Below are 144179 nucleotides of genomic sequence, written 5' to 3' on the forward strand. Positions count from 1 at the left end.
ATCGGAATTCTTAAGTTAGGCGGTGTTACCCTTAACTTCGAAGATTTATGTACCACGCCCTTTCTTAATTCTCACACGGATAGATGCCAGCCCCAGCTCTCCTGTCTATGTTGGTGGTGCTCAGGACGCATTCCCTGCATACCAGTCAAATGTGATTTCACTCGGCTCACTCTGTAGAATATGCTGACGTCCGTCTGGAGAGGAATTGCTTAAAACCTGTTTTACATTTCTTCTAGTACCCACAGCAGAAAACATTTATTACCACATGTTTTCAGGTCACTTCCTTCCCCTCCCCCATCACGCACACGCACGCGCACGCACACGCACGCACGCACGCACACGCACGCACACACACACGCTCTGTTTTGCCCTCTTTAACTATCTATTTCCGAGCTTCACCCTTTCATCTACTGGCGGCATGCAGGGACCTGCTACAGACGCTTGAAAGACAAGCTTGTTTCTGTCTTTCTGTGAGCCTATTGTTGAAAATAATTCACCCTTATTTCAATATCTCTAAATGTCTGGATTTCAAAGGTTGAAGGAGGTTGGCTGTAATAATGAGTCTCTTTGGAAAGGTAGTCAATTATGTAGACTTGGATAGGTCAGTGGGGACACACTGTGCTTGTGGCTGACTGGATTATCTAATCAATAATGTCCCTAGATCAAATCAGCCTGCTTCAGCAGATTTAGCCTTGCTCCAAAATATTGATTGTGTCGGTGTAAAAGATTTAGTCCAGACTCAAGTGTAAAGCCAATTAAAACTCTATATTTTTTTTTTTTTTTTTTTTTCTTCAGGGTTTGTAGCTTGTTTAGTCTCATCCTTTAATCTTTCTTGAACACAGCAGCATGGCTGCTAATTATACAGGAAAAATATTGATATTAATTTACAATATAACATTCAATATCAACAATTATCAGTAGACTTATTTAAATGCTACAAATTCACTCAAATGTGGGATCCTTCTACCCTCATCTGTTGGTATTGCTGGTTAAAAATGATAGTTTTAACACCGTTTTTGCTCCACAGAGTCATCCTTGCTCTGGGTATCTCAATGACTTTCATCAACATGCCAGTGGAGTGGTTCTCTGTTGGCTTCGACTGGACCTGGATGCTGCTTTTCGGGGACATCAGGCAGGGCATCTTCTACTCCATGCTGCTCTCTTTCTGGATCATCTTCTGTGGGGAGCACCTCATGGTACTGTACGCTGCAGCAGCATTTCTTTATATTTAACTGCATTCATTTTTTGTTTACCTTCTTTAGCCCTTAGGGGCCTTCTGCAGAGAACATCTCAACAGCTGCTGATGCTGTTAGTACAAGCAAGCTGTCATAGTTTTTTAAAACTTAACAATGTAGAGACCTTATGTATATTAAATCAGTTGCTCTAAGGTTTTTCCCAACTTGTGTGGTTTTACTGGATGCATCTGTGTCCTTAGACTGGCGCGCTCATTCACATCAGGTGTCGTAAAAACTTTAAAAGAGCTTATTATGGCTACATTAATGTTATCTACAGTATGGCCTTGATCATGAAGGATACAGCCTGCCCTTTACGCGTGTTTTGTCATTTTCTCTCAGGACCAGACAGAGAGGAACCGTTTCTCAGTTTACTGGAAGCAAGTCGGACCCATCGTGTTTGGCTCCTTCTGCCTATTTATCTTTGACATGTGCGAGAGGTGAGGCCAGGTCACTATTTAGAACAAGAGACTTTTTATACAACAGCGATTTAAATATTGGTATGCAACACATTATTTAAATGAATCTTGTGAATCTGTCGTGATTTTATTTTATATTTTCATGCTTTATCTGTGTATATCATATGAGTTTTGTAATGAAATGTTGTGACACTTAAATGTGGTTTTGTTTTGTGCCACCAGAGGGGTCCAGCTGACTAACCCCTTCTACAGCATCTGGGCCTCTGATGTAGGAACTGAGCTCGCTGTATCCTTTTTTTAAATTGTTTGACGACAGCATAAACAAACAAAAAAGCATTCTCCTGGAAACAAATTATCTGACTGGTATGATGGTATTAAAAACCCTCAAGAGTGGACATGGCCAAATCATGTTTTTCAATTTAATCTCCATTCAAGCTCTTGTTGTTGGAACACATGCATGTCTTTACCAATACTGTGCTACGTTATCTTGACTAACTGCCCTGCCTCTGGTTCTTGCGGCGCATGTATGATACATTCTTCTAGTTGGATGAGCATTAACTGGAAACTGCTCTCTAGACTAATAAGATGAGAAATAATTTAGTAATGCCATATGTGAAAGCATTGCCTGGGGCATCGAAATGATGTGTTTCTGTGCGTGTCCCCGTTTGTTTGCTTTGCTTTCTGAGCAGAGTAATGCAAGATTAATTAGCACACCTCGTCAAAAACAGCTTCCAAAATCCCTATCTTTTCTCCTTTTTCTTTCTTTCGAATCTCATCCAAAGGAAAAAGAAGCCATTGTGCTCCTGATTATCAGTGTTTTGATGAAGACAGTCATCCGCCTGCAATATACATGTGATGTCTCTTTTTGGAGCATATAAGGCTAAACCTGCATACCAGTACACAATGTGTACTTGATTTACAATAAGTCTGCATTCATGTGCAAACAATTGAAGTAAATACATCTTCCATATTTCTGCATGCACCATCACTCTTAATAAGGAGGTTGTTATTTTGATATTTCCTTGACTAGTGTTTCCTCAGATGGCATTCATCATTGTTGCAGGGATCTGTGCCTGTCTCTACTTCCTCTTCCTCTGCTTCATGGTTTTTCAAGTCTTCCGCAACATCAGTGGTAAGAGGACGTCCCTGCCCGCCATGTCCAAGGCCAGACGGCTGCACTATGAGGTGTGTGTGTTTTCTTCTCATTTCTAATGGATAGTTGGATAGATAATAATAGTTTGGTTGTGCCAGTATAAAAGGATTTCTCTGCTACACATATTATATTTTGTTAACTGTTTTGGCACTAACTCAACCCCTTTACTGCCCTTCAGGGTCTAATTTTCAGGTTCAAGTTCCTCATGCTGGTCACTCTGACCTGTGCCGCCATGACTGTCATCTTCTTCATCATCAGTCAGGTGAGTGCCACAATGAAATCAGTCATAATGTTGTCGACAGGAATAGTATTTAGGTGATGATTGGTGATATTTTTTAACAATTTCACAGGGACTATAAAGGCTATTTTGCTACTGTGCCAAAACATACATAACTCCGTCCAAAAAAGACTGACACAAAAGTGATCAAATTCCCGTTTGTATGTGTCCAGGTGAATGAGGGCCACTGGCACTGGGGAGAGCACACGGTGCAGGTGAACAGCGCCTTCTTCACCGGCATCTACGGCATGTGGAACCTGTATGTCTTCGCCATCATGTTCCTCTACGCCCCGTCTCACAAGCGTTATGGAGACGATCAGTCAAGTGGTCAGTGCATCACTGGTAAGTACATATTTCTACTAACTTCCTAAATGTATAAGATGGATTGTAGTATTGTAAGTCTCTTTGGATAAAAGCATCAGCTAAATGTAATGTAATGATTGTCTGTTGTAAATGCTCTACACTGCTTTATGAAGAACTCATCCTTCCTTCTGTCTATCCAGTATACTTAATATTTCCAGCCATTTTAGAAGTTAAGACTAGGATATAAGCTCAACAAATAAGTTAATGTACTAAATAATATAATATATATAGATTAAAAAAAAGTTTATTTTTTTCTTCCCACATGTAATTCACATTTGCATGGACTTATCTTAATGTTTTGATATATGTGTTGGTTAGGAAGGTCAGTCAGCTAAATTAATCCATGTTAACCCTGTTGGTTGTTTAAGTTTTAGGGTGACAATCTTGAAAATAAATCAAAAAATACTTCTGAACTAAACAATGCTATACTTGTAAAATATTTACTTATTACAGTTGGTTTACTTACTTTCTTTTAGGGTTTCAAACCCTAAATCATGTTCTGGTGATCAAAGTTATTGGTTGAATTGAATTTGTTTCCCAGTAGCTCACTTAATTCTGATGCAGTGTCTGTCCTCTGCTGTAAAGCTGTCTATTCAGTTTGTTTTTGGAGGAAGGGAGGTTGGTGATTCAGAAGGACCCAGATTCCCAGGGGACAGAAGGGTCTCTTTGGCCCAAGAGGGTGATTCTAATGGACACCAGGCTTCCTTCCAGACAGAAAGGAAGTGAAGAGGGGTGGGGGTGGGCTGCAGAGCAGAGAAGTAATCAAAACTATCCATCCATCTCCTGACGTCACTGACGCTCGGAGAGAAAAAGAGAGTTTAAAGCTCTGGAAGCTTTCCCTGAAGTGCGTCAACCAATCTCATGAGAGGGTCACCTTTCTTCAAGTTACATTCTGTTGATTTTATTTGATTAGTTCTTGAGTTTCACTTCTGTTTCAAAGGAGTTGAAAGTATTTATAATGATTTAAATTCAGCTAAACCAACCTGTTATGCTACATTGGTCATTTGCATTCAGCAAAAAGAAAAATATGTGCTGTTCCTTAAATGTTTTGTATTCATGCCATGTCATTGGTGATCTTTGGTGCTGATGTGTCACACGTGTGTGCAGGAGATACCGGAGGAAACAGCGGAGAGGACATCCAGCTGACTACTACCATCACCCATGTTGATGGCCCCACTGAGATCTACAAGATGACGGGCAAAGAGGCCCAGGAGTAGATGTCCCACTGTTGTTGGGGCTCCCCTCTCCTACCTACCGCTCCTATGATCCCCTCCCTCGTGTGTGTATATGTGTGTGTGTGTGTGTGTGTGTCTGTGTGTTTGTGACAAACACAAACAAACAGGCTTTTCTCTTTACATCCCCCTGGCTATAAAATGGCATCAACAATCCAGTTTGCATGTAATTTACCAGTCCCATAGTTCCTGACCTCTTCCAGCACCAAGCCCTCAGCTGTGTGACTTGTTACGTGCCCCCCTGTTTCCAAATGTTTCTCTAAAGACTGATTATTATCAACACTTCGTTCAGTCCTTTTCATTTCCCAGTGGAATATTTTTCTTACATTTCATACTTTATTTAAACTGGCTGTGTTTGTAAATATTGCACAATGCTTTTGACACCAAAATAAAGGAGATTAGAGTGTTGAGAGAACATTTGGCAGACCTCACACTCCTGTGATTAAACTACAGTGTGGTTAGACATAATCATTTAAGACCTGAACTTTTAAAAAAGATGGACAGCAAGATTTAGTGGACACATTTTAGTTTATTTGTTTTGACTAATTACCCGTTATATTCTGAGTCGAGGCTTTGTGAATGTCACTAATACATATATTATCCATAGAAAATAGATCATGTATAGTTTTGCTGTCAATCTTTCAAGAGCTCTTTTTTTATATCGTTGGAGGAAATGTACTGACCACATAGCCACTTTTGGAAATGCATACTGTACGTTTATTATGTTACAATGTAGATATCTATTTTTTACAAGTGCTTATTTTCAACTTCATGAAATATATGCATCAAGCTCTATCAATGTTTTGGAAGTTGACTGTAGCCCATTATTCATGTTTCTTAGTTTTTTGCTTTTTATGCTAATTTAAATAATAAAAACAACTTTTACTTAATACCCTTGTGTATTGTCATAGCGTTTGCTCTGAATTATTGAGTTGTGTATATAAGTATATAAGTGTATTTTAATTGTCTTAATTACCAGTAATTTAAAGAAAAATTAAACCAAGGAAAGGGAATATCACTTGCATATCTCTGAGAAATTCAGTGTGTTTTGTACTCGGTACAAGTGTATAGTGACTCTAACTGCCAGTCTTTCATACTGAGATGAATGCCCATCATCAAAGTGGGAGTTTCTATGAGCGTTTTTAGTACAATACACAGATGGGCTGCAAGGTTTTTAAATTTAAAGGAACTGAAATCTGTTTTGTGCAAGTACTGTATACCTGAATATAAGCATGTCTTTCTATGCAGTAGGGAGAGTGCGCCTCTGCATGGCGCATAGCAGAACAACAACAAACCTGCCTTCTCTTTTCCCATCGGTAAAGCTGGCCAAAGAGAGCGAGTGTGAGACCGGAAGCTGTGTGTTGTTTTTTTTTTTTTAGAGCTTACATTCTAAAAGGGATATTTGGAAATAACTTGGACTTGATGCATTCATGGTGCTTCATCAAAAGGTGACACGCATTGACACTGTAAATACTGTTAAATATTTTGGAGACTGCTTTTTGACTACATTTTAGGGTGAATTCAATGTCCACGTAACTATCGTGGAAAAATGTTTCTCATCGTGTAGACCCCTTTACCGACTCGATAACACTACAAAGGTGATGTTTAACAAATGACTCATAATTTAATGCAGGATGTGTTATGAATTCCTGTTGCTTACCATTAACACATGTTCAAGTCACTATAACTTCCTGTAATATGTTCACCCCTAATAGATCATAAATTAATTAAATAAATCCTTAATTATGTTATTCAGTCACGTAATACATAAATAGATGTGTGATCAAATAAGCTGGATTCCAGTTACAAAAAAGTTAATTTCAGTCCCATTTACTTAGCCTTTCTAAAAGCAGAACAGCACTGTCTCAGCCATATAAAGCCAATGCATCTACATGTTACAGGTTTGTGTAAATTAAAAACACTTGCAGGCACTTTTTTAAAACTTATTTAAAAATAGATTATTTGCAGTCGGTCCTCTGTTTGTTTCCACTTGCACAGTTTTAATTCCTCAACGGATGTTTTATTTTGAAAATAGAATCCGGAAGTAGTATTTACCGGTCGCTGTCTTGACGCTCGTGAACATCCGCCAGTGTTTCGCTCGGTCCGCCTCACTCCTCCCGACTCAACTCGGCTGTTCTCGTGGTGGAGGAAAAGGCAGAGACTGGGGAGACTAGTCGTATTGGGAAGGAAAAAGTAAACGAAATTAAATACTAACAACGTCAACGAAAAGTGAAAGCGTTACGAATCGCTCTGAAGTCGACAGTGAGGTCCATGAAGAGCTGTTTTTTTATTTTAAATTTGTTTCATGGTGTAACGTTAAACACAACAGTTTAGTTGTGATATTGCGCCGTGAGCCACATCGCAGAGGGAAAGGTCTCCTCCCAGTCTGTTGACGGATACAGTTCGGCTCCAGCGGAAAGGAGACGCGGCTCGACCTGTTTGCTCGTTACCCGTTCAGGTAAGACGTTAACACGACCGAGCTTTTATCTGGATCAACAGTTGGTCTCGAGCGGCCAAACACACTCACACTGTCACTGCTGTCAGCTTTCACAGGCTTCATCCGTTTATGCAACACTCGTGTTGAATGTCCTCATCTGTGGCTCCAGTAACGCATAACGTTACACATGAGTCGTGTTGCTTCATGCATGTAGTGTTCAACAGGTGATAGCTGGGGCTCAAGGTTTATTCAGCACAGTGCCGTCTCGGCCTTCTGCCGTGATTATCCACCACAGGCCCCACCTACTGTATTTGCCACATTATGACTTATTTTCTGAAAGCAGTGGATTATTCCAGAACAGAAAAAAAGAACACCCTTATATGGATACAAAAAAACCCGCCACTTTCTTCACATGAGTCGATTATGCGATAGGTAATGGCTTGTGTAGTCCAACATGAACCAATTAGATGATGAACCCGATGTGATGATGAAAGTGAGGCCCCACACAGGGAAGTGGCTGAGATGTTTACATGGAGCATCAACAGCTTGGTTGATGTCCTCCTAGCCATTAGGAGAACAGAATACAGACCGGCTATTGATAAGGCCAACTCATTAGTACCCCATTCACCGCAATCAAAGCCTCCTCTCAACGCCCATCGACATGAGTGGGTACGCACCACACACTGGAAGCTGAGGATCACACACTTTCTGCCTTCATGCTGATCGTTTGCTTTTGGTGTTGCACTAAATTTAATCACGACGGAGTGAGCAGCCTGGTGACAGACACAGACCAAGTGCCAACACAAGTAAGAACAACATCTGTGGGTGTCTTTCTCATTAAAGCACATGCTGCGTTACTTATATTTGACACATAGACATCTGTCTATGCGCTCATGACCCTACATGCACAGGTGGTGTCACAGGTAAAAGCGATATGCTTGCTTTGGTCCAGAGCTTTGCATTTGCTCTCTCCACAGAGTTGATGATTCTGTCTGATTCCAGACAAGGACTATACTGTTATTTCATTAGAAATGAAGGCGATGACCTCCATGAACAGCTGCCATGTGCTGTCGGGCTGATCATGAGCCTGTCTGGTGAACTTCCTCGGAATAAACACGAACCCCCTATATTGGCAAAATCTGCAAACTCACAAGAATCTTTCATTTGAATGGATGGAACAGCACAGTTCCTCAAACAATACTTCTTGAGATGTGTGTTGAATGTAGAGGTAACAATGTGACCTTTGACATAAAAGCCTCCTTCCCTCTATCAGCTGCATTCTTAGCTGTGAGAGTAGATTCGCCCCCGGATTGCTGGCAGGATTTAACGTGGCGTGTGATGCATGTAAATTGATTAGTAACAGGATGAGGGGGCAAGGTGGTCGAGATGGTACAAGCAATGCCTTGCTTAATGCAAGGATTAGATTTTTTTTAAAGGGTTAGAGGACTCCCTGTACAGTTTGAGATTGAGGGGAGGATGGATTTTAATCTCCTTCCTCTGTCTCCATATGAGTTTAATTTATTGAACAATGGATGATCTGTTGGGATCATGTGGGAAACACGCAGCCGTAACCAATGTTGTAATAGCTTCTCGGCTCACAGACCGCTCTGGAAGCAGCCTGCATCTCCTCTGACACAGAATGCTGCCCAACTCGCTCTGCTAACAACAAATAGTTTGCTGCATGAGAAAGACGGGATCTGTTTCCTCATCGAGCGGCCTGTGGATCCCCCGCAGGCCTTCTATTGTACACCGATTGCTGAAGTAGGAATTGGTGTGTGTACGTGCCTGTGCGTGTGCATGCTTGCTTCAGTTTCTTTTTAGTGAACTTAGTACTTTCTTACCCGGCTGAGTGGGTCACATATTTTCTTGAACATACGCAGATGCAGTATTATATGTTTCTAAAAGTATATGTTCTAAAGTAAATGTTTCTCAAAGTATACTGTATGTTCTAAAGTACATGTCTCTACCTAACCAAAGAGTACATTCCCAGTGTTTCTACTCTCTGTGTTTCTGACACTCACAGTAATATGGTAACGACACACTGATATTTCTCTCATGTATATTGCTGGGTATTGTTTGACTCAGTTTTGAGCCAAATGAATTAGTCGATTACGTCACATTAGTTGATCAACAACTATTTTGATTAATCACTGTAGTAATTTATCACGTAAATATCCAAACATTTGCTGCTTGAAGCCTGTCAAATGAGACAATATGATGCTTTTAAAATATCATATATGATAGTACACTGTATATCTTAGAGGTTGGATAAAACAAGCTATTAGTAACTATATATTATTATAATAAATGTATTTCTCAATTGTCTGACATTTTATAGATAAATAGATTAATTTAGAAAACTAATCATCAGATTTGTCAACAATACAAAATAATTGTTAGTTGCAGTCCTAAAATGAATGTCAGATTAATTTACCTTTTGTTAGTTGGTTTTCAATGTCAGTGTTTTGATGAGCACACAGTTTAGGAAATGTTGTCATGTTTAGAGATTATAAAGGAGATATTGACACACAGATCTGTGCAGTGTGCGTGTTATGTTTAGAGCTGGATTAATCAATTAGTTGATCAGAAATAAATGAATCCCCAACTATTTGGTAACCAATACATCTTTTTAATACTTCTTAAACCATATTTGCCAAATATTCTGTAGTTCCAGCTTCTTAAATGTGAAAATGTTCTGCTCTTTGCAGTTTTATCATTAATAATAAACCAAGTCTTTTTGGATTTTGGACTGCTGTTCGGTAAAAACAAGACATTTCCAAGCCATCACCTTGGACTCTGTAATCGACATTTTTAAAAGTCAATCAAGAAAATTGTTGACTGATTGATTAATAATGAAAATAATCGTTAGTGGCAGCCCTGGACATCTTCTCAAATGTTTTAAAAGTATTAACTAAACACCAGCAGACATACAACAGCCTGTATAAATGCCCTGATCACGTTTAGGCTGCGATACAGTTGTTGATCGTTGATGACCTATCTGCAAATACAGATTGTTTTTGTTGTTTATTTTGTTATGATAAGTGGCTTAGAGTTAGTGTTTGGAAGTTACATTCGGGCAACACTTTTCTTAAATCATTACATTTTTATTGCAATGAGTAACTGTAAGTTCAAATAAAAATTAAACCAGATTACAAATTGAATGCGCACTTTGGGTACTCGATAGTTGGGTTTCAGGAAGAAATAATAATAACATCTTTGGTTGTATCAGACTATTGACTGCTATTAATGATGAAGGAATGCATCATGGCAGTATTATATTTAAATGATTAAGCACTTTGATCTATTCAACCTTTAATTAGCTGAGTTACAAATGACAGACATTATTATTTGTGTGTGTGTGTGTGTGTCACAAGGCTGAGCCATCAGTGGTTTGCTGGAATTCCACCCAACCCAGGAGCAGATTTACTGAGAGGAGTGCTGGTGACATTGTGGAGATACAGTCACACCCATCTGTTGGTTCTGCACCAGGATGACTTCCTTTTATGAAATACCAAGTGTTGCTGGATCTTTTCCCTTGGCTTTAAAATAGACCAACTCAGTAACATATCTCATTATCTGTTCTAATTTACATATTGATTATTAACTGCAGGGATTTAAAGTTACAGCACAACGGTGAGCATAGCTATTGATGATTCACTGCTGACTGAGGAAATAGGCTCCGTTAATGCTCATGTGCTAATCAGATTGACATCGAACTCAGATGGACACATTTTCAAAGCCAAGCAGGAAGTGTTGTCAAAGCAACCATCTCAGATGGGTAAGAAAACGTTACAGACCTAGTTTCCCCTCATTCCTGGAACTGTGTCAAGAGTTTTTGTTGGTTTCTCTCTGCTCCCCCTCTGCCTTCTGCACTGGAGCTATACATATTCTGCGATCAATATCACATCAAAATGATGCCAATTGTCATGATTTGAGTGTTCTGAGGTAAAACAACAAAGACTTTTCAATATCAGTTGTGAAGCTCTTACTGGTTTTGCGTATTAAAAGTATATTGAAACAACAACTCATGACAGCCTGTGCTGTGTGTTGAGGCTTGCAGTCGCTGGTGAAGCATTGAAGCAAAAGGGCTCATTTCTGGAGGCTTCATGTGCACACACAACCACCCGTTGGCCAAAGAGTGTAAAACAGGCAGAACTACTCCAGATAATCTCCACCATGTCATTTGTGATACAGGCTACTGTATTTTGTGCCATTAGGATAATTGTCTCGTGTGTAATGAATCAAATGTGTGTAAATAAATCCCTGTCCCTGAACGTAGCATCACTAGCCGTTGCTGGCAAAGCGCTGGGAGCCGGACAGTGACGGCGGACTATATGAGCGAACACAAAACTCTTTTCTGGATGCATCAGAGTCCACAGAGGGAAACCAGTTTGTGGATTTAGAGCACATGCATCTTAAATGTGCAAAACAACAGATTATGATGGGAAGCAGCATCTATACTCCGTCTTATTTTTTGTAGATTTAGTTAGGGAATTTCTTTATAATTGTTTTTTTTTCATAGCTGTTGAGCAATATTGAACAGTGTACAAACAATATACATTATTTGTTATATATCTTGTATGTGTCTCCACAAAACATATTTAATCATGCATATTAAGAATAACTTAATAGGTGTAAAAGAGCCCCTTGCATTAAAGAATTATACTTTAAAACCAACTCAAAGAGTAGAAACCCAAATATTTTTTGGTTCCGGTTGTTCAGGAGGCCTCAGTTTGCTGCCAGAGCTGTACACGTTTGTTCATCCTCAACTTTGATTGGACAGAGAGAAGGAAGCAGATTAGATAGCTGTGTTTAGAGTGTAAACCATGTCCACGGTTGAAGTTCCTCATAGATGCTGATGTGAGGTTAGATTTGCAACTGTCAAGATGAGTAAGTGAGCTGAGAAGTTTTCAGGCGGGAGCAGAGAGTGTTTGCAGCAGATCTGTTGGTAAATCAGCCTCAGCTGATATTGTAATATAATGTGACATAATATTTCACTAAAAGTCCAAACCCAAGATTTCAGCATTTGTGCATTGAAAATGTTTGTAAACCGAATAACAGTCAGGTTTTGGACTTTTGCTCAAATCAAGTGTGTGTGGGTTTCTGTTCATAGGGGAAGTAGACAGACAGCAGAAAAAAGTGAGACAGGGGCGAGGGAGAAAATGTGAAACATCGACCAATGGTGACCATGAGAGTCCATCTTTAGGCCTGTTATCTTCAACCTACCACATACAGGAACGTCTCTGTCGTCCATCTGCTGTTCAACTTCCAAAACTAACAGTCTCGGATAAAGCAAAGTCATGTTTTTCTCTTTTGCCTCTCATTGCCACCAAATCATTACAGCCAACTCCTGAAAAACAAAACCCCCCTCAGAGTGATCAGCGTGAGGGGAGGTGGTGCTTAAGTCACAGGAGTGGATGATATTCGGCAGTGTCATCGCGCCCAACAGCTATCGGTAGGGACAAATGAACAGTGTGTCTTTCGCAGAATATCAGGCCAGTTCGTGGGTTCTGCTTTGAGAGCTGTGTGTGTGGTCTTTTAAATACTTGAAGTCAGCCCCCCAGGTAGTACAGAGGAAACACTGGTGCTCTGTGTGATAACGTTTCAATATATTTAGCATGGGGACTTTTTGGCATTTACATATTTAATGTAGCTAAGCTGTTTAGCACCGAAATATTTGGGCCAGTCGTATAACATGGTGATTGTCATCCACAACTCTGCCCTACCTTCTTTCTGTCACATGGTGGCGATCTCTGACTGGAGCCTGCCTCCCTTTAGTTGCTGGCTGGGTTCAGTGGTCCCTCTTTCACAAAGGCACAAATGTGACAAGGCGCTTCTGTGTGCTTTCAGCCATCACCTTCTCTCTCACACACATGAACACAGACACCATCTGTTAGTTTGGCACTGCAGGTAGTCCAAATATACTGTAATCTTTTTTTTTTTACTTTAACGTCCATTACACTTCTGTTAAATCTCATGAGAGCGATGGAACATATGTTTTTGAAAGAGGCCTTTTCTTGCACAGGGAGAGAGTGGTGTGTGTGTGTGTGTGTGTGTGTGTGTGTGTGTGTGTGTGTGTGTGTGTGTGTGTGTGTGTGTGTGTGTGTGTGTGTGTGTGTGTGTGTGTGTGTGTGTGTGTGTTGCATTTGCAACGTGGGTCAGTTATTTATGCTGTCAGACAGCTCAGGTCGTGTGTATGCACTCTTGTATATTACGTTACTGTCTGGATTATTTACTGTAAGGTCACTCTTGTAACCAACACAAGCAGAGTATCATTAACACACACCGGGCCGACAGGTGAGGACCACTCTGGATGATCCGGTGTTTGTTGGTAACATACCTGCAGTCACAATACTTACGGTGAGGCTGCTGATAATAATACGATTTGTAAACCGTATTTATATTCAGACTTTAAAACCAAGTGCTTTGTCGAGACAATTAACTATACAGCCAGACAAGACCGCAATACAAAAATATAGCCCAAGAAATACTTGCATTTCTGAAAATATGCAAAGCCAAGAAGAACAAAATTAATTAACAATGAGCACATGTCTGTAATGTAATTTGAAATAAAACTATGTGAGCCAAATTCAATATTAGTAAGCAGATAGCTGATGATTCTTGCTTGACACAATATCAAAACGTTTACAGCCTTTACATTTTTTAGATAATCATAACTTTCTTAAAATTATCCTTTTTTTTTTTCTTCCAAATGAAATTTAGTTTTGTAATATAATGTATATGCATAATGAATAAATGAAGCCTAATGTCTATAAGAGGCTTTGACGACCTAATACTTCAAAGTTTCCTGTATAGTCAAATGTGTAGGAATATAACGTGACGCTAATCCTCCTTTCGGTTTGGACTTGGCAAAGGGCCTCGAAGTACTCTACTTACAAGAAGACACACCTTTTGTGACGACACAAACTCGCCTCACTCATGTTATTTCCTCTGACACACGTATACAGTCCACATCATTTCATAGGACTGTAGGCTAAATATGGGCATATCCTGTCAGAGGGGAAGAGAGTTCAGCCATCATAAATAAGCTTCCTGTCAGACAGGTAAGGAAGAATAGAAATAGATATGAATGTGTTAACGAGTTCTGAATACAAGCGTGCTGGCTGTTGTTTCCGCAGCATGTGCTTTTGATCTAACTGAAGGTTAGACATGCAGCAGATTCATGCGTTTTAATCTTGAAGACTCCAATTACAATTGACTCATTCATAACACTTCTAGTGGAATCAGCATGCAAATTCAGCTGTGTGTGTGTGTGTGTGTGTGTGTGTGTGTGTGTGTGTGTGTGTGTGTGTGTGTGTGTGTGTGGGGAAACAGTGTCACTTTGATGGATTCTTTCATTACTTTAGCACCCTTTATGAGTCTATGGGGAAGTTTCCTGGCATCCCAAACAAAGACCAGTATGTGCTCCCTCACTGAGGCCTAGCCGGGACTCTGAAAAACAGCGTGACACCTGTGGTATAGGGGCTCGCATCCACAAGTGTCTGTGAGGAAAAGCTGCCCCCCTTTTTGTAGCCTCAAAGTCCTCGGGCCCCAAAATGTTTGCCCGATGCCACACTATGTTACTGTGTTTCAAACAAGCAGAAACAGGTGTCCAAGAGATGCACAATCACGGCCTGTCTCCTTGTCCACGGTCTCAGTTGCTGAAATCATCCACACGTTATCAAACTGGCTCTCATTTAAAGAGCTCCGAGGCTCTGCTTGACGAGGATTTATAGTAATTTGTTCTGTTCTGGTGCGTGGTGGAACAAGGTTTCACATTTTGTCTAGGAATGGTTCTTGTACAGTGACTCCTTGTGCAATTACCTCTATGGACTGCAACAAATAGGCAATGTTCTCCCTGCAGGGCTTCTTATGGAGAACGAGACACACGTCTTATTGTGTTGAAGAAAAATGTTACCGGGAGCAATCAGTCTCAGGATCTGCAATTCAGACATTTCATTCTGACTATTTTGGAAAAAATGATTACATCTCTGTGTCCACACATCCCTGTATGTTGAAGGCTTTACCACGCTAAGGTTTTGTTTGAGGGTTTCTATACCACCAAGCAGCTCTGTGTGTATTATCCTCTATTAACGGTTTTGTTTAGGTTTCTTGGACACAAACGTGATTTTTAACTCCAAAGGAGTGTCCACAGTCCCTTTTTGAAAGTAACAAAACTACTTGTACTTGTATGAGTGAGTGAGGTGGACCTTGTGACCTCAGAGTTGACCTTCTTGTGCTGAGAAATAGATAGAGCATGAAGGGAGAGGAAGTAAAGGGAGACGGACAGACGAAGGGAGGATGAGGAGGAGGCAAGCATCATTTTGTAGGGGATTCGGGGTGGGCTGCAGAGGAAGTGGCCTCAGTGTGACCCACAGAGTGAGCCTCTTTTTCTGCCCGACATGTCTTTGAAACTAGATGAACAGAGTCACAGTGGTTGGAGGGAGTAGCAGCCATTCATGTGGTTTCTGATTAATTGTATCTCAGACCCCTTTGTGTGTGCATGTGTGTGTGTGGGGGGTTGTAAGTCAATCTGGCTGTGTCTAAATCAAATCGTCTGTCTGAGAGCCTGTCAGCATCGATACATTTAACTAATAATTTCAACTTTCATACCTTACTGTCTTAAATGTTGTGTAACCATAGTGGTTCCACTTAATTTATCTGACTGCTCTAGTTTATCTAGGAACTTTTCTTAGCAAGGAATTAGCATTCATCTCTACTTTCCCTCTCTGCATCCTCTGCCTCTGAAACTGCAGATGTTGGAAAAACAAAACCAAAAGTACTTTTGATTTTCAGTGGCATGACGGGTAATTGTAGAGTCACATTGAATGCCCTGTAATGCAATGTCTTGAGGGACTTCAGGGTTCTTTTGGGGGATTTGGTTGGGAAGTTGTACAGTGATGACATTCTTTCATTTATTATTTTAAGCCCTTCTGTTCATGCACTACAGAGATGTTATACAAGTTCAGTTTTCTACTCACAAGGAGTACCACACAGCATGGGGAAACAGATGCTAGCATTTCAGGCACTGTTGTTTCAATTTCGACAATTGATTTTCTTTAATTTTCTCATGCCAACTATATGGGAAACTAACACTAAATTGATGGGGAACTCCTATAAATGGATCAATTTGGATAAGAGCAAATATGAAGTAACTAATGAATGAATAATACTTTTTTTTTCTCTACGCTACATAACACAAAGTTGTATGCTTTCAATCTTATTCTCTTTTCCCGCTCAGCACTACCAAGGCCACCGACTCTGTCATAAGCCGATCATAAAATCAGTCACCTGGCCTTGTGAGAATGCTGTCATGAACAGGGAATTCGTTTGGAAGATGTTTATTCATGAGTATAACTCTAATAACATTGTTTTCACCTGTGTTGATACTCCAATAATGTCGTATAATAATAATGCACTTGCCACAGTGACTGTTGCATTTTCCTTTTGATTAACACGAGGAATCAGGCATCAGCACTTCCCACCAACTTGTTCCTGTTTTTTGAGTGTGAGTGTTTGTGCGTTTGTTCGTGCACGGGTCACTTCTCATGCAATTTGTCTCGAGTTCTCACGTGCAGTAATCTCATGTCGGTCATTTCGTTCCTTGTTTGTTCAGAAACGTCCCTTATTTGTGGATCATTGGGTCCTGAACTATACGTAGTCAGAGCTATGGACTCTGAGAGCATGTGCGTTATCGTTAATCACTCCCAAGGTTATCAGACGCTTCCTGTCGTCCTCTGGTGTTTTAGAGTTGTTTATTTTCAGCATTCTGTTGCTTGTTGGACGAAAGTAACACAATTTCACATCTGAGAAGTTGTCAACCAGATTATCTTTGTCTATCTAGAGTGATGCTCTGTGTGACAGTTAGTTTATGACTCTTAAACTATTTAAACCAAATTAGAGGTGTTTCAGGTTTCACCTCTCTTATCTAGCCCTCAGTTCTTTCCCTTATCTAAGTTCAGTGCACAGATGACACACAAGTAAGGGAAACTTCTACTCAGACTCGGGAGAGAAAATGATACCTACACTGTCCGGCCTGCCTGTTGAACTCTGACCTGCAAAGACAAAGATCAGCAGCTTGTAGATAAATAAATTTCACCCTCAGGAGGACACACTAGAGTACGCAAAGCTTCTCACATATCCACCATTTTAATGAGGCCGTGGCAAAACCATTGACTAGTGTATCAGCAACAGGATGTTTGATTGCTCTGAAATGTGGACTTTTCTTTTAGTGTAGAGACAACCTGTAATAATAACAAAGTAAGTGTATAAGTATATGTGTATTTGAATGCACAAATCTACATATGCACACATACATGCACACCTCTACACATTTAGGACACATTGACACTACACATTGTAATTTTGCTAAATGTTTTATTGTACATGCAAGGTTGTCACGAAAGAGCTGTGTTCTGTCTGAATTGATCATAAAAGAAAATCCATTAAACAATTTACAACGTCTCCACTGGCATCGGAAACTTGTAGGAGAAAACAAAAGCTGGCCGATCACAGTTCTGTGGTTTCCACATGGTGGTATCAGTAGCTGCTGTAGTCCAAAAATGTATTTAGGTGTAATTGAAGAGGCACACGTCAGCTACAGCAGCTACACCTCGACTCAAAAAATATGGTATAATACCCTAATATAGAACTTTATTACCATCCTCAGGGCATTCTGGTGCCATAAGAGGGTTTGCTCTTAATATTCGTCTGTTTTGCTTGCTCTCTCGCTCTCTCACTCTCTCTCTCTCTGCTCTCTCTCCTCTCTCTCTCTCTCTCTCTCCTCTCTCTCTCTCTCCTCTCTCACCCTCCTGACAGAGAAATCATGCAGCCCTGCATTTTTTCCACTAGCTAATCCCTTTGTCCTGTTTAACGGGGTTGGTATCTGCCATTGATTTCACAGTTGACGTATTTTCATCTATCGATGTCATGGATTAACATTAAACATACTGAGCGTATTCAACAGACAAAGAATGTAATTATCTTTAATCACCTCACTATTACCTTCTTTTTAACAGTAATGTGTATTGTTAAATATACCTTCATATCATATAAGGCAAATACAAATATCCACTTGCATGGACTTTGCACCTTTTGACGCACACACTGACAATTCTTTTCACACATGCACACACGCCCTCTCCACATTTATGTCATCTGACTAATCCCATTTCCCCTTTACTTGAAAAACAAACTCTCCTTTATGACCTTTACGTTGTTTTATAATAAGCGGTGTGACGTCCAAGCCGTTATCAATTATTCCATCCATGCACGCTGTTGTTTAACCCTTCCTGCTTCTGCTCCAGCAGGGACGAGAGGCTGCATGATGGCCAACTAGCAACACTACAGACCTTTGGCCTTCTTTATTCCACCTTCGCTCTAGTAGTAACATGAAGTTGGACCAGCTCAGGGTTGGAGACTGGAACGACTGAATGCATTTGTTTATTGTTCCATATTGGCAGGGCAGTGTTGGGTGAGAGATGGAGATCCATTGTGTCGTATATCTCCCTGCTTCGTCATGAATACTAGCTTTCAGAGGCAAGAGAGACTGAGGCAAAAGGCAACGCATTCACAATAGCTTTAAGTTTTATGGCGTTCCTGTCGGCGGCAGTAGATTCTTGGCATGAGTCCAAATGCAACATACACACAGCTGCACAACTTGCTTTCTCCAGCTCTCTCCTTCACACACACACACACACAAACACACACACACACACACACACACACACACAACACACACACACACACCACACACACACACACACTCTTGTCTCAGTCGCAAGCACACGTCTTTTTCCACAGCCTTCTAACCCCACCATTCATTCCTTCCCTGCATCCATTTCCAGCAAACTCCACTCGGCTTGCACTAAGCTTTCTTTTGTGCAGTTTTTTCGGCAACAATGATGTTTGTTTTCCGAGGGTAGAGCAGAGAGATGCTGCCTGGCAGCCTCCCTGCCTGGGTCGCCTGTGTCTCCTGCATGTCACCCTCTGTGCGTCTGCAGTGACGTCTGAAGGGCATTATCTGCCAAAGGCCTCTGTTTGTTTTGGGCTGCTCTGGGCTTGATAATGGCCCATTACTGAGGAACTAGAGTCTCATAGGCACCTCCGTGAAAACTGCAGAGACCTTGCTGCTAATCTGGATGACACCCAGCTGTCGGTTAAAAAACACTTGGCTACTGTTGGGGTAGTTTTTAGCTGAAATCTGCTCCACTGTAGCCAGAAACAACACAGACCTGTTGGCTATTTTTAGTGCATACTCTAGCTGCTAATGATATAACTGAGGCGCTGGCTGCCCTTTGTGTCTGTTTTTGTGTTGCTCCTCTGTTTGACATGCTGTGCGTAAAGCCAGTTGTGTCTTAATACTTATTGAGCGTCACCAAGTATTCAAACCTTTACATAATTGGCTCATTACCCCCGGACCTTCCTGTTGAAGGAATGCAAGGAGCTCAGTTGACAGTTACACCAATGGAAAGGAGAAATGTATTCCAGTAATTGTTGTCTCCCTTTGTTTTCAGTTTTAATCTTTCTTTGTGCTTCTATCAGTTTCTCCTGTTCTCTCTTGTAATGTCTCTTGCATTGTTGTCTCTGCAAGTGTGAATTAGTCCCTTGTGGTGTAGTGCATTTTTAGCACATGTCTTCACTGTACTATTAATTGGACTGTTGATATAAAAAATCCTGAATTCCCATCCCAAAACTGGCTCTGCTGGTAATAGTTAGCTCATGATTGAATGCATTGTTAAGTTTGGGTGTATACACAAATTATGAAAATTGTTATGCACAAGGTCACCAGCTTGGACTTTAATGGGAAACATTAAAGGTCATACCTGGTCAGTGCCTAAAACACAGCCTGCGTAGTGCTTGCATGAATTACTACACTAATCTGTCAATGTTGTTTTGAAGAAAGGGAGGGTAGATGTATCTTTTTAATATTAAGTTGGGCACCTCACATGTATTTTATATATAAGGTCACCATTGCCGTCCCCTCCCTCTGGACTCTCTCCCGTCACCTCAGAGACATCCTCCATCACTCGCCTATTTTAAATACTTCACTTAAAACTCATCTATTTAAATCTGCTTTTAACTTGTGATGCTAGTTCAGTATGTTTTTGGTTTGTTTATGATGTTTATGTCATCTCTCTTGTTTATATTGTTGTTGCTTCTATTGTTTGTTTTTACCATGTAAAGTGCCTTGAGTACCTTGTAAAGCGCTATACAAATTAAATGTATTGTTGTTATTAAAATGATGAATCGGGTACCAGCAATTATGCAAGGTCATGCACCGATACCACATTATCATCATGTCATTTATCAGATAATTTACATGACACAGGAACAACAAGTGTCACTTGTTACCCAATCCGTACATCCTGACCAATCGGCATGTGCAACTCTCCACAGAGATGAGAAAGAAGCGAGATGGCTCACTCGTGAGCTACTTTCATCCTCATTCTTCCGTAAAAAAGATTGCTGCTTCCAAAAATTGGTGATGGACGTACCGAACATCAGAGCCATCTCACTTCTTTCTCATCCAGGAGAGTTGCATCTGCACGGTACCAATTGGACAGCTGTTGCAGGTATTCATTAGACCTTCACTTCGCTACACTACACTTACACCGCATTCCCCATAACATTAAAACCGCACTGCACCCACATTTAGGATTACACAACTGATAATTTGCCATCTCAACAATAGGCTAACAGGATGGCTGACAGTGCTGGCTTAAAACGTCCCACTAAGCAATTCAGTAGCCGTATTTCACCGCTCAACTGGTGAAGAGAGCGATAACATAGGTCAAGGACAGAATTTGGGCCGTAGTTTTGATGGTGTGAAAATACAGCCATTATTCCTCTGCAAAAGCAAGTGACCATCCATGTGTGTTCATCCATACATTTAAGTAATCATTATCTCATTATCTTGGGAGGAGGATAAAAGAACATAAATCAAGTTTTCTTTCTTTTTTTGTATGTGCAATAAATCTCTGTGGCACCATTACTTCCTAACTCTATAAAAGGCAACATTAGTCAAGTAGAGGAGTGTGTGAACGGTGCTCTGTGTGGAGTGGAGCCTAATTAGAGGTTGCCCGGATAGGGATTGTTTTCTTTCACTATGAGAATTCTCCCTTCTGCTTAATCCTTACATATTCGACCAGTGTTACCTGTCCCCTCTGTTATCACTGTTATCTGTAATTATGTCAGAGTCCCTGCCACACATGCTGCTCCCCTTCAGTAACAGCCACTGCATGTGCAGTCAGTCTTGTTCACACAATCTTGTTCTCGGTATCATCGTGTTTAAGAACACTGATTAGCTTGCCGACTTGGCTTGCTATCTCATGGATGTGCTAACCTCATCTAACTTGACATGCAGTTGCTTTAAAAAAAAAAGTTTTTATAAATATTGCTTATGAATTGAGTTCATAAAAAAAGTAGGTGAACGTGCAATTCCTGCAGCATAACTTGTCAGCCATTTAGTCTGTGCTTTAAACAAGGTATCATTCATAGTTTATTTGGACAGGAATCAGCCTCAAGTAATTGCGCATGAATTTAGGTTTCAGAAGCCCTACAGAAAGGAGTCCAGTCTAGTCTTCTGTCTAGACACTGTGTGACTTTGTTACAGTATGCTAGATTGTTTTTATCCTGTCAAGCCACAGAACTGACAGGATTGTGCAGTTTGCCAGATTCTGAGAACCTACTGTATGAGGCTTCTAAGTTTTACTGAAACGTTTTCATGGAACTACAGAAAAAACACACAGTTGTGTTACTTGTAGTGCCACATGTTTAATCTAGACATCTTTCCATTAGCCTTTGCACAGTTCTGGAGCTTTTCCTGGAAACCTCTGCTTACACAGGAATAATGACTACCCTTCAGCCAATCATAGTGGAGCAGTCTTGCAGACCAGCAGAGAGGTCACTGGATTTCCCAGTATTCTCTTTGTACTTTGAGTGCAGCCAGTGGCCTGGGTGGGGTCCTGTCAACTTCACTTATCTCAGCGGCCATACCTACAGCTCTCGGGTGGTGCTGCTACTCTGTCATGTCATAGTTCCCCTTAAATCACAAGATCTAGTTTTCTGCTTCTCTCAGCTGGATGTACTTCACTGTGGGCTGCGCTTCCATTCAGCTGATACATTGCTTTTTCTAACCTTACTGTAAAAAAAGGACTGCAATTAATATATCTTCTCCATTATTAATCAATATGTGGATTCTTTTTAATGAATCGATTAGTCATCTAGTCTTTGTAAATGGTGGGAAATGCCCATCATGAGTTAAGATATTTAGTTTACAGTGAGAGAAAAGCAGCAAATCCTCACGAAGCTGCAGCCAGCCAATATTTGGCATTTTTGCTTGATTCAACTTAATCATTCATCAAGTTTTGTTGCCATTCATTTTCTGTTGACTAATTGATTAAACAATTAGTTGTTTCAGCTCCACCTAAAACTGCACATGACTGGAAATTCCATTATGCCAAGTGTCCTCCTGTCGCTATGGTTTCTGTTCTATCATGGTGAACTAAATCATTGTGATATTTTGAGTGTCGGCCGGCAAAGAAACCAGGACAGTCGCTGTCCTTCTTACTCCAAATCTTTTTTGGTGGGAAAGTCGTGATGTCACTCTGATGGGTCTTCTCACACTGGGAACAAGAGCCCACAGCATCTCCTCCCAGCCTCACCCTTTCTCTTTCACAGACCAACACACTCAGCAGACGGAGTCTCTCCCACTGGCTCATAAACACAATCCCACTTTACTCAGCAGCAGGACTGATGACTTAGGAGTATTATTGAGTTTGATAAGCACGGTAACCAAGTGAGAACAGGCCAGTGTTTATGGTAAAGCAGGAGGGAACTGCACCGTAGCACTGATATGATCTGCGCAGCAACGGACTCTAGTGTGAGGTCATGTTTTAGATGTAGCGAGAGATGGTTTTTCATTCAGCTGGAAAAGTGCTGACTGGCGGCAGAGTATGAGAAGGCTACTTTTAGCTTGCAGACTGGGAAAGTCCTGCTTGCAGAGAGTGAGTGCAAGGAACGGTATACATGAGAGAAATGACTGTGTGTGTGTGTGTGTGTGTGTGTGTGTGTGTGTGTGTGTGTGGGGGGGGCACAAGGGAGAAAAACCAATCAACTGGCTTGTGGCTGGAGACAATTCTTTGAACTCTCTTTTGTTCAAAGCAGCAGACATCTGTCGCCTTTCCACAATTCACTGTTCTAAACTTCTCAGCTGGTACATAAAGTCAGACAGACGCCAGGCAGGAGGGATTTCAGGGAGTTTTAACATGATCGTCATAAATGTTACTAGCAGTAAAATGTTGATTTGGATTTCAGCAGATAGCAAAGTAATGTGCTTGTGCACAACCTGTTATGTCTGCAGTAAATCAAAGAGGACCAGCCTTGTTTCAGTAACTATTGTTTTCAGCCATGCTAGCAGCTTTGTGAGGCTGTACTTGGGAACAACGATAATGCTTTGAGCTAACATGCTCATAATGATTATGCTAACATGCTGATGTACAGAAAGTATTACGTTGAACACGTTTGCAGCCGGCAGGCGCATGCAGGTTCCCATGATGTGTGATTGTTAAGTATATCCTCCCTGCAACATAATTCTAGCCTCAGTCTACATAGGTTCTACCCCAGACCTTTCCAAATTATTCAAGTTAATGAAGCTGGCAGCAAAATACTCTCCAATGTCTACTATAATTTTCCTCTTAAAACTGAACTATGGGTGCTGACTTGAGCTGTGTTTTTACAATCTTACAAGCCACAAAAGAGCAAGCTAGAAAATGACAGACTTGTTATTTTTGGGTCAACTAAATGGAATGCTTTTCATGTGATCTTTGCCCACCTCTCATCACCTAATGTCGAGCCTTAAGTGCAGCCGACAATACTTGAGCCCAAAGCAGTTTATTTCCAGTGGTGTTACTTTATTACAAAAGCCTCTCCCATCTGAAAAGCTCCAGATACTCAGAAAGGACCACACATACTGTACAGTTGACAGGACTGACTCTTCTTTTAGCCTTTTAATGGGAGTCGTTTGAATTAGTCAGCAGCAAATTTAAGAGTTTTCTTTGAGTCTGAGCGGCAGGGTAGTAGCAGTGACACACACACACACACACACACACACACACACACACACACACTTTTTCATCTCTGAGTGTTAATACCAGCGAGTCATAATGGCTCCCTGTTCTTAGCGCTTTGAACACTGTGCTAATGAATCGCATGTGTGCGACTGGATTTGTGTGTGCAAGGTAGAGCGGAGCAGGGGGGCTGTGCTGATGTGTGTGTGTGTGTGTGTGTGTGTGTGTGTGTGTGTGTGTGTGTGTGTGTGTGTGTGTGTGTTGTGAAAGGGGTGGTCTTTTTCTGATCCTCGGAGGTAACGTTTTTTTGCAATGCTCCTATATGTGCACGATGGTGTTTAATGCCACACACTCAAACACACGGTGCCCTCCCATAGAGTTTCAGTCAGACCAGTGCTGCTGGTAGTAGCTGGCATCACATCACAGGGGCTGCACAGTTTGACTGAGGTGACTCAGGCAGGATGGTTTGCCTGCAGGAATAACTTCTGACTGCTGGTGGGATTTAAGTGCCTCTTCCTGATTTAGCTGCCTCCTCCTTCTACTCCACATGCTAGTTGAGCTAATACAGTCATTTGGCGCCAGCAGACTATTAATTCTGTCTTTAATTTAATCCTTAATTTTAACTGTGGAGGTTTCTTCTTTTTTTTCGTTTACTTTATCACGTGACCGATGGAGAAACAGAAAGCTCCTTTTCAGCCTTGCTGTCTTGCTGATCTGTTCTGTCACAGGTCATTAGTAAAGAAGCGCAAACAGCTCTTGATGAATTACTGCAATTATCTAAAGCAAATTTAAAAAAAGCAGTATAGCTTGTAATCAATCTGCCTCTATTTAGTCTGAACAAAGCTTGCAGGTCTCCCAGTTGGTCATAGAAGAGCATCCATCGTATCACATGCCTTGAATGCTGAAAGCCTTTCGCTGGGCAGAGGTCTGGAGCTGCTCACGGCTATTAGATGAGGGTCCGCTCTGGTTATATTTGCAGTTCTGTCCTCTATGTTCAAGAAGGAATCAGTGTTACCACTGTCAGCTGAGCTGTATTTAACATTCTTAACATCGATATAGCAGCAAACAGCTATTTGCTTGGTTAAGATATGCTGGAATAATGTGTGCCTGAGCAGAGGACTGTGTGCGTTGTTATCCATGCAAGCTTGTTGCACCGGTGAGCTCATGGCTGCTGCTCTGCAGCTGATGATGCCATCGTGGAAGCGTAGTTCCCTCTCAGGTAAACACTCTTTGCTCGCTGTTGTTATCACTGTTAGCAGTCAACCGCCAGATCGCTGTTGTAATGTTGAGAGCCATTGACAGGCAATCAAAATAATCCCAATCCCGTATCTTGCACCTTTTTCAATTCAAGTTATTTGCTTTTAGGTTTCTGCAGGGATGGTTTACAGGAAGGCGTTCTCCAAGAGTAGTATTCACTACAGCCCTGTCGTGTGAAGACTGTTTACATTTCTCATTGTATCTCTTTAGTCATCATTTTATTTGACCAGCTGCTTCACTACGGTGTTTGCATATTGCACAATTTATAAACAAAGCAATCTGTTTTGCTTGGTAGTGCCAGGAAATCTGAGTTCTTACCTGGCAGCAGTAAGTTGCTGCTCAGAAAAGCGTTTGAAGAGGTGTACAAAGAAGTTGGTGACTAACCTGTTCTCCACTTAAAGGACTGCCTCAAATGATTTGTTGTACAGATTTCAGTCAACCAAGAATGTCGTTGAATTGATTATTGTTACAAATGACTGGCCGTTCACAAAAATGATCACTCACCATCAGAAATTCATCTTCTGACTCTGAAACACAAACCCTGTAGACTTTGTGGTGGGTGTAAAAAGTGAAAAATGTTGCTTCATCACGGAGCTGTGATCAGCCTGGATTCACAGTGTCTACAGCGACGTATTAAAATCCTCCTGCAGTGTAATGAATATAGTCATTTTCTAGTACTGCGTCATTAAAAACCTGGTGTTTTTCAGAGAATCAAACATATGGCACTCAATTCCATCTCGTTTCCTCCAGACTATAGAAATAAATATAAATATAAAAGGAGCCTTTCTACCCCCCACCCCCCCTCCTTCACCTGCGGTGCCTTGCCTTTATGACTAAGCTGAGAATGTTTCCTAAGGTGCATTGTTCACTTTGCATTGTACAGCATGCCCCTTTCATGTCTCACTTTCATGTTATCAATAGCATTTTAGCTCTTTGAGTCATCTCTGGCTGTGTTTCCTTTGCAGTGATTACTTATCTTTAGTCTTTAGATGGAAATACAACACTTTAATCAGGAAAGGAGACCCCCAAGCACAAGTCAGAAGACTTCCCTTCCTATTTCTGTTTTTTCTTCTTCTTATTGTTCCTCCCTCCCTCAAAGCTGCAGCACAGAGGCTGTCTGGAGGGACTACATCCTGCAGAGTAAACGGGGTGCAGACAGGGTCAAACATAACAAGTCAAATGTTATGGTTTGTTTGCTTAAAAGTTGACTACAAAAAGTGAATGCTCGTTACTCTCAACCGTTGCAACTGCATTTATCCTGCTATTATCTTTTGTATTTACAGTTACTGTGACCGCGGTCTGATACCAAACACTATCCACTTAAAACATTAAGTAAAATATTGGCATTAAACATTTTTTTAATTCCAGCAGATACAATTGCAGATATACAATATGCAGATGAAACACAATTTTTCACAATAAACATCTGACAAACTGTACATGAAGATTTCTGTTCCCTACTGAGAAAAGTGTGTCGTGTCACAAGGAGGCACATGTGTGTTGCAAAAACTTTAAAAGGAAATGCGTGCGTGTTTTTATGAGAAACGCAGACAAATGGCAATAAAAGGAAGTAAGAGTGCAGGGGGGAGACATGGAGCCAGAGCTCCTCCGTGGACTGCAGAATGTGCCGGGGCTTGTTCACATTCAGTCTGTAAATGATTAGCAGGAAGTGGAATCACAACCCAGACCCACTGGGGCACTCCCTGCTTTACTCTCAGACGTAACTTTGACACCCTGAAATCTTTACATTGCTGTAGCTTTTTTTTTGGATATAGATATGCCGTCCGAAATTCAGTCATTGTAGTTCAGTATCTATCCGCAGAGCTCATATTTTACTGGAACAAAGTGACATTATTGGGCTACGTCTGGCAGCAGGGGTAGAGACTCTTAAAACCAACCACTGGAGTTTTCCACTACATGTATAACAACCACAGACTGTATACATTAAGGATGTAGTCTCCGTCACATCAACCAAAGGTTTCTGAACTGTTGTGAAGCTCAAAGCCGGTGGCTCCGGCCTCCGCCATCTTGACAGTGACAATACAGCCTAACTCTAAAGATGGGCAAAAAGGAGGATGGTTAGTGGAGACAGTTAGCAGATAGCAACCTGAGACAGCACTCACCTGTCACTCAAAAAGGCCACGCCCTCAATTGATACAGTTAGTCAGTTAAATACAAATTCACCCCCCCTACAGTTGAAATGGGAAAACAAACGGAGAGACCAAAACCAGTATTGCACCCGGCTGTAAACATGTTTATTTCCTCTGCAAAGTTGGACATTTTAACATCATGCTCTATGGGGATTGACTCGCTTTTGGAGCCAGCCTCAAGTGGCCATTTGAGAAACTGCAGTTTTTGGCACATCCATTTGGCTTCATTTCACAGCACGAGACTTCGTGACGAAACAAAAAAGATGTTGCTAATGTACGAGCTAAAGTGTCGTTCTGTTCAATGTTAATCAAGCTTGTTTTGTTGTTGTCCTTCATTACAGTGTGTATTGCCCAGGATGTCTTCGAAGGCTCACAGTTCCAATAACATCGCCCATGCGCGACGAACGGTGCAGCAGCTGAGAATAGAGGCGAGCATTGAGAGGATAAAGGTACAGTGCAACAATAAATCAATTCATGCATCTAAACTTTCATCTCTGCTCCAGTATTTTTTGGTTTAATTTCAGCCAATTACTACATCCCTACTACTTACCGTATATATTACAAAGATATCAACTTCTTTTAAATTTCACTTTTTGTTGTTAAATTCACTTCTTTCTTTTTTTAAGAAACTAAAAAATATTGCTTCTACAGAATAACACATCATTGAAAAAAATATAAGGATGTTTTTAAGAGAATGAACAATGTAGCAAATGTCTTCCATTGTTTCTGTAGGTATCCAAGGCCTCTGCAGACCTTATGAATTACTGCAGCGAACATGCCAGAAACGACCCTCTCCTTATGGGCATTCCCACCTCAGACAATCCCTTCAAGGACAAAAAACCCTGCACTATATTGTAGTAGATGCCAATTAGCCTTCATGTGTTTATTTTGTTGCTTATTAATGTTGCTGTGTTCTTTTGGTTGGGAGGAGTAAGGGTTGGACTGTGATCGTATCATTACCATATGTTCCACTGTTCTGTTAGCAAGTCAACCAGGAATTTCCTCAAAAACAGCAGTTCATAATGAAAAAAGGAAGCCCCACTAATGCCACTGTTCAGTTTGAGCTCTGACCACTAACTCTAAGAATTTGGCTGCATGAGTTGCAAATGCATCAGGTACAGAACGTTGTATTCTTCTCCTCAGTGATGGCTTTGGGCCTTCCTCCTGTATGTACTGCCATTGGGCAGTGTCTGATCTTGTCTCTTGGGTTTGCCTTTAGTGAAGAGATTCATACAGCCAAAGTTTCCTTTCAGTCTTTTTAAAAGCATATTACCTTTACAATGGATAGGAATGTCTCTTATCATGTAGCTTTCAGACTTCCCACAAGTATTTTACAGATGTTATGCAGTTTCCATCACAGAATTCAGTGGTCAGGGTTTACATTGCCAATACCCAAATGTTACCATGATGTATCATTGATTGGGGACAGTATTGTCAATAAATCTGGTGTGAAATTCAGACACTTAAAAGTATTTACCAACCCAGCTCCGACTGGTACACGACAATCTACATACTTTTTATCCATTGTTTTCCTGTCTGGTATTTACAGTATGATTACCACCAGTGTTGTCTATAGTTGATTTAAGGATTTAAATTCCATATAAACATCTTTAATCCAATGTCATCTATGCTCAGATTGAAGCCATTAGTATAATATGATCCCGGTGCTGTGATGCTTTTGTCAGCTGTGCATGTAAAATACAGAGTGACTGCAGCAAACATGAAAATGCTTTATCACATTAATGCAGTTCAGAGATCTAATTATTTTTAATTTTAGGTGTCAGCTGACATTGTGTGCAGGGCAACACTGTGTAATAAAGACCCTGGGACCAAGCCAAACCAATGATACTACGTTTAACAACATCTAGATATGCATCTGAATTAAACTATTTGTAGCCATTGCTTCTGGAAAATGTCTGTGGTACGATATTTTTAGGACACTGATGACTTGAAGCATGTCAGCAAGTGTTGCACAATACTATGAGCCATGCTCACTGGCTCATTACAAGTGTCTTAGTTATGGAAATGTGCATATCATTGTCTTAAAGTGTTTTGTGCATTGATGAGGAAACCACTCTCCCAAGACTGCTCTCAACTTTTTCACGTTTTTTAATTTCAACTAAACATCTGTGTCAGTGGGGGTCTTTAATCGTCACTCTAACATGTCCTTCATGTTGTGATTCTTTGGGGGAACGTATCTGCTATGGTAAATGTAACAAAAAACAGAATAAATAGCATAAAGTAAGAATTTCTCGCACTCTAAAGCCTTACTTATGTTTGCCTTGTATCATGATGCTCACTCTAACTGGGAGTTTCTTGAAGAAAAGGAAAAAGAGTTTCTATCAAATGTTTTTATCTGTGTGATGAAAGTGATTTGTAACGATATTGTGCCATTCGTTTCTGTCTACATGTTACAAGCAAAACAAAAAAGTAAACTGTGTTTCACTTAACTGGTGCTCCGCGTTTCAGCAGCTTGGTATTGTTGCCCTCTCCAAAGGGTACTTTCAGGTCTTCAAATCAACAAGATCTTGTGTTATTATCCAGTTCTATTTTAAATGATTGTCTCTAACAGTCAGTTTTCTTACTTGCAATAAATCATTCTGTACGTAAGTTCAGCTTCCTACTTCCATGTCACGATTTCTGTCAATTCAGCAACTCTGTAATAGCCTTATTGTTACATTGATAGCTTAATTTAACTATCAGAATCTACGTTTTGGTAAATGTCTTTATTAATATACCAACCTTTGTATGAAGACGTAACTAAGATTAATAAAGTGAAGCATTTCTAAAGTACAAAACTGTCATTATATCTTAATAAAGATGTGTTGTGCTGCACTTTCAGATGATTTGAACTCATGATGACCACTGATGTCTTGATATATATTTTTGCAACCCCAGATTTACAGTATTTAATGTAGAAACCTGAATTTTGTCTTTTTTACTGTTCAGATGGTGCCGGCCCAGAGGGATCAGCCCACAGTTTATCTGAGGTCGTTTCCTCTCATTAGTCGTTTATTTATATCTCACTCGGGATAGGAGAGAACGCCGGCCTCTTGCCATGGCTGTCAGAAACCAGAGAACACAAAAGGGCTAAATATAGAAAGTACCAAACCCTGATTTCCGCTCTTGGAGAGAAGGTCCCTATTTTGGGAAACTGTCTGCTCACCCAGAGAGTCTGTTTTCTTTCACAGTTGGTGGCCACTTGGGTCTCTCTGACCTTGTTTCTGGCCAGCTGTTGGATTAACTACTTTTTACATTTTCTCCTGCACACAATGGGAAGATCACACGGGAATCGTACTCATTGTCACTTATTGTAACAACAGCAGAAATACTGAATTGGACATGACAGCCCTCAAACTTAAACCTGACTCATGATGACAATTGCATTGCCACCTATTATTCATTGTTAAGGACTTTGCTTTCCTCTTGTTGGTTTCTCACAGATTGTGCTGTTTTCTTTGAACGATCAAATGTCACTGCAGGAAAAGCCAGGTGCATTCGCATTGTGGCGACAGAATAACACCTTCACTGATCGCCAAAGATATACACACAGTGGAATAAATCATGATGCATGCATTCAAGCGAGCTTTTTCTTCTTTCTTTTTTTAACAAAAAAGAGCTCCTTTTATGCACAAACATGATACAGACTGGATATTTTCTGTGAGCATGAATGGCCCTGAAGGCCTGAAGCATGCACACAGTCTCACAGTAATCCCGGTGTGTCAATGTGCAGCAATGTGAGAATCACAGGGGAGGCACATGGCCAGCGACGGGCAGGCTGGCTCACTGACCATGTGCCTCACTGCCTTGGCAGTTACAGTGTCAGTGTGTTGGAATGTGCTGATGAGGGGCAGAGGAAGGGGGGAGGTTGTGGGCTGACTGCAGTGGTACCTCTGTTCCTCTGGTCGGCTCAGCTGTGAATAGAGACACAAAACAGACGTTGGAGCCCATTTTAACTCAGTAACTGCCATTGCTGCCAACACTCCCATAGATTCCCAGTGTCCTATCTAATTTATATTATCCACCCATAACCGAAGGTATAAAGAATGTAGTCAATTCTAGTGCAACTTCCAGGTACTTGTACTTAACTTGAGTATTTGCCATGACTGCAACTTTATACTTTAACAGAGGAGGAACATTTTACTTCAATACATTTATTTTGTATATTTGTTGAAATGCTCTTAGATCCCGAAAAAAAAACATCAATAAATGAAATGCTCTGAGAAAAAAACAGCATGTGTAGCTGTCGCCAGCCTGTTGAGTCAATCTCACTCCTGTTTTACTTGATGTACTTGTTATACTTTACTTACATCTGCATTTACGTTTGCACTCTTACTTGGTTCCAAATATTTTCACATTGTAGTATTTCTACTTAATATTTAGTTTTTAATTGGGTTTTGGAACGTTTTTGATTGACGTTTTAAGACGGCATTCAAATCAACCTGGAATATCTACAATGTGTAACCAACACTAAAACATGCAGTTACAGGTTTGATGCATTTATTAGCGTCTTAGTAACGGAAATGTCTTGTTGAATATCAAAATTGTGATGCATAGTATAGCTTCAATTTGATGGTAGATTTTCCCTTTATTCTGCAATACTGCTATCTTAACCTACCTTTCCCCTCATGTGCTGTGAGCATTGCTTTCTGTATGCTCTTGATCTTTGGCATTCTATATGTTACTCCACTGACATGTTTGATAATATGTTACCTAGGTGCAACAATTCTAATTGCACGATGACTTTTATATAATTTATTTTAGAAACATAGATAATGCCTCATCTGAATTTGAAGCCACAATTCAGGACAGCCAGGAGGCACTAATGACGTTATGCAAAGCTCAACCTTTTTTAGGACTTCAATGGAAGGCCCATGTGACATATAAACACTTACATCAGACCCCTACGGCTCCTTAAAATAACCTTTTCCCTTCGATCACAACAATAGCACATTACATCAGTCAGCGTCACACCCTGCAGTCACACGCCAGACAACCTTTAACTCAGTGCCAACTGAAACCACAGGGAACAAGGAGCTTATTGGCCAGGGAAATGCTCTGAGTCAGGTACCAGTGATTAGCTGTTTCGAGAACTTTTTACATAAGATGAGCCTTTATTTAAACTACAGTCCATTCGTTATTCTTTACCATGAGACTTCATTAGGAATGCCGGTGTGTTACATGAGGGCATGCATGTTGACCGCATATAGTATACCTAATAAACCTGGTTATGTTTAAAATACTAGTAATAACTGAAGGGAAATAGACAGTTCAAGTGCAATTTTGCAAGTTTGCCTTAAAATCTTTGGGGGAAACCAGAGCACCTAAATAAAAATGATGAAAGCATTAAGCATTTAACTTAGTAATGTTAAATATTGTCACATGGCCCTTTTCATATAAAAAGCTGAACTTGGTTGTCTAACTCAAGGACAGCCTCAGCATTCCCTCTTCTCGTGATCATGACTCAGCACTTTCATAGGGGATTGCCTGCCTTACAACAGCCCAGTGACATCACCAACATTCAACTCAAGAGAGATCACCTGTGAGTGTGTGTGCGTGTGTACAGTTGGAAAAACAGCGGGGGAGTAGAGCAGTTCAGACCAGCTTGCACAACAGATTGCATGCCAATGCCTTCTTTACAACATTTTCCAAGTAGTCCCAGTCATGTGCTCTGCGGTCAGCTGCACCACATATCCTGGTCCCGAGAGCAGAGGAAGCAAGTGGGTTAAATAGCATGAAATCACCTGATGTTACTGTGCTGTCTCGGTGATAGACATGCAGCTCTTCAGCGTAATGCAATATGTGAAATATAGGCATGATGTGACGCTCTAACTGTGTGGCATGTGTGCAGATGTCACATGCTCTTTTCGAGGAAGTCAGCTGGTGAAAATGCAAACTAAACTGTCCAACAAATCACTGAGAATTGGTGAAAAGGGAACCGGTGTCGATGAATGAACGTAGTCCTGCTGACCGAGGCAGAAGCCTGTGCAGAGAGAGCGCTGAGTATTATTGTTCTCTTCAGCTCAGAAATGGCACTGAGGCCACAGAGGCCAACATGACCCCTGTGATCCGCACGTGACTCCTCTTTACAACTGCAACCGCTAAAGGTCAGAATTCAGCTCGGCTGTGCTAAAATTTCTAGAAATGGAAAAAAAGGAAACAAGCAGTTCTGGCTTCCAAAAAAATAATTTTATTGACAGCAATAACATATGTATTCAGATTTTGCAAATATTTAAAAGGTAAAAAGAAACATAAATACACTTAAATATCATTGGAAATAACTTAAATTGTAACAAAAGAATTATTTTACTTGTGGCAAAAATACAGCTGGCATAGAAAGCACTAAATACACAGAATGTCTTCACTGGATATGTAGCCCTTTCCTTTTTTAATTTGACAATAGCAATGTCAACATTAACAATTTTAATCAAATAAGTGAAATTGCAAAAGGTCCAGTGTGTCAACAAGTGCTTTGTTTCTGCAGAGAGAGGCCGAGGCTTTGGTCCACTCAACAGCTCCCATTTCTGGTTTCTCCCCACTTCTCTGACTCCTCACAGAGGCCAAACATACATGACATAATCCTTCTGTACAATGTCCGGCTTCACATGCTTTTTCAAATTTCCACTTCATGGCGATACAAGCGCCTCGCCTCGCCATCTTGGTTGCCAAGGCTGACAGACGCAACTCCAAAGTCCTGTCCAAAGTGGAAATCCGGTCCCCAGCTTCCCCCCCCCTTCTTTAAATAGGTCCCAGGAAGACAGCGGGGTCTTCTTTTTCCTCCAAATATTTCTTTCCCCATCCGCAGTGCTTTGGAATTTTGATCTCTGGGTGGTCAAGTGTCCATCGCGGTTCACGCCACTCTTACTTTGCAGATACCAGTTCCTTAACAGGTGTTTGCAGCTAAAGGTTCATCGTTCGGGCAGGTTGATGATGGGGACCCACTGGTCCATACAGCGGCTCTCTCTGCAGAATCGGTTCACTTTACTCAAAGCATGGTCCTTCCATGATGTAGAATGTGGGCTCTGAAAATATGAATAAAAGAGAATAAATTATCTAATTGCATATATTTTATTGTGGTATCATACGTTATGAATGGTCCCTGTAATACAAGGGAGTTCTCTTTACTGAAAGTCCTAGGAAGTCATATGAGGAAGGAGTCATATGATTATCAAACACACAAGAACAAGTACAGACAAGTTCTTCCTGGAGTAAGAGTTTCATTCATGTGTAGCATGTATGTGAATCAAATCACAACATTGCAAGATTAATGTAGGTGTAAAACTAGTAGATTGGTGAGAACGGATACTTACAGTGACCAGGACACAGTGCAGGTCCATAGGTTCACCCCCACTCTGCTTTCCTCCTCCACCCAGTATTTCTGCCAGGCGCCGGGTGTTGTTGACTCTCAGGATGTTGATATCATTCTCACAGCAGAACGCTTGAATGAGGGTGAAGTGGATCTGCAGGGCCACATCTTTCACATCTTCGTCATCAGTGGCCAGGATGCACAAAACCACATTATCGGGGTCCCTGAAGGAGGAAGAAAATACATCCTTAAGTTAGTCTAAAAAAAAGGCCCAGTAGACGCGTGTCCTTGGATGTTTCTACAGTGTCAAAAGGTCAATAACTTAGTGCACTTACACATTGAGGGACTTGGCAGCCTCGTAGACTCCGATTGTAATGCTGCCCTGCGGCAACGCAGAGGCGAGGACTTCTTCCAAAGCTTTCGCCACTGAATCCATTCTGCAACACGGAGACCAATCGTTAGTCATCAACATCGGAACATTTATACCCCAAGCGACGTCCCATCGTCCCGTTCTTTCCGGCTAACGTTAGCTGGACCGCTAACTGATCACCCGGCGTCGCCTCACGCACAACTGGTGCGCACACGTCGGTTTCGCCACGTAAAAGCTGAGCGTTATATCAGTGTTATCGACTGGAATCGTTTCGACAGCTGGGGGAAAGTAAACCGGCAAACGGCAGACTGTCCTAGGGCCGTTTGTTCACCTTTCACCATGTGTGTGTTAAGTATAGAGACCGTCTCGCGACGAGGTCTCAACAGAAGTCGGTTCGCTGACCGAAGTCTGTCGCCAGCACAACGACGATGCTGCTCGTAGTTAAAACACTAATATATATCTGACTTTACTTTTAATATAGTTAATGCACGTACTGTTGCTGCACACAAACAAGTGTATGATGGAGATAACCTGCGTGTCAGATCGACACTGGTGACGTTAAGATACGAGGAAAAAAGGAGTAAATCATAATACTATTTACCTTTCTTGAGAATAGTCCGCACTTAGTTCCTCAAATGTCATGTTGTACATAAAATCCAGATCCACTTTAGAGCAAAGTAGTACGCGCTGGCGAGTTATTCAGGTATCTTCTCGACTAAACACACACACGCTTTATCTGTAGTCCAGTCTGCTGCAACTAAAAGATAAATCTGGCAACTTCACATTAAAACTGTCCGGGACAATGCGAGTCAGGCGAATATTTGCATAGCTGGTGCTCATTGGTCAGATGCTAATTGTTCGCGCGTGCTCTCAAATGTGATTGGACAGACACGCAGCGGGAGGCGTGTCTGTCTCCACCCGGGTTACCGGTTACTACCGTCACTGCAGCTGCCTGCTGGCCTCTAAATACAGTTAAAAACTTTTCCAGGAGCTTGACTGTAACACTCAACTTTAATGCTATCTGGGCTATAATAACGTGTGCACAGCTGCAATGTTGAATCCACTGGGGAACACCTGAGAAACCCAACACTGTGCTCAAAGACCCAACTAATGTGACTAGCTACAATAATGATGTAAGAACAACCTGAACTCGAACAGGAATCCACATTAGAGATACATCCCTACAAGCATATATGGCTCTTTGTTCATACAGAACACCTGACGGAGTAATGAATGAATACTTGTTGCAGAACTCACCCTCGCTGCCGGACAGGACAGGACAGGTTTCAGGACAACTGCATGGCAACGGGACGCTTCTGGGGATAGCTGTGCTCTGATTGGTCCGCTGCGGAGCGTGCGAAAACCCACCGAAACCGCGCGCGAGATCCAAAGGACTGGCGCGAGAAGGACGGGAGCATGGAGCCAACACTGAACCAAGCTACGGTATCAAACCTGCATTACTCAAGCTTGGCATTGTTTAAAACTAGGTCAGTTTCATTCCCGCCTTCAAGTTGACCACTTTCCCACTATAAACAAAATCTGATATCCTTTTATTTTGTTGTTGTTTTAATAAGTTAGGTTTACAAACCTAAATTCAAGTTAATACAACAATTATGGTTATATGACTATACAGTATATGGTCCAGAGTTGATGCTACCTTTGCTTCAGGTATGGGGACATTATTAGATATATACACTACATGTTGCCTGGTTGTCTATAATAATCTGGCCTCAGTGATGAGCATGAATATAATAATCTAAAATAAAACTAGATGAGACAACACAAAATAGGATAAACTTGAATTGAATGATCCCACACAAATTGAAGTGTCCCCCAGTAGAAGGCAAGAACAAATACATAGATATGTTTAAAATGACTACAACATAAATGGATATAGAACACCATATACATTATCACCTATGTGATATATATACATATATAGTTATTACATAAACAAGTAACTACATTATGCCCTTGCACAATCAACATTTTATTCAATTTTATGTGATTACAGCATTTCAGATTTATAAAAAAAATCTGTATCTTCAGTAACTGAACAAATCTATGACAATTTTGGTGTAGTTCATCCTCTCAATGTGATGAACCTATATACTTACTCCCCAAATTACAAACAAATGTCTGTCTATTGTCTATTGTTGTGAAATGTAGACCACTGTATTTTGGCTATGTCCAGAAATTGTACAGTTTTGGGGAAATGTCCATATGGTTATTGTCAAAATTCGGGGCTATGACACACCTGAGTCCTGTATGTTTCTCTACTTTGGTAATATAATATATAATAGTATGACAGACAGGCAGATACTGTGTTAAGGGAAGACAGGTATTTGCTTAAAATTCTGCTAGCAGCTGGTAAAAAGGGTATTACGAAGAGATGGCACACAATAGAACCACCATCATTCAACCAAGATGGATGGTTAAAAATTGTGACTGAAATGTATGATATGGAAGTGTTAACTCACAGAATAAGAACTCAAGAGGAGCAATGTCGTGAAAAGTGGGAGAAATCAATGATGTTTACATGTCAACGATAACACAAGATAAGAACACCTGAATGTTTCTCAGGATTTATCATGCTTTTGAAAGGAGAGAGCAAACCAGAGCCTTTGTTGTTGTTGTTGTTGTTGTTGTTGTTGTTGTTATTATTTATTTTTCATTTCTGCATATATGTTCTGTCTGTGGTGAAAATACAAAAAATAAAGTGTAAAAAAAGAAACTATAACCTCAAACAAATGTGCTTTCAAATTGTTTTCAACAACACTTCTCAATGTTTGATTACATTTGTATTTCCTGGTGGCTTTGAGTGTCAGTTTTCATGTTCTTTATAAGCGTAAAAGTTACATCTGGATTAGAATTGCAACTAATAATTATTTGTATTATCAATTAATCTGTCAATCAACCACATAGTTTGTAAAATACTATATAAAGTGAAAAAATGCCACAATTGGTATGGCCAGTCCAAAGGTCAAATATTTTCAGTTTAAAATTATTAAAAACAATGAAAAACAGAACACTTAAAAAAATGTCCGAAACAACAAATCAATTATCAAAATTGTTCATTGATTAATTGATTACTTGTTTAAACTCCAAACTAGATGGATTCAGAATAGACAATTCATCCAAAGAACTGACTAAGCGAAGTGAAACAAAGTCATTCTGTGGATGTTATGTGATGTCATGCTGCCCCTTGGTGGCTGCAGTCAAAACTCACACAGAAACACTCAAACAGAGTAATGCCTTGTACAGATCAGGCTTTCAGTGCATTTACTCAAGTACTGTACATATGCATTATTCTGAGGTACTGTCAGCATTGTTTTACAGTCATGTGCAATTTGCGCAGAACAGATATAGATATATATAAATATAAAATTACTGACAATCATAATGAGGTCTAAATACAAACAAGAGTCACAGCAGGTTTAAAAATAAATAATCTAGTATAGTCTCCAGTGAGAGAACAGTTGGTGCACGTTGTAACGCCGTCACTTGTGTAGTGCGCTCCGTTTTTTACAACTTGTGTATTCTCCTGACGACGGTGCGTCTTGAGGGAGGCTCATACGCGTGTTGTGATTCAAAGGACACTAGTTCTTCTTCTCCCTTGAACTCCAACTTTCTTGTCATATAGCCTGATCAGGTTTTTTGATCAGGCCTGATCAGGTTTTCGGAGTGAAGATCCAGCTCGGAGAAGAACTTTGACTGCAAATTGAGGGTTATAATTCTCTTGAATTCTGCATTCACCTAGACAAAAAAGAAATTTGTTTGGCTATTTTGTTGTAACTGTTAGGTAGACATCCCCTCAGAGAGCAACTTTTACAAGCAGCTGGTTCTACATAAAAAAAAACAAAAAAAACATGGGAAGTAGGCAAATCTAATTTAGCTAGACCATCACACATAAGCTTTTTTAAATTGGAAACACTTGTTCAGTCAGAAACATTCCCCGTTGTATGCCTGGCAGGTCAGTGAGGTTGACAAGGAAGGACACTCTTGCAGTTGGACAGTGCAGTCAGTGTGGTTGACCAAGATACTTTCTGCATTCAGAAGTTGCTGTAATAAAGTGAGATAGAACAATCAATTAACATCCATGAAAGTTAAGTTATCTTGATGAAAAAATGCTAATGTTCACTGAAGTGAAAATGAATTACATTTGAAGGCACAAGTTTAGTTTCCTTGGGGGTAATAGGGTGAGACTCTCGGCACCTCACAATTTGACGGGCTATACAATGTGATTATAAAGCAAGTGTTGATAAATCTTGAGTCAACATTTATATGTAGATTATATGTGTTCTCCCTGTGACTTTCTGATATTTGTAAAAACATAGCATATTTGTAAAGATTCATAATGTAAAAAAACAATTTATCAATTCAATATTTTAACAAATAGAAATGTTACCCTCAAGTTAACACATCTCTTGCAAAGACAACCAATCGGAAAATAAATAAAACCGGGACTGTAACATCCTTGGAGTAAAAACACAGAATTCAGCATGTTCTGAGTCATTTGACATAACAAGCTTCCCATATTCACTAAGAAATAATAAAGACCTCTCTTAAAACAAATATCTATGTTATAGGCAATGAGCTGTGGTACAAAAACAACTCTTTCTGGAACAAATGTTACGTTTTTTAACTTCATGCAAATCCTATATGACTGAATTGCGTTCACATTGGAAACATGAATGGTTCTAGTTCGAAATACATGTTACACTATAGTAAATGTAACAGCCAGCCAAAATCCTTTTTTTGAGTGTAATTGGTTTGTAATATACATTACTTAATTTACAAATGGGGAATACATCATTTATAAAGTATTAAAACCCAATCATGAAATAACTGTGTTTATGAATTGCATACTAATGAGTGTTAATGTTTGAACAATGCTTAATAAATGATGAATTAAGTGTTTACTCATACTTAACTTAATAGTGTATTATTATAAAGCGTTACTTATATTTGTTCCATTCCCATGTTGATAAGAGTATTACAACTACAGTTCTTAGCTTCACGTCACTGGCTTTCACCTGTAGCCTTTTGCTTTGTCATTTTGTGTGTGAGCATATAGCATTACAGTGATGGACTTCCACTGACTTTAATGTAAGGATAAGGCTGGGAATATTTGTTCTCATAATGGACAAAGACCAACAACAAATAATAATTGAGCATACTAGCAAATGTTACCGCTGTATCCAAAGACGGATGTTAAACAACTCCACAGTTTTCCTAAAACTATTATAAAGCAAAAACAAACAAACATCCAGAACTTTGCCCAGTGTGACATCATACAGTATGCAAGCTGTTGTGCATATGTAAATAAAATACTAAGTATACTAAGGTCGGGTGACTGGGACCGGTGGGACAGTCTGAGGGCATCTGCTGGATGGATGGAGAATGGCAAGTCTTGAAACATTCCCCAGAAATGCAGGGGCCTGGGGAAGTGGGAATGTAGAAACATAGGATAATTTTCTTTTTTGATGCATCCCAGCTCATTTAACTGTTTTAAGATGCTGGAAGCCAGATATTAGTCTCTACTACTGTCAGCTCAAGCTGTTTGATAGCTTTGGGAAGCTACAACAAATACAACAACAACTGCTACAAGTAAGGATAATTAATGTTATTCTATACTGGCTATGCCTGTAAATGTTCATGTGATGCAGATACTTGATCATCGTTTTTAAAATTTCAGAGACACATTTGCCCTGTGCACACTAAACAGTGTAACCAGCTTTGTAGCTGGCTTTGCAGTCTTCTCTGTCCTCGGCTTCATGTCGCATGAGTTGGGTGTTGACATCTCAATGGTAGCTGAATCAGGTATGAGCTGGTTTGTAGACACAATGTTGTATATTCCTTTGTTGTGTTTCTATGAAAAAACTTAAATAATAAGTATCTACTAACATCTTTGGTTTGTGCATGGAAGAAAATAAAAAAGTTCCTTGCATTCACTTCCTCGCAAAATATGAAATCTAAATTAAGCTGTAACAATATTTCTTCAATGTCATGTGGGTCCTCACAGTGCTGTGGCCACCTTTTCGTCTTTGAACATGTACAGCAGTGCTTATGAGGACCCTCTATCGTCCTCATTCATCTAACCCTGTTTCGGGCAGTCGAAATAGCTGTAAACGCAACCCGGACATATTATCACCGTGTTTTCTAAAAACAGTGTTAGAAAACAGTTTACACTCACCAACTCCGAAGAAAAATATCTTGCTCTTTAGCTGCCTAATATTTGTTCACCAGCTAGTTGCTATTTTTTTTTATTTTTTTTTTATTTTTTAAGGTAGAGTAGGGTACAGTCAGTTTATCCAAGATTTTCACTGAACACAGTTGCCTGCTTCATCAGGTGAGAATGCAATGATAGCAGTGAGAGCGAACCAAAGCACTTCAGTTATAGCCATACAACCAAAATAATGACCTAAAAAAACGGTTGAGTGATAAATATCAGTATGTTCGTTACAAGTGACACTTTTCGCTTATACATAATACACAGAACATAATATAAACATTGGATTACAGCAGCTTTAGCTAAAATAAATGATTCACTTTTTTCTGTAATGGTGTAAACTGATATCTTACCCCATGATGAGTATTGTGAGTAGCACGCATACTGTATAGAGTACAAATCTTTTCAGACTTCATACAGTTATACAATAACTAGTCATTCTGTTCTTTATTTGTACATTCTGATTTTTATGAGTTTTTAGGGCTACTTATTTTGCCATGTACTTTGGACCACTTGCAGGTCCTGGCCTGGCATTCATCGCATACCCTCGGGCAGTAGCCATGATGCCTTTACCCCAACTATGGGCTGCCTTATTTTTTATTATGATGATCTTCCTCGGGCTTGACAGTGAGGTAAAGTGTTACCATTCAGTTGTTTTTTAAAATAAACATCAGACCTTTGTAACATTCGGTTAAATAAGCCACACAGACTTCGCCCTCTAATGGACTTTCCTCCAATTATGAGCACTCATTCACCGACTTAAAATGTTCACAAGCATAGCCAGACAATCAGGATGTGCCTACTTGAATATGTGTGGGCCCCACAATATATATGGTAGCACACACCACTTTCTGCCATCCTTTTTCGCTTCCGTGAACGCCGATTTGCCCAATGACTGCGCATCCCAAGGATGGAGTTGTTGCTTCAAGAACCTGGTCAATCATCTCCCGGCGTCTGTCTTTCGTTTATGATGGGTCTGGAGCCACAGGTCGTTGCTCATCATCCAACATGGTTTTGCTGCGTTCACACCAAAAGTGTTGCAAATTTTTCGTTGCTCCGCTCGTCACCACTGCCGTCCTGCCGTTGCTGAATCAAACTGCTGCTGCCCGAAGTAGCGCTGGAAGCGGCAGTCATTCAGACGCAGTTCCTGGAGCTGTGTGTGCCCACGAATAATATTATGAACCCAAGACACGATGGCGTTTGATGTTCCAACGAAAATTCACAATGCTTTTGGTGTAAACGTAGCATGAGGGTAGACACGTACTGAATGGCCAGCTATGCTTATGCAAATTGTCAGTGGTTGAAATATTGCTGGTGATTGGAGGAGAGTCTTACCTATGGAGTCCAGTAGAACAGGGGTCCCAAACTTTTTTGCGCCACGGACCGGTTTTGTGTAAGACGATATTTTCACGGACCGGTTTTGTGTAAGACGATATTTTCACGGACCGGCCTTCACGAAATATGACGTAATAAAATGATACGACTGAATTATAAAGTGCATAAAGATACAACTCACCATTACGCCGAATTAGTGGGAGCCCTGATCTTGTTTCTCTCCTACGAGCCGGTCCCGTCTCGGGGTGATGAGAGACAATGACACCCGACGTGTGTTTATGTCCAGTCTACTCCGTAACTTAATTAAAACCCGCTTCACAAAGACAGGATGTTGGAAATGGAAGCAGGGTTTTCCAAGCTTTTTTGGCGATCTCAGGATACTCTGCCTTGATTTTAATCCAGCACACCGAGTTGAAACAGACTTTTAAGTTTAATTTTTGGGCTAACGTACCACGTAACCTCTTGACATGTGTCAAGCGGTTCTGTCTGAGGTCCACGCCCGGTGGTTGGGGACCACCGGGCGTGGACCGTAAAGGGCTCAGCCTGTGCTTATAGAGCAAGGGTTACAATCTTGTAACATTTGCTATAAATAATTCTGTTCTGGTGCTTTGAATTATCATTATGTCTAGTGAATTCCACTGTGATCAGCCATTGCCTACAGTATATTAAAAAGCCAAACAGTAGATCATTTTACATTGCAGTAAGTACCAAGACAGAATGTAAGCTGTCTTATTTGTTCAAAGTAATGAAAAGCTAAAGCCAATCATCTATACCGCCACAAAGACCCTGTAGTGTCTAATTGACTTAATTGTAGTGACAATGTCGAAAATGTCAATGTAAAACTAGGCTTTTACCCACAGTTCGTCTTTCTGGAAGGCTTGGTGACATCTATATCAGACATGCATCCTTCCTTTTTTCTCCCTGGTCATCGACGTAAACTACTTCTGCTGGTCATCTGTGGTGTGTCCTTAGTTATTGGCCTGTCTATGGTAACTGAGGTAAGATTTTTTTTGTTTAAACCTGCAAATTAAAACTGTTAAGAAACACTGCACCATTCTGTTCGTAAGTATCTTTCCCTGTGCCAAATATGTTTTGCTTTTGAACCAAAAACAATCTCTTTTGTCTTCCTGTCTCTGTCTTCTCTGGACTGTAGGGAGGACTTTATGTGTTTCTGCTGTTTGACTACTATGTTTGCAATGGAATGCCGATCATGCTGTTTGGCATTTTGGAGTCCATCTGTGTGGGGTGGATATTTGGTGAGCAATGACAATTCTATTAATCAAGGACTATCAGAAGTTGAGGTGACACACATGCTTTCAATAATGTTGATTTAAGTACAGTATGTGAAAAAAAGCCAACAGTAACATTGTTGAAAAATGGGGACCTTTGCTTTTTCACTCATACAATAAATCACTTGCCATCATGCCGCAAAAGAGCTGGTTGTCAAATGCACCCTGATGACACACAATTTACATGTTAGCTAAAACCCCTTGTGTAGCAGCAGAGAAATTAACTAATTAAATGGTGTGTGTTTCATAATGACTCAAAAATAATCATCTAATCCCTTATCTTTAACTGTCCATGTGTTAAATGTTGATATAAAACTAATATGACTGTCCGCCCGTCTTCCAGGTGCTGATTGTTATTACGACAAAATAAAGAACATGATTGGCTACTACCCCTCGTCATATATGAAATATTGTTGGAGGTTCTTCACGCCATTTGTCTGTGCTGTAAGGAAGTTTATGGTGTATTGTTGTGTCTGTCGTAAACCTCAGGGATCAAAGTCAAGACTGGCATTCAGCTGAAAAATATGTATATTCTATCTTTGTTGATGTATGCTTTTAATTTGATGTTCTCTGCATGTTTCTTCTTTTTAATAGGGAATATTGCTACACTCTCTGGTCAATTTCACCCCGCTGAAATACAACAACACCTACCAGTTCTCCTGGTGGAGCAGCGCCATTGGGATATTTTTTGCCTTCTCTTCAGTTCTCTTAACTCCTCTGTGGATGATCTATAGTATGGCAGTAACCCCGGGAACAGTGAGACAGGTGAGTGTGGCTACTGATAGTACAGCGTACTCCAGTCACCACATAGATTTACTGCTAAAGATAAAGTTAATAAAGCATTGTGTTAATTCAGTTCTATCAGTGTAACCATTTGCAGTAAAAGGTCAATTCCTTGACCTTTCTATGATCAAATCTACATGCAGTTTACACAGAGTGATGCCTACAAGCTGCTTTGGTAACAGATATCTAAAGTACCCATTTACAGTTCCTTTGAGGTCTTTCAATGCAAGTGATCTAGCAAATGTTGGTCTTTTTACAGAGACTGAAAACATTATGCACACCGACAGCCGACCTGCGTAACTCTTCACCGAAGAAGACTCTTTACTCTGGTACACCTTTTTCTGATGCTGAGATGCGTGATTTAATGGAAAATCCAAAAGACGGCGGTTTTGAAGGTGTGCCACCTGTTATTAGAGACATTCGTGATGCGATGCCCAAAGTGTAATTTTGGTGTTGGGGACTTTTCTGTTTCAGTTAATGGTCTTTTTAGTACACTCAACGGTTCTCTGCTGATATTATTATTTATGTGATCAGCTGTCATGAGGATTTAGTTCTTTAGGTTTTGGGTTTTCTGTTATGTGCCTTGTTTAATATATTTGTTTAGTCATCTTTTTTTTCTTCTTCTTTCTTTCTCTTTTTGTCATGGTAAGACGCTGTTATATCCACATTCCTTAGGGACATTTCCCCTAATATTACATGTGTTTTTATCTTGAATGTATGTGTATGTGTGTGTGTGTGTGTGTGTATATATATATATATATATATATATATATATATATATATATATATATATATATATATATATATATATATATATATATATATACACACACACACAATGATATGCCACTGTATTGTACTTGAGAAAGATCTATTGTGTTTTTAGTCTGTGTGTTTCTCCTGTTACTTCTTAAAACCCTGTGAAGTCTGACACATCTAATGGTTCTTATTTTTCCCAATCCGGAACCTTTTAATCCGGACTTTACATTTCAACACTGTGCCTTTTATGCATCTAAAAGTACAACAAACAAATGCTTGTTTCCTCTAAAAAAAAAAAAAAAAAAATATTAGGCAATATAACAAAAGATTATGATTTTGTATTATCTATAAAAAACAAATGTCAACTCATATCTTTGATACCTGTTTTTAAAACAATTTGACTATAAAATAAGGAACAAAACATTAAGTAATTGTAGGTTGCCTCAATACAGTAACTATTCATATTGAAACAATATGAATGTTATTCTAAGCGTAACCTTTTAAAAATTAGCAATGATTTCCCTGGAAAACACGAACTTTGAAGGCTGCCATTTTGGAAACGGCAATTAAATGCCTGCTACTGCCTGCAGTGCATGAAAAATCCACCAGATGGCAGAGTACATGTATGCGATTGTATGCAACGGGTCTTTGAAATTCTCTGAAACTCATGGAGCAATATGATACAAGTGTTGCTACAGGGTTTAAGCCTCAGACGTTTTTTGGCAAAAATTGCGAAGGTTTTCATACTCGTAATAAAACTGGGTTATCTCCTCAACCACAAGGGCTATTTCAATAATTCCGGTGGTATGATAAATAAAACACTTGTGAGATTAGTTAAGATATGTATATAGCAGTACATGTGTTACTGGCTAAAGGTGGTAGATGATCAAACACAACAAAAAAACCCGAAAGAACTTTGAGGATGAATATATCTTTAAAATGATACAGCTGAAAGATTTAAAGTGTTCCATATCATAACAAAATATGCTGAGTATCTCTGCAAAGTTTGACTTTGATAAATGGAAGTAGAACATTTTTTGAGACTTTTTAGTACAGACAGTTTAGACTTTAGATTTCTGGAGTGAAGTTGTCTTTCAACATATGTCCCAATTTAATTGAATATTGCAAGTTTATTGACGTAATGTGGTCAAATGTATGTATGCATTTACGGTGTGAGAGTAAGTGAAACATTAACTTCATGATCACTGTTGAAAGTGAAGCTGTTTTAACTGCAAATATGAGGTGTTGATTGAAAAATAACTGACAATGTACTTAACATTAACAATCACTGATATCATAGAGTCATCTGCAGCCTACATGCAGCATTGCACAGTTCTCAGATTGGTCCAGCAGAGGGGGATATATGTTAGATATTAGATCAACAAAGGTAACTGTCCAGTCAGTAGTTGTGAGACTCATTTTATTATGTACATTATCATAACATTTCTAGATTAGTGGATTTATCAGAGGGTTTATTTGCATTGAAGGTACACTAACCAGACATGTTGCTGGGTTCATTGTAGTTGTCAGACTTTTTTGGGTAAATGCACAGATATTTAAAAATGTTCTAAGGATAAATCAAAGGCCATGTTACTGTAAACGGTGGGAAGATACACAGAATGACAAATGTAAGGCAGAAAAAGCCCTGCAACATCTGACTTTGCTTTTCATCTAATTGAATTATTCTCAAATAGTATACTTTACAAACATGCACCTGTAGCACACATCTACACAGAGAGACACACACAAAGTGACACACACCACCATAAATCCAGATATGAATAGTGTCTTGGTGATTTGTCTTCACTGTGCCAGAGGACAAAAGAACCAGTCTTCAGAAAAAACACAACGGTCTAGTGCTTCGCAGTGAAGTACCGTAGCATTCCCGATAGACTAATGATGATGTCACAGCATCATTAACAGTTAGGAGATTCAGCCAGGGTTGCTACAGCTTCAAATATCTGCATAGACAGCATCTGGCCAAGCTCTGCCATTGATATATGACACCATATATTATTATTACTATTATTAATAATACAAATAATACAGTAACAACTGATGCACCTAAATTTAGCTTCCATTCATTTTAATAAATAATTATTAATCATGATGGGGAAAACACATCAACATGTACTATATCATTCTGTAAAATCCAGCAGTAATCTACAATGCGGATTTCTGATTTAAAAAGAAAATGTCCAAAGTTTAAACTTGTTTATCTTTTTTTCCCCCTGATAAACATAGAACTAAAGTAAAAAAATGCAAACAAATGCTCATGTATTCAACAGGCCTACAATTTATCAGGGGCCATTTTCCAATAATGTACTTTTCTTTGCAAATTTAACATGGACTCTCGCTGGGAGAAAAATAGGACAAGGTGTGCAAGCTGAAAGCCCTAAGACTCTTTGACAACCGTGATGAATGCAGCAGGCACTGACACGGCTACGGCAAAAGACAAAAGATACCTTTGTCTTGTCACAATAATCCTAATCTGTTTGAAGATGGGGCCACAGTAGAGAAAGCGAGAGAGAAAGTAAGAAAAAAAAAGAAATGAAAGAAGATTTGTGGTCAGCAGTGATAAATGTTGCTACATCAGAAACGGGGCTCAGTACGATGTTTCTCTCTAATGGTCTGATTGGTCAATTAATTCTGCGGCCCGTTCTTTGCTGGCCCCCTTTAATGTGGAAACAGCTATATTTTCTCCCAGATTAGTATAGATACAGGCTGACAGTCTGCACTGCTCAAGGTATTTGGGAGGTATAATTCATTCATAATGCCACAATGCGCCCCATCTATCATTTCAGGTTTTTCATCCGCTAACTTGCCGCTTGCTCCCTCCTCTCATTTCAAGCTTCTGGCTCTTCTGGGGCGGTGTGTGTGTGTGCGTGTGCGTGTGTGTGTAAGTGCGTGTGTGTATGCATATATGCGATTTAGCAATGTGAGGTTGCGATGTGAGAGGTGTTAAAGATATGATTTGTGTGTGTGTGTGTGTTCGGGACGTGTGGGGTGTTGGGGCATACAAGGTTGTGAGGTCGGCAGCTTCTCCTCTCCTGATGAATTAGCTGGCATATGCAAGCGATGAATTACCAGGCAACCAGAGTCAATTATCCAAACGCAAAAAAAGAACCATGGACCCTGCGCCTGTGGCCCCAGGGTCTCTTTTCCAATTCAAAGAGTGATTTTCCCAAAATGTAGAAGGAAGAGAAGAGAGGCAGCCCTGAAGAAGCGAGAGCGGGATGATGAGGAGTTGGGGGGAAGAAGAGAATGAATGCGTGTCCCCCATCGCACACCTTTTCCCCTCCATCGTTCTCTCGCTCCCCAATCACATCCAGAAAGCAAAGCGCAGTGTGAAAATGCAAAAGGCTATTATCAGGCTTTCAGAGTGCACAAATGCCACTTATGATGGATGAGTGTGGGATTTAGAAAGGCCTGCTGTCAAACACCAGCCGTTCCCTCTCCTTAACCGGCCCTCTCTTTTTCCTCGCTTGTCTCTTGTATCAAAACTATATCAGGCCCCCGGTTGAAAGAGGCCTAAGTGGAAGATGTTTGTAATGTATCGCACACATACTCAGTGTCCCCTGTTGTTTTTGCCATTACATTTCTAACCTCTTTTAAAGAGGGTAGAAGGAGTCTTTGTAACATTTCTGCAAACAAGAGGGACATCATGCTGTGACACTGGTCCAGAGTGACACTCAGGAAATTAGATCATCAGCAGGAACCTCAGTGGGTTTTGAATGTTTGTGAAAGTGTATATTAATGATGGAATTTCACAGTACCACTAATAAAAAGATGACGAAGAGGGGAGATAAAGAAAAGGAGAAAATAAAGTCGTACTTTGTGAAACAAAGTGCAGCATTGGGTAAAGAGATATATATTTCACAGAACTGCTTTATTTTTTTTATGCAGAAGAAGACAATAATTCTTGGAATCTACTATCAAACATCCACTAGTGTCAACCCAAATCACTGGATGAACCTGGCCAAGTGTTGCTTTCAATAGACCAATTTAATCTCAATGGTTGATGTAACAAAACTGCTGTAACAGTTAAAGAGAAAAGAGGATAATATAAACTCATAGTGGGAAAGCACAGCCAAACGGCATTAACAGTTTTAAATCCTAACTTCATGACTGCCAAAAGAAAACACAATACCATTAACAAAAGATTCTTAAGTTATAAGAATGAGTTCAGTAGAGTGAATAAAATGCTTGGAGAGATGGAGAAGGAAAAGAGGGATATAAGAATAAAACAAAAGAAAATTATATCCTTTGATTTAGCTGGCACCAAAAATGGCCTTTGCAGTGTTATGAAAGTAACACTTTCAATGAACCCATGACACCAGTTGACAAAAATGGAAGGTTAAAAACAATTCTCACTTAAATAAAAAACACTCCACATCTTCTTCCAACATCTGCTAAGTAATATGTATTAATCCAGTGATATCCAAGCAGGGGTAGGCCAACCAGTTGGGTACTTCTGCAGGTAGAGAGATTGTGGAGTAGCTCAGCAAATTTGAAAACACAGAAAAACAACATTTAGGAAAACTAAAAATATATAGTATATATATTTGTTCAAATAATCATTTAACTATTGGCTAACAAATGCTCCCAAACACCCAAACACCACGTGGTGATTAAGGACCTGGTTACGTTCAAGTCGGTCTGAAATTATGGGAGCATGACCGTTAAAGTCATGACGTCATGTCCACGCAAGCTTTTGTTCACTTGCTTCCGTAACTCAATACAATCGCTCATTCAGCTTTTCTGTTATTGGGCTAAGGAAAAAAAGCTGTGGTCTTGGGGCTGTTTTACTTTTATAAGTTAAAACCTTCATGGCTTTAATTAAGTTAAACAGTGATTACGGGAAATGATAGAACATTATTTTTGATAAATGCTGTTAAAATAGTGAAACATTAAATCAATCAATCAATTAAAATCAATAATTTATTTGAACATAAAATACTGTCCCTATAGAGTGAAACAAACAATTTGAATGAGGATTTCTTACTTCTGGAGCAGAGCTGGAGGCTATGCTTTCACTTTGCCACCCGAAGGGAAAATGAAAAAATAATCCATGAACTTGGAAAGCAAACTCTGAATCCGGTGACAGCAACAGTGCAGTAACTCCACTGAGGACACGCAGGCCATGTCACATTGTTCCAGGGTATCAACAAAGAAGTGTTTACTTAATTGCACACAAGTTACACATGGTGTTTTTTGAGCCTTCTGATATTCATTAGTCATTATCTTAACATTTTGTGAAATCAGGGTATGAGTTTGGAAATGTTTTGAATAACAAATAGTATGCAATTTTCCATATCTTTATATTTAGGCAATTGTCTTTGCGTAGACTGATTGCAGTGCAGCTTTCCAGACCTACTGGTGCGTCTCCGTTACTCTCTATCGTCACAGTTTCCCTCTGGGACCACCAGCCCCTTCACTTCTTATATTACCCCCTCACACACCCTTACATCCTCCTACACACACTCACACACATATCACCTCTCCCCCGCCCTGCGGCGACATGCGCTCCACAATGGAGAACAGAGTGGTTTGGGAAATGATGGCCATTTATAACTGCCGGACACCGTGTACCACCTCTCTCTCTCTCACACACACACACGCACACAGACACACACACACACACACACTTACTTGAGAGTTTGGTGCTGGGGTGGCAACGGAAAGGTGGGAGACAAAGGGAGAAAGCACCCTTCTCCTGGCGAATGTCACAAACACGTTAACACTTAACTGCACAGATGAGCACTGTGCAAAAGTGTTGCATCACATTCAAACGGAGTGTTTCATGGATGATTGGGATACGTACATGTGTAAATATGAGAAATGAGGGAGTGATTTAATTTGATGATAGAAAAGGAATATTGTATCACTATTGAGCTGTCATCAGTTTATTAAGGTGCTCAACAGTGACAGGTGAATCACCTGCAATAATGTTGGAAGGGCTTTACACTTGCCTCTACACGCACACACACACATTTTGTAAAGAAAAAATGTCTGGTGTCATTTGGGTGATTTTAGTTAACATTGAATTCAACACTTGAAATAGTGTATCCTCCAATTGGTAGTAGTAACATTTTCTTTGTCAAAATCAGCAGTAACTCTGACCGTTCATTTTCCATCCAACTTGGAGAGGTGTTCCTTGGAGCACATTTGATTTCCTTTTGACTTTTTTTTTTTATTCTTTCCCATATTCTGATTATGTCAACAAAAAAAACACAATTGTTTACAAAACCATCTCATTCCACCTGCTCTGGACTTTTCAATCATATAACATTATCTTCATCAGTAAGTCGAAGTTTGCTGTTAAATTTCCCTTCAGTTTTTTGCGCTTTAAGAACATATCATCTAGCCATGCCTGAAAGGGAAAGAAGAAGTTGGGAAGCAAAAAAAAGTCCATGTATGTGTATTTATACAGACTGAAAACGAATCATTTCAATGAGCCGGCATCCACAATTTCCAGCGATGATTATGATATACTTCTGGTCCCTCTCAAGTCTTGAATCTGGTAAAAGCTTTTGTTTCTACATGTTTCGAGAGATACTTAAAAATACTGAAAATAGACTGCTCCTCATGACAGGTTAACAATATTCACATGACAATCTCTACAATCATGTTGCTATGTTTACTATCATGTCAGTCCAAAATGTCATCACTTCATAATTTTATCCTATAAGACATTTATGTGAAATTGTCTTAATTATTCATCCTTGAGCTGTGGCCAAGCTGTGGTTTTGTGAGGTCACAGCGACCTTTGACCACGAAGATTGAATCAATTCATCCTTGAGTCGAAGTAGACCTTTCTGTCAAATTTGGAAAAATGTCCTCCAGGCTTACTGAGCATTGTTGTTACTCAGGAAGTGTAAAAAGTTACTTTTGACTTATTACTCCTTTAAAAACTAGTAACTTCCTTAATACTATCTATCAAAAGTAATTTCTTACGTTACTTGTTATATTACAATATCACCAAAATCGGCACATAAAATAACCTATAATGTGGTTAACGCAGTCAGTTAATCAGTCTGTATTGATGAATGAATGAATGTGGTTGATTCTTACATATCTGTTGTTCACAGCTGCTTTACACTAAAAGCTTCTCCTTTATGAAATCCCTGCTGCATCTGAGGCTTCATGCATGTTTTTGCTCTCTCGTAGAACCGGGCCTCTCCTCCTCACCCTCAGGTCACGGTCACACATATGCCTGAGCGATATTTGCCTGAAAGTTCACCAAAGTTCAACCGTACTTGCAAACTAACATGCTACACATTCACCTCAGCTTAGCTGGCACGGAAAACAAATCAAATTCTGATAGTACTTAAATTAATACCTGCAATATAATTATTGTTTTAGAAATAGTAATCCCTCAGACTACTTGTTATTAGGGGAAATAATAATATTACAGGAATGTATTACTGACTAACATGTTATTACCCGACACTCAAACATATTGCTCAGGCCACTGTTCTTGCCGGCGCGGAGGCCAGTGGAGAACTCTTGAGCGGGATGAGTGAACAGAGTGGACGACAGAGATCCAGTGCTCTTATGTTAATTAGGTAGCTTGCGGATGACTTTTATAAAATGATTGCAAGCGTGCTGGTTGTGCGTATATATTGGTATTTCTATGAATGCATTTGTGTGCGTGTCTGTGTGAGGCCTCAGCCTGTCACTGTGTTGGATGGGCTGTCACTTTCTTAATTGCCTGAGCGTGACCCCGCCCCGCTCTGCTCACCTGGCTAATTACTGTGTCTTTCCAGCCAAGAGATTGAAATGAATTTGACTTCATTCAAGCTTCATTGGCATAAAAAGGGAGGTTGCTGAAATTGCCATAATAAGTACAGAGGGTTTGTCCTTCCTGTGATATTTTACTACATGAGCTTCATTGCTGTCTCGCTAACAACTGCTGGCGATAAAACACATGTCGTTTCATATTTCAAATTTCACATCAAGTTTTTTCAACAATAAAGTTAAAGTGTAAGTTATTTGTAGAGTGTGACAGTCATCCTAAACACTGGTACGGCCCTTTAAACTTGTAATGAGTGAATAGCAGCAAAAAGAAAGAAAGTATTTGGAATTTGAAAAAGGATGATGAGAAACAAAGCATATTGAATTGAATCAGACTGGAGTCCTTGCAAACGAATGCTAATGTAATGCTAATGAGCAGCGGGGTATCAGGTAGGAGGTAAAGTTTGGTTAGAGAGCGAGCTGGCGAGACAGCAGGCAAATGGGCAACGCTTGGGTGAGCAGTGAGCGGGCTACCCATGTCTCAATGAGAGAGGGACCATTAAAAGAGAGAGAAAGAGAGAGAGAGAGAGAGAGAGAGAGAGAGAGAGAGAGAGAGAGAGAGAGACTTGGTGGAAAGGCCCTGTGGGCTAATGGATGCTGATTAATTCCCAAATTACATTTCACAACTTTATTGTTTAATTTTCCTGTGGTGCACATTCTTTATAGAACACATCATTCTGTCTGTTAAATCAGTCGTATTCCTTGCTCGTTAGTTTGTACTCGCTTGTCTTTTAAAGCTCTATTATACTCAGGTTTAATGACACCTGAAGCAGCAGTCACCCAAGTACTCAGCAAAGTAAATTCTCAGCTGGCCTTGCTGTATTTGGGAAGCTAGTGCACCGTTGTGAGTAAAACACAGCGAAGCTGGTTACAACACCCAGAGGGAGAGCGACTCCAGGCAGACATTACACTACAATATGTAGTGTAACGCCAAATCATTGTTTGATGCTAAATTAATGCTTAAAATGTTGAACTTAGCTACTTTAATGTAAGCCAGTTAACCAAGAACGTATTTTAGAGTCCATCAAAACCTGTTCAAAATACACCTGGCTTATGACAATGTGAGTTGCATTTATTCACAGTTCATAGATACGTTACTGCATATTTAAGACTATCTGTGGATGCAACTACTAAATAGGATTATAAATAAATATGTGTTATACTGCGTCATCAAGTATTCCTTAACTTATAAGAGAAGCCACCCAGGCCATTCATAAACATGTGTCTTGTCCTTGCATCTAGTTACAATGACACTAAGCTATGTATCAACTGTTTGTAAAGTATCTAGAAATGCTGGAAGGATGGTTCAAATAAAGTATGACCATAATTTCTTATAATCAGCATTTATGAAAGAAGAGCGTCATCCATAATTTGACTCAGATAAATTATTATTACCTCAAAGACTTCCAGCAATTGACATTCATTTACCAAATGAAGACACATTACTGCTGCAAAGCACAAGCTGTAGAAGCTCCATAACCAAAGAAAATAAAGTGGACCATGCTTTACACTAAACTGAATATTGACACATCAATGATGCCACCACAACACATGTTTCCATTGTGTCTGTGCACTGTCAAGACACCAGGAAACCCCTGTGACTTGTTGTGTTTTAGAATGTATTTCATTTCACTCACTTAACTAACAAAGCATACCCAGTTCATCAATACCCTCAATAAATAAACAGTTATTCTCTTTATACTTCAGGCAGCACGTCAGTGGGACTGGGCCGGGGCTCTGGTAATGGTCCCACTCTGTCTTTCCTGACACAACACTCACAGCTGCTTCATCTGCTTCTGTCAGTGTCTCCATGTTAAAGACCTTCTGAAGAGACAAAGGGCAAATATATTTTTGTATGCCTGTCGGGTTTTCCACCGCTTTTACAAGCCAACACATACACATTCACACATGTTCAGGGCGCAGTAACAGAACAAATGTGATCATCTGCATCCCCCTAATGTGGTGGAGGTGAGAAAGAGCATCTCAATGGCAGACGAGCATGGCAAGCGAAAATGACAATATTTAAAATAGGAGACACAACTCCATTTCTTTTTGAACAAAATATTAATGATCTTTCATTTGGATCTCATCACAGATGCGGCCCGGGGAAAATTGCATTCTGTGTGGCAAAAGTCTGGGGAAGACATGAGACAGGATAATAGCCAATAGGTGTTTGGAGAGAGGGAGTCAGAATGAATGAGAGGGAAAGACAGAGAGAAACAGAATTGACAAATTCCCATGATGGGTATGCCATGAGAGAAAGGGGAGGAGGAGGGAAGAAGGGAGGTTGGAGAACAGGGGGGAAAAAAGGGCAGAAAGATTGGAAATTGAAATTTATGACATTGAAAATGACTATGACGAAGACAGAGCCAGGTCCCGCTTTGCTCTCGCCTCTTTGGTAGCAGTCAACCTTGCAATGAGGGCAGATCATACAAAAATAGGCTGTTAGGGGGCCAGGGAGGGTGGGGGTGCTGAGCACTGTGGATGGCATGAGAGCGGGGAAAGAAGGAAGGAAAGCAGTGACGAAGGTGGGGGGATATAGGGAATGGAGGGAGGTGTAGACAGAAGTGAGGGAGGACATTAAAGGAGGAAATGATGATGTTGTCAGTGAGCGATGTAAATCGCAGCGGCTACATAGTCAACAGATACAGTCGGCTGGCTGTGCAGGCCGGGGCCTGTCTCAGCTGCAGTGGCACTGACAAATGGAATATTTTTAGAGGACTTAATCAGAGGAAAATGGGCTTTCATCTGCTCGCCTACCCGCTCTGCCGCTCGCAAGGAGAAATGATTGCCTGTCGCTCTTCCTCTCCCTGTCTCTTTCTCTCTCACAGTCATTGAACGTGACCACTGAACCCTGCAGAGGTTACAAAAAGGGAATTTATCAGTCGTGTTTTACAAAAGGATAGAGGGACATTGGGACACGCGCAATTACACTCCCTCCATAATGGACTTTGATTTGCAAATGCTAATAGCTGGTTCTGTTTTTCTTAAATGCTTACACAAACTGAAAGATTTGAGAAGGCAGTAGAGACGGAATAAAACATATAAGCACACTCAAACGTTTTTCTTTGTGAGGTTTCAGTGCTGCAGGGGACTGGATATACACTAATATCTTCCGACTCACCTTAATAATCAGTCATCCATCAGCCTTCAAGAGGAAGAAGCTGAACTTCTTGTTCTGTGAGATACTAAAAAGTGTGCCGTGTGAGACCGTTCTGATATATTTCAAACACACTCATCATCCACTCAATAAAACCTATTACTTGTCATGAAGGCCTCATTTCCTACAGGTGTGTTTGATGTAGTGTCTGGGCCGCCCCGTCCGTAGAGGCCCACAGCGGCACCAGATAGGCCTCCGCAGAACAGACAACAGTGACATGATCTATTTCTCCCGTGATGAATGTACCAATCTGCTGCCCTGTTGCCCTGTCCGCCTAATTTGTTATGATGTGACAGCATCTAGACTCTTTTCTATGACGATACTTGCTGCTAGAGTGTGCCAGCAGGTAAGTGGGATGAAAACATCAGGATGCTCTCTGGTGCCAGTGAATCACTTGATACCACACAACTGGGATTCTACCAATACCCAGTTTTCACATTTGATGTTATAATCTTTTATTTTTTTAAACAGCTTACCTTACATTACTTATATGCTGCCCAAGCAGAACCTGATAAATAATATGCCTCTAACAGCTCACAACACTTTATGACCGACAGGCTGCAGACAGTTTGAACAGCTTCTCCTCTGTTATGTCATTGATGTCTTGTACATTTTGGGGTCACTAAGGTCATGACTCATGGGGAGTTTATATTATACAATTCTATCTCAAAATTCCTAAAAACCCTGGCCACGACCTGGATGTAATGATTTATCATTAAGTGGATGCATCATTGTTTGTATTTATGATATGATCGGAAATATATTTGTTTTAACTGGAAACATAAAAAGGCATCCTGTTTTGAAGCCACCACTTGACATCAGTGCCGATATTAAAACATACATGGGTCTATGGTCTATCACCATAGAATGTAAATCATTCAAATAAGTAACAAGAATCTGATCTCAAGGAATGATGACTTGATGCTTTAGCAGTTTTGGGAGCATTTACTGTAACCCCTATAGAGTATGCCATTGATTTGTTGTAAGTGTGAGAGGAAGAGGAATGGAATCATTCTGAAATCAATCTGTGTTCAACATTTTTTTATGGGTTTGGTTGATGATGATGTTTTACCTCTTTTCTCAATCAAATCCCTCCACCCAGCTCATGGCAACAAGTGTCCATCAGGGCGGTGGGCCACGAAAGATCACAGATCAGCTAGTAGAGCAACAGTGGAATTTGTCACCTTCTGCAGCAGCAGATCAATGATAATTACCCGACTGACATGAGTACAGTAATAACTTTACAGGATCAAGAACAGAGGGAGAGGGAGATGAAGGAAGAAGGGATGAAGGGCTGTGGGCCACACTTAGCTCTGAGCTGATCGATACTGTGTGAGATATGGCTGTGACCTGCCCCGAGGCCCGGCCTTATCGAGGCTCAACAAGCCATTACCACCTTCCTTCACAGGGCATTGCAGAGCCAGAGTTTGTGCGTGCTGATGTGTGTGTGTGTGTTTTTAAAGCTGCCGAAAGGAAATCGGTTTGGTTTGGCAGCTCACACATCAATATAAACATGGTAAAAAAGCCTTTCATACGCCATAGAAGAGGGATTTAAGTCTAAGAGAAATCTTGGTTTATTTGGTGACTGGTTTCTGGACCAATAAGTGCAAGTATCAGGTATCAGTGACACCCAAAGTTACAACTCAAATAAATGGTTCTGATTCTGATTCTGAAATCACATGGGCAAACGCCTAACGAGGCTACAATGTCAGAAATGCAAGAGAAGAAGAGCAACACATGTATCTATTTAGAGCACAGCGTGCTGAGAGGATTCATTGCATCACGTTGTTTTACTGTGAAAAAAGACTAAAGAAGATCATCTATCCTTCGTCTTCCTCAATATAACTGCGCAGGCTTTTCTCTTCTTCATGTACAGTATGTAGTACTGTGTAGTAGCCTAGTACCATTTTCCTGTGTGGGGAACCCCATGAAAAAGCAGACACAATGAATGGATATTGCTGAAAACATGCAGACCAGAAAAAGTTCGGTTGGGTTTTTATAAAAATCTTGTCACTCCTGCACAATTTAGTATTTCACTTCCATGAAGCTGGTGACCTGCAAGAGACAATTCAACAATTCATAATTGGTCAAAACTAAAAGAACTCTAGATCATAAAAGTCAACTCTGCGGCATCATTCCCTCCCTGCTTGATAAATGACTTCTTCGTACTGCCTACTTCCAACGCACAAACTGTGATTCGATGGATTTGATACCAGCTCAGCATTCTGCTGTTTTGTGGATTTCAGCTCTGTGGTGAGGTGTTCATTCAGTTATTGCATTTAGACCCTTTGACCAAGTTTGTGGTTTGGGCGCGTAGAGTAAAACGAAAGAAAGGAGACAGAAAAAAATAGGGGACAGGGAACAGTTGAGTGTGTGGTGAGTGACAACCCAGGGCAAATCATCTTCATCTCCCAACATCCTCTGAGATCTCTCTATCACACACATACACGCGTGCGCTCGCACGCGCGCACGCACGCGCGCACGCACGCGCGCACGCACGCGATTAGGTTGGCAGATGATGAGGTCTCTCTTTTCGTGACTGCCGGCCAGGATTTCTATTGTTCGGTCTGAATGTGAATCCAGGGGTTTTAGATGACCTAGTTAAGCTTTTTGAAAAGTGACACGAGTACCGTAACATAACGTAATACAGATTCTCAAGCAGAATCGTTAAGTACTCTTCTAATCAAGCACAGAATGTTTCTTATAACTACTATTGTCTTGTGTCCTTTGTAAACATTAACATAACATTTGGGTTGATTTATTTATATATATATTTGAGTTAAAAAGTAGTAGAGCCAAGTCCTGCATTGTATTAGATCATAGACCTGAAATAAGATATTGTTTTATCAACTAGATTGGAAACTAAATATCTGGCAACAATTTGAACAAAAAATAATAATTTAATTCCCTTATCAAATATAATAAGCAATTCCTGCTAACAACTGTTTCAACTAAATTAAATTGAATCACTTTGGTTGTTGGTGTGACTTGTGAACAAACACTTATATTTACTTAATTTTTTTTATTTGGAAGCCTAAATAAGTGACGGAAAAGCTAATGGGTACTTTAATTCTTATAATAAGTAAGAAGTCTCAGAGGATTTTATGGTTTATCAGCAGATGTTAACAGTGAGATAGTTGAATTTTTGGATGGACTAAGGATAATAGATCTCTCAAAAGGCAGAAAGTCACCTTTAATCATTGATGACTTTCCATCCTAAACCCTCACTTTAACTACTGATGATTTTCTATAGCCTGATTTGGCCGAAGCTCACACCTCACACATAAACACACATAAACACACACACACACACACACACACACACACACACACACACACACACACACACACACACACACACACACACACACACACACACACACACACACACACACACACACACACACACACACACACCAGACACACTGGCCCCTCCATCCACTAATCTATAGCAGACAAATGAGGCCGGGCTAACAGAGTGGGGCAGAGAGAGAATAGATTGACTCAGAGTGAGAGGCCTAATTAGCAGAGACTCATTAGGAGTCTTTAAGAGGCTGTGATTAGGGATGTTTGTTCACACAGCATGCTGCTACTGCTGGGCTTAATGACTGGGACTGATCACTTGCTAGTTTAGCCTACAGCGTGACTGGGGCTGGAGGAGGGTTGAAGCATGAAAGAAATGTACGGCTGTGTAGCTGTGCTCCAGCAATTCATTTGTCTGCAGTTAACTGATATTAAACATAGGAAAAAGAGCATCTGGGCTTTATTGACACACATACCTGTGTGCTAAAGTTATGAATCCCATCAGCGCGAACCCTGAAGGCTCAGTTTAGACATACGGTTAAAATTTGTTCTGTTTAGGCAGTGATTGTAAATATATTTGAGGACATTTGGGGCCAATTCTTCTCACATTTTGTGCATTAAAGCAATAGCTCTAGTTTTTACATTTTGTTTTTCATACAAATTAAACAAACAGGACACATCATGTTAATTAGTGAGTCTTAGAGGTAGTGGAAGGCAGATTTTGTTACCTTATGACAGACCCAGGTTAACTATAGTGTTCCCAGTCTGTTTGCAGTCTGAGATTTGTCTGAGATTTGTTCCCGATGTGAAGTCCTGGGACAGAGATGTCGTAAGTGTATAGATTGTAAAGCCCTCTGAGGCAAATTTGTAACTTGTGATTCTGGGCTATACAAAATAAAATAAACTGAATTGGATTGAATTCATATTTACTGAAAAGTAATATAGACCTTCTCATCAAACTCTTGTCAAGAAAATGAATACCTTAACCACATGCTGTAGTTTCTAAATGCATGTTTGTGTCTGGATTAAAGAAGCAAGATAGGCCCACAATAATGTTAACTAGAGATGCTTATGTATGTTTTTTTTTTACTTTGGAGAGAGGCTAGCTCTTTCCCCATACTTACAGATTGTATGCTAAGCTAATCACTTCCAAGCTCTAGCTCCATTCAAAACACACAGATGTGAGAGTTGTTTAGGAGTCTGCATGAAGCAGAGCAGTTTGCACCTTCTTTCAGCTAAGAGCTAATCAGGTTGCTGCAGTAGAGAGGCAGGATGTGCCTCCATGTTTTTTGCTCTCTCTTCCTTAAGGCTCAAACTCATTTCAATAATCAGAGCATCCCCCACCCTACACCCAATCTAAAAGTTTACCACTGAGCCCGATCTCTTGGCTTTATAAACCACAAACCCCTTCACTTAAATCTGATAAGAGTCCCAGCACTATTGTGATACGATTTTCCCCCTCGGAAGTCCATCCATGATCCTGCATTTCCCTGAGTCCCTCTCGTTCCACTTCCTGAACTGGGGTGGATTGTCTGGAATAAACTCCAATCCTCCTTAAAAGAAGAGAGCAGTGAAGGGGGAGGGGTGGGGGAGTAAAAGCCGAGAGGATCAAGGATGCGAAGGCCAAAGTAGAGGCTCCGACAGAGCAGAAAGTAGAGTTAGCAACTCTGTCTCCTGTCCTTGAATTCCTCCAGCTGTCTCTGATTATCTTCAACACCCTCTCACTTATCCATCTATCCATCCATCCATCCCATCACTTTGTGAATACCTCCCTGCACTTCAGCCCCTGGCCTCTAGGGAGTGCTGCAGCAGTGTACTTCTGTGGTGTCTGCAGTGGTTTGGTTGCAGCAGACTGATCCATTTGTTTGTTTTCTGAATCCAGGATTTGCAGTGATAGATTAGACAACAAAAGCATATGGAAAAGATAAAGAACACTTAGGTAATGGATTTTGGCGGCCTCTCTAACACGGCAAATAACTCATCCTCTTTCCATCTCCTTCATGCTCAAAATATGTTTGTTGTTCTTTTTTTTCTTTACAGCAGACGCTCTGAGAAGAGAGAGACTCCGGCGGTTTGTGAGCTTGAAGAAGAGCAGTTAACAAAGTGTAACTGAGGAGATGTGCACCAACCAGACCTTGGCCTTTGGTCTCATGTGCTTTCCAACTACAGTTGTGTACTAGAAGTTGTGTAGCAAAAATAAGTACTAAAAGAAATTGCAATCTTAAACAAGACAATAAATATATATATTTTTTAAATCTAATATCATATGTGTATCAAATAAATGCAAAAGAGGTGAAGATCATGTAAATCATGTGTACATTTATAACATTAGGTCCTGGCCAGAGGTGCTCCCTTCTATTTATTTTTCAAAAACATGTATTGATGTATTAAATATGCTTACACTCATCCCCCTCGCATATTATCAGACACATGTGAAAACACACTATAAACATTTGCTCTCACACACCAACACACGTTCACAATACAGAGCACATGTTTCTCATCAACACAACTCTAAAACCCAAGCAAACCATCTTGTTACCAAACTATTGGAAACCACATTATAAAAGACACTGTAGGTGAAGCCCCTTAATGTCAAGTGTCTGCTATTTTGTCTTACTGGCGCCAAAAGAAAAGATGGTTTGTTTATGCTGAGGTCCAACTTGAGGTACTGAGTAAACAAGAGGGCCATTTGACATGATTAGAGGACGCAGAGTGATTAGTGCGTATCAGAAGTGTGTGTCTGCTCATGCACCGGGATGTGAATGATACATTGTGTCTTCTAAGCCCATAGAGTGTGTGAGTGCGTGACACATTGTAAATATCTTAACTTCTGAGTGTGTTTAGCAGCCAGGGCTGTTTGCACGCTGAGGGATGAAGTGATGATTATTGGAGTGACCGGTTCTGGGTCATGCAGGCATCACGGTGAGCCTCGGTCAGTGTTTGTCAGTTGATGGTTGCTTTCATCAAAACCAACTTTATTTCCTTGCATACTCCCAAAGGGCAATTTGACATGGACATTTATCCACAGGAAAAGGTAAACTTCCTGACCCGCTACTGCAAACATTTTTAATTTTTTTTTTTCAGGTAATGACTGAAGAGATTCCGTTAAGAATATTTTATATAATTTATCATTTTAATTTTCATGAGAAAACTATTAACTTCACATGTGAAGGATTTTAATTTAAACCAGTTTTACAATAGTTTTAATAATGAAGTCTGCAAATTAAAACACATTACATTTATGAAAGAACATTTGCTCTGGTGCTTAGTGTGATTGAATTTAAAGTTTAAACAATACTTGGGAAATTATCATCAGTAATAGATCCAGCAGACTTCATTATTTTATGAAAGGATCAAGTGCAAGAAACACACAACACACACACACACACACACACACACACACACACACACACACACACACACACACACACACACACACACACACACACACACACACACACACACACACACACACACACACACAGGTCTTTTAAATAACAAGTCCCAAACAGCTTCAGTAACCCAACTCCTCTGAATTATCGCCTCCTTGCTTGTGGCTGTTTATGAATACAAATTGAATTTTCACTCCAACCTTGTCGCAGTCATGGCTCATTTGATTTATTCCTTAATGAATACTTCCCCTTTCAACTCAGGAGATGGGGAAACATTTCCACGTTAAATGAGACCCGGCTTTTATTGTAGCCCATTCTTTTCTACATCTAGCAGTACATTACACTTATGGTTGTGTTGCTGCTTTCGATCGAACAATGTTGTTCCATTTAGTGGGGGACGACAAAGGGAACCGAGACTGTGAAAAAGAGTGGGTTATACCTGCAATTTGTAACGGCATGTTGTGGTGGTTTTTCTCTCTAATAGCTGAACTCTGACATTTCTTCTTCTTCTAAAAGACATCTGCATCTCTCTGCCTTACCCTAAATTAGGAAAATGTCATAGAAGTTAAAGACAGATAAGGAGATCTGCACATTGGATTCAGAGACTAAACCCACCATATTGACTGTCCGGTGTGACAAAGATGCTCGTGGCCACATTGCTCAACGACTTCTGTGAGACAGATTCCACACGAACCCCATTTATTCGTTAATGTTGTGTAGATAATGTGCAATTGACCGCACGCCTGCTAAATAATGCAGCGGCTTGTTTGGGGCCATAACGAGAATTTAAATAGTATTGATAGGCTAAGCTGCCATGGACTAGGATGTATGCAGTCAGAAAGCCCCACTCTGTATTGATCAGAGAGTGGGCTTACAGCAGAATAGCACTGAGGTTGTAAACAGATGAGGAAAAAACAATGAAAGTGGAGAATAGCAGTGTGGAGTGATAGGTCAGAGCTGTGGAGGAGGAGAAGGTGAATGGTGCAGGAGGAAGAGGAAGACGAGAGGAGGAAGAGGAATGATGTAGAGAGAGACGGAGTGAGAGTTAGACAAGGAGACGTCGGGGCCGTCTATCCATCCAGCGCAACGCCGGGGGCAAGCGGAGTAAAGTTGTTAACGAGTGTGTGGACAGTGGTGTCAGGCAGAGCGGAGCTCCATCAGGGAAATGAGACGCCCAGGTTCTATTATGGCCCCAGGTGCATTGTGGGAGGACAAAAGGAAACTTTTGGTCGAAATAGATTATAGACGAAACGAAAAGAGCACGAGAATTCGCGTGTTGTGTTTATTTTATTCTGAGATTTCTGCTTTTTTTTAAATCTCATTGCTCCTTTCCCTTTCCCTTGCAGACTTATAAAAATCTCTTCTATCTTTTTATGGAGCGAGAACTGTCATATAAATTATATTTTTAAGTGGACAGTCTTGTGCCTTCTGAGCATTATTATCAACTTCAAGCATTTGATGGATGATGCTCAAATTTATATTTATCAGCAAATAAATACGAATTATAAAGTATGAGGTTGCTGTACATTTTCATATCGTCGCAGTGGCTTAATTTACCACAGGTGATTTCCAGTGTATTTATATTTGACCACATTTTCAGTTTGAAATCAGTATTTCAGTTCTCATTTGATCCAGTTGAACCTCACAAACGACTTGGTTAATTGTACAAGCTGAGACTGTAAGCTAAAAGAATCAATACTGCAGTGCAGCATAAAGCTACACTGAAAAAAGTTAAACGATCATGTCATTTACCTAACGTGCATTTTTATATTGGTCTATATGAAAATGGTGGTTTCCTGTTTAAACCAGTTTTGTTCAGTTTGTCATCATACATACAGTCAGTGTTGGGGTAGTTACTCAGAAAAAGTAACTAGTTACACGTTACTAGTTACTTCTGAAAATTGTAACTAGATTACTTTACTAGTTACTGCATTTGAAAAGTAACTTCACTACTAGTTACTTTACTTTCCATTTTTTTAAGCAAATGTCCAAATTAACTGCAAAGATACATGGACAAACATCATGGCCCTTTCATCACTTTATTTTCAATTTTCAATAATAATGTATTATTATTAATTAATATAATTTCCAATAATAATAATCGCGTGAGTCACACGACACTTCCTGCATGAACAATCTACCGTAAACGTCGGGTTACGAGCCGCTACTACTTTCGGTCAGAGTCCCCGTTAGCTCCCCGCTGTAGCCGGCTGGGGCTCCTGCTAGCGCTCCGTCGCTTCCCCGCTAATTTCCGCTAGCTCTACGTTAACTTCCGCTAGCTCCCCGAAAACCACCGAAGGTAGCGGGACCAGGCTCGATACCCGACTTGGGCAGAGGGGTCGCGGGCAGTAGCAGCAGCAGCGCTAGCTAGCAGCTTGTTGCTATTGTTCATGCAGAAAGTGTCGTGTGACTCGCGCGCCACTAAAAGAGAACTTTTCGGACTGGTAAAAATGGCTTGGGTAACGCAGGAAAGCGCGTTACTGAGGTCTAGTAAAGTAGTGTAGTTACCAATATTTTGAGTGTAATGCGTTACTTTACTTTGCTACCTATAATAGTAATATCGTTACTGTAATCCGTTAATTTGTAACTCGTTACCCCCAACACTGCATACAGTCCCTGCTGCAGGCTGAGTCACACTCTGATATGTCTACAGATTGATAATGTCTACCATGACATTATCAATCTGTTTTAAACAGAATGTTGTGAGCAGCTGAAATACATTTTCATGTGCGTGGAGCTTTTTGATTTTTTCATAGTTTTTTTATCAAATGGGTTTTATATGAAAATGCCACACCTTCTTTAAAAACATCAAAGGAAGACACCGAACATCACAGTCAGAATACATGTGCTGATATTATTCATCTGAGTGTGTTTTTCTCTGAGTATCTGATCTGATATTCCACTAAACCTCAAGAAGTCATTTGACTCACTTTGTGCTTGATCTGATGGAAAGATTACAAGAAGACAATAAACTGGCATCCCATCTAAGGCAGATATTTTTCTTTACCGACAAACACCTCTTAGCTCGTGTTGTTCTGGGTGCCGTCAGGAATTAATAGCACTTTAAGCTGGATGCATGACAAGTATGCAAAAAACAACCAATTTACCAAAGATACACGTCATGCATCCTTCAGTTATTATGAAGAAGCCTCACATTTAATCTGTTTTGATCAGTATCAATGATGAAGAAAAACATGTTTCTCTGACCATTAGTGGGTGTAGTGTGTTCGTGTATGTACAGTGCAGCTTCTGAGCAGTGGCCTCAGGCTGTGTGCTTAGTGAGGATTGTAATGGGACAGCTTTAAAAGGGGATTAATGCAGTGCGGCCGAGAAAAACACTCCTGTGGAAACAAACACATGCAGTAATTAATAGAACAACTACACTATAAAGCGTCATAAAATATATGTTATAGACTGACTTTATACATGTCTGCTCTAAATGGTGATGTCACATTTCAATAATTATCTTTCAACTGGAAAATGTTATTTTCTACGGTAACTGTTATCTTGTTGGTCTTTAAAGTGTTAGTTTCTCTCTCCTTTCATCTTCAAGTATGTCAACGGATCCCAAGTTCACATTTAATTTCCAATATTCTAATATATTCTAATATCTATTCTAATAGCTCAGCCTATTTTAGCCACCTCCCCTCTTAGCCTCTGATGTTCCCTCTTTGCATGATAAACAGCTTTTCAGCCCTCAGAATATGTATGTGGCCCATATTTATTCATATGTGCGGTATGTGAGAGCAGACAATTCTGCTTTGGGTGTGGGAGAGGAAATATATAAATAAGAAAGTAAATAAACAGTCAAAATAAACAGCCAGGGTAATAAGGTTAACTATTTAGAGTTTTTTTATATTGATATTTGCACCAAGAGCTTCAGGAGAGGGCAAAATTAATGACAGCAGACATAATGCCATTGGGATACTTGGGAGTGTGTCCAATACTTTAAGTAATAGCGTTAATGGCGAATTTGAAGGAATTTAATTTTCGACATCAAACAGCAGCGCCTTTAGAAAGCCACCACCCTCACGCCTCCGAGAGCTTCTGAACTTGCTTCCTCTCAGAGGGAGGAAGAGGAGGAAATCATCTCTGCGGTGGCGGGCATGCAAGGAGGCAGGTGGCTAAAAACTTCCAAGCAGAACAGCCTCTCAAGTCGCAGGGTGACGCTTGTTAGGCTCAGGCCCAGAGGAGGGAGCATGGCCAGTAAGTAAGGTTATTGGGAAATAATTAGCCTAGCACAGGAATCAGCGGGGATAGCAAAGTCCTCTGGGTAGAAACGCCAGTGCTCCTGGCCTCGTTTCCACAGCTAATTAACTTTGAAGAGAGCCTATTAATAAGGTTGTCTTTGTAGAAAAAGCCTGAAACTATACGCAGAAGCAACTTTTGGGGTGTGGAGGAGGCTGGAATTCAATCTATACACAAGAAACACACAAGACATAACTGTGAAATTAATGCAAAGGTGCATGAGGTGGTCTTTGTGGGTATTTCTGCAAGAAGTTCTCTCTTCATACAACACACTATTCAGAAACCGATAACCTCCCCTCAGCGTCAGATTGTCCCATCAATTCCAAAGAAAATTTGCCCCAGATCGGTTGCTCTCCACTTCCACCTACTCAGTGGACGTCATCCCCAAGTGGCCACATGTCCCCTTACCTGTCATCCCAGAAACAGCTGGTGTTACCACTGCTCAGGTCCAGGTCTAAAAAAATAAAATCCAACCGCATAGCCTCAGGCTATAAGGGAGCGACGCAGGCCTCAGCGCCTAATCACCCCCTCCCACGACAGCACTCATCAAGACAGCAGCTCCAACAAATCAATCTCCCTCTGACAGTTCATTTAGACTGAATTAATTTGGAATTAGGGGCCATTACTGCAATTGGCAGGCGTGGATATTCCCCTAACGCGGGCTGTTATCCTGCTTTGGGGATAAAGAAAAGGAGCCAGCTTTTCTTTTTTTCCCCTTTCTTTTTCTTTAGGATCGACTGGATAAGGTGTTTTTCAGTGCTGATCGCAGGGCTGAGGGAGAGAGGCATTGGATTTTCAGTTTAACTAAATCATCATTGTTCCCCATCAAAAGTCAGATTCTGCTGATTGTTTTTTTTCTTCTCTTGATACCAAATGGAAGTGAAATAGATGTTTAATGAGGGTCGTTGCTCTATCGACTGTCAAATTGTTGCCAGGGGCCAATTAAAAGTCTGATAGTCTGCTGTTAGAGCAGAGAAAACAATGAATCGGGAGAAACACAAGACAAAAGACAGAACCGTAGGACTGATAAACTGCTTTTAAAGGGTGCATAATACGAGATGGGGAGTTTCGACTGCATCTCAACGGCTCTCAACATGGCGGCGCCTGAGCCAGCGGCTCGTAGCTAACAGTGATAACAGCGCTAACAGCACACACTATGGAAGACCAGTGGGGCACGTTCACATGAACTAACATGCATTAAAATAATACACAGTCGGCCCTGCGATGGCAACAAATAATGTGGAAGTTTGGATAACAACACAGATGGAGAGCAACTTCATGTATTGCTCAGGTAGACATTGCTTTACATTGCAAACATGTATTTGCTGCTTTATCAATTCTCTGAATATCATGCATTGTCATTCTTCCTTCCATTCTTCCTTAGAGAGGGTTAGACAGTAAAAATAGCAAGGGTTTCATCTTTTGTGGCATGTTAAAGGGATGTTCCCTGCAGCTCTACAGCCTACAGGTCTGCCAACATGATATATGTCTAAACTGTTGACTAAAATAAATTAAAAGCCCACTTGATGAGACACAAAAATAGGATTTTTTTAAACCTCAGCACATGTCGCAACGAAACTTTTTTTCTATTAGTACGGGATTTTTGTGATGAGGCCTTATGTTCAGTGTAGCATTATAGTTGATCTGCAGCTGATCTGCTGAACAGACTGGGCCTCTCTCTCCTGCTGGGAGGCAGCAGCTTGAAGTTTACCCAGGGTTCACGACCTAGTGACCCAGAGGTTTGACGGAGACAACTCAGCTCCATGGAAACGCCGCTTTGAAAAGATAAACACTCCAACATCACACATACTATTGCACAGAGAAGCATACATGCAGGCACATGAAAGAAATTGCGAGATTATAGAGATTTTCAACTCTAAAACAAAAAAGCACAGCATGACTTTCTGAGCTCATTTGTTTGGTGCAGTGTGTTTTTCTTAAATAATATGAGGCTTTTCTTCATTTTAAAATGTCTTAACAATTCAATATATTGGTCAGGTTTGGCTGTTAGTTTGTCAGAATAAAATCACAAGATCATCTTTCTGATGTTGCCATTGTCCAACAACTACAGAAGAAGACATTCTTCTCAGAGGAGGCTAAGAGACCAATAATAGACTGAACTGCTATGACAAGGTCAGATTGTGCTTTGAATAAGTGACTCTTAAAACTGAAGGCTGCTTCTGTGATCTGCACTAATTTGACCCTACGGTTAGCAGAGACGCTTAGTTGTACATTCACTGATGCATAATTTAATAATAACTTTTTTAATAACTTTAAAAAAAGAGAGAAGGCAATGCGGAGATGCCTTAATCTTGCATTCTTTATAGCCAGCAGGAGGGGCGACTCCTCTGGTTGAAAAAATAAGGCAGACTGTATAGAAGTCTAGGAGAAAATTATAATATTTGAAAGTATAATAAACTATAACATTGGTTCCTTTCCTATTTGCTATGATACTTATTGTCCACCATTTTATTTGAGTGTCCAAATAATAATTGATTAATAAGGCATACATTTTTATTTGTTATTTTATCTAATTCTACATTTATACATCCAGTTTAGGCACTTTGTGTCGTAAACATGGCCGGAGAGTTATAAGAGGTGTATGCTGGGCGACGAGGAGGAGCTCATCTGTCCAGCCATGAGATCAGAGTAAATATTAACACTGACACACTACTGTGGAAATACCTCAGTGACTTATGGGGCTACGAGGAGCAGAAGGATGAGTGGGAGGAGAAGAAAGACGAGTGGACGCAGACATTAAGGTAAGCCAAAAGGTAAACGGCAGGGCAACGCACATAGCCCTTTATACACAAACACACACACACACGCACACAGACCCAAAACACCTATATCTGATGAAATGTTCCTTCAACACCTAAACAGAGACAGGGTTAACACACAGCTTGCAGCCAAGTCCTCAGCTGACACAACAACTCCGCATGCACGCACGCACGCGCACACACACACACACACACACACACACACACACACACACACACGAAACGCAAGGTCTTGTTGTATTTTGTACCTTTTCTTCCATTACACGACGTTCCCTGTATCCAACTTCTCAGAAATGCACAAATAAACGTTTTTTGCAAAGCAATAAAAGCAGGCAGGTTGCAGATATTATATCATTTAAAAAAAATCTTTGATTTTGAGACAGCTTAAGAGATGACCTGTGTATTCTTTTGTAAGTCAATCACTTCAGTAATTAGCGACACTAAAGGTAAATAGGGCAAATATTTTAACTAAGAGATGTCACCATTAACTTACTCAGTTGATTAATTAAAAAGAAGTATTACGTTTGATTATGTTTATTTTTTATTATGTTTAAATATGCAAATGGAATAGGGCTATATATAATGCTAACTTTAGGTGAATTTAGGAGAAATCTACAAATGCAAATACACAAAGTGAAGTAAAATATACACCTAAATGTATATTTTGGATGTTTTCTTTCCTAGTCTGAAAAAACCCTATGTTTTAATCTGTGGTGTCTCGCCTTAAAAGCTAAGGGAAGGATGTTGTGATCTGAGCTGATGATTAAAGCACACAAGCAGGTTGCGGGTTAGAGAATGATCACATTACAAATACCTGCTAAAGCCGAGAGCAGACAGTGCGGCCCTCTATTTATCATGTTTTTGGACCTGGACAGAATGTTCCATCAGCCTGAGAAATATATCAGTGATTATACCGACACCCTCTCAAGTTTCAATGCAGGTAGGGAAGGGATTTGTGTGTGTGGTAGACGTGCGTGAGTCTTTATAAATGTCAGAAATGTATTATGTGTATAGTGAGAGATGTAGGAAAGAGAGGAGAAAGAAGAGCGAGAGAGATGTGGTGAAAGGAAGTTCATGTATTCACAGTCGGGGTGTAACATTTCAGCACTGGACTGATAATAGAGTCAACGCACTCTGCAAAGGTTTAAGGGCAGAGGGATGTATATGAGGAATGTAAGTGTCAAATAAAAGCTTTTCTTCACCACAAACTCATACACACTCACTAAAATTCAGCCATAAATTAGTTAATCTAGTACTGTATAAATCATTGGAATAGCCTGAAAATACAACTAATGACTTTCAGGCTGTGTTAAAGCAGCAGTTTGACATCTTGGGAAATACTCACTTTTTTGCTGAGATTAAAAGTACCACTCTTACAGGAAATATGAAGCTAGTTAGCTTAAAGTATTTTAGCAAAAGACAGAAAGCAGGTAGTCTCTGTCCAAAGGTAACATCATAATCCCCCATACTCAAACTCAATAATTAAAAGCTGTAGCTCATTTTAATCAAGTAACAGTGCAAAAACAAACTACTTTTAACTTTTAATGTTTAATTAATGTAAAAAAACTGTTTAATTAAACAGACAAGATACACAATGTTAAGCTTGTTGACAAATTAATTTTAATCTTTGGACAAGGCTAGCTATTTTACCATGTTTCCAGTCACTGTGCTAAGCTAAGCTAACTGTCTCCTCACTGCAGCCTTGTATTTGTCACTAAAACATGAGAGTGATCAATCTTCTCATTAACTCTCAGCAAAAAAAGCACATTAACTCAATTAACTGTTTATCAGGACCTATTAAACTAAAGAACTGCCGGCAGAATGCTCAACAGGCTGATTCTTAAATGATTACATGAGCAAGTAAAAAGCAGTGAGAAAGAGGCAACGGACATGGACAAACTGATTTTATTCATATATTTAAAACAAAAGAAATACAGAAAGTGTAAAAGAAACATATACAACCAATTAGTGTGACATTTTTATGGGATTTTCGTAACATCATGTTGCTATTGCACAAACAAGATTTAAAGATTATGAGCAACAGAGTTGCGGACAAATCTCTGGATTTGTTGTGGTAAATGCCACGAAATCCGAGGATTTTCTACACATGCACATATACACAGCAGTTTCACTTTTTGTCTCGATGACCTATAAAGCCATCAGACGGTTTAGACAGCATGCAATACCATTAATTACAAAATTCAAAAGTAATTATTCCTATAAAGAACAGCCTATAGGAGCTCATTTGGTAAAGCTATGGCATAATGTATTGACCTTTTTATTGATGATGATGACAGACAAAATCTTAAAATCCTTTAAAGAAGGTCATTTTCAGATCATCATTCAAACATTCCTGTTCATATTACGCCCATATGTACATTAAATATTGTACAGAGACATGTTTTGTGTTAGGGTGGTTTGACTCAGTGTGCTTTGTCTTTTTTTAATCACACTTTCCAACTGAAAAATGGGAAAGGGGATGGAAGGGGAAACTTTTAATGTGCTCCTTTTATTTCCATCCTCATAAACACAATTCTGATTACATAAATTCCAAGGCACATGGGGCTTTATTAAGTCTTTCAACTGAACTTTTGGTCTCGAGGAGCAGACAAAAACTCCCAGTGTGTTGAGATAACTGCTCCTGAATGGTGACCCCTGGCAGCAAGAAAGAGAGGCGTCAGGGGAGAACAGAAGTAGGGACATGGTGGAAGAAAAGGGGAAGCACAAGAAGAAGAGGATGGGAAAAGGCGTCAGAAAAAAAAGAGGAAAGGAGGATTTAATTGGGGGACGCTTGCAGAGGGTCGGATGGGGAAACGAGGGAAGGTCGTGGTTCTCAGCGGAGGGTGCACGCTCTCTGAGGTAGCAGTGTGGAACCACCCAGGGCCTTATAATAGTTAAATCATATCAATTAACCATGGGGCATCAGGGGATTAGGGCTTAATCTCTCCCTTGAGAGAGAGAAACAGTAAATTAGAAATGAAAGAAAGGAGAGAAAAATAAGAGATCATAAACAGAAAGGGAGATTGCTGACATGATGAATTACAGAGCATGAAAAAGAATGTTTTAGATAAATAAATAAATGTCCTGAGGGATGAATTCTTGTTCACTGATGTTACCAACAATGACGTGGTAAATTACTATCCAGCAAATGAGCAGTGTGGGGATACATTTGCATTTCCCTATCAGCAGTGATGGGACCAGAAGTGGCATTTAGGGATTAAAAACAACACAAAACAGGAGATAATCCCACAGCTCGGCCACACCCGCCTGGGAACTGATTTACGGCATTTTCAATTTGGATGAGGGCTCGGAAGAAGAAAAGGGGTACGAATAAATTTACCCCCTCTTTCCAAAGCCTCGTTGCCCCCTCAGATTTAGAAACATCCGCATTTGATTGAAAATTAAATCATATACACTAAGAAAAGGTACATATGGCAGAGGTTTGGGAGATCTATATTTGGGGGAGATTGAAGGACTGAGCTATGGGGGTTCGAGAAAGAGGAGAGGAGCCTGTCTTTCTTTGGTGTATATGCAAAATGGCTGAAGTGGGTAATGGAGCCGTGAGGTAAGAGGATTAAGATCAGCATTGGGTCAGGACTGATAGTGAGGAATGGGGTGATGGAGTAACAAAAGGATAAGGAGAAGAGAAAGGAAAAGGGGGAAAGAGAGGAGTGAAAGAGAGAAAATGGAGAGAAATTAAACAGAGATGGGTGATTTGGGGTGAAAAGATTAAATAGAAACGGCCCCTCTCATCTTCTCTCTTTCGGTCTCATAAGTGATCATTTGGGATATGTGCTACCCCCTGATAGGAAGCAAAGCATAATGCTTAACCTGCTACTTGGATTGACTCTGCAGACAACGGGGGTCGGCGGCATCTGCAGCTTGAAGGGTGCAGGAAGGTGTAGACTGGGAGTTCAAATGCTGAGTGCTCAGGAAGCTAGAAATCTGCAGGATCAAGCGTTCCTGTGGTCAATAATAGACACACATCGCTTGGAAATATGCTTATTTGCTTTTTTGCTGAGAATTAGAAGAAAAGATTGATACGCCTCTGTCTGTTAAATATGAAGGAGCTGGAGCCAGGAAACAGTTAGCTTAGCTTAGCAAAAAGACTGGAATCAGGGGCAAACAAAGCTCACCACTTAACACGTTATCATTTGTTTAATCTGTAATGTGTAAAAATGAAAGTCCAGAAAGTCACTGCTCCCACCCAAGAAATTGTCCTGCACATAACCTTCCATAAAACCACAACTTGTTGTTTTCATACTTCCTTGTTATTTTTTTGTAAGTTTCACACAAAATATATATAATTTATTCGCTTTAAAGATGCTGGTAGATTGTATTACCTATTGAGAGGGCCAAGCCAGTAGTTTCTCCTGTTTTCAGTCCTATTGTTAAGATAATGTTTCCTGGCTCCAGCTTCATAAGTGTTGTATTGTTATTCTCTTCTTCATAGCAAGAAAGCAACTAAGCACATTGCCAAAAATATCATCCTTTAACAGCAATATCTTCAGAAAATGAATGCTAAAAGACTGAAAACGACATTGAAACTGGAAAAGACTAAAAGTGTCAGTAGTTTACAAACTTCTTCTCCATAAGTATCTGCCTTAGTAGACCAAGTTGTAGCCTGGAATCCAGTCTGACAGAGCTGAGGTGCCGCATCTAAATGTTCCTCTGACCGATGTGTTTAGCCAATTAGCTGCCATCACAGGATCAGACTCAACTCCTATTTGCCAGCCAAAGAGGCTCAGCTGCTCTTCCCCGGCAGTAGCCTCATGAAGCCACGTTTCCTCCTCACACTCCTCCCTGCCTCAGTCACCAAGTCTTAATTCAGACACTTTGAAGTGTCTTCGTCTGTGGTGAGGAGCCACTCAATCAATTACGAATGAAATAATCTCCTTATGATATTTCGAGGTTTCTTCAAGTAGAGGAGGGGGGAATGCAAGAACAGATTACGGAAGCCAAAGCAGTCTCTCAGCTGCGTCTAAAGTGACAGGGGGAGAATCAGCTGAGAGGATGGTGGGAAATTAAATAAGAAAGAAAAGATTATGTCGAAGTGTGTCACCTCCGAACACTGCTGGGAAATCTCTAACCTGATCCATAAGGAGGTGGTGGTGGAGTGGAGGAGCGAGAATGGATTATTGCAAGACCTGTTTAAAAAGGACCCACAGTTGCTTGAAAAGCTTTTGCTTATCACTAAGAGCGAGCTCACACGCACATGTGATGTATCTGTGACTTGCAAAAAAACAAAAACAAGGGCATGTAATATGTCATCTTGATCTGCTAAATACTAAGATACTGCACAGTTTTTTCAAATATGTACAACTCGAAATGATAAACATAAAAGACGAAAGACAGGCAGACAAAGACATTTGTACATGTGTACGATGCTCAAATGATTAGGTTACACTGGTTGATATTCATGCAGTCTTTAAAAGCATTCTTGGGTGAATAAAAAAAGTAACTTTGTCACCTTCAAGCACAGTCTAAATTACAGATGTATTTGTGGTTATTATGGAGTTGTGTTCCTGCAAATCTAAAAATGACAAAATAGCACATGATGTCTTTCATCTTGGTCTGTGTGTATGAGTAGTCTCTCCATCTATATTTGACCATACAAAGCAAAGTTCTGACCGGAAACTCATGTCAAGCTTTTAACAATTTATTGCTATAATTTGCATTTTAGTGCTCATGTGGCTCTGCTCATGTGATGCTCTGGAACAAATCTAAGCAAGCGTTACACAGACTGCCAGGCTCACAAACTTCTCGGGCGGAGCCTGACATACGCAACATCTGATGGACATTAATTGTAAATTTCATGTATGTATTTGGAAGAGTACAGTAGAAAGATAAAAGCAAACCAGGGAAACAAGCACACAGGAGGGAGTTCAGTTTCTGAAAGCACGTAGAAGGATAGCAACCTGAGCTCTGTGTTGGTGCATGCCATTCAAAAGTAAAAGGACAAAGAGAAGATGAAAACCATCCATCCTCTGAAAAAACACAATTCATACAGTAATTTAGGAAAGCTGTGCTCTGTGGAGAAGAATTCCCAAGTGATATGAATCATTGGCAACATGTGTAACTTGTGGGTAGTTCTTACAAGACTTAGAAGTAGTTATTGAGTTATTTATATTAAGTCTACTGCACAGCATATTGCATACTGTAGTTTTATGATTATTACAGTATACTTGTTCTCTTCTAATACTAGTACTTGCTACTCTGTTGTGTCCAGTAAAATATCAATACATATTTTTTAAATGACAAGTCAACAAACGATGCCTCGCTTCCCCCTCTCACACCCATCAGTTGCTCAAACATCTCGCCTCAAGCACTTTTGATTTTCACCACGGCTGACCATTTCTGCTGCTGCAAGCTCAGCCATGCGCTTGCATTGATTGCTCCCCTTCATCCTCAGCGTCCCTCATACCTGAGTATGACGACTAATTATTCCATTCTCCCTCTTCCTCATCCCAGATTGAGAGGGTCGGAGGAAAAATCAATAACGGTGCCAAGTGGGGTGGGGTTAAGGGTCAACGAGGTCCTTGACAAGTGTGTCCGGGGAAGGAAGGAGTGAGAGAGGGGAAAAAGTGCTTGTACACGTGCGTGCGTGTGTGTGTGTGTGTGTGTGTGTGTGTGTGTGTGTGTGTGTGTGTGTGTGTGTTGCATAAGGAGTGGTCAAGGGAAACAGAGTGACCAAAGGCCTCGTGGGTGTAAGTGTCAGGCTTGTCAGAGATCAAATATATGACCATTGATCTCAGCTCTGTGTGTGTGTGTGTGTGTGTGTGTGTGTGTGTGTGTGTGTGTGTGTTTGTATTATATGGTGATGAATGTGTGCGTTTGTTTGGATCATGGTGGAATCTGACAGGGGTGAGGAGTCATCATATAAAGCCCATTATGGCCAAACAAGCCAATGAAACAAATGAATCCCATGAGATGTCGTAATAAAGACCCTGCCATTCATCCGTCCCTCCATCCATCCATTCGTCATCAATTCTCACCTTGCTCTGAAATATATATTTTTCTTCAGGATAATAGAAATTAACTTTTTTAAGAGTGCTTGGTTCATCTTATCACACTTCAAGGAATAGTTCCACATTTTGGGAAATACGCTTATTTGCTTTCTTGTTAAGTGGGTTGTGTAAATATGCTGTTTAAGAGACTGTTTAATCGTGATGTCGCTCTTTAAGCTAGCTAAATTAACTGTCTACTGACTCCTCCTTCATATTAATAAATAGACAGATATGTGTCATCTAATGCTCGGTAAGAAAAGAGCATAAAAACATTTCCCAAAATGTTGATTTTATTCCTTTAAAAATCACAAGTTAAAATGCATTTTAAAAATGTACCTTTCATCCCACAATATTTAATGTCCAGAGCAGCTGTTTAAATGTATTCAAAATGCAGCTCCGAAGCCCATACGGCTTTACCAGAAGCTCATCTGCAATAATGTCGATCTCCTGCTGCTGCTCAATTTGGCTGTTCATTCCCCACTGTTTAAATTCCACATCAGTAATCGTTCACTGTAATCTTCCCAGCAACACATAATCACAGGCTTTTTACTGCCCAGGAATTAGCTCACACTTCTCCCAGGGGACTGTGTGTGTGACTTAATGACAGCCATTTAATGACTGACATCCACTTCATGATAAAGGTAGTTATCCCTGTTGTACTAGATATAAAATGGAAAATAAGGAAGACAGAGATAGAGGTGACACAAGGAGGGTTTTACTTCCAATAGAATCTTTTGTCTCATGCTCACAAATAAATGTATGCGAGCGAGGTCATTATGTTGTGCATTATTTGAGCTCCAGAGGTGTCTACAGACAAACATCTCTACTGTACATCCACGACACACACAAGCACAGTAGATGTGGGTAAAGGAAGATGAAGCATTGAAGAAATCCATTTGCAATTTAAATGGAAATGTAATGAGCCCATGGTGGCAGTGAATTAGCCTGCTGATCAATTGATCATGTCAAGGACAAATAGGTAAACAAACATATCCATTAGCCTCCTGCTCCACCTCCTCCCTCTGCTCCCTGCTGTGGAAAAGTGCTGGAGGATCACTGAGAGGTGTGGTGTGTGTGTGTGTGTGTGTGTGTGTGTGTGTGTGTGTGTGTGGGAAGAAAAAACGCAAATACGGCCTAAAGTGTGTTTTCATGCGGAGACGCCCTAAAGTGCTCACTGCAAACCCATATACACAAGTGTAAACACACTGACACACACAATTGCATACCCCACTGTGACCATCCTGCCCAGCTCGTTAGACAGACAGTTGGGCCCAGCAAGGTTCCTTTCAGAAGCGGTGGAGAGAGCACGGGAGGAGGAGGAGGAGAAGGAGGAGGAGAAAGAGGAGGATGATGGGGGAGGTACAAGGTTTCTGAGACTCAAACAAGGAGCAGGAGGAAGGAAACAAGAGAGAAAGAGATCGAGTAAAGAGATGACCAGAGGACAGTGGGCTGGAACCAGACATGCTGCCTGGCTTCACCCCAATCTGTCAGAGTGTGTGTGTGCGTGTGCGTGTGTGTGTGTGCGTGCGTGCGTGTGTGTGGGTGTCTGTGTGTGTTCCTAAGGCATGGGGGAAACATTTCAGTCTTGCCAAAAGGCAGATTGTGTAATCATTGGTTGAGGTATAAGGTTAAAAGTTAGGTTTAGGCTTAGGCAAGTGGTGGTTAAGGAAAGTGAATATAATGTTCCCAAAAGTGGCCAAAGTGAATGTGTGCATGTGCGTGTGTGTGTGTTCCTGAGAAAGACAGGAGGGTCAATCATGCCCAACACTATATGTAACTGTTAATTACTGCGCTAAGAAACAACTCAAATGTGTGTTTGTACCACATTTCTGTTCAGTCTTAAAGCAACGTCATCAAACTTTAATTATCTATTTATTTTCAAGGAAAGATGCTTGATTTTGGAGCAAGCCAAAACATTGATACTCCATAAATCATTTTGGTCACCGAGCCACATCTCTTATCAGTCAGTCATAGATTAGTCTTCTCTAATCTATCTGAAGACTCAATCACCACAACTAACACATCTTAATAAGACATTGATGAAGAGCTTCTTTGGTTTAAGTGTCAGTCAAAATAACTTGATTACTGCCTCTTGGTCAAAGCAAGCAGAACGTTTCATGGACAATCATTACGGCGAATCAAAAAAATTTATTGGGCTTCGCCGTGTCCTAGAGATCTAAAACCATTATTGTGGCTCTCTCTTGTGTTACCTGTCAGTCTCAACCGCCCACTATAACAAGAATAAACTAGTAGCTCTTAGGCACAGCAATGCTTTGACCTGAATGCCAATACCAGCTTACTAACAGAGTCTTGCATGTCTGCCATCTGCTAATTAGCATTTAACACATCAGGCAACCACTCTGAAAAGTGAAGCATATGCGGAAATCTCATCAGATTTGCAAGGATATTAGACATATTACAATGTTTACCTGATGATGATGCTAGATGAAAATACAGGAGATCAACAAAGGTTTTAGTGTGCATCCTCTGGAGACAAGGAATGTATGGATGAAATTGCCATCCATGGAGCCTAAAAAAACAAAAACCATGATTAATAGTGAATAGTTAATTTACTAATGCTTTATATATCATTGCAAAGTTATTAATTAAGTAATTAATTTTGCCACCAATTATCCGCCTCCCGACCTTATTGTAAAACTGTGTAGACGTAAAAAATAATTTGTATTCATAAAGGGAATACTCACTTGCATTTCTACCAGAAAGCATCAACACCATCACAACCTGGCAACCCCAAAGTTGCTTTTCTTGAAAGTTTATAACTAATTATTTAGATATTTTAAATGGTGCTTTAAAGTGCTACCAGATATTCTCTTCTTTTGAAAATGTAATGCTGCTTTACTCATCTGACGTTTTGCAGTTTCCAGTCATTAATTTGGACAATTGTTTGGATTAGGTCTCAAATACATACAAGGTATTCAGGCTCAGTGGAGACACACAAGGTGGAGACACAAGAGGAGATGACAGCTTCAGGAGTTCTATCATGAGTTATTTCATGCAAGCTGCCTGTTCAGCGAACAGAAAAAAGTGCCTCCATCTCCACTTCCAAAGCAGGATAGGATATTGCCCTTAGCTTTTGAAGGCAAGGACATGTGGAAAGGCATTTGGAATATTATAACCTAATAACCTAACACGTGCTGTATTTTGCAGTGTGAATGGTTTTATGGTGACACGCCAAATTAGGAGCATATAGCAGCTAAAAGGAATATGATGCACCTTGCACAAGACCTTGAGAAGGAGAGTAGATTCACTTGTCTTGTGTGTAATTAAACATTCTCACACATTACCTGGAAATTTGGCAAATATAGATAGCTATACCTCCAAATGTAGAACGCACAAGAACAAAGAATAAAACACGTCTGATGAGAAAAACAGCAGGTTAATTCAGGATGAAGAGAGTGGGAAAAAAAGACCCACACAAAAAGAAAGAGCTTTTTAAAGAGGACCATTTGTAAAACAAGGAGTTTAAAGCCAGATTATAGGGCAACAATGACACAATCCCTTATGCTCATTCCTGTAATACGCTGTGAAGAGGAGGATTTATACTTTATTTTGGTGGAATGCATCCAGGCTGCTTCTCCGTCTGCCTGCCTCTTTGGGAAACATTTTCCTCCTCCTGAGGCCAGGTGTAATCCCTGCACAGAGGAAACAGAGATGCCTTCAGCCAACGGCTGATCAGCCTTATAATGGTTCAAGTATTACGAGTCATGCCACCAAAGGGAACATTCCTTCAATCCAGTTGAACGCTACACTCTCTCTCTGCAGAGTATTGTATGGCTGCTTGTTGGATTTCTCTCTGACTACTCTGCTCGTCTCCTGGTCTGAGTTGGATTGCATTGGATTGTCTTAATTGTCTCTAATGGCTAAATTGTCCCAACTATTTGCTTCATTAACTCTGTGTTAGCTCTATTAAGAAGGAACGGAGCCGGAGAGGAGACGGTAATTGAGAGTGTTAATGAAGGCAACATGATGAGTGCCATGCTGAAAGTAAAAGCGAGCTTTTACTTTTGATACTTTTGACACTTTTGACAGATTGGTGGAGCATTTTATTCTGATAAGATTCTCAATTAAATTACATTTTAAAAAGGTAAAAAAGGCTTTTTCAAATGGAAAATCATAGCCAAAATGAATCAATTTCTCAACACAATGTCATATTCAACACATTGAAAGATCATTTAACATTTTAGTGTCAGTATTCACATTTTTTGAAAATGAAATGACATTTGCAATAACACACAAATATATATACACATGTTGATGTACCCTAAAAGGCAGCAGGTATCAGCTGGTATCACCACCTATCCCTCAGAGCTCCGACTAAAACCGTCAGACTTGAGCTCACAGTCTGCTAAACCCAGCTCCAGATTATGGTTTGATTGTCCGTATAGTCGAGCAGACACAGTGGGATTGTAGTAAAGACAGATGTTTTAGAGGACGTGAAAGGATTCGGGCTCCAGCAGAGCTTAAGTTTTGTCATCGTTTTTAAGATTTGGCCTCATGAACCCGTTTCTTTAATTGGAATCTGGGTTTTAGGAGGCCACACCTTGTGTCAATATTAGCAGAGGGAATAAGAGGAAAGGCCACACCTCAGTCAAACCGTATTTAGAATATACAGCTTTCAACTTGTGTAGAGATATCACTGGTGGATAGTTCGGACATGTTTTGACTGTGACACACAAATCTAAAGACTTTAAAAAGTGGAACTATACTGAAATAAAAAATATTGAATACTGAGAGTATACTTTTTCTCAGTATAATTGGACGAGTATTTGCCCAAAAACAACAGATCACTCATGGAGATAGTACAATTATAGGGCGATGTTACTGAAATGTAAAGGAAAAATATGCGTTTCATCTTTTAATTTGTTATGACAGTGGTTGAATGTTATTTGAATTAGCTGATAATGTAGATTATGGACAGGAAACCCAGAGCATCTTTGAGAATGATAAAGGAAACCCTAAACAAATTGGAGGTTTTTTAGGAAATGCTTCATACCTGTAAAAACACAAGCAGATAATTCACATTATGGGCTTAGTTTTAAAGATTTCAGCTTGGTTTTCAAAATTAAAAAACTTTAGGCCTAACTAATACCCAAATATGTACAAAAAGGTGGCCCTACAACCAAAAATGAAGTCACAAAATTGGAAACTGCTATCACTCTCAGTTGTTTGACCGGGGTTACCAAACAACTAACGCTATTTAAGTTTAGTGATAGCCATAGAAATTCAAACCTGTATTTCCAATTAATTATGGATAGCATTTTATCAGTTTTTCGTCTATATTTCTGTTAAATTATGTGTACGTATAAGCAAAAGTTAAGTGTGTTGCTAACAGCTGTACTCTCTTCCACCGTGACGTTTCAGTTATCTTCACCCAACAGCTTCCTGCAGTAAGAGTCTTCTCATAATACATTTCGGTCTGATTTAAAAGACGTTAATATAATTTCTTCACATATACAGTATTCCAAATATTATTCATGGTTCATTCCAGTCGTAAAGCAGTTAGTGAACACATGTGAAAGTTCCTCCATGCAGGTGAAAGCTTGTCAGTATTACTTAGCTCTTCTAGGAAACTTAGACCCTCCCTGTATGATCTTTCTAGTTCAATCCTTCAGTGTGTGAGATTTTACCAAGTCTCTCTCTCTCCCTCTCCCTCTCTCTCTCCCTCTCCAGTTGTTCCTCTCTTTTTTTCAACACATAGGTGGATTAAGGCAGAGGGGCTTTTGTTTAGATAAAGCGAAGGATTAGGGAGAGATTTGCCCCCATAAAGTTGTGGGCTTAATGGGCCTTTTATCCCTGCATGTCCCTAAAGCTGTGTTGCCTCTGGATTAGGACGATACAATGGGGCCCCTTGTGCAGAGGGATCCGGGCCAGAGAGAGAGAGAGAGAGAGGAGAGAAGGCAAGAAAAAGAAATGAGACAGAAGGACAGAGACAAGGGAGAAAAGAGTCAAGAAGAAAGAGAGAAGGGGATAGATGGACAGAAAAAAGGGGGAATTAGGCATCTTTTAGAGGAAACTGACAGGTGGAAAACTTTTAGAGGAGGGATTTGCAGAGGAGATCCTGAGATCTTGTCACCAATCGAAGGGATTTCAGCAGGATTCAGAGGTGTTGTGCTGACAATAAAGCAAAAAAAACTGTTGAGGCCTTTTTAAATTCAGGGGGGGCGGGATCTTTTTTTAAATAAATAGGAAAGCGGGTCTTACTGTTGAAGTGCTGCTAATAATGTGTCTAAGAAGTGGCTCCTGGCAAATTGCTTTGTTATTCTTGTCAAAAAAGGTCTCCGCAAGAAGTCGATTTTAAACTACACATCAAAATGATTAATTGCCCTGGGATGAACAGATGCTGAAATACCCTTGAATGGTGCCAGGGAGGCTTGCTGGATTGCAGACCTAATGTATTCATGAAGTTGCCAAAATATCATTAAGAGTATTAATTAGCTATTAGTGAGCAGAATTCACCGGCATTAAAGATGGTTTTGTTTCTCATACCTTTATCAAATACTGACTGAGACCAGAGGAGAAAGTACACTTTATATATATTATTACAGGGAAGAAAATTATTTTGAAAGGGTTAAACCTGACATGAAATCAATGAAGAACATAGATGTGTCCTTGACCAGATGTTTAGGAATCTATTCCCTTTTCTGATGTTAAATCTACATGAGGTTATGACTTTTGAGGGGAAGATCCGAGCAACCCAAGTTCCTTTGTCAAATTAACATTTTTTATTTATTTTGGGTTGTTCGTCAACTGGAGGTCATTGTTTACCCACCTTATATTCAGCAGTGCATGATGGGTACAGGGGTAAGGGGAGTTGTTTTTTGGCGTTTAAGCCCTTCAGATGCGCTGGACAGCTCTAGTCGCGCTAAGGAGCTTTAGGTGGAGAGGCGCTGAGAAGAAACTCTTTCTCGCTTTAATTGCTTTAGAGACGGTCCTCACAAAGAGACAGTGGCCAGATTTACCTCCCGTTTAAGTTCTTATTTCCATTGGTTCACAAGTTAATCCTTTTTCTTTCTCAGACCTCGGAGAAAAACCGAGTGAGCCCATACCAAGGCGACAGAAACCAGAGAGGCACACGAGTTTCTCCAGACGACGGAAAAGACTTTGAAGCACAGGGGAAAAGTTGTAGGTGGTTAAAAACAAACAGATTTAGAAAGAAAGACGCACCAGGGAGATGGTATTTAATAACAACAACACCAATAATAATAACAATATTAATAATAATTTGTCATAATAAACCTAATTATTTGTATGGCCGCAAAAATGTAAATAAACACCCAATACATCACCAGAGATAATACATATATATATATATATATATATATATATATATATATATAGTTTTCTATCTTAAATTTGAGCAAAAAGATCACATCGAATAATCTGTTGTGATGACAGCGGAGATCTCACGTTGTGGTTTGGACGTATCAAGAATGTACCGCAGGAGTTACAATCTTGTTCATGTCTTTCTCTTCGTTTATGTCTTTAGTGTTTTGTATTTAATCAATGTTTTGAGTGTTTGAGTGGTGTTTAGCTAAGCTATTGTACAAAATATAAGATTTTTTTAAATATAAAGTATATTTTATATTAAAATAGCCCCACCTCTCTCTCACACACACACACGCACGCACGCACGCACACACACCTTTGATTGTCTTTTAACAGTCTTGCTGCGCGTCAAAACGCATGGACATAAATATTCTCTATTCCATGACATCTTGTGTCTACTGTTCAGGGAGAATCATGGTCAGAGATAAAACTGCGTTATAGGCCAAGCACTTTCCCAAAGAATCTACCAACAAAATATGCAAGCTTTACATTAAACGGCTACTTTACGCTGCCCTTAATTCCCTACCTAAACGGTTTTGCTCCGGGAGAAGAAATCTTCTCTAAAAACCCTTCAAGAAGAGAAGGGCATTATTGCCCTAATCCTCTTACCCGCAGTCATTTTAAGACAGGGGTGTTGGGAGGCTGAGATGGCGTCTTGTCTTCCCTATCCCATCCCAAATCCTCCCAGGCCGGGGAGAGTCTAAAGGCAGCGCCCTGGCATCTATTAGGCATCTCTCTAAAGTCTCTCTCCTCCAGTGGAATGGAGCAAAAAGCCGAAAAGCAAACACATTTAAGATTGGTTGCTTTTCCTCACAAAAACTAGGCAATTGGATTCATGATCCAAGTGCATACAAGCAGTTTGGGATATGAAAAAACAAAAACATATGTTATTATACTACACACCTCTGCGCATGTTTAAAATGTTATGACAAAGTGTTTTTCATATATTAGAAAAGCTTGCAGAACAAATTTATTCGCTTGTTGAAAGTGTGAGCGTATAAAATCTATACAATAATTCACAAAGTTACAGCCGATTTTTAAAGAAATAAAATGAATCATATTGATCACTAATTAATATCTACACCTTTTTTGCAAAAAAAACGGAGCCATTAAAAAGCTTCAATCTTCACATGTGGGGATGTTTATCGATGTCAATAAAAAAAGCATGTGGACATAATGTGCTTAAAGTGATCATATTTGAAAATAACACCAGAAGTCTGCCACTGAACGATCAGTGATCTTATTGACTTGACTGACAGCCCGGAGAGCCAATAGAAAGACAGCATGACCCCCGCGAAGCTCTCCTTAAAATGCCTCCACCGGGCTCTCGCGCACCAGCAGATGGCGGCTTCCCACTTCTGCGCGAGACCGAGAATTCACAACTAGGAGCAGGTGGAGCGCGAGCGGACGGACTTGAAGTGAAGCAACAAACTGGAGGACTTTGTATCTCACTATCGGACAAAAGGACGGAAAAAGTGGGCATTCAGAACAACAACAACAACAACAACAACAACAACAACAACAACATAACTAGGCAGCTGCAGGAGCAGAAGAGAGAGCTGGGAGTTGAGGATTGTCTGTGCCGGGAAAGACTTCTGTAGAGGTAAACAAAACTACAACTTCTGTCAATCTCTTAAAACGCTTTTCTCATTGTTGCGTTAAACCATGTTGTTCAAAAATGCTTTAATGTGCATGTTACATTGTTTTAGCATCTGTATCAGCTTTGTCTCTGAGGTACGTGTGCGTGTGTAAGTGTAAAACAACATAGCAGCCTGTATCCACGAGAGATTTAAATCATAAATTATTGTTTTTTAACTTAATTTCAGTGGAGAGCAATTCCGTCGGTGGAAATGCAGAAATAATGTTATGATAAATCTCGTATTTTAAAGTTTCAGTATAAGCTCGCGTGAGAACTATAGCGTACAATTCACAACGTGAACACATTACAAATAATACAAACCCAAAATAAGATGGCTAACCCTTAACAAGCACCGGCTTTTTATGCACGAGCTCAAACATGACACCCCAAATAAAAGGGGCTCCAGTTCGCCACTCATGTTGGTTAAATACGTGACCCTGTTTATGAGCCTCTTCTTTGGAGTTTACTATTTTAAAAGAAAGTGCTACACATTTACAGAAGACACCTGAAAGGTTTTTCTCCTTTTTTTGTCCAAAATGTTCCGCTTATGTCTGGCCTGCAGCCTTGTTTCAGAATAAAGATGCCGTCGCAGTGGCATTTGGATTTGAAAATGCTTTAACAAACAATTCAATCTTAGATATCGAAATACCTTTACATTTCTATCAGACAATCAAAGACACGTTCCTCGGCCTCTGACAGGTCACATGTGACACAGCGAGGAGCAGACATTTCGACCTGAAATTTAGTGGGATCAAAGAGTTGCACTGTACGCTAATTTACATAATGACGGTCTGATAATGGAAGCATCGCGCAGAGGAGGGCGCAGTGCCCGGAGCAGAGAGCTATGGAGGACAATCACCGCGCTGACAGCTCAGTGATGAGCTATTGTGCTGCATGTGATATGGGCAGCAGGATACACGCTATAAGCAGAATGGCAGTGGTAAATATAAAAGGGGTAAAGCATGGTAATCACGAGGAGACAGGCTTTAAAGATAAGAAGTTTACTTGCGGGCCAAACTGTTTAAAATCATGTTGCTGAGATCGAGACGTTTCTATTTGCAGATTATTGCATTTAGCAAAAAGAGAGATTAAATATCGATGGCAGACGTTTCAGCCCTTGAACTTTCATCGGGTAAACTGATCAAATTGATTTAGCTTTTGAGGAATGTTTGTGAAATGTTTTGTTTAATCCAATTATAGCGTACACATTCACTTTCAGAGAAAACAGAAATGGAAAGAAAAAAACGCAATTAAGAAAAGTCGTTGGCCTATAACTAGAACACGCACGCACACTTTTTCCCACACGGGCACGCACACGCGCAGACTTCAACCCGGAGCTAAGCACCACAGTCCCGCTCTACGTCCGTCGGTGTCAGCGTTGATGATAAATGGAGGGCCTCGCAGTCGAAACCTATTTGCACTTCCATTAGACGAGGAGCCAAATGGGGATCAACATGCATATTTTTACCCGCGGAGAGGCCATACATCTCAGCCAAAACGTTGCCCCGGGGCGATGGGATAAGAGGCCGCCAGAGAGGGGGAAGGGAGGGGGGCATTCAAATCAAATACTTGGGGGAGTAAAGTAAATGTTTAGCGAAGCACCTTCTGTCCCGACGAATTAAACTATTCCCCACTGCCCTCTGATCACATTCATCAGCCGCCGCGACACTTAATAGGCTGGGAATGGGCACTGCGGGCATCATACACACACGCACGCACACACACGCACGCACGCAGACGCACGCAGACACACACACACACACACACACACACACACACACACACACACACACACACACACACACACACTAAAAATCGTATGGATAGAAACAACTGCAGTTGTTTCTAAGGCATGCCTTTTACAAGAACGACCACCCGGTCTTTTCTGTTTGATAAAATATTTTTACGATTGCTTAATTTGCCTATTTGAAGACATTGTTATAATTTCAAAATTGTTATTATTATCCTCATCATTGTTGTTATTATTATTATTATTATTATTATTATTATTATAGTAGCTATTATTATGAATGTGTCATAATTTAGTGCTTTATACTGGAATTGAATGTTTAAATTTGGCATTTGATTGTTAAATGATTGATCAAAAGATGTCAATTAGGTTTTGTAAGAGTATGACCAGGGTCAAATTAACATAAATTAAATTTCAAATTACAACGAATATCCTGCATATTTTCAGATAACGGAGCACTCTACACGGTTACATTGCAATTGTTGACATTTACTGCATCGATCTACACGAAGAAAGCATTGTTAATTTGTCAAATTGAATGGACTATAACACAAACGATAACCGGATAATTCAAGAACATTATTTCTCCGGATACCGTATCCTGTCATACAGGAGAACGATGTGTATATTTTCCCTGTGGTCTCTCTGTAATACTTATAATAACTGGTGGGCCTCAGTTATATTCCTTCCCGTACTAATACATATCTATCGGGTCCTCGAGCGCTTCATCATGAACATCTCGGTCGTGAAGGAGAACTACAAAATAGAGTTTGGGACATTGCTGCCATGTGAAAGATTCTGATTTGGATGTTTAATTTAAGGAATGAATCTGTTTGGAACATCAAAGATGCACGTTTCAATGCTTAAATGTAAATTATAAATAACACCAAATTACACAACATCATTTGCAAAGTTTAGTTAAATGTTGCAGGAAACTAAAAGTGAAAAAGTCAGTCACTAAATCTGAACAGCACTTGCGTAATCATAGCCTATTAAAAAATAATCCTGCTATCCGGTTGCAGTTTTTGTCACCGAGACACGAAACAAATCTCTTTATTTAATTTCCCAACACATTTCATCATCGCCTTGATCTGTCAATGCAACCCTTCCAGTGGGGATTTGGCTTCTCCGGGATCAAATCACGACGTGAATAAATTCATGACTAAGGCCTCAGTCACGGTTCATTATGGGAACGAGCGATAATTACCCCAATTAAAAGTCTTTTGTATAATTAATGGCTTGAACATAGCGATAATTGGATGTTAATAGATAACACTTTTGTCTGAGTGCGCACATTAAAATCTATTGGCCCTTCAGCGCGAGGACCTGTCATTTGGGTGCCATAAAACATTTTTTTTTAAAAGCCCGTGTGTCACAGCCTAAATATATGATGTTGCTCCTCTTATCAAAACGGAGGATTGGTTTAATAAGATCACGTGTTCAGCGTGTCCATCAGCAGCCACGCGCCCATAGCAGTGACCTCCCCTTCCTTCCACTATTTGAAACTCACCATCTCTCTTCCGTTCCGCAGGTAGTGACCCCTCGCCATGCAGCACTACGGGGTGAACGGCTACTCTCTGCACGCCATGAACTCCCTCAGCGCCATGTACAACCTGCACCAGCAGGCAGCGCAACAGGCGCAGCACGCGCCCGACTACCGGCCGTCCGTGCACGCGCTCACACTGGCAGAGAGACTAGCTGGTAATTAAGTGCACGCTCACACACAAACTTCTCTTTGGCTCAACACTTATTTCCTATTTTATGAGATTTTTCTCCAGCAGTAAATAACATGGGCCTGCGCAATAATGGTAATAATCCACTTCCGGTTGATTTAATGAGATTATAATTAGTGCATGAAGGCGTTATAGTAGCTGACGTTCATGCAAATAAAGTAAGGTGTCATGGACCCAGCATGCCCAGTTAAATAAACTTTCCGTGTGTGTGTTTCCTTTCCAACGGCTGCGCATTTCAAGACATCATCTTGGAGGCTCGCTACGGCTCTCAGCACCGCAAACAGCGCCGGAGTCGCACGGCCTTCACCGCACAGCAGCTGGAAGCGCTGGAGAAGACTTTCCAGAAGACTCACTACCCGGATGTGGTGATGAGGGAGCGGCTGGCCATGTGCACCAACCTGCCGGAAGCCCGTGTGCAGGTATGTCTCTAAAGGAGAAACACTGTGCAGTAGAGAGAGAGAGAGAGAGAGTGAGGGAGAGAGAGAGAGAGGGAGAGAGAGAGAGAGAGTGTGTGTGAGTGAGTGAGTGAGTGAGTTAGTCAACATAGTTTCAAAGGATCTCAATTGGGTGTTTATTACAAATATCCCTCATATTATTTATGTGATTGTAGGATTTTTATCTTATGGACAAAAGTTGTTTGCACAGTATCAACCTAAATATGTGGGGGTGGACATAGTCTATTAATTGGGAAGGCAATTATTTGGTTGGATGTAAAGAATATAAATAATAATCATAATAGAAAGACCGGCCTGCTTTACATTATTGCTTCGTTCATCAAAACACACGGCTTGAATTGAATTGTTTTCATTATAATAATGTACAGTCAGTATATTATTATAATGAAAACAATTTTTTGGGGGGGTTGAGCCTCGGCTGGCAATTAAACTACTTTTGTTAAAACTTTCAATTTGATTATGATAATTTGCTTTTAAATGAGGTAATTCTGTTACAGAATTGTGGACGTGCTCAATATTGCTGTCAAATATTTACTTTTTGCAAATTTTATTTGCCCCTCAATCATTTGATGCTGACTGAAATCAATCAGTCCCTCTGATAGCTTACATCCACTACATCTCTTCTGCTGGTTCTCTATCTAACTTGGCCTCTTCTCCTCTCTGCCATCAGGTTTGGTTCAAAAACCGCAGGGCCAAATTCCGTAAGAAGCAGCGCAGCCTCCAGAAGGAGCAGCTTCAGAAGCAGAAGGAGGCTTCAGGGGAAGGAGGAAGCGAGAAGGAGGACGCATCTCCCTCCACAACAATCCTTCCTGACACCCAGCTCCCTCCTTCATCTTCCGCCTCCTCCTCTTCTTCTCTGGAGACAGAGGGTCCTGTTGTTCGTCCTGTGCCGCTGGACATGGAGCTGAACGTCACATCAGCAGAACACTCTGGTAGTGAGTCAGCGACGGAGGACAACGCCACAGATAAGGAGAACGAGAGTAAATCTCAGAGAGTGGAGACAAAGTGTGAGAGAGCAGTGACTCCTGAGGACATTTCTCCAGCTTGCAAAAGACTCAGCCCTAAACCAGGTAAAAGAGCATGACTCTACTCTGCCAAGGTGCTTCACAAACTTGTTTCAACATCCCTCACCTGTACGACTGTAAGCATCAGCTGACTGTTATAATTCACTTTCTAAATCACCTCTTCTCTCTGTCCAGACTCTCCCCTGGTCTCTCCGTCCTTGACCCCCTCCTCCTCCTCCAGCAGCGGCCTGGCCAGCGGTGGTCCTCTCTCTCAGAGTCATTCTTATTCTTCCTCCCCTCTCAGCCTGTTTCGTCTGCAGGAGCAGTTCCGCCAGCACATGGCCGCCACCAACAACCTGGTGCACTACCCTGCCTTTGACCTCTCTGCCCCATCTTCACTCCCCTACTTGGGAATGAATGTTAACATGCCCCCCGCGCCGCTGGGCTCTCTGCCCTGCCCGTCCTACTACCAGTCCCTGTCCCATCACGCCCAGCAGGTGTGGAGCAGCCCGCTACTGCAGGCCTCGGCTGCAGGCGGCCTCACCAGCCACAACAGCAAGACCACAAGCATCGAGAACCTCCGTCTGAGGGCTAAACAGCATGCTGCCTCGCTGGGACTGGACACGATGTCTAACTGAGAATCAGATTGTATGGATGACAATGTAAACTAGGCCAGAGCCTCGGCCCACACATCACCCATCCCACTGCGTGTCTGTGATAGTTCTTTAGGAGTCGTATAGTGACCCCTTCACAAGTACATGGCCGCAGGACATGCAGAGATGTCCAAAAATAAAACATGCCGTCATGCACTGGACCTACAGAACGACATTTAGCAGCTTTTTAAAGCCGACACTTCAACAGCTGGTTTGACTCCTCTTAGCTTCAGTTGCAGCTCAAGGTCCAAAAGTGTAACCTCGGAAAAAGAGAATCCATAAGATATAAAACATTGCTATTAGAATGAAATGGATCAAATAAATGTCCCAACTCAGAGGACAGTTAAAGTATTCTTGATTTACACAGCTGATGATGGATGCACTCTGTTTGAAAGACAATGCAAATTATGTTTACAAGAAAAATGTGAATAAATGAGGCACTTTTGAAAGAACTGGGATCGTTGGTCGGGAGAAAAAAAACGTATCGCTCGTGCAACAAAGACAACATTTCTGTCACAGGACCCCCTGACATTTCAATTGAGCAACATAGTTATGCATATAGCATGTACTACATAACAGCACATAAATAAAACATAAACTTCAAGTCATGTTGTCCTCAACAGCATAATTAAAAGTGACTAATTTACCAGTTTAATGGCCAGTAATATGCCACTTTGTACAGAGGCTAGCTTGATAATGAGAAAATGATTTCAGTGACTACATTCTCAAAGCCTTTAATTACATTTTGCCCTGGGCTGAGGGAGCTGGGGGAAATGAAATTAAGAACATGCATACCATTTAAGACCGAGGAAACAGCCAATTAAGGTAGCAACGTGATTCACTTTACCGCGAGTGGATCCATTTCATGTGAAAACAAAATATGTTAAACAAATTTGGACGTTTGGATAAATGCTTTGACCCATATTTTGTCAGCATTTATTCTCGCCTTAATATTCTCTTGGGGAAACATGCGGCTTTTCACTGAAAGTCAGACTGACTGATAGCACTTGATGAGGAGAATCACACACGTCTCTGATGTTTTCTGTTAATGTGTTTGGAAGATAATGTCTTCATATGAAAGAAATGCACATTATTTTAATATGTAAAATACAAAAAAAGTCTATCTATTAATGTTTACTGGTAAGGTCATTGTAAAGTTCCTATTATGTTGTATTATTGATAAGGGACTCTGATAAAATTCCTTTAGCTGTCAAATTGTAAGATTGTATTTGCTGAGCTCACCAGCAGCCCCGTCTCCCTCCTCCCTTGGTTGTCTGTGTAACGATCCCGGGTTAATTCAAATTTTAAATGTGTTCAGTTTCTGCACTTTGCGAGAAAGAAACAATTGAACAAATGTGGATTTCTGGAAATCTGTCTCCTCCTGTCTGGCAAAAGTCAAAGAAAGTGAACAGATTTCAGTGAATTGACCGGAGTCCTCTGTGTACTGCTGTCTGGACTCTATTTGAGTTCTGTTGTTGCTATTATTCTAATGATGCCCCGTCTCTGTCAAACTACTTGGTCCAGTGATAGATAGATTTATAATGGTTGAGGAGAGAGTGAGGATAAGCAGTGTTGTTTCCTTTACCTCTCTCTAACAATGTAGACTTGTTGTTGTAAAATAATCGCAAATAAAAACATTGCTTGAAGATCTTTATAAAGAAGACTATCTGTGCTGCATATTTACAAAGTATGGGGTATAGTGTTCTACAGATACATCTGAAATATCAAGACAAAACAGGAAGAGGAAAAAGAGGGAAATTAAGAGAACAATTAAATAAAAGAAGAATATAGATACAATGTATGAGATATGCATGGAGACCAGAAAAAGAACAACGTAAACTGAAAAATAAAAAAAAGCTGCATGGAGACATAAGCCATCCCCAATGAATAAGCAGGCCATTATCCTGAAGAATGACGGCCTGGGGCGGTGATTATGCTGCTATTATATCTTTAACAGCATGGTTTGTCAAAACGCACGGACCCCCACCCCAACCCTGCTCCTACACACACACTCAAACACATGCGGGGCAATCAGGCTTCTCACATTCAAAACTGTGCCCTTTCTCTTCCCACGGTAAACTTTACGTAGCTGTGACATTGCTCTGCTGTTAATTGAATCAGCCTTTAACATATATTTCCCCTTTGGTGCGTGTAAATAACAAATGCACTGCTGCATCGAGCAATTTCACCGACCGTTATGAATGACCACTATCCAACAAGCAGGTATAGAGGATAATGATCTCACCAGATTAGCAGCGTTAATGTGGATGTTCCACCGCACCCTAACCTTTTTGTGCTGTATTACACCACATACATGTGTGTCCTCCGCCAAGGGCGTCCTGGTCATGTGACTGATAAGATTGTGGTGTGCAGCAGAAGTAAATGTCCTTGTTATCCAGGCGTAGGAATCTGTTCAAGTATACACGGCAGGATTTCCTCCCATGGGGCTCTGTAGCAGAGAAAATAACACAATACTCTTGTTCCAAATGTTCCCTCTTTTTTTAATACCCAACCCCCAAACACACACACACACACACACACACACACACACACACACACACACACACACACACACACACACACACACACACACACACACACACACACACACACACACCCTGGGGGTTGAACAGGGATTGCTAGATTGTACTGCTGCAGGGTCAAGTGTGTTGAGCCCTTGATGCTGGATCAGGTGCTTCCATCTCTAACACTCAGGGCTGTATATTCACCACCGTACCCCCATAACCACCTATTAATAGGCACAAATGCACCCCCATCTACTTTCCTTTAAGCAAGTGATGACATGTGGTTATTTGTGTGAGAGTGTGTGAGGTCTGAAATAATTTGCCCAATACATTGTGGCAGCAATATGAAGATATGAACCCAATACTTTAATCATGTCATATAGTCCGACTTTAAGATTTTAGTTGTCCTAACTTGTTAAAAAAGTGTTTTATAAAAGTATACACTTTAATATTGTATTGTACACTTTTCTCTTTGTGCCATATAGAGTTAAGACTGCAGAAATGTTTTACATAGTTTGAAACAAGAAAGGTCTGCTTCTGATTTACATAGGCCCACCGGTTTGCTCGCTTTCTCTCTCTGTCACACACACGCACACACGCACACACGGAGCAAGTCCCCCACACAAAAATCACAGTGTACCATTCAATCAGTGCTTTTTTTCTCCCTCCTCTCATGGTTCTCTTAAAGGTTTTAACCATGGTGAGAATGAAAAGTGCCAGCATTAGAAACCTCGGCCCATTGAGGAGGTGACAGGGTCTGCCAGAATATGATCCTAATCCTGTTTCCAGCATTCTTTTAGCCCACTGGCATTGCCATTTCGCTGCATATTCTCTAAGCTGTCAGGTCCAGGGAAATCCCTCTAATAGTGCATTGCTCAGATACACATCAAAGCCCTCCTGGAAACCACCAGCAGCAACTTCAGGGAGAGGGAAGCGCAATACAATGAGGCTCACAGCTGCACATTCACATGCAAAAAAAGCAAAAACTTGCTTGAGAACTTAATGCTCAAATAAATAAAACTCATACATGATGCTTGATACACCAGCAATCCTTGACCTTTTTTGACCTTTTAATTTCTGACTTTAATCGTAATATCTTTAATAATGGAGAGAGCAGGACACTGATATAGACGGTTATGAAGATAGAAATGATATCAAGCGTCAGACAACAGGTGGCTAAACTGTGTATCCTGGGCCACCCTCCTTTAGTTCCACTTCATCTTCCATTTCTCCTTTTTTTCTTAAACACTCTTACTGCCATCTCGCCCCTCCCTCTGTAATCTTCTTAGAGAGAAGAAAAACCCCATTCTCTCTGTTCTTAATCTGGCTGCAGCCTAAACCTACGGTTGCATTTCCAATGCAGACTTCACTGAGCCAAACAGGAGGGCTCTCAGCCAGTTCATGGAGGACTGAGTCTATCGGAGAATGCTTAGATCAGATATTGAGTTTATGGCTCATATTCAAAGCTTGTTTGAAGTACTATAAAGGACAGTCTGAAGTTATGAGAGGGCACTTTTAGCTATTGACTGCAACAAAAAGTGTGTAAATACGCCATGTGAGATCATCAAATGTTACATACAAGCAAGAGTAGGCTACAATATATGATGCACTATATCTTCTCAGGTCTGTGTGAATAGACACACTCATGGCAGGTAATATCATATCCCCAAGTTGATATGTATTGTTACAGAACACATTTACAGGAAACCGTTAATAGAAAAAGAAGAAGAATCAGAAGAAGTAATTCAGTAAATTCCCCCCAAAGCTACACCCCCAACATGATCAATATTAATACAAAAAAATAAGTATAAAATACAAATTGCTTTCGTTAGTAGTCACAGCTGTCAAGCTAGCAGCTTGTGGAAGACTCCGGTAACCAGCAATTAGTGCGCAGGCAGAATACACACAGTAGACACGCAGGTAGGTCGTCCGATCATTACATCGGGCTGAATGACAGCCACCAATATTGCTTTTTTTTTTTTTTGTCAGAGCATTTGATTCATTGATTGCTGTCGGGATTTAATAAAAATATCTACAAATATAACAAATCATTTTTGAAGAACATTGCCAACCCTTGCTTTGCTACAAATATCATATAAAAGATACATCATTGCAAAAAAATAGTGCCTGCCGATTGATTTGCAACATTGTCCACAGTTGCTTCAAACAGATGTTAAAAAGATTGTTGCCTCAGTATTAATGGTACAAAAATTCCTGAGACAGTTAACACATTATTATTGTATAGCCAACCATCTTATGAACAACAGTACGAGATCATGACAGAATGTAAATGTCCTCCAAAGTGTGAGATCCTGTAAGTCTGCAACTCTATTTGTTTCAATGTTGGGGTAATACTATCTATTGCTTAGTTTAGTGCAATTTAACTAAAGAAAACTAAAGAGAATGAACCTATGCATGTCACCTGCACCTCCGTAGACTTTTGATGGACTGCAATAGTTTCAGTTAAATGTCATACAAATAATCCTTTCACTAAAAGACAACTGGATGTCTGTAAAGGGAAATAGAAATTCAGAAATTGAAAAAGTATAAACTGTCATTTGAAAACTGTTAAAAAGACTATATAGCATTTGTATATCTGCCCTATGGCTAAGAGCAGCAGGGTTCTGCTGGGCTCAGTCTACTCAGTGCATCTGGGACAAAGACCCCCACCTGTGAAATCCCTTCTCCCACCGCCAACTGGGACACACGTCTGCTCTTCACCTCTGGGCTGGAAACCACCACAGCAGGACTAGTAGCATCTGCTTTAAATACACAGACTACAACAGCCTCACAGAGGGTAGCTTCACTAAAGAAAGACGCCTTAATATTCACTTAGACATTGTCTGTGCTGAAGACACAAAACTGACTCCTTGATTTCAACCCATTTAGACAAACAAAGATTAGTTTACGGCATAGGTTAAAGTTTCAATAGCTCCTCCCTGCTGCTGTCATTTAACACACTGTGGGTGCTCAGATTAAAGACAGGGAGTTCATTACTAATGGGGGCAAGATTATTCATTCAGTAAAAGCTTGTGTGGCACGAGGTGAATACATAACACGATTACAGTGTTTTACATGTTTATTATCAAAAAAGCAATGTTGAAATTGTATTTCAAAATGCGACAGAAGCATGGTTGTGGAGTTAAATCCATAATATTCATATTTTTAATACACAGTATATGTCTCCCTAACACAGGCTTACACAGAGGGACACAAATGCACAGCGGTTCATTGGCTAATTCAATAATAAAGCAGACAGCCAGTGGAGTCTATAGACAGGCAGAATAGAGAGTAACTCATCTCTAACAGTCTGCCGTCTCCCGAGTGTTAAAACATGTAAATTTATGTAAGAGCCCATCGGAAACACATATTTACAATACGTTTAGGTAATCACAAGATGTGCGAAGAGGCATTCAAGGCCCTGGAGACGAAAGCAGTCAATACAAAAATAGTTTTTATGTGTCATTAATTCCCTCTGCATTCCCAGATACATCCCCCTTTTACCGCAGTAATACAGTAATCACTCACAATCACACAGAAAATTATCTGCACTCATCTGTGGAATAAAAAAGCGGAAGGGCATAACAGGGAGAGATGTCCCATTTTAGCTCTCTGCTGCCTCTTTAATGTTCATCTGGGAGCCGCATGGCTGCCGTCCGTCCCTGCACGGGGATGGGAGTCGGCTGCTGCACTTGGAGCAGCTTAATGACGGTGGGGTGTAGATGGTGGACTCGTTAGACACACACACACCTTTTTCACGCTACATTGCCTGGCCAGGACAACATAAAGGGTCATCGGCGGTGTGATGGAAAAAGAGGCACCTATCTGCTCACATTAGGCAGTGATAAGAGGAAACATTTCAACTCTGAGTGATGTCAATGCAAAACAGAGTCAATCCAGATATAATAATGAAAGTTTTACAGATTCAAATGTGAGAAATCAAATGGTCAAAAAAGTCATTACCTGCCTGTTCATTATGCCCTCCTTGCATATACCCACATATCGCATTATTAGGCAAAGCCATCAAACCTGATGAATAACCATGGAACAAGCCAACCCCATATTCATTTGAGGCTTAAAGAGAGCTTGTGATTCTGATGGAAATTTGTGTTTCGGTAAAGTGAATTCCAGGATATGCATTCTGGATCTCCTGACAACATATAACCTTAACAGACATAACCTTAGGGCCCTCTAGTGGCCACAGGATACTTTTAATCTTGAGCTACTGTTGCCACCTACAGGTAAAAAGGGAAAACTACAATTAAATAGCTGGTTCACTCCAAAAAACTTTTGTCAAATAAGAGTTTTAACTGACTCTAAATCAAGAGTCCCGTAAATTCAATTTTGAGTTACTGTTGGTTGAGTTAAAAAAGTCTCAATGCTGTACACAATAATAATGTCATGGTCCAGGTCCGTCAACTGGATTATTTGTGCGTTTCTGTCATATTTAACGAACTGTAGCCCAGTGTTTCAACAATCCACCACCATGATGAAAGGTTTTCCTTCAACGATGCTACAGTGGATACAGAAAGACGAGTCAAGAGGATCTTCTTATTAGTCCATAAAGCCGTAACAAAGTCATTCAAATGTCCACAAGCTTTTAGGCAAAGCTGTCACCAGTCTATGTGAGCCTCCGTAGCTTGCACATGTAGATGGGGCCAAAGTTAGCGGCTAAGTGTGGGATGACCATCTCACCCAGGTGGAGGTCAGGAGCGAAGTGAAAGGTTTTCCTAAACATGCATGTGAGGGCACGCAGATCAACAACCTGTAGATTGCAGATATGATCAGGACAAATGGGAGAAAAAGGAAAATAAAAAGGTTAAATTATTCATTGTAATTAGGTTCCTGTGGTCATAATCAGGAAGTCCAGAAATTCCAGAGGTCAGAACCGTAATGATAGTTTATCTTCCACTATCGTCGAGTTTTATCCCCGAATCTCTAATATACAGTTTCTTGTTGACGGTGACGGTGTGTGTGACTGACCTGAAGCTGGATTCCGTGGTTCTCTTGAGCCAAGAAGATTGCCTGTTCCACCACACTCTGGTTCTGGATTTGAGAAAGTGTGCAGGTGGAGAAAAGGATCTCCCCACTTGGACAAGCTGCTTCGATTCCAGCCCTGCAGGATGGAGAAAGGGGTTGTTCACTTCATAAAAAATAAACATGTTAAATTGTAACTTTACTGTATGTATGTATGTATGTATGTATGTATGTATGTATGTATGTATGTATGTATGTATGTATGTATGTATGTATGTATATATATATATATATATATATATATATATATATATATATATATATTGATGTAACTACATAAAAATAACCACACTATCCTTATATTTTCACCAAAACTTACATCAGTAGCTCCAGCTGAAGCTGCGGGAGCTTTCGTCTTTCCCCGGTCCTGCTCTTACTGAATATATTGTTGTCGTCCTCCATGAGTGAATGTCGGTCTGTGGTGCAGGGGACGTCGACGAGGACCTGAAGACAGAATAGAAAAGAGGATGTGGACAAAGTGGTGGTATTTGAATAAAAACAGCACTATTTCAGGCACTGGCCGTATGATTACATGACACTGGCTTACTCTGTCAAAGGTGTTTCTTTCGATTTCTCCCCACTTGGTGCCATCAAAGGTGGTGATGCGTAGTTTCTCGTCAGCTAAAAGCATCTTAGGAACGTAGCTGTTGAGGACTTTTCTCAGTCGCAATGTCCGAGACATGGAGGCGTCATTTACGCACAAATAAGCTTTAAAGCAGACAATGGAGGGTTAACAACAACCGACAGATAGAACAGCAGCACTAAGTGAGGAAGAGAAAAAGATGAGAGCAGTCCTCTTACCTATAGACTGGGTCTGAAGTAAAGCCAAGGTCTTGCCTCCTGGAGCAGCACAGAGGTCAAGCACATTGTGACCTTCTTGGACATCCAGTGCGAGACAAGGCAGCAGAGACGCTGCGTCCATCAGGTAGTAACCCAACAACCCACACATGTCTGGTCTTTAGAGGACAAAAGACAAAGAATTAGAATACACTTCAAATTTTGGTTAATAATTGCCACATCCATGGTTCATCTGGAAGAGAACACAGTTCCCTAAATGTCCAACCACTATGACTTAATAAAACGTATCTAAATATAGAAACTAAACGTATATATGAATATCATGTAACAAACTAACAGGTTGTAAAAGACTATTAACAACATGGCATGCATACAAATATTGTTATTGATTATACGTTTTTGTCCAATAATTAAGGAATAAGCTCACCTAGCAGGCTTGAATCTTGTGATATCCCCTCTTGGAAACACTAAGCACTTGATGTGAGGACTGAGGTGTAGGGGAGATAGCTGCTGGCCATCAATGCCAGATTTCTTAGATATGGAAACACCACTGGATTCCTCATCGACCGCAACCTCAGATTCTTGCTCCAAATATGGCTGAGCTGCAGAAACTATGAAGAATGTAGAACTGATCATATGAGGAGAGATATTGTGCTTTTCAATGAGATAATAAAACATTGTTTAATATTGAACTTTTCAGAGAAGAATGACTTGCAAGTAGCCTTTTGCAATAAATAAAAATACATATTTGTTCCTAATCCCTTAATTTTGCAAACCTTTTTAAAATACAATGATCAACCATTGTTATTGAAATATTATACATCACAAGAAGTGTAAACTACAGTTCACAATCAAAGAAAAATTATGGTTTGAATTATAATACTAGTATATAATTATATTCATTAGTATTTATTTCACTTCCATACGCACTACAACAAAGTAAAAATAAAACAGGATTCAGCACTAATGGTCCTTTACTAGAAAAACATGAGAATAAGCCTCGGAGGAAATCAATACACAACATTGCAATTACATGCAAATAAAGAGGTTTCCATTGGACCACTGACATTTTTTTTCTGCATGCCATGCTTGATATAGCATTAGTAAGTAGATTGAGTCATGGATAATGCACACCTACCTTCTGTATCTGTGTCACTAACGAAGTCTCTGCAGCCCTGGGCTTCCAGGTCTGCCAGAACAGCATCATGGGAGAAATTATTGAGCAGGGCTCCGTATTTCCTCTCCGAGAGCAAGGCGGCTCGGACTGATGGCCACAGCGGCCCCAGCTGGACGCTGTAGGTGGCATCAAAGTGCTGCAGAGCCAGGCTGGTGGGAGGGTGCTTGGTACGTGTGACAGCCTGTCAGAAAGCAGAGAGGTCAAAATACTGATTCAAAATGTTTACTTGATTTGATGTTATATTTTGTGAGTTTAAATAGTTAAGTGAACATGTACAATTGGGGGCAGGGTTTTAACTAGGATGGCCACGGGTAACTGCCATGCTAGTGTACCACTTATATAAAACATGTAGATTGTATTACACAGTATGAGAGAACAGACTCGCCATAACGTTAATTCACTGAGTTCACTGTGATTGGTTACATTTAGCTACAGAATTATAATGTTTTAGTTTTAGAGGGCTAACGTTTTTCCAGCTCTCATTGATTCAATTCGCCATGGTATAGATACCGGTATTTAAAGTCAAAACGTAATACTTTCTCTTAAATACGTACTGTATGCTTATCAACTGCTTTGTCTATTCATGCATTGATAACGTACCCATTTTTCCTTCACTCGGTTTCGTCTTGGCGTTAAACACCTTAAATCTTTAACTTTTCTCAGTAGAAGTCTGGTGTCCAAGAGCAGCGCCATCTTGCCGTGCAACAGCTATTTGATCCGTCGTCGCTCCAAAATCCCAAATAAAGGCTCCGCCGTCATTGATTGGACCAGAGCAACGTCACTAACCACTTTTAACCAATAGGAAACGTTCTAAGGAAACATCCGGTGATCCTTCTCTCCGTTTCTTCCGTCTGAACGACCTCACGTCCTCAACCAACAGCGGTGCAGCTGATCTGTCCTCTGTCTGGATTTTTTGAGAATTTTAGAGCCGTAATCATGGTTTTTGAGAGGAAGATGCTCACGTCCGGCGACCCCGAAGACGAGGTACTGGAAAAAAAGACCGATATATTTGTATTTGTTGTATGCGTGTGTTTGGCCATGTTACGTTACCCAACTCAGCGCAGTAGCCGACTCTGGTCAGTCTGGCGGTGTGTCGGCTCTTTTTGAAGACGTGTAGATATGAACGGTTCTGCCAAAGTGCAACACAAACTGTGCATGAGTTATAGTTTTTATAGATGTCTTCCTCGACTTTACTATGATTGGTCCATGGTAACTCTCTGGTTGCACCAGTGGTACTTCCTGTTGGTTAAGTTATTTGGATGTTCACCACTCTGCTAAAATAGCCTCTAAATTATGAATTAAAATGTTTTAATTGTATCATTATTTATGGATCTATGCTAGTTGTAATACAGCCCATGTACCTTTCAACAAGTATACATGTTCAGCCCAAACTAACTAAATGCCCATTATATTAATGCCCTTGGCTAGGAGGAAGATGGGCCAGCCGAGGAGGAGGAGGAGGAAGAAGAAGAAGAAGAAGAAGACATGGTGGTAAGTTTGAACATCATGGCCCTTTCACTTTATTTTCAATAAAGGGCATCTCTTAGCCTTTCCACATGTATTGTAAACATGTAAAACAAAATGGCATATAAAACTCAGCTATTAACTTGAACGAACATTAACCCTGTTCACACTGTCTGACCAAAGAAATATGCCTCACTTTAAAATCCACAAACAACAGGATACAAGAGGCTGTGTATGGTGGGGACATTCAGGTCAAACAGTATAACACATTGAAAACAGGCTTTTGGAAACATGAGACCCCACTAAACCAAATGGGGGCCTACTCCTAAGAATAAAACCAGCTTGTTATAGGAATCATTGTAGTGGTTTAAGAAAAATTAATGTCACATTTTCCCATAAAATAGAAACAGAAATGCACTTAACCCAAAAAATAGAAACAGAAAATGCAATTAAATAAACAGAAAATCCACTTCATCATTGCCTAAATAAACAGAAAGTGCACTATATCCTATAAAGTTTATCATTTTTCTCTATTCTTCAAAATAGCGATTGTATCGCATGAGTAAAAGTCTCTTGCATCTTTTATCCGACAGCCTGTTCCTCCTTGGGGTCAGAACAATACTGCCCAGGCTGAAAGCCTTTCCACAGTGTTGTAACTTGTTTTATTACATGATTTACTCTTATTGTGAAGAGCATGTAAACAGGAAGTGCTTTTACTTTGAAGGCAGAAAGTACAATGATACGTGCTTGTTGACGCTAACTAATGTTGATGTTACGTGTGGAAAATATATACATGTCAGGTGCAAGAGCGCGTTCTCAATGCTTTAACAGTTGTAATACTGCAGTTCACCAGTAAAGTGATTCCGTTCATACCAGACGTGTCTTGTCCTCATCAGAAGCTCCACGTCATTACAGACAGGTGCACTTGATGGTATTGGAGTGTTGTATTGCTTTGCAATATCCTTAATCCTAGGGAACCTGGAGAGAAGTTGGATCCGGGCACTCAGTCTCCGTCTCATCCATTCTCCGCTTCCCTCCTACGCACCAGCAGCGACGTCACTCAAATCACTCCGATCGAGTTCTGTGATAGACTGTTCATGCAGGAAGTGTCGTGTGACTCGCGCGCCGCTAAAAGAGAACTTTTCGGACTGGTAAAAATGTCTTGAGTAACGCAGGAACGCGCGTTACTGAGGTCTAGTAAAGTAGTGTAGTTACCAATATTGAGTGTAATGCGTTACTTTACTTCGTTACCTATAAGTAATTATGTTACTGTAATCAGTTACTTTGTAACTCGTTACCCAACACTGAATACAGTATACAAAATAAATAAGTAAAAGGTATATTATAGACAAGATCAACTTTATTGACCCCTGGGGGAAGTTCACAAGCTACCGATCAGTATATCAATTCAATTAGCCCCATCTTTACCGGCAGCAACATTAAAGTAATGTAGACATTAACGTATCAATCAATAGTATTATTCACATTAGTGTAAAATGAACAGTTCTACATTTATTACTTTTACTCATGATACTTTAATTATATTTTGAAAAATGTTCTATAATATACCACATTTGTCCCTCTTTAGGATCCTTTAGAAACGATGCGAACCAAGTGTGAGCAGACTGAACACTGTGTGCACTACAAGGAGCGCCTGGAGTCCTGTGAAGCCAGAGTTGGCTCCAAATCCAGCACCTCTGAAGAATGCACAGAAGAATTTTTTGACTTTCTGCATGCACGGGACCATTGTGTAAGTGGCACAAACAGGGTGGGAGGAGAGGAAAAATACAATGTGCACTTCCTTTCAGTGACCAAATGGCATGAGAAAGCAGACTGCATGTGACTTGATTTGCATTTTTCCTCCAAAAAATAAATAAAAAAGGCTGATTATGTTCTCCTTTCTCTTTATAGGTGGCACACAAGCTGTTCCATCACGTGAAATAACCTTCCTGGCCAGCTCCGCGTGCAGCTGTAAAATAATCACGATTGCTCTGTTCTCCTGTGCATCATGTAAAAGAAGTTTCTTGGATTCCTGGACTAAATACATGTCACCCTTTCCGTATACAGTGCACACTTGTGGATGGGGTCAGAGGCACTGCTTGTAGGTAATGAGGGCTTAATCATTCTCACTGGTCGGTTAATTTGCAATGGCAAACATGCTGCTCTGCAATGCATCTTTCTATTCAGGTTTGGCCATGGATTCATTGCTCCATCCGGAAAATAAATATTCTTTATTCTTTATTTAGCGTGTTTGAGTTGCATCATTGTTACACTTGATTACTCTGATACAAGTGAACGTTTACTCGGGGCACAATGTATAAAGCCCAAGAGAATGTTTTCAGTTGTGGTTTGTGCCTTGTAGGTTTGCATCTCTTACATACAACTTGTATTTTTGTCATCTGCTGGATTAATGTGTGGCAAGTAATGGCAGGGCATGCAGAGGGCTCTGAAACAATGATCCATGTAGAGATATGTTGAGAAATTTTATTGGAATACAAACAATCATAATAAATAAAAAAAAAGGCATCCAAATAAGCTCTTAAAGTGACCAGAAGGTGGCAGTGTAACTTCAAGTGCTGCAAAAACAAACCATGAGGTAGACTGATAGTAGATGCCTATTATTGCCTTAGTTTAAGAAGTTGTACCAAGAAGAATACAACATGATAAAATGCAGATAATTCATGCACACAGTGCATAATGTCACAACTCTGATTCACCATCTCGCTGAGTTCTTTTTGTTGCCGTTGCCAAGAAAGTCATCCATGGAGGCCTGCAGAAGCAAGCGGAGACAAGTCACGTTATAACAAGACTGAATAGTGTGAGAACTCCTGCAGCTCTGGTGTCATGTCTCGATTGTGTTTTTATGTGACTCTACAGTAATTGTTTGTACTCAACACATCATGGTTGATCTATAAATGCACATCATGAGAGCTGAGTAAGTTAACACCGTCCGTAGGTTATGACAGTGAGACGAGGAAACGCTCTTCACTCACCTGCATGAGCAGCCTCTCTTTCCTCAGTTTCTTGTAGAAGATGAGAACGTCTGGATCTGCCCTGACCACACGGGGGTCGAAGTCCATCACCCGCAGACCCGCCAGGCTTCGAGCCCGCGACAAAGCCACGTAGGCCTGACCGCTCTCAAACACACGCGCTAGAGAGATTTCCACACAGTCGAGTGTCATTCCCTAAAATGAATTTTTAAAAAAAAACAGGTCAAAAAAGCAATTTTACAACCCAGAAAGTCATTTGGATTGTTAAAAATAAAGCATTGATAGATGAAAATTCCAGTATTTTACATAAAGTGTTCAAAAACAAGATTCAAAGCGACATTATCTCTATCCACTCTGTTTATCCCAGTTATATAATTTATTTTATGTCCATTCATTTCCTCTGAAGGCCTACAGGTGTGAGATTTTCTTATCATTTCCCCCGTGCTTGAGCGCCTCTGCTGTAGACACACATTGGTCATGACCAATGAACTCCATTACCGAGGGACCCTTTTCCTCTCTAACCAATATCCGAGTCCGAGGTCAGTTTGCTGTGGGAGCTGATGGTGAGGCAGCTAAGGGATTATGATTACATAGTTACAACTCATTTGTGGGAAGCGTTAATACTGGGTTGGTGTGCCGAGCGCGTCTGACCAGGCATGTAGCAATTTCCCCTCATCAAATAGCATTATTGTGCAGGTTCTCACTCACCTTGCCTGAGTTTCTCTCAGCCGGCGCTGTGATTTTTAAACGAGGTAGGAACCTTTTTCTTCCGATACAAATTTTGAAAGTGAAAAATGGTCTGCTGGAGGCGCTAGAGTAAACGTTATGGGACCTAAAACATTTAGGGTGTATCCTCTGTGGCTGAGGAATGTCTGCACAAAGACAACCACAAAGCACTGGTGTCCCATGGAAACGAGTCTTCAACAAAGAGTGATGTCATCATATTGGTTTGGTGAGTCTCAGTATTTTTGGGAGAGTTGTAGCCGAATCCCCATGTGGCTGTGACTGAACCCGTTCTCACCTGGCTCTTGTGGATGGAGATGGCCCAGGCCAGTTTGAGCGGCAGCTGCTGTCGACTCAGGTGGATCCCACTGCCAGACTTAAATACCCAGCGCTCAGCTTTCAGCACCTCTGTGGCACCACAAAGGAAACGCACACGTGGGAGTCCTGCGGAAACAGGGAATGAGTCAGTACATTGATGGATGAGAATCTACCACCACGGTTATGACTGAGAAGACTTAATCTGTATTTTGGTCAAGGGCATTTGCCATTTTATTTCTGCCTTATGCCACTTGTATAAAAATGACAACCCATAAGTTCTTCTCCTTTGAAATGGCCTCCAGTGACTATTCTTTAAGTAATCCTATGCAATTATCTTGCCACTACGCTTATATGTTATTACAACTAGGTTTTTTTTTTTTAAATATAAATTAAAAAAAAAAAAAAAACCTAGTTGTAATAACACATAAGCGTAGTGGCAAGATAATTAAATTATTTTTTATATATATATATATATATATATATATATATATATATATATATATATATATATATAATTTTCTGAGAAGATTTCTGCAATATGTTTCAAGATAATAAATCAAATACCAACCACGTTTTCCAGACTCAAACGCCACCACGAGCCCTCGCGCTCCATTCACCAGACCTCGAGCAACATCCAGGTTCTTAGTGAGCATGACCTTAAAAAGAACAAGAGTTAAATTTCAAACTGTCTTCGCTCAAATTGAGCGCAGTATGCTCAACACATAAGAAAAGTGCAATGTTGCAACACACGGTCTCCACCTGAGCTCCAACTTTGAGCTGGATCAGTCTGGTGACGGGGCTGTGGCCGTCGATCGTCTTCGCCAGGGCTGGGTCGCTGTCCAGTGCCTCAAACACATGCACTGACCCTGAGGCACAAGGAAAGATTCACTACATAAGAAAGGTAAAGAGTCATGTAAAGAACCTAAAGAAATCAGAATGAAACCAAAAACAAGAAAAACCAACAACTTTTAAATTGCTGCCACAGTGGGTCAAACACACTCCTGCCAATGTCTTGATGCAGCTATGGCTAACAAAATGAAAAGTGTATGGGATACTTCAGAAAATAACTGCCGTCTGGCTGAGACTGAAAATATCTTGTGGAAATAGGTTTTTACCAAGGCCTACATTTACCATGATTTGAGCCAAACAAAGTAACACCTGTTCAAGCAGAAAATGAAAACCTCAAACGGAACACATCGAACCTGGAAGCTGCTGGAGTTTGTTCTCATTAGTGAGCTCCACATCGTCCTTGTGTGTGCACAGCCTGGTCGCTAGAATGCCGTCCCTCTCAATGTGATGGTAGGCGCTGCCCATCAGCTTAGCGGTGATTTCCTCCGTCACCCTGAATGGTTAGAATTAAGACAATTTCTTCCTTAGAAAATGCCATTTCTGAAAGATCTGCAACTGCTTGAAATGGTTATGCACATAAACTTATTAAAATTTACATTTGGTAATCGGTGTGCACTGAAATCACAGCAGTACAAAAAACACATTTCGGCAATGAAACTGTTTGGGGAAAAAAAGAAAAAAAAAAAAAGAACAGTGCTCATTACGTCACCTGCCCACCCTCACTGCCTGTAAGAGGGAGATGAAGGACTGGTCAGTTTGCCTCCGCACTTCCATTAGCTCCATGTTGACCTGGATGACCTTACGCCAACTCCTGGCCTGGAGGAGAAAAGGTCTTTAAAAAAAAAAAAAAAATGATAATAATGATAATAATAATAATATCCATTAATGCTCTTCAGGAAGCACAGTGTGCAGGACAGATGCTGACTCATGGGAACAGTCAAGAACAAATGTTACTGACTTTAAACCGTACCGCCTAGCAGGTACTTGGAACAACCTCTCAGCATTGACACTGATGTAAACACACCTCTACAGTCCCAATGCACAGCAGCTTTTTATATCCAGTTTTTACTTCCATTTAAAGAAGACAAGCACACAAAAATATACTACTATAATACTCACTTAGATCCACAGTGGAGTTACCTGGAAGCAGAAACTGGCCTTTTCCTTTCCTTTAGAAACAGGAGGCAGCTGGAGGAAGTCGCCACATATGATCAGTTGAATGCCTCCAAACGGCTCAGTGGACCTCTTCACCGACCTACATGAGTGCAGCGAGAAGACAGTGGTCAATGAAGATGAACGCGATACAACTTCAATATCACTGCTTAACATAGCTCCAAATCTAAGCACTGCTGAGCTTTTATAAAACCCAATCAATTATCTATTCTAACTGGAACCATGAATTGTATGTCTGTATATCAGGAGATTTGAGTCTCTTAAAAAGGTGTGTAAAAAGTTACCAAAGTGTGTTAGTCTGTAAAACATTTTTAATTCAGTTTCCATTTATAAATTTTAGGCCATTTCATTTTTCAATAGACAGTTGAACCTCAAATCTTACTTTACCATTCAAAGTTAGTTTCGTATAAATGGGTATGTGTACACTAGCTGACTGAAGGAGCTTTAATGAAGGGAGTCACATCAACCAGTGAGTCCTGTATTTGTGTAAAAATGTCAAGACTTATTAAATCAGTTGGATGCATCATTGTAGTTAGGGCTGCTCGGTATCATGAGCACAGTATCCTAAACATGATATAAAATACTTTCAGGATAAATTTGCATAAAAAAATACTGTCAATATTATCACCATTTTGCATTGTTTTGAAAATGTGATACAAGTCTACATATTGTAAACTAATACAAATGTAATATTTTAATAGAAATATGCAAATTTAATTTCACAGCTAGAGCTACTTAAGAAAATATGCAACCACCTTTAGCAATAATGACACACAGATGGTAGCCAAACGCACTCCAAAAACCCCACATCTGTAACCTGCTTCACAATACACTGCAGCATCACCGTCTTCTCACCTTGCCACCGATTCAAGCTTATCAAAGAACTGGGCCTCCACCATAGAGACCTCGTCGATGATGAGGTGTCGACAGCTGGTCCAGTGCTGCAGCACCCCGGGCCTCTGGGCCAGCTCGATACACTGCTCCAGCGGGGCAGAGCCGGAGCCAATACCTGAGAGAGCACAAGCACGGGAGAGTGGAAAAACTGATGAGGGTACACAAACAAAAATGCGGCTCAGCTTTAAGAAAGGTAAACAGCGAATATGTTAAGTTCACTTTTCTGTTATTAGATTCAGCCATTTTTCAAGGAACCATTCATTGGTTTCAGATTCTCACAATTAATCAAGTCCTCTTCAGTATGGTTGCTGCTTTACAAATTAGGATTCAGCCTCGTGCTTCATGCCCATTACTAGTAACGGCCTAATTTCAGAATAGGCCTTTGTTGAAACTTGAACATTTATTAATTGTTTGGATAACATGCAATTTTGTATAATAACTTGTTGATGGGAAAAAATAACCTTTTCATCTCTAACCACTTATGTGTTATTTACAGAGACACATTTGTGTCAATTCTATTTCATCTCCTCAGAGACACGACAACTCACCAGCAAAGTTATGTAATGTTGTTCCTCCGATGTGACATGCAGCTACTCCTGTGCTGGCTGTGGCAAATGTGTTTTTTGGAGGAAGAGATCCCATGATTCTCTTCAGTAAGAAGGACTTCCCTGTGCCTGAAAGACACACGTTAAAAAAGGAGCTTAAAACTGACAATGTCACTTGTTTATCACCACAGGAAAAACATGTCATGAAAAGATTTACATCAAATTCTCTTGCGGAAAGGATAATGTCAAACTGCCTTAAATGTATACTAAATAGCTGCAGCAATAATACATAACATATTTCAGTAAGATAGTTCTGCAGAATGCATCGTCAAGCAAATCATTTTAGATAGTTATTAACAAAGCTTTGCAAAAATGCAGCTTTATTTAATTGTCACACACTTACCGGCACTTCCAGTAAAGAAGACGTTCTTGCCACTCAGCACAGCAGTGAGGACAGCGGCCTGATCTTTATTCAGCTTACGTGATGGCAGAGCCAGGATGGGCTTTTTGCTTGGGTTGGCTTTCACCTGAATTAAAGCAATCACATTCAACTGATTAGATACAAAAGACAGTGAAATGGATCCAGGAAGGAACGTTTGTGTGTGTGTGTATGTTGTCCACTCACTGGGCTGAAGTTGGTGTCACTTCTCGACCTTTTGACCTGCTGTCCTCTCCCAGCCACAGTTGTCCTGTTAGTGCGGTCTGTCGGCCCTTTGGGCGCCACTGTACTCCTCATCTCGTTGACCTTCTGGATATCCTTCTGCTGCAGGGGGCTGATGGCCTCAAAGCTGCGGGGCAGAGCGGCGTTGAGCTTCTCTCGGTCGGTCATGGGCTTGCTGCTCATCCGGGCCTGGTGCTTGATGCTCAGGGTTTTGAGGAAGAGGTTCAGACGGTCAGGGGGACAGTTGGAGATGAGCACCTGAATGTTTTCAGTGAGCAGTTTGACGGTGCACTTCCCTTCTCTGACGAACTTTGTAAATAGCTTGAACTCGTTGAGATGGTAATTTTGCGGGACTTTTACGTCGTGGACCCGGAGGATAATGTCCTGGAACTCATTCCGGCCCAGAATAACCGAGGCTTTACGGATGACCTGCCTCCGGGTGGCCTGACCGCAGGCGTTCAGCTGCTCCACCGTCACGCAGCACTGCAACTGGGCACCGTCCTCCCCGTCCAACATAGCGGAAACGTTTTACTAAATACAAGAGTTCAATTAATGGTGAATCAGTTTGCTACGGCGGTTTAAGATGGGCATTTAAATCCTGAACGGCAGCATTGTAACATCCCCGTAGCTGTGTTCAATGTAACTTAATCACCACAAACATCTGATACTGCTAGATCATAGCGAAACAATTAGACATAACGGCGTGAGCTAAACACACTTTGAATGTAGTTACTGGGAAACGTTTATTCAGCTCTTACCTTTGTTTTTAAACAGACTACGTCCTGATCTGTGTCGCTCTTCCTTTCTCCATGTAGCTCTCACTCTGTGAGCTGAGCACCGATTTTCAAATTGTCGTTGCGGGAATTCAGCCAATAGCTGAGTGACGCTCCGGACCAATCAGGAAGAGGGGGTTTAATGAAGTACCCAATGAGAGAACGAGGAGGGCCGTCCCTGTGGCTGACCCGACCAAACGCTGGAGTTATAAGCGGGGCGTCATATTTGTGTGAAATACACCATGGCTATCCGGAAATAGCCAACCTCTTCACACATAACAATGCTATTCCTAAAATTAATTCAACATTAAACACTCTTGTTTTCTCTATTGCCAGAACTAATGTAGGTATTTTTTCACCCTCACTGTGAAACTCAGTCGGCCTGCTAACTGGTTGTGTACAAAACACATGACGAGTGTTATTACTTTTTTTCAATGTCTGCTCTCTCTGAGAGGTTACAGTTATAATCGACTGCAGATTTACTCTGTTTATGTGGAGATAATGAAAGGATGGCTGATGGAGAGAGAATGGTGCTATTGAGTAGGCTACACTATTATGTATTTTCAAAAAGAAAAAAGCTCTTAGATCATCAATAATTTATAATTAGTGTGCCAGCCAAACTCTGGATTACATGATGTATGATTAAATATGTACAGTGTGGGACTACAAGGTCATTTTGGTCCTTGAAATTTGACAAGGTCAAAAGGGGAACTTTATTTTTCTTTTAAGTCTCAAGTCATCAGTCCAAGATTGGCAGCTCTGATGTCTCCATTTAGTTGTGATCATGATTACTCATTATATAGGTTATGATTGAAAATTGACACAAAAAAAAAAAAATATATCAATAAGTGGGCTCTCTTTTATTGCATTGCATCATCACGGCCATATGTTGTAATAATCCCCTCACCCTCCATTATGAGTCTGGGTCATGAAAATATGGTCTCACACGTACAAAAACAATCACTAGATGTCTCTGGAAACCCAAAATAATGAGGAAGAAAAATAAATGGGACAAGTTGATTGATAAAGCAAAACATCATCTCAACCTTTCATATGCTTTAAAATATCGCCCTGCTTTGATATTTAATGGTTTCAGTGCATGACAAGCTGACAAGCTTCTTGCATTGACAATGGTGCATATAAGTACAAAGCACAAGCAGTCAAGCTTACTATTCCACATTCACCCCAAGCAACCATTTAGATGCAATTTATGTTCTTCTATTTCCACATAAAAATGTAGAATTGTTTTTGTAATTTGGAGCACTTGGAGATGGTCTATTCTCAAATGGAATATGTCCATTGAAATGTAGCTATGACAATCTTTCTGCAGGCAAAATGTCGATCAGTGTTCTAAGTTAAAAGACCTTGGTTATGTAAACTTTCCAGTGCTCAACAATTAAAGCAAGCATTACAAAAGTTTCCATCTTGAGGATGATTCATGAAGATTCCTGTTATGAAAAGCAACACATTCTGCGTCAGGCCGTCCTCGCCAACAGCTCAATTGGTCAACACTTGACTTGTGATCCATGGTGGTTTGTTCCCCTGCGGGCTGCAGATTCCAGCATGTGGGTTTTAGGTTCACTGTGCTTTTATGATCTGAACAGAAGGTGCATTTATAGTAAACACTAGCCTCTGAGGTTACTGCAGCTACTCCGGTCCATGCGGCAAGTATGAGCACAATACATCACATGGCTTTGTCGAACAACTTTTAATACTCTGTATTCCAGATAAACACAAAATGAACAGCAGCAGCATACAACATTGATTTTCAAGCATTATGTGAAAATGGAAGTATCAATCTAATATGCATTACATGAGGGGATTTTTAAAAGCTTTAAGTAATAAATTCAACATGTTCTTTTAAATGCATTTGTAGCCCACAGAGCCTCTCAGCAGTAATCTGCATTAGAACATATTTTCATGAGCGAGAGGACACAGGACAATATTTGCAATTTGTACCTGACCTTTAATACTCTCATCATTACGTGGACAAATTATGAATGTTAGTGCTTCTAACCTCCTACAATCCTACAGTGACCTTATTGGTGACCTGAGAGAGATGTGTGGATATCACATGAAGCAAATAACAAAGGCCACACAAATGGCTCACAAGATAAAAATGCATTTTTTGTATTGAGTATTGTGGGTGTTGATGTTGTGCTCATGACATACTTCTGAAGCAGAACAATGTTCCCTTTCAGTCTATTGAGTTTCTCTGCTGGCCCATCTGACTTATGCTAATGGTAGTTTTATTCTGTCCCTGAACACAAAAAACACAGGGCAAGGGTACTGAAATTGTGTTATAAATAAGTAGTTTCTTAATTTTCTGTTTTCTTCTTTGCTGTCCTCTCGCAGGGCCTTTGCCATGACATGTTTCTGTGCAGTGGAGCTGCAGACCTTTCTTGTACCTTGTCAAAGTAAAGGGCACATCCACCCAACCATTCACATATATCCACTTACCCACACCCATGCCCTCTGACTAATGTCCACAGAGCTTCTTCCAAGCTAATTATGTGTCGCTCTTTAATATGAACTCTAAGGTGGGAAAGAGCAGCTGCAAACCAAAAGCTGTGTGTGGTTGATTAATTTTAAATTACTTTTGCACAAATACTTTCCCTCATTAATGATCTGTAAATGAAATGTAATCTTTACATAATAAACAGCTTTCCTAAAGCTCCAATGATGCATTATATGGTGTGGTGGCAGGGGTGTGGTTAAGCTCAGCTGCAGAGGGGGAGTGGAGGAGCAGCTCAGGGAACAGGTGCTGGGAAGAGGCCTAATTGGCCTCAGCTGAAACTGTTTAGGTGTTTTGTGTCTTGTCCCTATATAAAGTCGAGCAGGGAGGGAGCTGAGGAAGAGAGCGCAGAGGCACAGTCTGCAGGACACAATAAAAGTATTTACTCGTGTCATTGGTGCTGGGGGGAACAGAAGCTTGTTACATATAGAGTAAAGGCACGGCATTCCCACAGGTGCAATTAAAACAGCAAGTATGTTTTAGCTGAATAGACCTTCTCGGGTTGGTTTTGAGCTAAATGTTGCTGATCGTTTTAACTTGTCTGAAAACAAACATGAGACAGAAGTCCTTCGAAAAGGCACTGCTTGTTCATCTTGAATGCCGTATGATAACAAAAATAAATATATTTAAAAACTGCCATTAGAAGGGGAGAGGGCAATTACACCAGTTGCTATATTTTGCATGCAAAGAAGGCTTAACATTCGGCAGGTTGAAAAGACAATATGGAGGTCCAGAGCATATGGCAATAAGGCATTTATGCTATGGAAGGTTTTCCATAGTGAGCTGAATTTATTAGGTGAAATTGAAAACACATTTATCATGTTTCACACATTTCCATTACACAGCTCAGTAAAATGCATCGTACTATATAAACCTAGGATAATGTAAAAATGAAACGTAATGTGACATGGACTTTGCATTTGCACTTCAAATTAGCAGTCGAAATCTGTAAGATTACCTAGAAAATGGGTTTAGTATATTTAATAAAGCCAGTGGACTTCCAGTTTGCATTAGCATGCAAGACTTTGCTATGGCTGAAAATAAAGCAGTATTTTCTTCTGTATGCAGTCAAATCCTACACATCAATTTGATATTCAATAATAATTAAGTGTTCAAAGCTTATGAATAATATCCCAAATCAAATATATGAATATGGTCAATATAAATATAAGTCAAATAATTAACCTTTACCCTAATTAATTCATATTTAATAATAATGATTAATTAAGAATGATCATGATCATTGAAACTATGCTACATTTTATTGAGACATATGTAATGTGTGATACAATGCATGATGGGTAACTTTAATTGTGGCAAGGTGCATAAAACTGTGATAATTGATGCAATGACGCGCCCTCTTTGGAGGCCTGTTATTGGTTGCCTCAGTGCTTGAGGAAGCGCTCTGTAAGTTACTGAATTTTTAACTTTTCACCAGTTTAGAACCAATTTTACAACCATTTTTATACAAACCCACCCTTGGACTATATAAGCTTCTTGTCACGGTTTGGGTTTTTCTGGGTTCCTGTTTTATTTTGTAGTCCCTGTCTCTTGTGTTATGTGTTTCCGGCACTTCCTGCTCCGTTGATTGTCTGGCCTGGTGCCTGATTGTTTCCTCCTGTGTCCAATCACCTGCACCTTCCCCTACTGTGTCTAATCACCCACTCCTTGTACTTAAGCCCTGTGTGTCTTCTGTTCCCTTGTCGAATTGTACTGTGGGTTACCGCGTGTCCTTGGTCCCTGCCTCGGTCCCGGCGAGTAGTCTGTCAACCTCTCTGTGTTGTAAGTTGGTGTGTTTTGAAGCCTGACTTGAGTTTTGTTTTGGAGAATCCTGCCTGTTTTGGAAAGAATAAAGTCTGCATTTGGGTCCTCTCTCCGAGTCTCCCGTGACACTTCCATCTACAAGTAACTGCTAACTGTCCGAGTTAGAGAAAACTCTATAGTAAGTTATTGGGTCAGTTCAACCTGCTTTTCACAAATAATTAATTTCTTAAGGTTTTACAATAGGCTGTATTAAATATTTCCTGATGTTGACTGTAAAATCTATGCCAACCAATTGTAATACAAGTTCTGGCAACCACAGCTACTGGTAATTTACCGTATATTACAGATTTATTTTTATTTTACTAAGTGTCCACACTTTTCTTTCAAATATAAACCACCTTTCTACTTGTGTGAGTGATTTTTCCCCCCCTCCTCAATATTCCCACCTTCAAATTGTTTTTGTTTTTTTGGTCATTTGGAGCTATTAACAAAGGGCAAAACGTTATCAGTCATTAATCTTAAAATTCCCAGAATATAAGCGGTTAGCGTTTGATTAGCACGTAAATATAAATGTTTGAGCTATCCTTGACAAGTGATATTTTACAATCACAGACTGACTCGCTAGACAGCTTGCTGAGCATCAGTTTGATTTCAAGCCTTATTTTTGGTAATGTTGCATTGGCTGTTTGAATACGTTTAATTTGTAGATGTACAACTGACACCGAACCCAAAACATATCTTAGTTTTTACAATATTAATAATTGATTATAATAATTGCTCCTGCATGCTACAATATATTGAATCATATACAGTAGTGTCATGAAGAAGATGCCGCAGAAGAATAGTGGCTCATTATTTCAGAACGGGAACAATATGGCTTATGATCCTGCAGAGTATGACATTGAGCCCCGCTACAGTATTAGGCCAATCCTTTACATGCATATCAGACCATGTCTGGCAATTAGACCCTCTGAGGGAAGGGATGTATCTTGAAAGGAAGGTACGTTAATTGGGATGGATGGAGATATTAAGGATAAGAACCCAGAGAGAGAATGTGATGTCATTAAAGTACAAAAAAACGTGATCCCTAACATTTGCTATACCAACTGTGTTTTTGAAGAATAGGCTGGAAAGGTGACCAAAACTTGAGCAAATCATATCATCAAAGAATGAGGACACCAGAAGTATTCAGTAAACTCTATAAGTTATGTGTTTTTATTTATATATTTTTTTATTTTATTTTTTAAATTAAACTTTCTCCATTTTTGGATTCAGATTTAACTAATTAAAACCTAACACATTTATTTTTTATTTAACCTAACAAAGGTCCTTCTTTCCTCTTATGAGAATTTAATAAGGGGCTCTTTATCTAAAAATAAAGTATTGATCAAACATCAGGCCATTGCCATGGAAACGTTGCATCTACTGTGATAAAAGCCTGCTCTTTTCAGTTGATAATCTATGCCTGCTGTGCTTGACTCAAAACAATTGACAACAGAAGTAATTAAGTTGCAATCCATATCTTAAAGCAGTGGTTCTCACCTTTTTTCAGTGATGTACCCCCTGTGAAATCATTTTTCAGCCGAGTACCTCCTATAACGAGCTCGACGCATTTTTAGTTGAAAAAAAGATGTAATACAAATCACTGTGCCATCAATGTCTGCTTTAATATAGCATGTATACAATTCAGTTTATGAACTTACACTTATATTTTATTGAATATGTATTTAACTATTTTAAAAGTTTTTTTTATTGATGCTCATTTTGAATGTATAATTTGTTTAATCTCACGTGCCTTCTCTACAGTTTAAAATTGCAATTCAGTGATGTAGTTTTGAGAATAAATAGAAATTCCAGTTTAGTTCTCTTGTTTTACACATGTTCATTATCTCAAAACTTCAGATCAGTTTATCTGATTCTTGTGACATCATATGAATATGTATTTTCTCTTGATGAAATACCGATGGGGTGACATTTCCTGTTCATTAGCTATAAAGGTGTCAGCTGCTGCCAGAGAGCAGGCACAAATAAAATTGCAGAACAATTGTGAGATGTTTTTCACAGTTCAAATACTTCAATTAGTGGGGTAAAATGGCTCTTTTGGTAGAGAAGATAATGTTGACAGAGAAGCGACCTACGCTTTTCTCAATTAATTAGTGTGCCCGTGGCACCATATCTCTGTTGCTATTCACTCTGTTTAACAGATGTCTAACTGTTTTTAATTGCCTTAGAAAGTGATTCAGCTAACATCCATTATTTCCAATTAGGAAGTCTCTTTAACACTTTCAGGACTTAGGTGGGAGAAGAGTCCGTTTTTTGTATGTTGCTGCTGTGTTAGAAAGGCATGGATGCTTGGCCTTGCAGATGTGCTCAGTCATTTTGCACCTAAACCACCGTACATATATTGTCTCATCACATGACTAAATAAAGAGACCTGTAATTTGACATCAAGTTATTGTCCAGCAATCATCATTGCAGATGACGAAATACCAAATAAAACAAAGTATTCATTTTATTGAATAGTTTGTTTTTATTTTTTAATTTCTTTGTTTTTTTTGTAGTCCAGGTAGAATACGCATATCATGTGTTAGGTGGGGGGGCTTTTTTAGGGACTTAAATAGCAAAAATCAAAATGAGTTCTTACTCTAACAGGGTAGACTTTCACAGTGACAGTTGGCAGTGCATCTAAACCACCGACCCAAGCATGCATAGTCTTTAAATCTGTTTGACGTCCTACCTGCAGGTTTTCTGTGGGAGGATGACTCAGTGTTAAACCCAGAGGGTGAAGCACACACCTCGAAGTCAACAATCACTCGTCTTTTGTTCCAAAGTTCAACTCTTGTAGCCTGCAACGCTGCATTTTGTTGTTCATTAAATGTTGGATGTTGTACCTTTCAATGCCGACATCCCACACACTGCCCACTGTCTATGTAACTTCACCTTTAATTTTAATGTGTGTGTATTTTGTCTTTGGTTTGTGCAGACATTTCATGAATTATCTTCATAGTGCTGATATGCCCCTATAAAAATCATAATATTGTTTCCATTAAACACAATGAAAGATGATGTGACTGTCTCCATTTGCTACTTTAGAAAGGTATGAAACCCATTCCTCATGTGGCAAATGTTTTGTTTAATTAATCCTTCTGGTTTCATTGAACTGAAAATGATGTGGATAATGTGATTTCTTCCTCTCACTTGTATGAAATGGATACTCTGAGAACACCATGATGGGATTAACATTAAATGCTTGAGAAGGCAGACTAGACTGTGGAGGTGGTAGTTAATGTTGTCTAGGGACGCCACTGGATGAAAGGAAGTGAGATCACTGCTTATAATACTGATGAGTGTCACATTAACAGCACCTGACTGAGCTGAGGGCGGTCCGCACTGTGAATAAGGACAAATCTGCAGTTAACTTACTTTAATTTTATATGGATATTACTGAAGAAACAGTCACAGATGTTAAACTTCTGCATTGTACTTTTATTCCTGAAAATGACAGGTCATTGGGTTTGATAAAAAAAAGGAAAAGGCTGTGTTTTTTTTTTTTTCCCCCCCGAGTTCCCATTATTTGCCTGAAACTTCATAATATGTATCATGAAACCCTTTCCTGTAACCCATTGGTTCATCAATCCTGTTCGAGGCTTTGGTTGCATGCAGTTAAATAGTCTGTGTGGAGAGCAAAAGAGGTGGAACACATTGGCTGAAATGATCTCAGAACTCATCGGCTCTCGTCTGACGATTTAGCTTTTCATCGGTTTGAATTTAGTTTGTAAAATGGCTACTCGTCGTACATGTCGTCTCTCAACTCCAACTTTAGACTCATCTCAAATAGCTCATCAAACCGTAAACAATGAGAGATTCGCTGGCTACACCGCGAGCCAATTAGATCAAAGACTGTCACTTCACTGTCAGACATTATCACTCTGCCAATCTAAAGCACCCAAACCAGTGAGTGACCTTATGCTCTGATTTTTTCAAGGCCACATTGATTTTTGTTGCATAATTAGTCACAAACATCTGCAGCAGCAGAATGGGTTGAGAGTCAAAAGAAAAATGTCACTTTGTTTTAAGTTGTTACCAAGTCACAGGTGCAGTCTTTGTCTGAAATTAAAACTATAAGCCCACTCCTGATATACACAACGACCCAATCCACATCTCCACCCGCACGGACTTTGAGGCACGCTCTCCCTAACTCCGTGAGGGTTTAGTTCTGTCACATCGAGTGTTTGAGGTCTTACCCACAATTCATTGTAATGTGACATTAAACATTCAGTTACCAATGGAAGAATGGAGACATCCAAAAAAGGTAAACAAAGAGGCACGTGGGTGTTCAGCCCGATAAATTACATTTACACAACAACATGAAGGATTAAAGATGGATCATAGAAACACATGAAATCAGAGGAATGCAAGCAGAAATTATATATAATTATTTGTTTTACAGATTTATTCATCAAACATTTAAGTAAACAGATTATTTCAAATTACTTCTCATTTTGTGAGGAAAGAACCTTGATGTTCACATCAGGGAATTACAAATTATAAAATAAATACCCACAATTAGACAATATTTTTTTGATGTTAACATGATGTTGCACCATATTTACACCAGTTCAAGCCCTCACAGCCTTTCACACAACCATTTAACAACTGACGTCAGTCAGTCCCTGAGGGTTCAGAGTTTGAGGGCTTAGGGATGACAAACACACGTACACGCACACACACATCCCAGAAGAGTATTTCAACACCTCACAAGACACATCGAGATATTCAACATCTGTTCTTCAAAAAGTTGGCACAAATCTGTTAGTAGTGAGTGTGTGTTAGCAGAAGCTCACATGATAAAAATGTTTAATATCCAGCAGCCACCTAACGCATGATGTGAAAACACTGTGTGGAGGACCATTAGCTCTGATTGCTGCACTCTGTCTGAGCAGGCTGAGTCAATTTGGGAGGGTGAGGGTCTTCTAATGATTACATATTTCTCTTGTCACAAATAAGAGTATAAGTGCTCAGACACAAATCCATTTGAATTTATATGGAACTGGCTTATATGGAAATCTTCTTTTTATGTACATTTTGCTGGGAAATATCCACCAGTATCTCCATCAAAATTCCAAAACCCTACTAAACAGCCAGTCCCCCTCCACACATAGTTTTTGAGTTTAGATTTGATGTATTTTTCGCATTCCCTATGAAGTAACACCGGAATAATCTATCAATAAAGTTGTATTGCATTTATACAATCATATACAACTCAAACAGGAAAGAGGCGTTGAATAAGCTCACTACTTACACTGTACTGTGAGCTCCAGGCTCCATAACATGAGGCGAGCTGAAAGATGGAGATGTGTGGGTTGACCTACACTGACATGTAGCTGTGTATGAGTGGGATGTTAGCATCCAAACGTAATGACAAAATAACTATCAATTAAATGTGTTTTGGTCCACTAATGTAGAATCGACCGCATCATAGACCTACATACACAGAAGATTGTGAAATCCACAAGAATCTCTCCAGAACGTAACAGTAAGGAAAAATAAGCAACAGCTCAATTAACAAGCTGATAACACTACTTTTTGTTTTGTTTTACCGTGCTACAAAGGTGGAAGTAAGGAAAAAAGAAAATATGGAAATGCTAAGACTTGGACATTGGGGGAAAGAGAAGGAAATAAGATGGCGTAGAGAGAGTCGATGAGCCCTAACTGCACAGTGTAATGAGCTTGGCAGGCTGCAGCAGAGGCAGCAGTGTGATTGAATGCCTGTGTGGAAAGGCAGCAGTGGTGGAAGAAGACAAATCAAATAAAGCTGTGGATGACATTGCAGCAGTGTTTGGTCACCGCCAGCACTGAGCGATGTGACGGCATGAAGAGAGTAAAGCGTCACCTTAAAATTACAGCAGCAGCGCAGACGATCACCGACGAGGAGCCATTACCACATCTCATTCTTTCAATTTGCCCAGAAAAGAAACCCGACGTCACTCTGGGTCCCTCAGGAGATGCAGTGTGTGACTAAATGATGGGAGAAACAAAGAGGCTCAACTTTTTAAAATCTGTTTTCTATCTCCTTTTGTTCTCCTTGTGCACTCTTATAAAGAAATAATTTCAGCTGTTGCAGAACAGAAGCACATTTCCTCCATGTTTTCTTGTTTGTGAACTGGAGGCAAATGTCCTTGCTTCTGCTTCAGATTCCATAATGTCACTCGCTATCTTCTCAACACTGCAGTTGCTTTGTTATACTAGTAATAAAAACAATGAAAACGAGCAAATGTGATTTGATTAAATCAATGTAATATTTTGACATAGCAGAGTAGCAGAGAGTTAGATGAGGATATTGATACCACTCCCATGTCTGTACGTTAAATATGAATATAAGCAGGATGATTATCTTAGTTTAGCTTAAAGACGGGAAACGGCTTGGTCCAAAAGTAATACAATCTCCTAAACACATGCATCTAAAGCTCATAAATGAACACGTTATCTCGCATGCAAGTGTAAAAATGGCACGCTGTGGTTTCACTAGAGGTTATTTCTCTTGGCTGAGAGCAGTGACTTCTTGGAGTCTTCAGGCAGTCACTGCTTCTGACCAACGAATAAACATGTTGTACCATCAGGGTTTTACAACTGATTCTCCCACCAGTGCATCAAATAGCACAGCTTGGTCAAAGGGTTAGGGTGTGGCGCTCTACGTACCCCTCGTCAGGTACACGTGTCACATGACAAAATATCATCTTTACTTTTGAAGACGAAGGTCTTTTGTTTAAATGACCCATCTTGCACTTCATGTTGTTCCATGTTGTTCCGCCCGTGATGCCCAATGGGTGCGATGCACACACTAAAAGAGCTTCGGTGTCAGATTAGTTTTTTGTTTCCAGTCTTTATGCTAAGCTATGCTAACCATCTCCTATCTGTAGATATTTATATTTACTGTGCAGATATGAGAATGATATCAAACTTTTCATTTAACTCTTGGCAATAAGCCAAATAAGCTTACTTCCCAAAACTATGCCGTTACACCAGTCTGCCGAAGTTTAAACTAAAAACGAGGTGTTTGGAGAGCCACACAGACACAGCACCTGTTGATTTGTATTTTCCAGTTTTAGCCGAAAAGATCACAGTTGAGATCATTTTCATTTTAACATAGACAACAGATCAAAACCTGAAACAAAAGAATTGCTTTACTTGCGTCAGTTGTGAACCTGTGAGGCTCTGTGGCCTTTGGATTGCAAATGCTTCACATGCGGATCAATACCTAACTAGAATACTTCCCACAAGACCGAAGATTGATTATATTGTATGTAATAAGCAGTGAAAATCTTCAAAGCTTTTGCGTGTTATTGCCCAGTGAGAACTGAGATGACCATTAGCGCCAATAAACCACCCTGTGTGGTTTCTACATATCAACATCCTCCTTTTACAGCCAGTCTAATGAATGGGTGAATCAACATCCTTTACTCCCCAGGGACATTTGATTATGTGCTCTGAAAAGAGATTTAGGTCCTGTCATTTAAATGGGGAATCCCCAAAGAGCATATGTCCTGGACGAGAAGACCAATGGCACACGCACAACGACACAAACGCACACACCCACACTACTGCAAACCTTATTAAACTCATACCATGTCTGTCCAGTGTGTGGGCCATGAGTCCCTTGGGTTGTTTGTGTGTGTGTGTGTGTGTGTGTGTGTGTGTGTGTGTGTGTGTGTGTGTGTGTGTGTGTGTGTGTGTGTGTGTGTGTGTGTGTGTACAGAGGGAGAGAGTATTATAGGCATCAGAGCCACTGACGTCTAGTTTGAGGTTATTACATCACTGAGGGAACACACACACACACACAAATGCAGCAGAAGCAGCAGCAGATAATCTAATCTGTGAAAATGAAAGAATTCATCATATACAATGAGAAAAAGGTCTATCTAATGTTAGACTGTGGTGGATGTTGTGGCTCTCTGTCTCTGTCTGTTTAATTAGATTATTTTCCTCCTCTTATTAACCGATTGTTTCCGTGTGTGTGTGTGTGTGTGTGTGTGTGTGTGTGTGTGTGTGTGTGTGTGTGTGTGTGTGTGTGTGTGTATAAACTGTTGTAAATGAAGTTTGCCTATAGGAATATAATGTGTTGTAGTATGCCTGTCCCATTAAGCAAAACACTATACCACTATTATTTATTGTAGTAACTATTAAAGAATATAAATTATTCATTATATATCATAACTTAATACCATGTGTGGCCATGTGGGTAACATGTTACAGAATAAGTAACGGCACTGTATTCTACGTTTTTACATCGCACATCTTGACAAACATCTTGCAAGCCTTTTTAGCTATCGATCAAATTCCCATTACACGAGGTCCCAAGACTTTCTGGTCCTCGAAAATCATCACGTTAATACAGAGATTGAGAAACTGGCTCTTAAATACTTAAATTCATGTGTTTTCTATTAATTGATGTTGTCCATAATATCCCTGGCCTGGTCCGTTGTATAATGTGTTGTAACTGTAACTTCAGTAGGCTTCTATGGTTTCACATGCACTGTAATCAGAGTCAAAGAGAGCTTGCCCTAAACATAAATGTTTACATAAATGTCATAATAAATAATGATGATATGAAGTAAAAACATTGTTTTAGTTGGATTAAACAGTGATTAAAGCTGAATATCTCCACTCATACATCCTTTAACTGAGTGGTTCTCAACTGGTCTGGGACACACCATCCCCTCTGAATGACAAGCCACGACCCAAAACGAGTAACATTCTCAACTTCTCAAATTAATTTAAATGAAAATATGGTCCAGTTTTAACCTGAGATAGTAGAGAATATGTATGCCAACACAAAAACAAGTTTAATGATAAAACAAAACGAGCAGCTGGTGGCGATGCTAGAGAGGGAACTATTCCCTTTTACACTCAATTAGCTGCATTTTAATTAAAAAACAAAAAGTGCATCTTCAGGACGCGAGGTATTACAACATACATAACAATTCAGAATCTTCAGCCATTTTAAAACAGACTCAACAGCTTTCATGCACAAACAAAAAAGTCCAACACCTAAGAAGTGGTTTCAAAAAGACTCAAATGACCTAACTTTAACTGAGAATACACACTCACTGAATCTATGACCAACACTTTATTGTGGAAGTCACTGTCTTGAGGAGCAGCTTTTCCTCAAATTCAAAATAAATTAAACAAAAAGTGCAATTCAAAAGGATTCTTATATACAAAATGTACTTTTCTTGTGATTACCTCATCAGTAAATACTGAAAAACATTGTGCTTTACAGAAAATTAAGCAGCACTCAATTCTCCTCACGACCCCACAGTTTTTTCCTGTCATGTAGGCAGCGCCATCAGTTGTGAATCTTATATTCAGTAGGCTGTTTAATTTAATTATCCTAAAAACCCAGAGTCTCCCCCATCAGGATGGTTTGACCCAACCTGAAACACACTGCTGAAAACATGGAGGGACAAGTGCAAAACAAGTTGAAACCAGAGCTCGCAAAATGACACTCCGCTGCATAAAAAAGCCCCTTCAAAATAAAACCACAGGAAGGCCTGCAACCCACTGAAAACGGGTCGCGACCCATAAGTTGAGAATCACTGCTTTAACTGACCACCTTTATATGTACTGTTTTTATATTAGCATCAACAATAGTGGAATATCACATGTACATTTCCTCAAGTACACGCAGAGTTTAAAAATTAAAATATGCTTAAATAAAGCAAGAAAACAATAACACAAACACACGATTATAAACGTATTTGTAATACGTCAAACACAAACATAATAACAATAAAACAAAAATATGTGTATAATCAACATACGTGTTTTCTCAACCTATACGTGTATAATCAACGTATGTGTAATAAGTCAAACATAATCAGGGAGGAGATACGTTTCTGATCAAACGTAATTGGGAATGCGTATTAGTTCTGGGGGAACGTAATTTTTAGGAGACAGGGTTAAATGGAGCTACCCTCTTCCCCAACACAACCTGCAAATGAAAGTTACACAAGGATCCCCAAAATAAACCTGCTGCAGCTGAGATTCATTGGTGGAAAACCCAAATCCGGTGAAAAGAAAGTAGAAAGAAGTCACAGCGGGTCTACAACGACCGCCGTACAGAGGCATCAACAAACTCAAGAGTTTCAGCCTTTAAATTCAAACTCCCTCTACTTTGCTGTTGAGTTTAACTTGTTTAAAAATAGCCAAACAAAATGGATTTAAAAAAGCCACTCACATAAATCATGCTTGATGTTTCCTTCTCTTAGGCTTGCTGAAACTGTTATTTAGTCAAAAGAGATGCATGCATGTGACACAACACCAGGCAACAGATAAAGATGTGTGGCTGTAAGACATAAATACATCTAATTAGTTTCCCTTTGTTTGTCCCCAAATTTCCTCTTCTGCAAAAGAGGCACTTGGAGCTTTATGGTTGATGTGATTCATTAAGCAATGTGTGCACTAGCCAATGCTCTGCTTCAACACAGTCTGAAGGCAGTTAGTGAATTTCTAACGGCTGTCAATCTATTGGTTTGGTGTAAAGGGACACGCATGGTGCTTTTTTTCCCTGGTTGCTGAAAAGACTTATTTTTCAGGATGAAAAAACGTTACAAAACATAATTGAGATTTAGCAAAAACAGAATAGCTGGTCTACACAATAGCAGTAGATTACATGACGTGACAATTTCACACCCAGCCATGATACGAGCTGGACATCAGATTAAACAGGATTACGACCACATAAATTAAAAAAACAAACATTTGGTGGGTGCATTGTAAACATTTCTGAAGGGATATCTACTGATGATACCAAAACACTTTCCCAATGAAGTGTGTTGTAAATTAAATGGATCGTTTCCTGCTTTTGCAAACTATATGGTCTGTGGTGTGCCATCGATCGCAACCTAAACAGCCAATATTCAATAATGGTTGAGTAAATGTTGAGTGTGTGGTTTTAAGCAGCAGGGTGAGGACTGTCCCTGTTCGTGGTGCTGATTGTCTGGAAGGCGCTGACCTTGGTGCTGAAGTTTGAGATTTATGACATGCTGTATTTACTTGTATTCCTGGACGATATGTGGTCATACAGACGAGTGCATGTTTTTTTTTTAAATGTTTTATGGCGGACGTTTAGTGGTGAGTAAAGATAGAGGAAATTCATGCGGATTGTATTTTCTTTCTTGCAGATTTTTACAGTTGTCTGATCAGAAGCTGACATTTGGCTCCGGTATTAGTGAGTCAAGGCTGATATGACGAGCAATGAAAAGTACCAAATATTGATTCGTTGGCAGTCTGAAATGTGATCCTGGGAAACCTGGGTCGCTGCGCACCGCCCGCGCGTCACTCTCCTGACATCAGCACACAGCTTAAATACCCGCAGCACGAGCGGTGTCAACACAACCAGGCACACCTTCATGTGGGCACAACGGGAGACAAACACACAGAAGAAGTTCAATGTAATGTACTTCATGCTCTTTTGGACACAAGCTATTTCAGGTTGTAATGTTAGAGTTAATGATTTATTTTGACAATAACTTCATATTTACACAGCAGGTGTTCAAACATTGCGGGAGGTCCTTGCACGTAAACCCTTTTACAGTGTTGGTTGTAATGATGATCAACGACACTCTTGCGTTTGGAGACCTGGACACGAATGTTTCTGAGTCACTGCCGCCTCTCTCTCTCAGCCACAACCAAAGTGTGTTCCCTGAGCTGCGGCTGGAGTCCAAGTCTCTGGTCACTTCAGCCACGATGTTCGCCGTGGGTGTCCTGGGGAACATCATCGCCATCGTTGTGCTGTGTATCTCCAAAAAGGAGCAGAAGGAAACCACTTTCTACACCCTGGTCTGCGGGATGGCCATCACGGATCTGTTGGGAACATGCTTCACCAGCCCGGTGGTGATCGCCACATATGTGGCCAACCGCTGGCCAGGAGGAGTGCTGCTCTGCCACTTCTTCTCCTTCTCCATGCTCTTCTTCGGCTCAGCCGGGATGTCAATCCTGTGCGCCATGGCCGTGGAGCGCTACTTGGCCATAAACCATGCGTATTTCTACTCCCAGCACATCGACCGGACAATGGCGCGCTTTGCGCTCCTGGCCACTTACCTGGCTAACATTTCACTGTGCATTATGCCCAGTTTTGGCTTCGGGCAGCACGTCAGGCACTTTCCCGGGACTTGGTGCTTTCTGGACTGGAGGTCGATGGATCTACTTGGAGCCTGCTACTCCTTCTTGTACGGTGGCGTGATACTGGTGCTGATCGCAGTGACGGTTTTGTGTAATTTGGCGGTGTGCAGGTCGCTGGTGGGGATGAACCAGACGACAGGGATAGTCAGGACGGAGTCCTGTGAGCAGGGAGGTTCACGTCGCCGCTTCCCCCGGCTGCCGTCGGTCACCTCAGCAGCGGAAATTCAAATGTTCTGGCTTCTGATCTTCATGACCATCGTTTTCCTGGTGTGCTCCATCCCTTTAGTGGTAAGGACATGTGGTTAGGTGTGTTACGATAGTTGAGCAATGTGCGCGCCATGTACTTTGAATTACTGTTCTTTATTTAATTTGTTATCGAAACACCGTTCTTAAACATTCTCTTTCCATGTTTCTATCTGACAGGTGCGAATCTTCGTGAACCAGCTGTACGATCCTGCTTATATCTCCGCCGGCGGGAAGCCTGACTACCGGAGCGACATGTTGGCGATCCGCTTCGCCTCATTCAACCCCATATTAGACCCATGGGTGTATATTCTGTGCCGGAAGAACCTGCTGCTAAAAGGCTGCGAGAAGCTGAAGAGAACAGTGGCCCACGTTAAAGACAACCGGGGTGACAACATCGGTTGGGCAGGAGGTCAGCACTCCCCTCCGTCTTTAAACAGCAATGACACCAGCTACGCGTCATTACGCACAGCCTGCTACAGAAACGACATGGAACACCGGGTGTCCATCAATAATAATTCTTTTACAGACTTTGCGATGAGACAAGCATGGGAGTACGACACCGCTCGGGTCAACTTCCACCCGTTCAGCGTCGAGTCGACCGCGATCCTCGGCTGTGAAGAGGAAGCAGCAGCTGGTTCCCAACAGGAGGTGGCGGCCAAGTCATCTCCAGGACAAAGTGCGACGCTGCTCCTGCCCGCGCACGTTGGAAAAGTGGATATTGTCACCTGCACGTTCAGCACACCGAGCTCGTGTCAGTCAGCGCAAGGTCTTTGATAAACAAGTGTTAACTGTCAAAATCCGATTAGATTTTTTCCAAAGGTTTCATTTGCACAGAAAACGTTTTAATTCAACTGTGAGACAAATTAACGCTGCCAGTGATAAACTCCACACTGGATCTCTTTAGCTGGGTTTTAACCAGCTACGGGCCATATCATCTTTAACAAATACCCACACATGACAAATCAATAAGGCTGTTACCTTGAATCTTGAAGAAAAAGGAGACCAATACAAACATAAAAATCCGACACTTGTGCATAATCCAGTTCTCATGCATTCAGTCGTAGGCTGGCTCACTACTTCCTAAACACATGCATCTTCGCAAAAACCCTTACTTTTTGAAACACTTCCGCAAAAACGGGTTCACGCTCGCGCAGGCGTGCTACTGGTCCCGTGCGTGACCTGAGTATTTACTCCGCATTATGATTCCATGTTCACCGTGGAGGTATGCAAAGAAAAGCAACAAGTCAGGGTAGCACGTGGTAAGTAATTAACTATTCTTATTCTTAGCCACACAATTACCATTACAAATGGTAATTGTGTGGCTATTCCTTTAAATTAAAACGCCCTTTGCATTCAACATCAGCACCCATCGTCTTCTAAACCTATGGTCAATCTTTGTTTGAAGGTTAAGTGACCCAGTTGGGGATGTGCATCTCCAGCATGGTCCTTATTTCAACCAGAATATGTCTCCATTCAGGTGAGGTGCAGAATAACACATGGCGCTATAATAAGACTTCCGCTGAAAGGAAACTTGGGATACTTTCCAAACATGGAAATATAAACAAAATATAATCATACCCCATGGGTACAAATAAAGGGTGTGACACTCGGAAGAGTTTGGTACACTGTGAATCGATATGTGCCATTTGAATATACATATTCATTATGTGTTGTCGTTACGTTTGATTTCATACTTAAAAGTGCTGCTAATTTACTCTGTGTTGCATGATGTAGGGACAACTGAATGTAGACCTTTTGAAAACTTATTATATCTTGTTTTATATTGCACAATTGCATATCATGTTTTGATAACAGCCAACGTGAACATCATCTTTTTATAGAAAGAAAACAAAAAACTGTGTCTATAAGCTGTGTGACCTGTGGTGTTTGCTTGATGTGTTGGTTGATCTGTGCAGCGGAATAAAATGACAGAAGAAAGAACACCGCTGAATTTGACCCGTTCTGTTGTTTCAAGAGCAAGAAATGATTAAAGCAAACATTCTCGGTTGAGCAGACAAGCAGCAGGCGAACAACGCTTCTTTAAGTTCTCCCTGGGCACAGGTTCACATTTTCATGTTTATTTCAGACCAGCAGGTGGCTCTATGAGATAAGTCCCCTTTAAATTTAACTGAAAAGGGTAGTGTTGTGGATCCTGCTCACATGTAAAATCACTATGGCAGTCAAAAGCCTTGGGAAAGCAAACAGTGATGACAAGATGTATATTAAAAAAACTTTATTCTCTTAGAGGATAATGCCATAAAAAAATAAAGAACACTTTATATAATAATAATAATAATAATAATAATAATAATAATAACAATAACAACAACAATTATAATAATAACAATAATAATAATAATGCAAATTATGTGACATACAGGGAGTGTTTAACTAAATGCAAATCATCACTTTAAGATGAGAAACGTTGAGGTCCTGCAGTGTAAATGTGTTTCTTGTTAGCTGTACATCCATTCTGGACATTGAGACTGACTGCTGTGGAAAAGGTGATATCGTTACCCTGCTGCAGACTGAAGTATGTGAGGTGCTCTTGAGGAAAAAAAAACATGTATTAGGTAAACCACATCATTTTAATGTCGGTCAATTTGTTTCTGGTGATCTATTGTAAGGATTTTTGTTTTTTAAGGGTCTAGGATCACATCTAAGAGAGAATTTGAGCTTTTTGATTTTTTTTTTTTAGAAAATCACTTAATTTCAGAAAAGTCTATTTCATCCAATCTAATTTTTCCCAGAATTATCTGTCCACTCCAGGTTTATGAGGTGTTGGATAAATGTGGAAATGCACCTTTAAAAAGCATACTGTCTGCAAGCAGGAGTAACATGAAATGTAAATCTCTGCAATAAATAGATATTTATCTAAAATATAGAGTTAATAAAACAGCTCTCACATTAAGCTAAAATAAATAAATAATTTATCAGAAATAAATATATGTTACTTTTATACAGTAATACATGAAGATGCATGGCATCCATTTGGCTGAGTTCACCTGAACATAGAAACGATGTAACGTAATGGCTCTGCTTTATGTGGAAAAAAATGATATACTTTTTGGAGGAGCTGACGTCACTGTGAGCAATAGTGAACATCATATCAGTCTTTTTTTTCTTATCAGTATATAAAGGCATTGACAGTCCTTTAATTGTGTCTTTTCTTTATATCTCTTAAGCTTCAGCCTTCAGGCCTCGTCCATTTAAAAGCACAACAGTCACGTTAACTGGTCTGTAGCATCCTGCAATCAGCTGAAAACAATTCCCTCTTTGAAGATGCATCAATAAATCCAGGCAGCGAGTCCCTGATGACTTCCCCCTCACTCTCGGATTCTGACCTCGGACCTCAATTGTCCAGCTGCACCCAGACCTCGTCCTCCTCAACAGGAGATGCACCACAGGAAGCCAACAAGTAGCCTCCGTCACTTCCTTGCTGTGTGTGTGTAACAGCGGCGCCCTCTGGCTCTTCCCTGTACCAAGGCCTTCCTCTCCCTGAGCCTCTTGACTCCTCTCTATTCAGGATGGGTGACACCCCTCCCAGTCACCTTCTCCCTTGTTTATGTATTCAGCCCATACACATACAGCTGGCTGCTGATAACGACTGGATAGTCCTCCACGTGGTCTGGGCGTCCATGAAGGAAACTGGCTCGTACCGGTCGGGCCGGCAGCAGGGGTGGCCGCTGACCTTGCGGGCGGTGCGCCGGGGCAGCGAGCCGTTCTCCAGCAGCGCCTTCAATGCCAAGTCGTAGTTTGTTCTTGAAGACTGGCAGGAGCCAACGCAGAACTTGAAGAGGACAATCTCATCTGAGTCAAACCCCAGGCCCAGGTCCCGAACCTTCATCTCTCTCTTCTCCACACGGCAGTCCCTGCTGTTTTGCTTCGGCTGTCTGCTCTTACCTTTACCCCTTCTATCTACTCTTCCTGTCTCTTCCTCTTCCTCCTTTTCTTTCTTCTTCCTCTTTTTTCTTTTCTTTGCTGATCCCTTGGGTTGAGGTTGTGAGGAGTCAGAGGAGCGGGGAGAGCGCCCCGCCCAGCGACTACTGGGATGGTCATCCACCTCGTCTATTACAAAGGGGTCTAAAATGGAGAGAAAAGAGGAGTGGTAGGCAGAGAGAGTTACATGAAAATGATTACTGATTCAGGAAATTATGAGCAATAACATGCAAATTATCCTGCAAAATCTACAATTTCACATCTACCTTTTGACTTTTCACCCCTTAAGTCTTGTGAAAATAAATTGGAATGACTGAAATACAGAGCAGATCCCCAGGCTAATGCCCTCTTTCCACTCTAATACTGTCTGGTGAAGCAGATGTGCTGTAAATAACACTTCCACAAGAGCATCAGTACCATATAGAGTGTGCCAAGTAGAGTAAGGTTCACTGTCGTCCTCCTGCTCCTCGTCCTCCACCACCTCTGGCAGCGTCACAGGAGGCTCTCTCTCCTCCTGGCCTGCCGGCAGGCCCACTGTGTGGCCGGAGTCTGATCCCACACCAGCAGAGCCAGCTTTCATATGAGCTCCTTCAACTAGAGGCAACAGAGAGAGCAGCACCCAGAGCAGCACCTACAGAAGACAGAAGTCACATGTTAACTGACAAACGGAGGGATTTGTTGCACTGACTCTTGAGTGAACAAAGCCAAAATATTGCATGGAAACTACCGTGGCACGGAAAGTAACTAATAGCAGGGACTCTTACTGCTTGAGAAGCGTTAACATTTAATGTTATTCTTTTGTACTTAATACAATGTATAATTATTTCATCTATAAGAATGAGCATTGTCTTTCTTGTCTAACGTTTTAAACAAAAATCTTGATTTGTGCCGCTTTAAGTGGATTTATAATCACATTCAACTAAAATACTTCAGTTTCAACAGTTCTGCTGTCTGGATTGTCATATTTAGCAAACAAGATATCGGGTGTTAAGTACAGAGCTTTAGAGGTGCTGTAGTTGTATTTTTCTCGACATTTGAACAGAACTAGACCAGCTGTTCTTTTGCTGAGCAAAGCACGTGCTGACTGACATGACATTAATATCTCTCTCATCTAGTTCTGCAACAAAGCAAATACACATTATTGCCAAAATGTAAAAAGTATTCCTCAAAATAGATTTTTGAGGACGCATTTTTCTCAGCTACAGTTCTGCTGTTGACTTTGAGCTCTCTTCTTTTTCTTTTGAAGAATGGATGAATTGGCTGTTTGGTCTTTTGCTTTCAACCATGTACTTAATAACAAAACTGAGTTGACAGAGGGCTATACAGATATGAGGATGGGGATGGATTTCGTGAACAATTTACACCTTTACATAATTCGTTGTCTGGTTTATAGGGTTTCAGTGGAAATGACAAATGATAAAGGCCCGGTTATTTTATATTTAGGCAGAACGTAAAATACGAAGTGAGAGAAAAGATGGAGATGAGGAAGAGATAGAAAGTACAGAAAGTGACAGAAGAAAAAGTAGAAGAGGATTCCTGACAAACCTTCGCCTTTGCTGACATTACAGAGGTAATCTCCTGTCTATCCTTCCTCCGAACTCTCCATCTGCTCCCACCTGTAGAGAGAGAGAGAGAGAAAGAGAGGAATGTAAGAACAAGAACAAGGCTTCACTCCTTCAACTTTGCTCCTCCCAGAACTCCCCTTGAAAAGGTTAACATAAACTAAAGGCACAACATGCGGGCAATATGTTGTCTACGCATTCACAATTGTCCAGATACTGTAAAAAACTAAACAAAAACAGCCCAATGGGCCCCGGAGCGAGCCGTCATGTCACATAAATCACGTCCTCAACGCATGAGGCCATCGTGTTTGTTGCCGCTTCAGTAAAAGGCCAGTGTTTGCTGCCAGCTAGCGTGGCTAGTGTCGGCTTGTCGGTTCATACATCCGTGCAAACGGCCCTGTCCGGCAACAAAAGGCAGCATCTGCGATATACACTTGTCAAAGGCATTCTTCAGGGTTATTCCTGTGGCAGAGGTACAAGCAGGGGGAACCAGGCATAGCGAGATCACTTCGCGGAGGTCCCAGACAAAAAAAACACACAGATGCAGGACAGGTGATAAGAAGGATCACGGAGGCAGATGTTTATATATAGTACGTGCAGTTTTGAGGATCGCGCTGGCTGCGGAGCAACCACACATCCCATAACATGAGGTCATTCGGGTGTTTTGTGTCCCCCAAAATGTGAAGCTCGGCTCAAAAGTAGTAACTTTATATGTTTCTCATCTATCTTGCATCAGCTCTACAGAAAAGTATCGCTGCAGGAAAAGTCAAAGGATCACCAGAGTTATTAGGATCCATCCAAAATGACATGGCAATCCATCTGAAGTGTGTTGAGATATTTCAGTCTGGACCAACGTGGTGATCCCGACCCTAAGGTCGGGAACCACTGGCTAAGTCCATAAAATGTCAGAAAACACACTTTTCTCATTGGAGCATCTTCAAATTCCTTGTTTTGTCCAACTAATCATGACAAATCTGTTGATGCATTTAATATAAATGAATTGATGATGTATCTTAAGAGTTGTGTGGGCCGACCTGATCTCTTTCTCAGAGAAGCCAATTCAGTCCCATCTTTAAAAAGCTTTTAAAATCCTGCTTTCTTTTGGCCTCTTTTAAAATTTCACAACACAATATGTTGTTTTCAGTCTTGTCTGCCTCTTTTATTTCCTGTTTCACTTTTCTTTTTCCTGTAAAGGGCTTTTGTTTTGAAAAATGTTACACAAATAAAGTTAGCATTGCTCGCCAATCAACTCAATAATTCTGCACTAATGTCTGACCTCTTTAAATCTGCCATGAACCATTTTTTTTGTAAACAACCCTCTGCCCACAGATACTTCCAAAATCTTTGAAACCACATCTGTCATCTTTAAGATGCTTTGTGTAACCTTTGTGCTGAACTACAACAACACTGTGCAGCCATAGTAACGTATTCAAGCATGTATTTGTAGATCTCGCCAATATGTAATGTACCATGTTTATACAAAAGTCAAAAACAATCCTCGCAGTTCTGTCTGTGCAATGACATGGAAGACTGACAAAAGGTTACAGATCACAGGTCACGATAAGGCCTGTTGTAATCCTGTGTGTTCCAGCTGTAGCGATCCAGTCAGGGTTGAACAAAGTTACAGACGCTGAGGAGGAGGAGAGGGAGGGGAGCAGAAGTGTGCATAAATCAGCCACACAGAGTGCACGCCACTGCTGCAACCTAAAACCAAACTGTACCGACTCCTCAGCCCTCCATCTCCCTTCGTCTCAGCAGTGCGAGGCACGACATGGGAATAAAGATCCTGGCTGGATCTAAGGAGAGGTGCCATTCTGAGTCCCTAACACCACAGCTGGGAGTGTTCAGCCCCTTTTAGATCAGCGAGCTGGGAGTCTACGTGGGCCTGTCTGCTGGTTCATTTCACTCCGGCACTCTGGAGCTGTTTACAGCCCGACGCCTGCAGCCTTTTCTGGGATGAGGTGGGTGGGGAAGTCGAGGGCTGCAGAGAAGGAGCGGGACACTGGTCCTGAAGAGCTCCAGACTGACACGAGACTACTGATGCTGTGTGAGCAGTTTCAGATCCCACGGCGTGCATGCACGTCTTCCTACGTGTTTAGAAAGCCGAGCATGTGTTTCTTCCTTGTTTGGCTGATTAAAGCCTTTGGTTTGTCCATCAGACTGGATGTCTGCAGCGGGGAGAGTTCTTGTCTCCTTCCATTTGCACTGTTGGTCCTCGCTGTTGTTCACAGTCAGTTAAGTGGGAAAACCCTCCTGAAGCAAGTACAACCCATAAAGCCAGCGGCAGTTACTATTTCCAGAGTTTATTCTGCTGCTCTGAATTGCTTTTACAAATACTGTTTAAGTGCTTGGAGAGGATGGATGAGGATTTAGTTTGAGGGATATTATGAGGTAAAAGAACAAGGTATCAGCTTGAAAACAGAAGCTGCCAGCACAAAAGTAACATACATTCACAGAATATCATGAACACCGAGCAGCAGTTTACACTAAAGCAGGGATGTTAAGAGAGATGTTATCATCATTGGCAGTATTTGGACTTTCATCTTACAACCATCAGCTGACATCCACCTTAAGCAGTAAACACACATGAGGTCAAAATTGAGACCAGTATATGTGGGAGAAATGTGTGATTTCCTTTGGAGGGTAGAAACGATAGCGCCAGTCGTCACGGTTTGTCCTGTTGTACTCGTTTCAAGCTACAGTCCCTACAAATGTCTGTTAAACACACGTGTGTCCCTTGCAGGCAGAGTCACAGTCAGCCATTTAGCCAGCAGGCGGTGTTTGTACACACCAACAAATACTTTGGTACCTGACACACTATTCATTTAATCAGCAATGCAATCCTTACCTTTTGGGTTTAATAATGTACCATACAGCTTTAAAATTGACTGTGCTGGAGGATTCTGGGAGACAAAGCATAACTTTTCATCTGCTGAGTTGAAAGTTGCGATCTGTAAATTAGGTGAGCTTAGCGCTGAAATAATGGTCCCCCATCCAGATGAAAATGCGTTTGGCGCGTGAATAAGCTTATACATGTGCAAAAAAGTGCGGTACACTTAAGGGTCCTGGTGGGAGGGGGTTAGAAAATATGGCATTGACTTGACCTGAAGTAGGATCAAATCGTTGTCAATAAAATGGTGGCATGAATAGTGTGCAGGCGTTTCTGTATCAGCCGAGACAAACCAAATAACTGCATAAGACTAGCTGATGAGTTTGCCTTCGCTAATTCACCCACAATTTAAGGCATTCTGTAATCAATTCAAAAGAATGCTCTAAAATAGTGATTCATGTTTTTTACACCATATTTTACGATCATATCACAATGGAGAAAACATAAACTAATCCTGCTGAAAACTAGCAGCAGCAACTGCCGTCCCTGCAGCCTTTGACTCCAGTTATATTCCCATGATTTGTTGTGGCTATGCTTTATTGAATGTATTTAATTTAAGATCCAACTAGCTTTTTGGTTCATATAAGTTATATATCAGCAGTTACATATTTGGCTAAGAGCATTCAAACTTCAAACTGTTTATCTCAACTTCACAGTGACTGCTCTCTGCCTTTCTAAGGCTGTATAAATAATGCATTAATACCATGTATATTACTTTCAAAGACAATTCATTCAGACTCTTATTAATACTACTTTTTTCAACAGAGACACATCTTTGTTACGAAAAGAAGCAGGGCGAAAAAACAAACATGTTTCCGATTAGTGATCTTGGTGCCTACTGTATACCATTACATCCTCAGACTTAAGCTTTGCCCACAGAGCTTCCATAAACCTCTCACGTTGTAAAAAAAAAGAATGCAGAAAGAAAGAAAGCTCCGAGCTCTGCGGTGTTTCGCCTCCCTCTAAAAGCCAAACTTCTCTGATAATGACCTCCTATTAGAGACACACTCTATTCTTTGCTGTGAGCGCGTGCGCGTGCACGTGCACGTGCACGTGCGTGTGCGTGAAATGATCTGACCTCCAGCTTTAACCTGTCACTACCGCGGTGCCTGATTGCAAGAGCGAGGAGAAAAACAAGAGTACACTAAATCACCTCTGGCTCAATAAAAGACACCTGCAGTGTAAGAGGAGATGCAGGAGAGAAAGGCAGAACACCAGGAGAGCCGTCTGATCACTACCAGACACTGAGAAACCTGCGGAGGTCCCACAAAGCGTGATGATATCTGCTGTACTTACATGTGCCCCAAAGCTCTGCATATATATGCATCCAGAGTAGTGTGAAAATCTGTTGTGTAACTATGCTTTAATCTTGCTTGCAAAGTTCCATTAACAGTGGTTCATTCAGGCTGTAACCCAGAGTCCTCGAATTATGACTTTTTCTGTTTTGTTTTTTTATCCTTATCCAAGTGCAGAAAACCCATTTTTAGACATTAATATGATGTTAAGGAGTCATGTTCTCCTGCACGTTCTCCTTGATCTCACCACCTCTTACTGTTTACCATTTCCATCATGCTTCATTTAAAGCTTCATACACTTTGAATGTCTTTTTCTCATGTTAAATGTGCTCTCTTCCCCTTTCCGACTAAAACAATTTCACTCTCCAGCAGTTAATGACAGCGTGCCTCAACTATATGCGAGGCCGCCACAAAGTTAAAGGAGAATAAGCTAGAGTAGGAGCGATAGAAAGAATAATATAATATATATATTTTTTAAATCACATGATAGGAGTAAAGAGAATTAAAAAATTTGAAAATGGCTTATTGTCCAGGGGAAATAAAAAAGAGAAAAAGATAATTGAACCATTGAATGGGAGAAGTCTGAAGGCAGAGATAAGGTGAACAAAGGGAAGCAAGGGAATGACTAAATGAAAGTGCAGAAAGAGAGCGCAGACTGAAGCCCGGTCAGTCTGTAATCCCATAATCCCTGGCAGGCAGGCAGGATGTAATTGCTCGTTAGTGCCAGTTTCCACTCTGAGGCCTGTCACTGCTTTAAAACCACAGAGCGCCGGCGAAATGAGAAACAGATAGCAGGTCCCATGCCTCGGTTCAGATAGGTGGGGAGGCCCCCACCCAAACACCCACATATGTGCACACATATGCTTTTTCTGCTTCCTTTTTCTCGTAATCCTTTCTCACAAAAAGGTACACAACATCTTTATCACTTTCTCACACTGATTTAGCACATACACACTCTCACACTCACACACACTCACACACACACACACACACACAGAACACACACACGCACACACACACACACACACACACACACACACACACACACACACACACACACACACACACACGGAGAGTCCTAATCAGAGGTGTGGACACTACACAGCCTGGAGGAGGATGGTGAAGAGAGGGAGGTTTTATTAACTGACTGACAACATCGGAGCCTATGTGTCTGAAATTATTTCAGGCCCGCATGAGACAGAGAACATGCAGGGAGAGAAACTCGGAGAGGAATGATCTGTCAGGAGATTATTATTGTTAGAATAACAGGGGCCGGGCTGGGTTTGACTCCATGTATTAATGATGGTCTGTCTGCTTTGGTCCAGACGGAAATTTCTCACCGACTATTGGACGGATTGCCTTCATATTTTGCACAGATGTTCAAAGTCCACAGAGGATGAATCCTATACTGACCTTTGTGGTCCCCTGAGTTTACATCTTTCTATCACCACCAGGTCAACATTTCAATCTGTCCCATAGTTTAGTTTACAATCACACACCTGCTGAATGAAACATTAGCATTGTCGCTGTGAGGGTGTGAGCATCCCACATGTAGCCTCACAGAGAAGCTGGCATGGCTGTAGACTATTTTATTTTTATTCATATTATTGAAACTAATCAACAAGTCAGATGGAAAATTGTCATCAAATCAAAATCAATTAAATGTTTAATTAATTTATTAACCAATAATATGTCAAATGTTCCACTTACAGTTTCTAAAATGTGAGGATTGGCCTCTTTATATTGTAAATGACAAAAAATGACAAAATGATTAATCAGAAATGTAGTCGTACAGTCCAAAATGTTATAAGTCTGAGCCATGAATCATTCACATATCCAGATTTAATAAATATAAATATTTAAACCATGTATCGAATGACCACAAGTAATGCGACGGGCAGAAAGAACTCGGTTCCGCTCAGCTCTACGGAGCGTTCGGAGCCAAACAAAGAAATAAAATGAATGCAGATTCAAGACACATCCTCAATATTATGGTGATTATTCTGCTGATTATCAGTTTGTGCAGGGATAACTCACCACAGATTATGGGGAACAATAGATCTTTCAAGCTTTTCCTGTAGGGTTAAACAGTCCAACCTGGACCTCATTAAAAGCACCTATTAGAGGTTGCCAAATGATAAACCTGAGTGATCAGTGATTTACTCGACTGACCCTGCAGCTTTCTCTCCACACTAAAGAGAGGAGCTCTGGAGAAACGTGTCTAATGGGTTTTCACTGGGATAGAGGAAGTGATTTTAGTGGGGAACATCGCGTTTGAAGAGTAGCAGTTCTGGATTAATGCCCTCACGCGTGCAAGTTCAAGTTGCCAAAAGGTGCTTTAGAGAGTTACTGTAGGTCATCATAGCACCGGGATCAGCGGGTCACAACATGCTCGGTAAAATACGAGTTTCCACAGGGCATTAAAGTGTCGTCTGTGTCCAGCACATTAACCTGGAGCTGCAACCCTGATGGCATTATTACTGCATAGAGAGAGAGAGAGAGAGAGAGAGAGAGAGAGAGAGAGAGAGAGAGAGAGAGAGAGAGAGAGAGAGAGAGACAGAGAGAGAGAGAGAGAGAGAGAGAGAGAGAGAGAGAGAGAGAGAGAGAGAGAGAGAGAGAGAGCGCTGAGGCTGTAACAGAGTTCACAGCAGAGGAAATTGACCGATATATAACAGGACTAGCTATGTGTTTGGCAACTAAATGGAGTTCTGAGTACTGAAATTATATTATCTTGATTTAGCTGCTCAGATATCTCAGACATTCCCCTGATGTTTCCAGCTTTTTTCCAAAATGCAACTTAAACTATTCCTTTGTGTGTATACGTTCATACATATACACTAACTACTACTCCTTTGGTAAATGTGCCAAAGCTGTTACGGTTGTAGGTACTCTGGCTTCCCTCTATTCATCCCATGACAGTTTACATCAACCTGTCAATTACGTTTCAATGAGACAAAAAATAAACTAACTAAACTACAATCATTCTTCCAACAGTGCATGACTCCCTGACACCTCATAATTTACGGCATACTTATGTGATCAGCTTGTTTTGCGACATCTACGCATATAAAGACGAATGTGTGGTGTTTCTGCCTCGTCTACTGATTTGTGAGAAGATGGATAAGTAGTATATTACAGCATGAACAGCTGCAGTTAAAGCATTTATTTTACTTGAATAGCTTAGTTATTACTGCTCACCAAAGTAATTGCAAATCAAAGCACGAAGCATAAAGTGTAACGGGCCGCTCCTAGTGACGAACCCTCAGACCCAACTCTAGATCCCCTCTCAGCTCCATGCTAAGCATTTAAGCCTCTTTTATATAACCATTTTGTTTTCAGGCCCTGCAAGTTGCAACTTTACTGTTTTGGTTCTCTCAACGCTCTCATCTGCCTCATTTAACAGCCTGCAGCTGTTACTCTTATACCTGCTTAACACCAAACGACAGACAAAGTTAGTGGCGAGCTGGTGAACATATAATGAAGCGCCAGATACTTCTTTCAGGAGTTCGTGGAGACAAAAAACAGAGCTAAAAGGAAAATGAATACTGGATTTACATTTGTCATTTCGACACAAACATGACTGAAAATGCTCTGCATCTGCATATAATAATAATAATAATAATAATAATAATAATAATAATAACTTTATTTGTATAGCACTTTTAAAAACAGAGTTGCTTTGACAGAAAAAACAAACACAAAACAAAGTTGTTATAAACCACAACTATGCTTAGATGCACAATAAAAAGAACTGCATTAGTTTTCTGAACTGAAACTGAAAGCAAGTAGTGATAGATGTTTAGTGTAATGAACCTGCTGTAGATTTTCCACATCAGCTGAAACTTCCCCAAAGTACAAGACCTCTCCAAAATCAAGCGTACAGGGTCAGTGGAAAGTTTTGCTAACGTTCAGTTAGCACTAATTAGCCACAGAGAAACCCATAGTGCAACAGAGTTAGAAGAGTCTTGTGACCAGTTAAATCAGACGGGGCACCGGCATCAGTTGCTGAGATGAAGACAGCCTCCTGATGCGACACATCTGTGTCCTCAGCGTCTCGCTCTTCCTCACTATGTTTCTCGCTAGGGCAGTTTCCCCAGTGTCCCTGACCCTATAGTAACCCAAATTCCTGCCTGATTAAGTTGGTTTTAAAAGGAAGCAACACAGAGAGCGCTTGGGTGAGCCTCACCTTAAATGGGAACACAATTTAGCCGTGTTGGAGCGATGATCAGAGGGTAGGATTTCACTTTCTGGGGTTTGTGAAAGCGGCAGCGCTTAAAAAACCACAGAGACGACAGCAGGAAAGAATGGAGAGGGATGAAGAGGGATAGACAGAGAAACTTCCTTTTGCTCTCTTCCTGCCCATTCCTTTCAAACACACTTTGTAAAACTGATTTACCCACAACATTGTAGCTTTGCGCACACACAGAACCCCTCAACTTTCATACAAAACCACAGATACACAGTCACCCGCTGAAATCCCCTCTCCCACCCGCGCAACCTTTTCCTGCTCCCATCTTATGTTGTTATTTCTCCAAATTAAGCCCACACTGAGCCGAAAGTAGCACTCAGAAACGTGGCCATCTGTGTGACACACACACACACACACACACACACACACACACACACACACACACACACACACACAGGTCATAGTGTGTCTTGTGGGTGAACCAGTGCTCTCCAAAGTGTTTCCGTGTCGCCCGTTCGCGCCCCAGACAGACTTGGTTTAATGACCTGGCCTGATAGTTCAAAGCAGCCCTCAGCCGCTATGATTAATGAATCTGACCTGCTAATTTCAGAAGAATACAGCTTATTGTAATAAAAAACGCTCGCGCAGACACAAACACAGTGCTTGGCTAGTTAACATTCTTCTGCGTTTTGAGGAAAAAGTTGTTTCAAGGAGGGAGATTTTAGGATAAGGACAGGAGTTCGCTTTACGTTTCATCAGCGACTCCAAAAGTATTAACTGCTGCTTTGGTCCAAATAATTTAAGCTGTTTGAACTTGAAGAAGCCAAAATGCTTAACAACAACAAAACAATTCAAGATCAGAGACAGAAATAATTCCCTCTGTGTACTTACACAAGATTGTCCACCGCTACAAAAAGCAAGGACCTAGAAAACATAAGTAGCATGGGAGACATTTGTCTGAAGGAATACATCTAACAAATTGAAATTCCTTTTTGTCAGATCATGCCTCCTTCAATTTGCCCTGAAGGAATCACTGTGGTTCGCTGCATACTCTAAGCACTTCCAGATTGGAGTTGCCCTGTGGCACTTCAGGTTGCATAATCAATCTCTCTCCCTGCACTCTCTCCATTAGTGCTGGGACAAAACAAGCAGAGTAGCGTTACACACCAAGGCTGAGACACGGCCGAGGATAAGGATCCCTGCGCAGCGCACACGTCCATCTTTTAATGACTGTCCTCAACCAATCTGAAAGGATTGTGCCCTCTTTTAACTGGTGAATATTTAAGAAGCAAAGCGCTTGTCCGTGCGTTTGATGATGTGCCTTGTAATATAAGCAATCCGTTCATTTCACCATTTCCATTAAGGTCACTACTTCTTCTTTTGGAGACACTTCTTTTGTCTTTGTTGTATCTTTTTCCAGAGCAATTACAGTCAAAATACAAGATTCATAACTTAATCTGAATAATTGTGTCTCGTAACAATCTATAGTATCTATCTAAGTGCTATGAGCCTGATTCTGAAATGTAATAATACACGACAATTTATTCTAACCAACAATTGGGTTGCAAGTGGACCTTTCCACACTATCCTCACCACTATTATGCACTATTGTATTCTGGGTAATGGAGCTTAAAGATTGGGAAGCTTGGGTAAACAGAACCACAATCTTCCCTCACATTGACTGAATGGAAAAAGGTCAAAATGATCTCTAAAATCAAGAAATTCAAGTGAAATG

The 144179-nt window shown here is 40.5% G+C and overlaps 10 protein-coding genes across 13 annotated transcripts in view; 6 read left to right on the forward strand and 4 right to left on the reverse strand.

Moving 5' to 3' along the window:
• Positions 1–5560, forward strand: part of wls (Wnt ligand secretion mediator) — a gene marked incomplete at its 5' end in the record, with an annotated part of 15326 nt that extends 9766 nt beyond the window's left edge. For 2 of the 4 annotated variants that reach the window (XM_079228527.1, XM_079228529.1), the window contains 7 exons: positions 1028–1196; positions 1575–1672; positions 1874–1937; positions 2693–2836; positions 2983–3066; positions 3255–3408; positions 4552–5560. In XM_079228527.1, coding sequence (XP_079084653.1) covers positions 1028–1196; positions 1575–1672; positions 1874–1937; positions 2693–2836; positions 2983–3066; positions 3255–3408; positions 4552–4661 — 823 coding nt within the window. In that variant the 3' untranslated portion in view covers positions 4662–5560. Of the gene's footprint in view, positions 1–1027; positions 1197–1574; positions 1673–1873; positions 1938–2692; positions 2837–2982; positions 3067–3254; positions 3424–4551 lie in introns of all 4 variants that reach the window. The other 2 variants (XM_079228526.1, XM_079228528.1) reach the window with 2 other exon arrangements.
• Positions 5561–27945: 22385 nt separating this feature from the next.
• Positions 27946–30380, forward strand: gng12a (guanine nucleotide binding protein (G protein), gamma 12a; the record flags this gene model as incomplete). Its single annotated transcript, XM_079219368.1, has 2 exons — positions 27946–28038; positions 28322–30380. The coding sequence occupies 2 exons, from the start codon at positions 27946–27948 to the stop codon at positions 28445–28447; spliced, it is 219 nt and encodes a 72-aa protein (XP_079075494.1). The 3' UTR covers positions 28448–30380.
• A 3382-nt stretch (positions 30381–33762) lies between these two features.
• Positions 33763–36006, reverse strand: gadd45aa (growth arrest and DNA-damage-inducible, alpha, a). Its single transcript, XM_079215572.1, has 4 exons — positions 35867–36006; positions 35231–35332; positions 34900–35119; positions 33763–34611 (listed from the first exon to the last, which is right to left on the reverse strand). The coding sequence occupies exons 1-4, from the start codon at positions 35914–35916 to the stop codon at positions 34498–34500; spliced, it is 486 nt and encodes a 161-aa protein (XP_079071698.1). The 5' UTR covers positions 35917–36006; the 3' UTR covers positions 33763–34497.
• Positions 36007–40661: 4655 nt separating this feature from the next.
• Positions 40662–67532, forward strand: LOC306752490 (sodium- and chloride-dependent GABA transporter 2-like; the record flags this gene model as incomplete). The annotated part of the gene is made up of 9 exons (XM_079236252.1): positions 40662–40671; positions 40782–40875; positions 40964–41088; positions 42017–42129; positions 43693–43830; positions 43986–44088; positions 44465–44565; positions 44716–44886; positions 67386–67532. 9 exons carry the CDS (start codon positions 40662–40664, stop codon positions 67530–67532), a joined length of 1002 nt encoding a protein of 333 aa, XP_079092378.1.
• Positions 67533–89636: 22104 nt separating this feature from the next.
• On the forward strand, positions 89637–91919 carry dmbx1a (diencephalon/mesencephalon homeobox 1a; the record flags this gene model as incomplete). Its single annotated transcript, XM_079232614.1, has 4 exons — positions 89637–89790; positions 90063–90241; positions 90948–91347; positions 91477–91919. 4 exons carry the CDS (start codon positions 89637–89639, stop codon positions 91917–91919), a joined length of 1176 nt encoding a protein of 391 aa, XP_079088740.1.
• Positions 91920–99080: 7161 nt separating this feature from the next.
• nsun4 (NOP2/Sun RNA methyltransferase 4) lies at positions 99081–102164 on the reverse strand (the record flags this gene model as incomplete). The annotated part of the gene is made up of 8 exons (XM_079218631.1): positions 99081–99224; positions 99443–99575; positions 99816–99940; positions 100044–100204; positions 100298–100452; positions 100722–100896; positions 101433–101652; positions 102072–102164. The coding sequence occupies 8 exons, from the start codon at positions 102162–102164 to the stop codon at positions 99081–99083; spliced, it is 1206 nt and encodes a 401-aa protein (XP_079074757.1).
• A 153-nt stretch (positions 102165–102317) lies between these two features.
• LOC306736531 (cytochrome b-c1 complex subunit 6, mitochondrial-like) lies at positions 102318–105176 on the forward strand. Its single transcript, XM_079218177.1, has 4 exons — positions 102318–102455; positions 102900–102962; positions 104524–104685; positions 104847–105176. The coding sequence occupies exons 1-4, from the start codon at positions 102408–102410 to the stop codon at positions 104877–104879; spliced, it is 306 nt and encodes a 101-aa protein (XP_079074303.1). The 5' UTR covers positions 102318–102407; the 3' UTR covers positions 104880–105176.
• A 396-nt stretch (positions 105177–105572) lies between these two features.
• Positions 105573–111604, reverse strand: pif1 (PIF1 5'-to-3' DNA helicase homolog; the record flags this gene model as incomplete). The annotated part of the gene is made up of 12 exons (XM_079231362.1): positions 105573–105705; positions 105929–106120; positions 106947–107092; positions 107535–107622; positions 107726–107832; positions 108169–108308; positions 108525–108631; positions 108956–109070; positions 109844–109997; positions 110431–110556; positions 110831–110954; positions 111053–111604. The coding sequence occupies 12 exons, from the start codon at positions 111602–111604 to the stop codon at positions 105649–105651; spliced, it is 1908 nt and encodes a 635-aa protein (XP_079087488.1). The 3' UTR covers positions 105573–105648.
• A 16143-nt stretch (positions 111605–127747) lies between these two features.
• Positions 127748–129343, forward strand: ptger4c (prostaglandin E receptor 4 (subtype EP4) c; the record flags this gene model as incomplete). Its single annotated transcript, XM_079225102.1, has 2 exons — positions 127748–128611; positions 128747–129343. 2 exons carry the CDS (start codon positions 127748–127750, stop codon positions 129341–129343), a joined length of 1461 nt encoding a protein of 486 aa, XP_079081228.1.
• A 2797-nt stretch (positions 129344–132140) lies between these two features.
• LOC306747606 (uncharacterized protein) overlaps positions 132141–144179 on the reverse strand; it is a gene marked incomplete at its 3' end in the record, with an annotated part of 14154 nt that continues 2115 nt past the window's right edge. The window contains exons 2-4 of the mRNA XM_079230672.1: positions 134054–134124; positions 132926–133139; positions 132141–132652 (exon numbers count right to left, since the gene is read on the reverse strand). Coding sequence (XP_079086798.1) covers positions 132141–132652; positions 132926–133139; positions 134054–134124 — 797 coding nt within the window. The remainder of the gene's footprint in view (positions 132653–132925; positions 133140–134053; positions 134125–144179) is intronic.

This window comes from Taurulus bubalis (assembly GCF_910589615.1).
Source record: "Taurulus bubalis genome assembly, chromosome: 1".
NCBI classification, from domain to species: domain Eukaryota; kingdom Metazoa; phylum Chordata; class Actinopteri; order Perciformes; family Cottidae; genus Taurulus; species Taurulus bubalis.

Bases quoted from the DNA above. Each gene is read 5' to 3' on its own strand.
- gadd45aa (XM_079215572.1), bottom strand. From the start codon at position 35,916: ATGTACAACATGACATTTGAGGAACTAAGTGCGGACTATTCTCAAGAA. The intron at 35,333-35,866 runs GTAAATAGTATT...TCCGTGTTGCAG, and splicing joins GCGGACTATTCTCAAGAAAG to AATGGATTCAGTGGCGAAAG. The intron at 34,612-34,899 runs GTAAGTATCCGT...TCATATTTTCAG, and splicing joins TGCACTGTGTCCTGGTCACT to AGCCCACATTCTACATCATG.
- LOC306736531 (XM_079218177.1), top strand. From the start codon at position 102,408: ATGGTTTTTGAGAGGAAGATGCTCACGTCCGGCGACCCCGAAGACGAG. The intron at 102,456-102,899 runs GTACTGGAAAAA...GCCCTTGGCTAG, and splicing joins CCGGCGACCCCGAAGACGAG to GAGGAAGATGGGCCAGCCGA. The intron at 104,686-104,846 runs GTAAGTGGCACA...TTCTCTTTATAG, and splicing joins TGCATGCACGGGACCATTGT to GTGGCACACAAGCTGTTCCA.